Source organism: Rana temporaria, chromosome 6 (assembly GCF_905171775.1).
Source record: "Rana temporaria chromosome 6, aRanTem1.1, whole genome shotgun sequence".
NCBI classification, from domain to species: Eukaryota; Metazoa; Chordata; class Amphibia; order Anura; family Ranidae; genus Rana; species Rana temporaria.
The window spans coordinates 94491034-94635212 of NC_053494.1; the positions used below are offsets into that span (position 1 = coordinate 94491034).

The following is a 144179-nucleotide window of genomic DNA, read 5'->3' on the forward strand; positions in this document are numbered from 1 at the left end:
GCTCGAAGAAGCTCGTAGGAGAATGTTGTCCAGACATCCCATGATAACAAACCCCCGCTGTCACAGCCGGGCCAGTATCGGGACGAGCACCTTGGCGAAAACCCGCCGAATGGGAAGGACACCAATTGAAAATGGTCCCCCCGACCGCAAAGCACAGAATCTCCGGTGGTTTGAGGATATGCAGGTACACGTTCATGACATCCAAGGATGCCAGAAAATCCCCCTGATGGAGTGCCGCTATTACCAAGCGAATCGACACCACCTAAAGTTTGCACCTTGACAAAACAAACAAGGGACTTGAGGCCCAGGATTGACCGGGCCCCATCCTCCGTGGGGACACAAACAGAATGGAGTAAAAACCCCGAGACCGTTCCAACGAGGGAACTGGCACAATCACTCCCCTGACCAGAAGATCCTGGACAGCCCCTGACAGAGCCAACCGGCGAACTGGAGGAAGCCAGAGGCCGGAGGGAAAAAACCTGTTTGGCAGACAAGAGAGAAACTCAATCTTGTACCCCAAGGAAAACACTTCGCAATGCGAAGCCAGTCTCCCACCCGAGACACGGGCGGGAGCAGACCTTCAGGCGGAAGCAGGTATGTCCGCAGACTTGTTAGGCATGCGGTATCAGGTGCGCTGCTACCCCGCAGCGGGAATTCAAGCACCATGTAGACCTACCCCCACCGCACAGGGCGGGCGAAAAAACGCTCGGAGGTAGGCAAGGAGGGTCCTTGCACAGGGCGAGGTCCCTAGCCCTTCCCAGACCGTGGGAACAGCATGCGCTTACCACCCGTAGCATCCTCAATGATGCCATTCAGGGAAGTCCAAAAAGGACCGTTCACCCTTAACGGCCATCACCAAGGCCACCTTAGAGGACTAGTCCGCAGACCAGCTCTTCAGCCACACAAGGTGGCGCAGAACCACTACATAGACGGAACCCCCGGATCGTATCCATGGCTGCCTCGCAGAGAAAATTCGGACCCTGAACCAATTGTTCAGCCAGGTCCCTAGAGGATTCGGAAGCCCCTTCTTCCAGCTCCTGCAGCAGGAGCTTTGCCCTTTTAGTCGGGGCCTGACCATGGCCCTGGCCAGAGCCGGCCTCACTGCCGAACCCACCACCGTGAATAGGGAGCGGGCCACGGCCTCCACTCTCCTATCAGCGGGATCCTAAAATGCAGGAGCCCCTTCCACAGGCAACGTGGTGGCCTTGCGCAGTCTGGACACAGGGGGGTCCACTTTTTTTTTTTTTTTTTTTAAAGCCCCCCTCAAGGGGGTAACGGGTTGCAAAGTTTTTTGACAAACTTTATGCGGTGCATCCCATTCCTTGTATAACATATTGACCAAATAAGGAACACAAGGAAACACTTCAGCGGTGCGTGGCGGTCTGCTGGTACTGACACGGAGGTGTCTCCGCTACTTCCTCAATTTTTAGAGTCTCGCGCACCGCAGAAACAAGAGCGCCAACAAATTCTTGCCAGCAACTGACTGCAGCAGAGTCATCCTCACTATCCATAAGGGTTAAACCCGCAGCCTCTGACATAACAGAACCAGAAAAAAAAACAGCGATTCTGTGTCAGAGACATCCCCAGAAGCAGGCTCAAGAAGGGGGCGCTTTTTACCCCCCATCCGGGCACTAGCTGCTTCAAACCTGGCAAGAAACCCAGGACAGCCAACATAACAGATGTGGCAGGGGAAGGGGCGTTAAGGGTTAACTCAGGCATAGCTTGAGAGGGAGACCTGGCTCAGGTTCCATAGTGTCAGCGCTGAGTCACCCACCCTGCAAGGCAGGACAAAAAAAAAAAAAAACCCACTGGTCACCTCCTTGCTGCTATTGCAGAGCATGGGGGCCCCTGGTATTCACCACCCCACCCAGCTGCAGAGAGAGCTGAAAAACCTGAGGCGTGCTCTGATGTGCTGGCTGTGATGTGTCTGTCACCTCAAGGAAGATTCACAGCGTTTCACAGCACTAAAACTGTTACAGCACTAAAACTGGTACAAGATACCAGAGGCTGTGCTGTGTCTGTCACCTCATGGAAGAATCACAGCGTTACCAAGGAGATTTCCAAGATGGCCGCCGTCTGAGGTAAAAATTACCTCATAGAACACAGCAGCACTGGCTGTGCTTTGTCTGTCACCTCAGGGAATAATCACAGCGTTACCAAGGAGATTTCCAAGATGGCCGCCGTCTGAGGTAAAATTCACCTCATAGAACACAGCAGCACACAGCAGCACCCCCCAGAGTAACAACACAGTCCCCCAACAACACACGGGTTCCGGTGGTAATAAAGAAAACCCAGGAGGCCCCCCTTCACAGCCACTACCCAGTCAGGGGAAGGAGGGAAAGGAAGGGGAGAGAGGAAAGCAGGGCGGACCCTCAGTTGACCTCCCCAGGGAAACATTCCAGCCAGACCACTTACCTGAGTAAGGGGCCACTACTTACCCGTCCTGCGACTACCCGGCTGGAGGTATCCCAGACAGAACCAACGTCCGTAAACGGCATGGCTGTCGGCCAGACACACTGACAAAGCCATAGAGACCGGTCATATGTGTGCCCTAGAACCGAAGTTCCCCGGCCGCCCCTGGAGCAACGGGGCCTGTCGTGGACGTCCCAAAGCTGAGCTAAGGACCGGCACACGCTCGATGGCCGAACATGGGGGGACTACAAGAGTCAAGACCCAGCCTGTCACCCAGTCGGCTGTTGATAGAAGAATCACAGGATTCAAAAATGCAGGAACAAAATAATAAAAGCGAGAAAAATCGCAAGAAAAAAACTCCAGAGTACAGGGACTCCAGAAGCGCCTGACTCCTCTCCTGTCGTTAGGCAGAAAAAGACTGAGGCTCCTAGAGCAGGGTGTGGGTTATGCCTGGGGGAGCCACGCCCCCTGGAAGGAGCGGCACGAAGGAAAGGCTTTAACACTTTAAGTGCTGTTAAATTCTGCCTAAACTCTCCTGGTAGGAAGAAGCATAACCCTAATGTCAATGAAGGCTGTGTCCGTCTATGAACGGAAGAGAAAAACGTTTGTTCTCGTTTTTCTTTTCTTTTCTGGAAAGGATTTATTTTTGTCCTGGGTCCTTTCTAGTGCCTCTTGGAGGCCAGGCCCGAACAGGTGGTCACCCGAAAAGGGTAGGCCACAAAGTTTTAACTTGGACGCTGAATCCCCTGTCCATGTTTTAAGCCAAACAGCCCTTCTGGCTGCATTAACCAATGCAGCCGACCGCGCCGCCAACTTAACTGACTCTGCTGAGGCGTCTGCTAGGAACCCGACTGCTTTTAATAGCAAGGGAAAAGACTTTAGTATCTGCTGTCTTGAAGTTCCAGCAGAGATGTGAGATTGCAACTGCCCCAGCCAGCACTCCAGATTTATAGCCACACAGGTGGCTGTGAGGGCTGGCTTTAGCCCTATAGCCGAAGCATCCCAGGCTCTTTTAAGCAGTACCTCGCCTCTCTTGTCCATGGGGTCCTTTAGTGACCCCAGATCGTCAAATGCCAGGTCAGTTTTCTTGGACAGCTTGGCTAGAGGCGCGTCTAATTTTGGAACCTTGTTCCATGGATGGGAAACATCATCCTCAAAGGGAAACCTCCTCTTGAGACTACCCGAAAAGAAGGGCCTCCTCTCAGGTTGTTCCCACTTCAGCAGGATCGCTTCAACCAGCCATTTGTGCACGGGAAATACTCTGGCTTTGTGAGCACTGCACCCCTGATACATTTGGTCGTGCTTGGACAGTTGCACTGGCTCCTCGCGGATTTCCAACGTCTCGTAAATTGCTTTCAATAAGTCGCCTACATCATCGAGGGATAACTTATACCTCGACCCCCTGGGGGAATCTTCCTCCATTTCTGAACCGGACGCTGAGTCCATCTGGGAAGAGGTTTGGGATCTGGAGACCTTCCCTCACTGACCAACCTGCTTCCTCCTCCTGCTCTAGCCCTACCACGAGGGCTTAGACAAGGATGGTGCACTAGCTGCCCTGTAAAGGGGGGATGGCATCTGTACCCTGTCCATCATGCCTCTCTGAATTATTGGAAGGTAGATGCAAGCTCGTTTTTAACAGATGCTAGGACTTTTTGGCATTCTGCCGCTGAGTCATCTTTAACGAGACAACCGATACAGTCTGGGCATAGTGGCTTCCTCCCATTAGAGCCTAAATTAGCCCCACAAACAGCACACTTCTTCTTGGGTATTTAAACTGGCATCTTATCCTGGGCTTTTCCCTAAAAGCAAACAATCAGAAACAAGATTCCATTAGAATACCCCCTGACCCACTCCACCTCTGTGTACTGAGTCAGCTAAGAAGTGCCCTGGACCCATCACCTTAGGGTCCCCACCCAGGGAGGGAATAGTAAGGTCCAAATAAGAAGGGGAGTCCTGATCCCCCAGTGTAAGGCATGGCCTGCTCTCACCCCCTTACCTGGGAAATGCCGGACCTGGTTGAACCGGAGTCAATCGCTGTCACAGCTTCCTCCATGTCCCTGGTGCTGCCTCGCCGAGCTTGTTTTGCACCCCTCCGGATGCCTGCTGCCCCACGCTGCGCCGTGAATGGACGGGACTATGTCTGTACGGCGCTCCATGATGACGCTGTTCCGGTCCGAGCGTCACTTCCGCCCGCTGGAACGCAAGTCCCCGCCCCTCGGCGCCGTTCCGGAAGTCGGAGCGGCGTGGCCAGCCAGCGTCTCTCGCCGCCGACCACCGCTGTACCGCAGATAGACCCATCGGATGCTCTCAGCCCTGCGAACGGGAGACAGGTACCGGGCTAAGGAATTGTAGTCACCAGGAGTCCTGCTCCTCTGAACAGCCAACATCTATAGGACTGGCTACCTCCTCTTCCCCTCCGGACAGAGGGGTGCCCAGGTCAAAAAAACAGAGTCCAGCCAGAGGCTCACTCAGGACAGCCCTGAGTCTTACGAGCTCCCTTAGTCCCTTAGGTGTGCTCCTTCCCTTCTGGCAGGAAACACAAATAACTGAGGAGGGAGGCATGGAGGACCAGCTTTAAAGAAATGGGTGTGTGTTTCCTGGCCCAGAGGGAGGAGCCCAAGGTCTCAAGAGGCTGTCCTGGAAGACAACTAGAGAAATATTTTTAAGGATAGTAATCAAATGGAACCATTTCATTTCACATACTTGTTTGGCTTCTTTTTATATCATAGCTACATAGTATGTGAGGTTGAAAAAAGACCATAAAGTCCTATCTATGTGTGTGATTATATGTCAGTATTACATTGTATGTTGTGGTCGTTCAGGTGCTTATCTAATAGTTAATGATAACAGAAATCAGTTCAAATGACCCTGATAAAAAGTTTACATACCCTGGAATGATTGGCCTTGGTACAGACACAGAAGGGAACACACACAGGTTAAAATTGCAATTAAAGATTAATTTCCCACATATGCAGCTTTAAAATTGCAATTAGTGTCTGGGTATAAACAGTGAATGAGTTTGTTAGCTCTTATATGGAGCAGGCTAGATACTCAGCCATGGGGAGCAGAAGAGAACTGTCAAAAGACATGAATAACAAAATGATGGGGCTTTATAAAGATGGAAAAAGTTAAAAAAAGATTTTTAAACCGTTTATTACGCAGGTCAGTACTGTTAAATCACTTAAGTGGAAAATTCAGAGATTCAAGTACCTGAATCCAATTTCTGGCTTTAAAACCCACTAGGAGGTGGGAGGGAATGGAAAACTAAACTAACATCCTCGTTCTATGCTCTCACAGCTGAGCTGTACATTCATGTCTCACACAAACAAAACTGCCATTTGAAGTGTCACATTTCGTACATCTCTTTACATCTGGTAACACGTCAGCTTTGGTAACATCCGACCCGCGCCGTGTATGCTATACAATGCAGCTTCCGCTTCCTTTTAAAAGGGCCCGCCCACAGACGGTCATATTATTATTAACTATGGAAACGTCACATCCAATCACAATGCTGCTTTTATGTACTGCCGAGGTGTACAGCTTACCGCTGAGCAAGGAGGGGGCGTGGCCATGCGTGGCTCTGTCTGCTCCATGTGGGAGCGTGTTGTTCTGTCATATTTTCCAACCGAGGGATCTGCGCATACGCGAGCGTGGCCACGCGATCGTCTAGCTCATTCACGTCGGCGGTGTCACTGAGCAGAACGGAGATCCCTATTGGTGAGGAATATTGAATGGCGGTAAAATGACTGCTTTCGTTTTGCTGACGTCCATGGCGATAGTATATCTATAGCATTAGAAGCGGATTACTTCAGAAATAGCTGCCAGGAAGGGTTTGTGCAATGTCTGCATGTGTTTGTAGCAGGATGAATGAGCTCTAGTGCGCATGTGTAGGAGGTAGGGGCTTTCACTTGTAGGACCCTCTGAAAAGGAATCTTCGTCTTAGAGTGCTGTTCAGAGGGTGATGAGCATGCATTAACACTAACTGCGACACTACTGCTTATTAACATACTGCATCATGGCATGTGGACAGCAGCTGTAATGTTGGGATTGGGGGGGGGGGGTAAAACCACAGCTCAGCTGTCTGTGGGTGTTACCACCCCCCCATAGCCACCTGTGTGTCACCTAGCTAGGGAATTGACATTTCAGAAAGTAATCCCACACCTTCCTTGTACATCATAGTCCTATTTTCTTGGGAATGTCTACAGTCTGAGATGGTGCAGCCCCTCTACCCAGCTTAGGAAGGACTGAAGGAGAGCGCTATAGATTGAAGAGTATGGAGTGCGCTATAGATCGGAGAGTGCTATAGATTGAAGAGTATGGAGAGTGCTATAGATCGGAAAACGCTATAGATTGAAGAGTATGGAGAGCGCTATAGATCGGAAAACGCTATAGATTGAAGAGTATGGAGAGCGCTATAGATCGGAAAACGCTATAGATTGAAGAGTATGGAGAGCGCTATAGATCGGAAAACGCTATAGATTGAAGAGTATGGAGAGCGCTATAGATCGGAAAACGCTATAGATTGAAGAGTATGGAGAGCGCTATAGATCGGAAAACGCTATCGATTGAAGAGTATGGAGAGCGCTATAGATCGGAAAACGCTATAGATAGAAGAGTATGGAGTGCGCTATAGATCGGAGAGCGCTATAGATTGAAGAGTATGGAGAGTGCTATTGGTCAGAGAGCGCTATAGATTGAAGAGTATGGAGTGCGCTATAGATCGGAGAGCGCTATAGATTGAAGAGTATGGAGTGCGCTATAGATCGGAGAGCGCTATAGATTGAAGAGTATGGAGAGTGCTATTGGTCAGAGAGCGCTATAGATTGAAGAGTATGGAGTGCGCTATAGATCGGAGAGTGCTATAGATTGAAGAGTTTGGAGTGTGCTATTGATCGGAGTGTGCTATTGATCGGAGTGTGCTATAGATCGGAGAGCGCTATAGATCGGAGAGCGCTATAGATCGGAGAGCGCTATAGATCGGAGAGCGCTATAGATTGAAGAGTATGGAGAGCGCTATAGATTGGAGAGCACTATAGATTGAAGAGTATGGAGTGTGCTATAGATCGGAGAGCGCTATAGATCGGAAAACGCTATAGATTGAAGAGTATGGAGTGTGCTATAGATCGGAGAGCGCTATAGATCGGAGTGCGCTATAGATCGGAGAGCGCTATAGATGAGTGGTTCTCATTTCTTTTTCCCAGTCACAGGGCAGTATTTTTGGACAGTGTAGCCCCAATCCCCCTTGGGTCCTTGTCAGCGCTCCTGGCCCCTCCCTTCTGCCGAATGCCCTCCGAGCAAGCAGCTTGCAATGGAGGTACCCGAGTAGGCTCGCTCCAGAAATATGGCTCTGCGTGTCCATTCACACACAGTCACGGCTCAGCCCCACCCCCTCTCTCTTTTTATTGGCTGGAATTGCGCTGGTTCCTGCATCGCTACAGTGTGAACACTTTGCTCAGGGGGGCTGCTACAGAGTAGGGTATTTTACCCTCGTGCATAGAATGCATGGAGATAAAAAAACCTTCAGCCTTTACAAACACTTAAAGAGTCAGGGGCTTAAGCCCCGTACACACAAGACGAATATCGGGTGATAATAGACGATTCAATAGAAATCGGCCGACATTTGGCCTGTGTGTACGGCAGCCAGTCCAACAGAAGCAGTTGAACGCGTCCGGCGTGACCGTAAAAGGTGTTCTGGCGGGAGGGCCGTCCCCCCTGTCAGAACACAATAGTTCAGCCAGGGAAATCGCTGTACTAACGTCACATAGTTAGTACAGCGGCTCATTTTGAAGCTCTTCAGTTTTTTTTTTTCATTCAGCCCGCTTGGTTGAACAAAAAAAAAACTGATTGTGTGTACCAGGCTTGATTTCCCAGCGTTTCTGCGACTAGGACAGCCAGTTGAAATAAACAGGCTGCCATATGCGCAACACACAGCCACACAGATGTGAACCAAAGGCTTGTTGATGCGTGAGGTTGGGGGATGATAAATCCACGCATTTGGGTCTTGTTTTTACCACTCCCACTTTGCTCCCCCTTTAGCTGCAAAGGTCATACATGTGCTTGGCTGCAACAAGAAGTATACCCCCAAATGAATGAGGCCAATGCATTCGGCAGCAGCACAGTGACCCAAATTAACCACTTCAGCCCCGGACCATTAGGCAGCTTAACACTTTCCCTACCAAGTCATTGTAAAATGACGTCGGCAGGATCCCTTCCTCCCTCCTGGATGGACGTCATATGACGTCCTTGCCTTCCCGGGCAGCTAGGGGGCACGCGCGCATTGCTCGGGACCCGGTGCGCGTGCCCGGCGGCCGCGATGTCTGTCGGGCACCCGCGATTGTCCGCAATCACGGCAGGACCATGGTTCTGTGTGTGTAAACGCACAGATCCATGTCCTGTCAGTGGTGAGGAGACCGATGTGTGTGTTCCTCTGTACTGGGAACACACATCGGTCTCCTCCCCCCTACAGTTAGAACACACTTTAGGGAACATATTAACCCCTTCAGCGCCCCCTAGTGTTAACCCCTTCTCTGCCAGTCACATTTACACAGTAATCCGTGCAGTTTTATAGCACAAATCGCTGTATAAATGTGAATGGTCCCAAAAATGTGTCAAAAGTGTCCGATATGTCCGCCGCAATGTCAGTCACAATAAAAATCACAGATCGCCGCCATTAATAGTAAAAAAATAAAAATGCCATAATTCTATTCCCTCTTTTGTAGATGCTAGAACTTTTGCGCAAACCGATCAAATACGCTTATTGCGATTATTTATTTATTTTTTTACCAAAAATATGTAGAAGAATACGTAGAAGCCTAAACTGAGGAAAACATTTTGTTTTTGTTTTAATTATGATATTTATTAAATCAAAAAGTAAAAGATATATTGTTTTTTTTTTTTCAATATTGTCGCTCTTCTTTTGTTTATAGCGCAAAAAATAAAAACTGCAGAGGTGATCAAATACCACCAAAAGAAAGCTCTATTTGTGGGGAAAAAAATTGTGTAAATTTTGTTTGGAACCACGTCGCACGACCGCGCAATTGTCATTCAAAGTGCGACCGCGCTGAAAACGAAAAATTGGTCTGGGCAGGAAGGGGGTGAAAATGCCCTGTATGGAAGTGGTTAAAGACCAGGGGACTTTTTACAATTTGGTACTGCGCTGCTTTAACTGGCAATTGCGCGGTCATGCAATGTTTTATGCATACAACATTTTGGGGTGTAATTCTACATATGCCCATGGCATGTTTGAGCAATACTGTATTTTCCGGCGTATAAGACGACTTTCTGGATGCAAAAAAATGCATCCAAAGTCGGGGGTCGTCTTATACGCCGGGTACGGTCTCTGCCATCACTCACTTTTTTCCTGAATAGGCGGTGCGGTGCGGTGACAGTCTCCGTGCTGCGAGCGTCAATGATTTAAAAGACGCTCCTTCTTCTCAACGTGTTCTGTGATAGGTGGAACACAAATCTTCCCAGCAGCGCCTCTGTTCTGTGTTCCTCCTATCACAGATGCCTTCTCATCCTCGGACGAGATGAGAAGACGTCCCTGATAAGCGGAACACAGAACAGAGGCGCTGCTGGGAAAATTTGTGTTCCGCCTAACACAGGACAGTCTGAGGAGAAGGCGCGTCTTTTAAATCATTGACGCGCGCAGCACGGAGACTGTCACCGCACCGCCTGAAAAAAAGTGAGTGTTGGCACAGAGAGGGGGCCAGTGTTGGCACAGAGAGGGGGCCAGTGTTGGCACAGAGAGGGGGCCAGTGTTGGCACAGAGAGGGGGCCAGTGTTGGCACAGAGAGGGGGCCAGTGTTGGCACAGAGAGGGGGCCAGTGTTGGCACAGAGAGGGGGCCAGTGTTGGCACAGAGAGGGGGCCAGTGTTGGCACAGAGAGGGGGCCAGTGATGGCACAGAGAGGGGGCCAGTGATGGCACAGAGAGGGGGCCAGTGATGGCACAGAGAGGGGGCCAGTGATGGCACAGAGAGGGGGCCAGTGATGGCACAGTCGGGGCATGTAATGTAATGGCACAGTGAGGAATGTAATGTAATGGCATAGTGAGATTTGAAAAAGCCCGTTTCTGTCAGCGGTTCTGGCTACCCCTCAGCTTCCAGAAAGACTAGTAAGAAGGGGGTAGTCTTATACAGTGAGTATATCCCAAAACCAACATTTTTCCTGGAAAATTAGGGGGTCGTCTTATACGCCCAGTCGTCTTATACGCCGGAAAATACGTTATATCATTTATTGACAGCGTTGTTGTTTTTCCCGCAACTTGTGTCAAAATATAAAATGTTCCATGGACTCAACATGCCTCTCAGCAAATAGCTTGGGTTGTCTTCTTTCCAAAATTGGGTCATTCGGGGGGGGGGGTTTAACTGTCCTGTCATTTTATGCACAACATTTAGAAGCTTATGTCACACATCATCCACTATTTTAACCACAAGACAAAGCCCTTTCTGACACTTTTTGTTTACATGAAAAATCTTTTCTTTTTTTTTTTTTTGCTAGAAAATGATGTTGAACCCCCAAACATTATATGTTTTTTTTAAAGCAAAGACCCTACAGATTAAAATGGTGAGTGATGCATTTTTTTTCCCACACAGTATTTGTGCAGCGATCTTTTTGTACTGCTAAAATGACTGCCCTCGATCTGACCTTTGGGTTGATACCTCACATGCATGGTGCAATTGCTGTTTGCATATGGTGTCAGAACGACGCTTGTGTCTGCCTTTGCACGAGCGCAGGGGGGACAGGGGTGCTTTTTTTTTTTTCATAATTTTTATAGTTCTCTCAAGGAATGTAAATATCCCCTATGATAGCAATAGGTAGTGACATGTCCTCTTTTTTTTTTGGGGGGTGGGTCTATTAGACCCTAGATCTCTTCTCTGCCCTCAAAGCATCTGACCACGCCAAGATCAGTGTGATAAAATGCTTTCTCAATTTCCCAATGGCGCTGTTTATATTCAGCAAAATCGAAGTAATAAAATGCTCCTAGCTTCCGGTTTCTTAGGCCATAGAGATGATTGGAGCCGTTCTGGTCTCTGATCAGCTCTATGGTCAGCTGGCGGAACCACCGGCTGCATTCTCAGGTTCCCTGTTGGGACAGGAGAGCCAGAGAAAACCATGGAAGACGATGGGTGGGGGGACTGGATTCTCAGGTTCCCTGTTGGGACAGGAGAGCCAGAGAAAACCATGGAAGACGATGGGTGGGGGGACTGGACTTTCCCTCTCACTGCTTGTAAAGGCAGTCTAGAGGCTAATTAGCCACTAGGATTGCTTTTACATGAAAGCCGATACATGATAGGCATCATTCTGGTATAACCATTCAAAGTTCAGAAACATACCAGTACGTTGCTGGTCCTTGTTGGGCATATATTGTAATCCTTTTTTTTTTTTTTTTTTTTCATGCAGCCTATTGGCTGAACGAAAAAAAAGAGATTGATCAGTGGGTATGCCCACTAGGGGTGCAACGGATCACAGTTGATCCGTGATCCGAACGGGTCACCCCCTTTGGATCGGAACACACTGTGATCCGCGCATTGCCACGGCTCTGGAGCTAGGCCGAAGCCGCAGCCTTTCCTAATGTTATGGCCGCAGCTTCGGCCTACCTCCGGAGCCGCGACCATAACGCTAGTTAAGGCCGTGGCCTCGGCCTTGCTCCGGAGCCGCTGCCGTAACATTAGGAAAGGCCGCGGCTTTGGCCTAGCTCCGGAGCCGCGGCCATCTTGGTACACCCGGCGGCGGCCCTCCTCTGTTTACACCCACAGAGGAGGAGCCCGCACTCGTGGGACACACCGCTCATCTGTCGGTACTAGCTGGGGGGGGGGGTCACTGTACTGAGAGGAGGGGGGTCACTGTACTGAGAGGAGGGGGGTCACTGTACTGAGAGGAGGGGGGTCACTGTACTGAGAGGAGGGGGGTCACTGTACTGAGAGGAGGGGGGTCACTGTACTGAGAGAAGGGGGGTCACTGTACTGAGAGGAGGGGGGGGAGTCACTGTACTGAGGAGGGGGGGGGGTGTCTGCACCGAGGGGGTACTATAGTTGGTGGGAGGGGGAGATGTGGATATTACAGTGGGGGAGTTTTTTTTTTGCCGATCCGAAAAATGATCCGATCCGTGACTCCTGATCCGAACCGTGAGTTTTTTGATCCGTTGCACCCCTAATGCCCACCATTAGAATACCTCCTTTCATCCACCCACTTCTAATGATGGGCATACATGCACCATTTATATATGCCGAAGCATGAGGACATCTTACCACAAAGTTAGGGGCAAATCACTACTTCGCCCCCCTGCTGCCCCAATGCTTCGGCCTATATATGTTTTTTTTTTTTTTTCTTTAACTGTGGTGGTGAAATCACCTCCTACAGCACTGGAGTAACGGCTTTATGTATCGTGGGAGCAAACGCTGTTGCTGTCAAGATAAATAAATCCGCGCTACAGCTGAATGGAGTACCTAAAAACAAAAAATGGTTAACAATAAAACACAGTAAAGTATAAAAAAAATTACATACCTGAAAAGCAAATACGATAAAACATAATAACAATAAAACATTGCAGAATAGAATACAGTAAAAAAGAGCAGAACAATAGAGAGGACGAGAACAATAAAACAACAACTTTTTTTTTTTGTGTGTTTTTTACACTTTTTTTTGTAAGTGTTCGGTTCCAGGCTCGGGTCTCTCAAAATGTGATGGCATTTTGGGAGACCCTGTGTAAGTGTGTCCTAGTCTGTAAAATGCTGTACCCTACGCTAAAACTGCACTAGTGTGTGGTAGCGTTCAAAACATTCACCAATGCAAAGACCAGGATTGTCCAGGACAGCGTGGACAATAACGTGTGTCACGCCTATATCTGCACTTTCTACAGACACAGCATTTTCTTTGGGGGGGCTGGTTGGGTAGGGGTACCAGGGAGGACATACGGAAAATGCCTCTCATGCAGTCGGCTTGCTGCATTTGGTTGGGGATGGTGAGGTGCAGCATCGCCTGGATAGAGGAGGGCTCGGACAATATCTCCCTGTAATGTGAGGAAAGATCCAGTCTGTCCTGAAGGTTTGTATAGCACAAAAGCATTCAGCAAAGCCAACTGAAATAAGTATACAGACACTTTTTTGTACCAGCGCCTGGCCTTACGGGCAGCTAGGTAGGGTGCCAACAACTGGTCGTTGAGGTCCACCCCTCCCATATTTTGGTTATATTCGTGGACACAGAGGGGTTTCTCCACAACACCAGTCGCCGTTCGAATTTGGACTGTCGTGTCTGCGTGAAGGGTGGACGGAACAAAAACATTCTTATTATACCTCCACTTCACAGCGAGCAAATTATTACACCTTGAGCAGGCTCTCTCCCCCAGCCTAAGACGGGAATCTACAAGCCACTGGGGTAAGCCCCGATTTAGGTCGCACAGTTCAACATGCGCCAATTTGATGATCAAACAAGTGACTAAAAAGTGGCATGCTCGTGTAATTGTCCACATACAAATGAAACCCCTTTGCAAATAATGGTGACACCAAGTTCCACACTATCTTGCCAGTGCTCCCTATGTAATCTGGACAGTTCTCCGGCTCGACGTGACTATCTTTTTCCCTCGTAAACCATAAAACTACATGTATGTATAGCCTGTGGTCCTTTCACAGAGCTTATACATCTTGACCCCATATCTGGCATGCTTGCTGGGAAAGTACTGTTTGAAAGACAAGCGGATAGAAAATGTAATGTCAACGCAGACAACTTGATGGGGAGTATACAAGGCTGCAAAACGTTTGTTAAAATGGTTTACGAGGGGGCCGAATTTTGTAGAGCCAATTGAGTTCAGGGTCTCCACGAAGACGACAAAGTTCATTGTTGTTGAAATGCATGAACCGCAAGATCTGCTCGTATCATGCTCTGGCCATGGAGGCAGAGAACACAGACAAATTGTAAACTGGGTCATTGGACCAATATAACCGCAGTTCAATCAATTTAACTATGCCCATGTCGAGGGGTATGCCCAGAAAGGTCATAAATTCGGAAACCGTAATTGGTTTTCATTTTCTGGCAAAGGAAGGACTTGGGATTAGCGGCGATGTATTGACCAGCAAACAAATTACTTTTGTACACAATAGATCTATAGAGATCTTCCGTGAAAAACGGTGAATAGAAATCAAGTGCCATAAAATCAACTGTTTCCACCTGAATTCCGGATTGGCCAGTGAATGGGGGAAGTACGGGTGCTGCAGAAGTGGTGGGCTCCCAATTAGGATTGGTGAATTCTGCAGGAAGGACACTATGGACACAACTGGCCTGTCTTTGTCTTCTTGGTGGCAGTGGGACATTACTTGTGCTTGCCACCTCCCCAGCTTGAACTGCACTTATGGGACTCGCCACGTCACCAAGTGTTACTGCAGTGCTGGATGTACGACCAGGGTGTACTAGGCCGCTAGTGCTTGCCAGTTCACCAGAAGGATGAGCGGCACTAGTACTTCTCTGCTCCATACGAGAGCCCTGCGGTTCTTGCACTCAACAGCAGAAGAATGGGGCCAGGTACGCGTGAGCTTGGCAGGGACCTCAACTTTGTTGTCAGTGCTATGTCATGGAGGCGCTGTCGTCTACAGGATCGTATTCTGAATCTGACAGATGAGTGACCTCCTCTTCACTATCTGTCATGCTCAGAAACGTGTAGGCCTCTTCACTAGTGTACCTTCAATTTGCCATTTTGGGCTCTAAATTTACTGGTACAACTAGTAAGATTCACAGGTAAAAAAGCTCCTGGACTGTCAGCGACTGATTCAAACGCTACCAAGAAAACTGTTAGCGATCGCAGGGATCAGGCCTGACTCTGCGAACGCTGCAGTCATGTGGTTAGTGTTTTGTAAGTGACAGTGATTGATCGATACTGCACTTGGGTGGGCTGGGCAGAGGGGCAAAACACAGGTGCTAGCAGGTATCTGGGCTTATCCCGCTAACACTGCGTTTTTGGGAACCCTAAACTGCTGGGGACGCTAGTATAGATCTGATCAGATATTGATCCGTTCAGATACTATACCACAAAGGGAGGTGTATGCTGCGTGCGTGGGTGTTGGTGCTACTGACACTAATCTGACGCTGCCTGGGGTGACGCAGACCCTATCTGACACTAAACCTAACTGATACTGATACCCTGACACTATAAAAAGCAAACTAACCAGTGTCACCCGTAACACTTATACAGTGATCACTGGTGAAAGGGTTAACTAGGGGTTAAAACTAGGGTTGTCCCGATACCACTTTTTTAGGACAGAGTACAAGTACCGATACTTTTTTTTTCATGTACTCGCCAAAACCGATTACCGATGCTTTTTTTTTTTTTTTTTTTTTTTTAAATGCAGCCATGTCCCTAAATGAAGCCTAAATGCAGCCATGTCCCTAGTGACTGTTGATAATCAGCCTTCTGCTCTGCCCCTCTAGCACTCACTGTAGCATGGGGCTGAAGAGGGATGGGTGCAGCCGGCTTCAGCTTTTAGTTGTGTTCTGGGATCTGGAGCCATTTGCCAATCAGGAAGCTGGGTAGATCCCAACAACATGGTTGGGATTCTTCCAGAACCTGAAACAGCTCCGACAGCAGCCTACAGTGGAGCTTAGCCAGCTGTTCTAAAAATAGATCCAACAGCTCAGAGCAGGATCTAAAAATAGATCCAACAGCTCAGAGCAGGATCTAAAAATAGATCCAACAGCTCAGAGCAGGATCTAAAAATAGATCCAACAGCTCAGAGCAGGATCTAAAAATAGATCCAACAGCTCAGAGCAGGATCTAAATATAGATCCAACAGTTCAGAGCCAACCGTTCAGAGCAGGATCTAGAAGGATCCTGACCTCTCGCACAGAAGCACAGTGAGGGTAAGGAGCCTCCATAAGGCTGCTTTCACATTGGGCAGCGGAGGTGCGGTGACGGTATAGCCGCGCTATTTTTAGCGCCGCTATACCATCGTATTTATCGCGATATTCGGGCGCTAGCGGTGAGGTTTTATTGCATTGCGGGCGGTATTACCGCGGTTTCCCATTGATTTCAATGGGAAGGCGCGGTATAGGAGCGGTAAACACCCCACTCCTATACCGCTCCAAAGATGTGGCTAGCAGGACTTTTGGAGCGGTCCTGCTACCGCACCGCTTCAGTGTGAAAGCCTTCGGGCTTTCACATTGAAGCCTGCAGGGCATGATTTTTTCATGCGGTATAGCAGCGCTATTTTTAGCGCTGTAATGCATGAAAAACGCCTCAATGTGAAAGGGGTCTAAAGCATTGAGGGCCGGTATAAACAATGTGCAAAACATATCTTCATGATATGGAGCACACTGTAGGCCACCCCGCCTCCCCCCGTGATATGGCGCACACCGCCCCCCCAGTAATGCAGGCCGCCCTCACCTCTCCTATCCTCCTGTGGCTCCTCCGCCTCCCGCTTTATTCTCTTTGCCGCGCTCATCTTTCTCTACACACCGGTACTGCGTACCGAGCCTCGCTATGGCTAGAACCCGGCCCCTTCTGGGACACAGCTACTGATTGGTGGCCGCGCCACAAGAACGAGGCTTCACTCAAAAACATGACTGTGATTGGGGGGCGCACTGTGAAAGGCTTGGTTCACAAGTAACCAATCACCAGGAAGACTGGTGACCGCAACCAATCACCGCCAGGTGTGTGCCGCCTCGTAGCCAATTAACGAGTGCGGTATGGGACACCGGAGCAAATCAGAAGGCGGACACTTGGAGACGCGGGGGGGGAGTGGTGGCATGGAGGAGGAAGTGGAGCTGCGGGCCGCTCTCGGCGGGGGAGCATCGAGAGCATTTGCGCGAGTACAAGTACTCGTGCAAATGCTCAGTATCGGTATTGGGACAACCCTAGTTAAAACATTTATTGGGTAGTATATGGGGGTACCTAACGCTATAAAAACCTGACGTGAACTTAAATAACTAACTGGCTACCTAGCGCCACCCATGACACTAATACAGCGATCAGAAAAAAAATTGCTTAGTGACACTGGCGACGGGGTGAAAGGGTTACCTAGGGGGCGATCAAGGGGTTAAGCCTTTGTTAGGGGGTACCCTACTCCTAAAGGGGCCTACCACTAACTGCCCTGACACTTTTTACAGTCACAAATGACACCAAATGCAGTGATCAGTAAATAAATGGCCACTGCAATCAGTAACACTGTGGAGGTGCAGGCGTAGAAAAGTGCATACGTGTAGTGTTGGTGCACTTACTTGAGATGTCTTCTCTCCTCGGGCTCCGAACAGAAAGACCGATGCGAGGAGAGATGACATCACTTCCTCTGTCTGTGTTTACCATTCAGACAGAGGAAGCATCTCATTCGCCAGGAGCGATCGTGAGGGGTTGGCCATGAATCAATGGCTGCCCCCTCATCACAGATCGCTCCTGGAGGGATTCTGACTGGCACAGGGGGTGGCCCAATCAAACCAACCACACGCTGGGAGGCAGGGAAGTACAGGTACGCCCATATGCCTGCCCGTGCCATTCTGTTGACTTGTATCGTCGTGCGGCGGTCGGCAACTGGTTAACTTGCCAAGTCTCGTTGCTGGTCAGATTATAAACAGCCTTTGGTGCCTTCCCTATTAAGGGAACAATCCTCTGCAGCTGTCTTTGCTGTGTTATCCTCTGCTGGTTGCCACAATAAAGGACAATTCCTCAGTAGAAACAATTGTTCTCAATATAGGAAAAAGAAAAAGCTTCCCATGGCAAATAAAAAATTTAAAACAAATTTCCATATTTTTTAAATCATTCCACTGACGTTTTAAAGTGTCACAATTGACACAAAGAAACCAGCATAAATTTGTAGCCAGGTGGGCTCCGGCATCCACTCCACCACGAGAAACAACCCAGCTTAGCCAGATGACGACGCCTGCAATCCCCGCCCTACACGTTTCGTCACTTGAAGTCTTTCCAGGGAGATGCACAGGTATAGCTTCTGTTCAATAGAGAGAGCTACACCTTGGAACCAGCCAAATTTTGATCCATGTATAGCCAGCTTAAGACAGGAAGTGGCTTGATTGCAAGGTGAAAATAAAGGGAAAAAAACAAATGCAGCCACTACATCTAAAAATTTCCATAAATATGGGTCTAACATGTTCCCTTTATGTTTACCTAGATATATCTGTATGGACATTACAGAGAATACATTGTGTGATGCATTCCAACGCTACTTTTTCTGCTGCAGGCAGATTGGTTCTTTGCCATGGCAGGTAAGTGCTTTGGTTTCCCCTGTTCAATTAACTGTTGCAATGTTTAGCAGTAGCACTAACAAATAAAAGTAAGCCAAAACATTTTCATAGACGGAAACAGCATCCTTTGACAGTAGGGTTATGCACCTTCCTTCCAGGAGAGTCTTAGGCAGAATTTACAGCACTTAAAGCGTTAAAACCTTTCCTAAGTGCCGCTCCTCCCAGGGTGTGTGGCTCCCCAGGCATAACCCACACCCTGCTCTAGCAGCCCCAGTTTTTTTCTGCCTAACGTCAGGAGAGGCAGGCACTTTCTGGAGTCCTGTACTCTGGAGTTTTTATTATTTTGTTCCTACATTTTTGAATCCTGTGATTCTTCTATCAACAGCCAACTGGGTGACAGGCTGGGTCCTCCACTCTTGTAGTCCCCCCATGTTTGGCCATCGAGCGTGTGCCGGCCCTCAGCTCAGCTTTGGGACGTCCACGACAGGCTCCGTTGCTCCAGGGGCGGCCGGGGAACTTCGGTTCTAGAGCACACATATGACCGGTCTTTTATGGCTTTGTCACAGTGTGTCTGGCCGACAGCCATGCCGTTTAGCGGCCGTTGGATCTGTCTGGGATACCTCCAGCCGGTGGTCGCAGGACGGGTAAGTAGTGGCCCCTTGCTCAGGTAAGTGGTCTGGCTGGAATTTTTCCCCTGGGAGGTCGACTGAGGGCTTGCCCTGCTTTCCTCTCTCCCTTATTTTTCCTCTCCCTCCTTTCCCATTGGGGCGGCTGTGTAGGGGGGGTTTTCTTGGGGTCTCATATACACCTGGACCCGTGTGTGTAGCGGGGGCTGTGTGTTGTCACTGCAGGGGGCTGTGGTGTTCACTACAGGGCTTTTTCTGTGTGCTGGGATGTGATTTTTGTGCTGGCTGTTTGCTGTGTCACTGTCTTTTTAAATGCTGCGCAACGGCGGCCATTTTGCCGGAGCTGCGCTCTATATAGCTCGGCGGCCATTTTAGTGTGGTTCTGGGCTGTTTTTTACTCGTTCGGCGGCCATCTTGAAATTCGTTTGGCCTCGTGTGACGGCTCTGGCGCTGCAAAAAAGACCGCAAATCTGTCTGAGGAGAGACAGACACAGCGCTGCACGGCTTCTCAGCACACCTTGTCCTTCTCAGACCGCACTGTACCGGGAGGGGTGGTGAGTCCCAGGGGCCCCATACTCTGTTAGTAGCAGCCAGGAGGTGACCAGTGGGTGTTTTTTTCCTGCCTTGCAGTTAGGGGTGCAACGGATCGTCACCGACCCGTGATCCGAACGGGCCACCCCGTTCGGATCGGCACACCCCGCGATCCGCGGAGCGCTCCGGAGCCTAGGCCTAGGAAAGTCCCCGGCTTCGGCCTAGCTCCGGAGCGATCTTGCTCCACCCAGTCTGCTTGCCAGAGCCCAGCGTGACACGCCTCCCCGGGGAGGCGTGTCACGCTGTGCACTGGGCTCTGGCAAGCCGACATGGAGAGGGAATATTAGCAGAGAAGCACTAGTGTGAGAGGAGGGGGGGGGGGGAGAGCACATTTCAGGGGTGGATTAAAGAGGAAGCAGGTGAGGCTGTTTGGGACTTGTTAAAAGTACAATCTTGATGTTTTTACAGATATATATATATATATATATATATATATATATATATATATATAGCTGTAAAAACATCAAGATTGTACTTTTAACAAGTCCCAAACAGCCTCACCTGCTTCCTCTTTAATCCACCCCTGAAATGTGTGTGTGTGTGTGTGTGTGTGTATATATATATATATATATATATATATATATATATATATATATATATATATATATACACATTTTTTTTTTTTTTCGCTGATCCGTGACTCCTGATCCGAGGATCGATCCGATCCGTGAGTTTTTTGATCCGTTGCACCCCTACTTGCAGTGAGGGTGACACAGCGCTGGCATTATGGAACCTAAACCAGGTACTTCTTCCCCAGCAATGCCTGAGTTAACCCTTGACGCCCCTCCCCCTGCCACATCTGTTGAGGCAATGTCGGCTGTCCTGGAGTCCTTTCTTACCAGGTTTGAAGCGGCTAGTGCCCGGATGGGGGGTAAAAAGCGCCCCCTCCCTGAGCCTGCTTCTGTGAATGTCTCTGACGCAGAATCTGACAATGCTATTGCTGCTTCTGGTTCTGTTCTGTCTGATGATCCGGGCTTAACCCACATGGACTGTGAGGATGACTCTGCTGTAGAGTCAGTTGCTGACAAGGAATTTGTTGGAGCTCTTATTACTGCGGTGCGTGATACTCTGAAACTTGAGGAGGTGGCGGAGGCACCTGCCGTGCCAGTCCCTTTTGGGTTCCGCAAACCGCCACGCACCGCTAAAGTGTTTCCTTGTGTTCCTTATTTGGACAATATGTTGTACAAGGAATGGGATACACCGCAAAAAGTTTTAATTGTTCCAAAAAACTTTGCAACCCGTTACCCCCTTGAGGAGGACTTTTTGAAAAAGTGGGTCTCTCCTACGTCAGTGAACTCTCCCGTGTCCAGACTGAGCAAGGCCACCACGTTGCCTGTGGAAGGGGCTCCTGCATTTAAGGACCCTGCTGATAGGAGAGTGGAGGCCGTGGCCCGCTCCCTATTCACGGTGGTGGGTTCAGCAGTGAGGCCGGCTCTGGCCGGGACCCTGGTGACTGAAAGGGCGAAGCTCCTACTGCAGCAGCTGGAAGAACGGGACGCTTCTGAGTCCTCTAGGGACCTGGCTGAACAATTGGTTCAGGGTCTAAAATTTCTCTGCGAGGCGGCCATGGATACGATACCTTTGCTTTCCAGGGCATCCGTCTATGCGGTGGTTTTGCGCCGCCTTGTGTGGCTGAAATGCTGGTCGGCTGACCAGTCCTCTAAGAAGGCTTTGGTGGATTTGCCCTTTAAGGGTGAACGGCTTTTTGGGGCTTCCCTGGATGATATCATTAAGGATGCCACGGGTGGTAAGAGCACGCTGCTCCCACAGTCTGGGAAGGGTAAGGAGCCTCGCCGCAAGCGAGGCCCTACCTTTACTACCCCTGAGCGTTTTTTTGTGCGCCCAGCACGGCGGGAAAAGGTCCGCAAGGTGCAAAAGCCCCCGCTGCGGGGCAGAAGCGCACCTGGTTTAGCAAACCCAACAAGCCTGCTTCCGCATGAAGGTCTGCCCCCGCCCGGGTTTCCGGTGGGGGGACGACTTCGCGGATCGGTGGAAGTCTCTTCTGTCCGACCGTTGGGTTTGCAAAGTGGTTGCCTCAGGGTACAAGATAGAGTTTCTCTCTTATCCCCCAAACAGATTTTTTCCTTCCAACCTCCAGCTTCCTCCGGTTCGCCGGCAGGCCCTGTCCGGGGCTGTCCAGGATCTTCTGGACAGGGGGGTGATTGTGCCGGTTCCCTCGCAGGAACGGTTTCAGGGGTTTTACTCCAATCTGTTCGTGGTCCCCAAGAAGGACGGGGTTCGCCCTATCCTGGACCTCAAGGCCCTCATTTGCTTTGTCAATGTGCAAAAATTCAGGATGGAGTCTATTCGATCGGTGATAGCGACACTCCACCAGGGGGACTTCATGGCGTCCTTGGATATCATGGACGCATACCTACATGTTCCCATTTGCACAAGACACCAGAGGTTTCTGCGCTTTGCGATCGGAGCGGATCACTTTCAATTTGTGGCCCTCCTGTTCGGTCTGGCTTCGGCACCTCAGGTTTTCACCAAGGTGCTCGCCCCGATACTGGCCCTGCTGAGGCAGCGAGGGATCGCTATCGTGGGATATCTGGACGACCTTCTCCTGAGAGCTTCCTCAGGCTCAGAGTTAGAGGAGGACGTGTCTATCACGTGTCAGACTCTCCAAGAGTTCGGCTGGCTTCTGACTCTCCAGAAGTCAGTGTTGGTTCCGTCCCAGCGGCTGGAATACTTGGGACTAGTCCTGGATTCTGTGGAGGTGAGAGTGTTCCTCCCATCGGAGAAACTGAAGACCCTGCAATCTGCAGTGAGGCAGTTGTCGACCCAGAAGTGGTCATCTCTTCGCTTCTGCATGAGAGTTCTGGGTCTGATGGTGGCCTCCTTCGAGACGGTTCCGTATGCCCAATTCCACACCAGGGAACTACAGAAAGAGATTCTGTCACGTTGGGACAAGCTCCCGTCTTCTCTGGATTACCAGATTCGGTTGAGTCATCTGGCCAAGTCTTCCCTGGTGTGGTGGCTGACATCTCCGGTGCTTCGGACCGGGAAGTCTTTTTTGCCGTGCCGCTGGACAGTGGTCACGACGGATGCCAGCCTCTCCGGCTGGGGGGGCGTTTGGGGCTCTCAGTCAGCCCAGGGGCGCTGGACTCAGGAGGAGTCCCACCTGCCGATCAATATTCTGGAGCTCTGTGCAATCAAGCTGTGCCTTGCCAGGTGGTCCCTGGAGCTGCAAGACCGACCGGTCAGGATCCAGTCCGACAACGCCACGGCCGTGGCGTACGTCAATCATCAGGGTGGCACAAGGAGCTCGGCTGCTGCGACGGACGTCGCACACATCCTTCCGTGGGCCGAAAGGTCTGTTCCGGCTCGTTCGGCCGTGTACATTCCGGGAGTTCAGAATTGGCAAGCCGATTTCCTAAGTTGCACAACTCTGGATCAAGGGGAGTGGTCTCTCCACCCGGAGGTGTTTCAGAGTCTGTGCCAAAAATGGGGCACTCCAGACATGGACCTTCTAGCGTCCCGTCTCAGTCGGAAGGTGCCTCGGTTCGTGGCTAGGTCAAGAGACGCGTGGGACGCGTTGGTGGCTCCTTGGGGTAACTATCGCCTGATTTACGCTTTCCCTCCTCTGAAGCTCCTCCCTCGCCTGCTGCGCAGGATGGAAGCCGAAGGGATTCCAACAATCCTGATCGCCCCAGACTGGCCGCGCCGCTCTTGGTACGCGGACCTGGTACGTCTGGTGGCAGACGCCCCCTGGCGTCTACCCCTGAGAGAAGATCTCCTGTCACAGGGTCCGATCTTCCATCCTGCTTTACAGTCGCTGGCTTTAACGGCATGGCTGTTGAGAGCCAGGTACTGAAGGACCGCGGCCTGTCGGGCCCGGTGATCTCTACCGTGCTGCGCGCACGGAAGTCTACTTAACAAAAGATTTACCATTGTACGTGGAAAGCATACATCTCTATGTGTGAGGAGATGAAGTGGCACCCCCGTACATACGTGGTGTCCCGGATTCTGCTGTTTCTACAGCGGGGAGTGGATCAGGCTCTCGCCTTGAGCACGATCAAGAGTGGGATTTCTGCTCTGGCTGTTTACTTTCAGCGACCCTTAGGAAAGGTTTTAACGCTTTAAGTGCTGTAAATTCTGCCTAAGACTCTCCTGGAAGGAAGGTGCATAACCCTACTGTCAAAGGATGCTGTGTCCGTCTATGAACTCAGAGAAATGGATTTTACGGTGAGTACAAAAATCCTATTTTCTCCTTTTGTCAAGATTGTTGTCGCTCAAATTGATGAAATCCAGACATTTACAGTTGTCACCAGCACCGCAATAGAGCAGCAAGCTTCCAATTGAGACATCTGTTCTGGTGATAACTGTCCAAGAGGGGACTTCCTTTCATTTGCAGTTTTTGTTTGACATGGTCTGGAGATGAAGTAACCCCTAAACAAAAGCTACATATATCCCTTTTCTTGTACCTCAATGGATTGCACTGGTAACAGTGGTAAGAAAAGGAGAACAATTGGAAGCAATAGATTTTCTGATCTTTATGTACTTTGGTTTAACTAGGACATGTGCAGAATGCAGGATGACATTTTATATAGAACTGTGGTGGTCAACTTACTAAATATAAGGGACTACATAAGGCCACACAAAAAATTGCATTAACCCCTTCCCGTCCACCCCAATGTCCCTTTAAACAGTTTTGAACTCCCAGGAGACTGGAAAGAATGGTGATTACAGTGGTGACTTTATAACAAGCAGGTCCCACTGGCTACCAATCTTTAGTCAGGACTGAGTTGTATTTCACAGGGAGTGAGTGTGTGTGCTATCAGCACATAAACATCAGCCACCCAACAACGCATATGAGTGGCATGTGAGCAATAAGGCCCACCCTTTCCTAACGCACATATGTGTTAGGTGGTTGTAAAGGGGTTAATTTGTGGTAAAACTTAACTTTCAAGTCCTTCAGCACTTCATTTTCAGATGGGCAGGTCCTGATAGACTCTGCAAGTCCCTACACAAGCAGACCACCTCCTGACAGTCCATGTAAGCAGAGCTGTACAGGAGATCAACTTCCCCCATAGTTGAAAGCTTGGATTGGCAGCCTCTGCTGTTTATACATTTGAACCCTGCCGCTGAAATAAGGCCAGAACTCGGCAGCCAGTGTACAGGTAAGGATTGGCAGCCAGCCAAATCTCAGCGTCGGCACAGTTAAAATGTAAAAAAAGACTGACAGGCCACGTGTTTAGGATGAGGGCAGGAGGCATTGCAGTAATAGGCTATTAAATACTTCACATATTTCACCAGAACTTCCCTGGATCCCTTAAAGGGGTTGTAAAGGTAAAAAAAAAAATCCCTAAATAGCTTCCTTTACCTTAGTGCAGTCCTTCTTCACTTACCTCATCCTTCCATTTTGCTTTTAAATGTCCTTATTTCTTCTGAGAAATCCTCACTTCCTGTTCTTCTGGCCGTCACTACACACCATAATGCGAGGCTTTCTCCCTGGTGTGGAGAAAGCCTCTTGAGGGGGAGGGGGCGAGCAGGAGTGTCAGGACACCCATTAACACAGCTCCTTTCTCTATCTGCAAAGTAGAGAGAGTCCTGACACTCCTGCTCGCCCCCTCCCCCCTCAAGAGGCTTTCTCCACACCAGGAAGAAAGCCTCGCATTACGGTGTGTAGTTACAGACAGAAGAACAGGAAGTGAGGATTTATCAGAAGAAATAAGGACATTTATAAGCAAAATCGAAAGATGAGGTAAGTGAAGGAGGCTTGCACTAAGGTAAAGGAAGCTATTTAGGGAAAAAAATGTTTTACCTTTACAACCCCCTTAAGTTTAATTTTGTGATGTGGATAACTCACTGAACGTGGCAGTGCCATGGTGATCCCAGTTTAAGGTGGTTCTAAAGCCAGAAGGTTGTGTGGTGTGTGTGTAAACCCTGTTACACCACTTTTACTTACAGGTAAGCCTAGAACAAGGCTTGCCTGTAGGTACCATGAATATCTCCTAAACTTTCACAGTTAAGGAGATATTCTGTATATGCGCTGCTGCCGAAGTCATCGGTGCATGCGCATTGAAGAAACAGGCCGCTGGTGCAGTTTCTTCAGTAGCTGTGCTGTGACCAGCGGCTCCCACACGCACATGTGGCAGTGATGTCATTGCGGCTCCGGCCAATCACGATGCTGGAGCCGCGAACCCGGAAGTGACTCCAGTGGAAAATGTTTGCGTTGTACTTGGACTGCTGATGCCGATCCAGGGCATCGTTCTAAGGTAAGTATTTCATAAAGAGCTAGTATCCGATGCATACTAGCTCATTATGCCTTTTGTCTTGCAGGTTTTCTTATTTTATTTATTTTTCCCTGGGTTTACAACAGGGGTCAAGTCCTTTGTGAAAAAAGTGTGGGAACTCACACCCAAGATCCACTCCCCCACCAAAAAAAAATAAAAAATGATACACTCCTATGCATAATTACTAAACCGCTTCTTTCTAAATCCCGCGATAACTCGCGGCAGACCTCCTCAATGTCTCCTGGGAACAATGACAAAAGCTCCCAGGAGACATTGCGGCATCGAGGAAGTGACGGAATACCCGCACACTACCTTATGAATCCATATACAGGAAGCGGCCAGTACTTAGATTACTAAGGTTCGCCTTCCCCTGACAGTGACTCGAGCTGGACATCACCGCTTAGTGAAGGATTGGCTCGGGCTGCTCGGCTGCTCTAGTCCTGCAAAGCGAACTGAGTTCCTGCTGTGAAAAAAGTGCAGGAACTCCGTTCCCGCAGGACTTGAGCCCTGGTTTACAACCTCTTTAAGGTAAAAACGTTTCCAATAGTTGCTCCCCACACTTCCTTCCTAATAACTACCTGAGTCCTGTATCCGATCCACAGCTATGCCCATCTGAAGCAGCACTGGTTCTCCCTCTCCCCTCTCGCAGGCACTTTTGCTGTCAATCAAATGCTGTGAGAAAGAAGTGGGTGGCGGGGCCGAGCTGCGATGTGTGTGTCAGTAGATGCACACAGCCTGGCTTGGAAATGAGCCTGCAGGTGAGAAGAGGAGAAGCTGAGAGCGCCAGCTGGGGAACACAGAAGAGGAGGTTCGGGTTTATCTGTACAATACCATTGCACAGAGCATGTAAGTATATAATTATTATTATTATTTAAAAATAAAATACCTTTACATTCATTTTAATTATGTTATAGGTCAGACCTCAAATTTTCCACTCGCATTCTGCGAGTGTAAAATAAGGTCTGGCGAGGAGCTGGGCTGCCTTGGAGGGGGCGAGCACTGCCGGCGGTCGGGGTTGATCGGGAGCTGTTCTCCCAGTGATCACCCCGATGCCAGAGAGCATGGAGGAGAGCCGCAGGATCGCAGAGCGGTATATCACACTATTACAACTTACATTGAAATTTCCTCCGCTCTTCTCGCTCACACAGCCCCGCCTCCTCCTGACCCCGCGCCTGTTATAGACAGAATGCCACTCCAATGCTGGGATGTGTTGTCTATTACAGGCGTGGGGTCAGGAGAAGGCGGGGCTGTATGAGCGAGCAGAGCGGAGGAAATTTCAATGCAAGTTGTAACAGCGTGATGTACTGCTCTGCGATCCCGCGGCTTTCCTCCTCTCATGATCTGGCTGCAATGGGGGCACAGTGAGTGGCAATGAGTTTATATACACTAAGATCCAAGGTTTTAAAAAGGGGAAGCCCACAGGGTTTCAAAACTTTTGGTTGTAACATTTCCAAGGAGATTTCCAGAAATATTTAGGCTCACCAGTCCTGCAAATGCTCCTTTGCTAATGTTACTGATTTTGCTGGAAGACAGATCAAGGGACAATAGCTTGGTAAAAGCAGAAAAGAGGGAGTCCGCAAGGGGGGGGCATGGTGAGGCTGCAAGGGGGGGCACGGTGAGGCTGCATTGATGGGCACAGTTGAGGCTGTGCTGAGGGGAACTGATAAAGTTGTTAATATTTATTTTTGTAACTTAATTCTGCAAAAAACATTTAAGTGTCATTTCACAGGATAATTTATGAGGGCGTGATTAGCGGCAGAATTAGGGGCGGATCAGGGTAGGGTTTGGGTACGGCAACTGGTGGCGAGTAACCCTTGAGGCCTGGCTAGTGGTTTAAGACTTGAAATTTTGAGCCCTGTTGTAGGTTATCTCCAACCAGCTTCAGTGTTCATGCACCAATAATTTGATTGCATCATCGTTTGACAACTAATTTTCCAACCAGCACAAGCCACTGTGGAATCTTGTTACAATGTTACTGATTGAAACTAAGTAATATTTTAATTTTCAATCATGCAGTTGTTACAGTATATTGAAGGCTTTGGCCCCTTGCACACTGGGGGGCTAGCTCCTGTGCATCCAATCCCGGCAATTCTATTTTCCTTTAGATTTTCCAAAACCATATAATATGAGGTCAAACCTTAAGAGTTTCAATTTGTATGCAATCAGGCAGGCCCTTGCACTACATGGATTTAGTAAATCTAAAGGAAATCCGACAACAAAAGTTGTATAGTGTTTATGGGGTCTTAGTGCACATGGAAAGTACAGGTGCAGTGTTCAGTGGCTACACAGGGCTGAAAACTGTACCCCATGCAGTGGTACTCAAAGATATTTAAAGAATCCTTACAACGTTCCGTTAATTAGCATCAAAAATCTTTTTGCCTTTTCAAATACAGAAGAAATTTAAAGAACACAAAACTACAGTGAGAAATCTTGTTTTATGTTAAAAAAGAAAGTTATAAACGGTTTAAACCTGTGTCCATAATACAAACAATAAATAAAAATCAGTTTGTTTAGAAATGTTCTTTTCTTTTTTCCAGGACCTGGCACAGCAGCAACCATCTTTGATATTGAAAATTTTAGAAAAGGTAAAAAAATTGGAGACTAACTTTGCACCCAAGTTTCGTTTTTTTAATTTGTGTGACACAGGAATTTATAGACTGTTGGGTCATACTGCCTCCTACAGCAGGATTTGGGTACGGACAACCCAAAAAGAAAAATGTTGCCAGTCCTATATAACCCATCCTACTCCCAGAATGCCTCAGTTGCAGAGGATGGATGACTTTCTCTGCTCTGCTCAGAAAAGTTTAATCTTTTTTTCTATATATTTTTATTAAAACAATATGTTTTCTTTCTTTAACAGCATGGCTGTTGCAGCCCAGGTGCTGAGCAATAGGGGCACCTCTAAATCAGTGATTATCATGATGCCAAAGGCTGGGAAGCCTATTTCTGGCAAGGTATTATTATATCAACAGACCTTAAAGGCATACTTCACTTCATGTGATTCGAGGAACTTGCATCCCAGAAAAATCTCTGGGAGGAATCTTGGCCTTTCTGAAAATGGGCACCATCAAGGGTCAGATCTCGACATTTGCTTTGCGATTTGATACGAATCAGGGATATTCCTCTGTGTTATCACCTCAGTAAGGTGAATGTCTGAGTTAGGGGATTTATCCTGCAAAGAACCCCCTTATATTCATAGAAACAGATCAGGTGGTGTTGAGCCCTAGAGCTTCCTTCCTAAGTTTGTTTCAGCCTTTCTCCTTTAGCCGGAAACTGTTCCTCCATCCCTTTTGTGTGGTTATAGTTCATCTGAAGGATATTTTTCTCCATTGCCTTGATTCATGCTGTGCATGTCTACCTTTATAACCACTGCTCCCCTTAGACTTAGTCATTCCTGTGAAGGGGAACCTGCTTCTCATTGTACCATTTCTTGTCGATATTGTCTAAACTTGGACTTGTAGACTCCTTTTCCTGTCAAGGCACATTCTACTAGACTGTGGGTGCTGCCTGGACTTTCAATATCAAGCTACTGTTTCTGAGTTTTGCTAGGCTGCCACCTGGTCTTATCAGGTGGATGTTGTAATCTCATTTGATGCCAGCTTTGGGAGAAGGGTCCTTCAGGCAGTGCTTTGAGGTGCAGGCAGTCAGTTTTGTTTTTATGGAAATTATAATGACTAGTGTGCTGCTTGGGACCCAGTGAATAGCTCTGGAGAGGGGTTAAAGTTTAGTTTGATAAAGGGGGTGTCATTTGTGCAGAAATGTGTGGCCACACCCCCTGATGGAGTAACATCTCGGTGACAGGCCTGCAGCTTGCGTTCCACCCTGGATTCTGCCTGATGGTTCCCTCACATCTACCAGCAGCTTCCGTGCTTATCTCTGCTTGACACAAGCTACCTGCCTGCCAAGCTCTGCTCACTTACCAACTACTTATTTGCTGTCACATTTGGCACCTTTCAGGTGGGAGGGGGGAGCAGATGCCTGTCTAATCCAGGTATTTGCTCCCACTTCTGGGCATAGATCGTCGTGGACGTATGTATGATGCATGCATATTCTTAACCCCCAAGTGCATAACTTTAATCCCAGACCCAATATCCTTTATAAAGATATTAAAAAGTAAGGGTCCCAACACTGAACTTTTGGGAACACCACTGATAACCGTAGACCATTCAGAGTAAGAGTCATTAACCACTACTGACTTTTACCTTTTTAGACAGTTTTCTATCTATTTACAAACTGATCTAACCAAGACTGTATACTTTACCTTACATATTAATTGTATGTGGGGAACTCAAACACCTTTGAAAAATCCAAGTATACAGCTGTACTATATTAGCAGCCACCCTCTGTCCAGGGTTTTACTTACCTCTTCATAAAAATAAATCAGGTTTGTCTGACAACTTCTGTCTTTCATGAATCCATGCTGTCTGTTGCTTAAAATGTATTTTTTTCCCCAGCAAGAACTTGTCTATGTGGTCTTTTATTAATCTCTCCAGTATTTTCCCAGCTATAGAAGTTAAACTAACAGGTCTATAGTTACTTGGTAAAGACTTTGGGCCAAATCCACAGCCAGCAGCGCAAAATAAGTTTTTTAAAACTTATGTCATTTAAGTTACGGCGCCCTAAGTTGGTGTCGTAATTGCCGTATCCACAGCGCATTTGCGCACAAAATTGCGCCTGCCGTAACCTAAATTCGGAGGCGTAAGGCGGGGTTATGGCAAGTGGGAAGGAAGTGGGCGTGCTTCATTGTAATGAGCCGTGACCCCATGCAAATGAAGGTCCGGCCGTACTGCGCATGCGCGCAGGAATCTGCTGCTCACTGCGCATGTGCAGAACTTTGCTTGGCGCAATCAGTGAGATAGGTAAAAGGCCAAGTGTACTTAGTTTGAGGATCGCCCTGTGCTTAACTAGCTCCAGTCAAACACACTTCATTTGCAAAAGTATTTCCCTGTGTTCCCTTCCATGAGCAATTTGCTTCTGCTCTTAGTTTGTCAGTGTTTGTTGGTAAGTTGTGTGTGATAGAGAAGTGTTGGAGGAGTAGTAGATAGTAGTTGTTGTTTGTTTGTGATAAGTGTAATTTTTGTTTGATTGTTTCTGCTAATTTTTTTGATTTGTTTTTTTCTGCTTGGATTTTGTGTTTGGTTTTTGTGTGTTTGTATTTGAGTTTGTAGTAGCTGTCTGCTTGTGTGTGTATTTTTGTGTGTTTGTCCTGTGAGTTTTCTTGTTGCTGTGTGGTGTTTGTGATGGCTCCCAAACGCAGGAAGCTGAATTTTTCCCATGTTGAAAAGCAAATCCTTGCCAGGTATATCATCCAATATGGAAGATATTTACATGGGCCTGATAGCCGGAACACCTCCCCGGCCCAAAGGAAGAGGATATATGCAAAAATAACAGATCACATAAATGCGGCGGGGGGAGGGGAGACGAGGACCCCCGCTGGCATTAAGAAAAAGATCAATGATCTGAGGAGCGTGGTCCGCAATAAGGTGGCCAAGCTCACTGCGCATAGGAGGGGCACTGGAGGAGGGGGACCATGCCCCATCCGGCTGACTGAGGAGGAATGGGCAGTGGCCCGGTGTTTCGAGCCAGAGCAGGTGGTGGGCCTGCCTGGTTATCAGTCTGATGTTCCTGTGAGGCCAGGTAAGCTTTTTGTTTTTCTATTTGGTGATTAGCATGTGTGGGTGGGGGAAGGGAACATGTGCCAAGTGTGTGGATCCTCAAACCTGTGATTGTTTGGTGTCTTCCACAGATGACCAGGAGATTGCTGGGCCATCAGGCCAGGCTGCTGCACCACCCCAAAGACAGGAGGCTGTTGAGGAGTCCCCAGGGGAGGGGAGTGGCCAAACCTCCCCTCATGAGGGGGAGGAGGAAGAAGATCTCCAGATTGGCCGGGAAATCATTATTGCCACAGATCTCATGACATTTGACGATACCCTTGAGGCTAGCCTTGAGGCTACCCCAGAGGCTACCCCAGAGGCTGGCACCAGTCAGGCCACCATCAGGGGTAGCCCCTCCCACTCCTCCCACAACATGCCGCAACCCACAAGGGTCACTCTATCCCCTCCTACCTGGCCACAAGCCTCAGGGGCAGGCAGGATGGCGACCCAGGAGACCAGGGGGGGGTCTGAGCATCTGCCGGCCAGTCTGCTGAGGGACAATGCCCAGCAGACCCGCAGTCTGGGTGACATAAAAAAAACTATGGCCAAGATGGAGCACAGCCTGGATGTAATGAGGGAGTCACTCAGTGATGTGGCCACCAATTCATTGGGTGTCATCACCTGTTTGTGGTCCCTGCATACCGCCACAACAGGCGTGGGCCAGGAGGTGACTGCCCTCACCCGGGCTGTGCAGGACAACACCCGGGCTGTGCAGGACAACACACGGGCTGGCCAGGCCAATACGGCTGCCATCACTGACTGCCTGAACAGGATAGCAGTGGCCTTGGAGGGCAGGCCAGCCGGAGGTCAGACACCAGGGGAGGCTCCTCCCTCCCCTGCTCCCCCCCCCCATGAAGATACTCCCTCCCCTGCTCCCCCCCCCAATGAAGATACTCCCTCCCCTGCTCCCCCCCAATGAAGATACTCCCCCCCCCCCCCCCGTGAAGATCCTCCAGGTAGCCGTGCCCGTGCCCCTGCCCGTGGGCAGCCCAGACGTAGCACTCGCCGCCGGACTTAAATACCAGGGGTACTTTTTTTTTTTTTGGTTTTATAATTTTGTTTATTATACTGTACTTATGATTTGGTTTATGTGTGTGAATGATGTGTGAATGTGGGGGGGGTGGCATTCCTGACAAAATAAGGGTGTCACCCTCAGTTTTGGTGGAGAAGGGATCCCCAGGACCAAGGAGAAGTCATCCTAGGTTCCTGAATGGTGTATGAATGCACAGTGACATAATTGGAGCCGTGGCGGGGCGTTACTGCTCCCAAGTACCAAAGGGGGGGGGGGGGTACTTGGATCTAATCCAATTCGATGTGCATGTGATGTGTCTGTGCTAGGGACCACAGTGGTGTGCATTCATGCATTCTCATTGTGACATAAATCATGTGCGTTTCCAGAGACAAAAACATTCTCAATGTGTCATTAATCATGTGCGTTTACTGTGCAAAGCAACATTCTCATTGTCACATAATTCATGTGCGTTTGCAGTGAAAACAAATAATATCATTGTCACATAATTCATGTGCGTTTGCAGTGAAAACAAATAATATCATTGTGACATGATTTATGGCCATTTACTGAGAAAAGATGCCTTCTGCGAGGCGTCTCCTGGCTACTGTGCCCTCAGTAGACCGGGTAGAGTGGGCTAGGGGGGGATTGCCTGGGTGGGGGGTCAGGTCAGCACGTAAGTTAATCTACAGTCCCCTTCTCATTGCAAAGTTGTGAAGAATGCAACAAGCCCCTATTATTTGGCACACAAAGTCTGGGGAATACAACAGTGTACCCCCAGTCTTGTCCAGGCATCTGAAGCGGGACTTCAGCAGCCCAAATGTACGCTCCACTACTGCCCGGGTGCGAATATGAGCCTCGTTGTAGCGTTGCTCTCCTGGGGTTTGGGGGTTCCTGAAGGGGGTCATCATGTGAGGTCCCAGGGCATATCCAGAGTCACCTGGAAGGGAAAAGACAGGAGGATATTAGTCATGCATGTGCCCCTTGTGATGTCTGCATCATGGGGGGGGGACAGTCATACCTGACACCCATGTCACTCACCAACCAGCCAGCTGTCTCCATACACGTTGTGCTCCAATTCACGTGATATGTTGGTCTGCCTGAAGATGTAGCTGTCATGGCACGAACCCGGAAATTTGGCACAGACATGCCAGATGAGGCCATGGGCATCTACGATTACCTGCACATTTATGGAATGCCAGTTTTTGCGATTCCTGAACAGGTGCTCTGTATCATGGGGGGGCTGTAGTGCCACATGGGTACAGTCAATGGTCCGTGGGAATCGGGCAATCTGATAAAAGTCGGCCATGCTCTTCATTCGCTGGTCCTCCTGGGTGGGCTTTTCAAATTGACTGCCCATGCGTCTCAGTATTGCAGGGACAACCTGGTGCACACACCTGCTCATCGAGGACTGTACCATCCCAGCCAGACCTCCACATGTTCTTTGAAAAGACCCAGTGGCCAGAAAATGCAGGGTGGCCATAACTTTAATGTGAGCTGGCAGGGCATGGGATCGTTGGGTTGGGGTGTTCAGATCATCCTGCAGGATCCTGGTTAAGTCCAGGATGGCTTCCTGGTTAAATCTGAAGTTGCCAATGACCTCAGACGCAGTCATGCCAAAGAGATCTTGGCGTGGGCGGTATACCCTCTCCTGTGCCCTTCTCCTCCTCCTCTGTGCCCTCCTCCTTCTCTGCGCCTGTAAAGTTGCGAGTGCCGTTATAATCATTGATGGCCTGGGCATTTTGGCAGTCACAATGAAGTCCAGCAAAGATGTGTTGGCAGCTCTTCCTAAATGGTGTTGCTTCAGCAGACCTTTACAGGGCTGGTGTAAAATTAGGGCTGCTTTTATAAAGTCTAATTTTGCTCCAGAAAACTAACAGGTGCGTACAGGGCGTTATCTACGGCGCACAGGGCATAATCTACGGCGCACACACTTAATTTTGAGGATCACCCTATCTCCCTCATTTGCATCTTTGCCTATCAAATAAAGCGGCGTGACTAGCGTAATTTGCGTCAGAGGATGCGCCGGAGTAATTATTTTAGGTAGGACGGAAAAAAAGGATTTTTCGTTTTGAGGATCGGGCGCAAAGATACGCGCGGAGTAAAATTAGAAATCTCGAGTTAAGTCGGCGCATCTGCTTTGTGGATTTGCCCCCTTGTTCCCTATTTAAATATAGGCACCACATTGGCCCTGCGCCAATCCAGTGGTACTATTCCGGTCATAAATAGGCCCCTAAAAATGAGATACAGTGGCTTTGAAATTACAGAGCTCATTTCTTTTAGGATCCATGGGTGGATGCCATCAGGCCCAGGTGCTTTATCTACCTTTATTCTGTCTAAATATTTCTGGACCATATCACTTTTGAGCCATTGTGGATTTGGGGCTTTGTCACTACCACCCCCATTATGGACATGAGCTTCCCTATGCTCCTTTGTATACACAGAGCTGAAGAAAGTATTTCTTCTCTTTATCCCCAGTCACCCACTCCAGATTATTGTTTGTTTTCTTGTTGGTTTGCAAACAGAATTTGAGCTAGACTTTTTTGTGCTATGTTTAAACACTCGACTCAAGATACACTGCACTTTAAAATGAAAGTCCTGGATTAATCTAACTAAGCTTAAATTTGCTCCCACCTCACGTTCTAAATCCTTTACCAACTACCCTGTAGGAGGATGCATATACCTACTTATTCTAAGGGCCCTCTGGTCCAGTAACATAATCTTTCTTGAGCAATCTCTTATCAGCTGTCCCTGCTCTCCCCTGGAGCCAATCATGTGACCAGACTGGAGCACATCCAGAATAAGTAAGTATAAGCATCTTTCTTCTACAGGAAAGTTTGTACAGCTGTTGGGGGGGGGGGGGGGGGCAGATTTAAGCTTAGTTGGTTCAATCCTGGACTTCGCATTAAGAGTGTGTATGGTCTCAGAGCTCCCTAGTGGTCACTGCAGAAACCCTGTATGGAGCTGGACTATGTGGTCCCCATTTCCTTCTAGTCCTTACCCCAGCAATCCCTTGCTTCACCTCTTTCTTTGCTAGGCCTAGTCTCCAAATGCCTGCCCTAGAAAGTACTGGTGCTGCATGTGAATTTTACCCATTGGTCATGTGTCTAACTCCTGATAATTTTCTTTGGCCCTCTTTACTGCCCTTTCCTTCACATTTCAGCAGGCAGTGCAGCTTCTCTCACATTCAGCTAAGCTGAGATTTCTGTGTTGCATCTCTAATCTGATTTGTGGACGAGGAAGTGAAAAAAGAATGCATCACCCCGTCATGCCTTGCATGCATGACGTATACTGTATATATTATGTAAAATGTTTTATATATTTTATTTTCTAGACTGTTAATCATCCATTATGCCGATCGTACCCTCCTTCTTTGCAGTACAGAAGATTGTTCTTGTTGGAGTTGATCAAAAAGGTGATTATCTGTGAAAATGTAAATTCCTACCTAAAGTGACCCTGTTGTGGTAAAAGAAATGGAATAGAAATAATTGTATTTATGTAAATGTAAAAAAAACTGTATATTTCTATGCCAATTTATAGAATGTTTGCTGTTTTGCTAAGAAAGGGGTCTTTACATCCGACACGATTCCAAGCTCTTGGATGCGTGAGTCGCCTGCCACATTCTGTGATTGCTCTCACTAGTGACTATCCTTCATAATGATAAAACCCAAGCTTCATACAGTGCTCAGCATAAATGAGTACACCCCCTTTTAAAAAGTACGATTTTAATGAATATATGAATGAACACAAGAACAATTTCCAAAATTTTTACAAAACTGAGTTTTGCAGAACATTTCTTTAGCACCATTACATGAAAGTTAAAGTTAATAATATAACTTGGATTACAAAATGTTCAGTTTTATTCAAATTCGTTAATGCAAAAGTTTATACACCCCACAACAAAAACTACTACATCTAGTATTTTGTATGACCTCCCATGATTTGTAAGGACAGCACCAAGTATTCTAGGCATGGAATGAATAAGTTGGTGACACAACATCTTTTTCCATTCTTCAAGACCCCTTTTAGAGCCTGGATGCTGGATGGAGAGTGATGCTCAGCTCGTCTCTTTAGAATTCCACATAGGTGTTCGATTGGGTTCAGATCAGGAGACATACTTGGCCACTGAATCACTTTCCCCCTGTTCTTCTTCAGAAATGCAACAGTGGCCTTAGATGTGTGTTATGGATCATTGCCATGTTGGAAAAGTGCAGGACGACCAAGGGCACGCAGTGATGATAGCATTTTCTCTTTCAATATAGAGCAGTACATCTGTAAATTCATGATATCATCAATGAAATGCAGTTTCCCAACACCAGCAGCACTCATGCAGCCCCACAGAAGGACACTGCCACCACCATGTTTCACTGTAGGCACCATGCATTTTCTCTTCCGTTCATGGACGGACACAGCAGCATTGACCTTAGGGTTATATATCCTTCCTTTCAGGAGAGACTAGGCAGGAAAACAGCACTTCAAGTGTTAAAAACACTTCTCTCAGTACAGCACCTCCCAGGGGGCGGGTCCCCCGGGTACATCCCACTCTCTGCATCATGCAGCCCCATTTTTTTTCTGCCTAGCGTTAGGAGAAGACATGGCTCCTCTGGGACCATGTGCTCTGGAGTTTTTTAGGCGATTTTTTTCACTTTTATTAAATGTTTTCCTGCATATTTGGATCCTGGGATCTACAATCAACTGCTAACTGGGTGACAGGCTGGATCCTCGATCCTTGTAGTCCCCCCCATGTTCGGCCATCGAGCGTGTGTCGGCCTTTAGCTACGCGATGGGCCATCCATGACATGCCCTGTTGCTCCAGGGGTGGCCGGTGAGTTATATGCTACAGGGCACACATATGACCGATCTCTATGGCCGTGTCACAGTGTGCCGGGCCGACAGCCATGCCGTAAGCGGACGTTGGTTCTGTCTGGAATGCCTCCAGCCGGTGGTCGCAGGATGGGTATGTAGTATCCCCTTGCCTCGGCATGGTGATTCGGCTGGTGCATTCCTGGGGAGGTCGATCGAGGGTTCGCCCTGCTTTCCTCTCTCCCTCCTTCCCTGTTTTCTGGGTGGCGGCTGTGAGGTGGGGGGTCCGACTGGGGGGCTCCGTTGCTACCGGGGGGGCTGTGCTGCTGTGGGGTGCTATTTTTATTGTCCTTTATAGTGCCGTGTGTGCTGGGGGCCTGCAGGGTGTTCTGCTGTGTTTGTTACTGTATGTTTAAAACACGTGTATGGCCGCCATTTTGCAGGTGACGCGGCTCTATTGAATCAGCGGCCATTTTCTTGCAGCCCGCATGCTGTTTTTCTGCATGTTGGCGGCCATCTTGGAAAAGTTCTTGGCCTCTAGTGACTAGAACAACGGCGCCAAAAGCTCTCAGCACACTTCCTGAGGGACGGCACAGCACAGGCAGCGTTCTCAGCTTCTCAGCAGCACTACAGCCTGGTCGGGTGGTGAGTCCTCTGGGGGGTCCCCTGCTCTCTGTTGTGGCCGGGAGGGTGGCCCGTGGGTCCTGCCTTGCAGTACAAGGGCGGCATATACGGTGGGTCAGCATGGCGTCCGAACCGGAGGCTTCTACACCAAGCATACCAGAGTTAACCCTTAGTACCCCTGCGGCCTCAGTGGATGCTATGACGGCAGTCCTTGAGGCGTTTGTTGCCAGGATTGAAGCGGTGAGTGGCCAGAAGGGGGGTTAAAAGCACCCTCTCCCTACGCTATCTTCTGGGGATGTCTCTGACACGGAATCAGGCCATGCTACTGCATCTGGCCCTGGTTCCGTCATGTCAGATGATGCAGGCTTAGCCCACACGGACAGTGGGGATGACTCTGCTTCAGGGTCGGCGCATGATAAGGCGTTTGTTGGAGCTCTTATCACTGCGGTGCGGGATACTCAGAAACTTGAGGATTCGGCGGAGGCATCAGACATGCCGCTCCCTTTTGGGTTCCGCAAGCCACCCCGCACCGCAAAACTGTGACCAGACTGAACAAGGCCATCACGTTGCCTGTGGAAGGGGCTCCCGCTTTTACGGACCCCGCAGATAGGAGAGCTGAGGCTGTGGCCCGCTCCATGTTCACAGTGGTGGGGTCGGCGGTGAGACCGGTCTTGGCCCGGGGCTCTAGTGTCGCAGACACTTACCAAACGGGCAAAGTCCTTGCTGCAGGAGCTGGAGGTGCAGAATGCTCCTGAGCTCTGTATGGAACTGGCCGACCAGTTGGTGCAAGGCCTAAAGTTTGTCTGTGAGTCGGCCCTGGATACGCTTCCCTTGCTCTCCAGGGCCTCCGCCTACACGGTGGTGTTGCGCAGCCTTGTGTGGCTGAAGTGTTGGTCTGCGGACCAGTTTTCAAAAAAGGCCTTGGTGGATTTACCCTTTAAGGGTGAACGGCTTTTTGGGGCGTCCCTGGTTGACATAAAAGATGCCACAGGCGGTAAGAGCACTCTGCTCCCACAATCTGGAAAGGGTAAGGAGCCTCGCTGTAAGCAAGGGCCCTCCTTTACTACCCCCAAGCATTTTTTTTTGCCCGCCAAGTGTGGCAGGAAAACATTTTCAGGGTGCTAAGGCACCCGCAGAAGGGCAAAAGCGCCCCTAGTACCGCAAGCCCAACAAGCCTGCTTCTGCATGAAGGTTTGCCCCCGCCCGCATCTCAGGTGGGGGGCCGGCTTTGCAAATTTGCGGCTAGGTGGAGGTCTCTTCTTTCCGACCGTTGGGTTTGCGAAGTAGTTTCCTTAGGGGTACAAGATAGTTTCTCTCTTGTCCACCAAACAGATTTTTTCCTTCCAAGCTCCAGCTTCCTCCGGATCGCCGGAAGGATCTGTCAGGGGCTGTCCAGGATCTGCTGGTCAGGGGAGTGATTGTACCGGTTCCCTCAATGGAACGGTTTCAGGGGTTTTACTCCAATCTGTTTGTAGTCCCCAAGAAAGAGGGGGTCCGTCCAATCCTGGACCTCAATGCCCTCAATTGTTTTGTCAAAGTGCAAAAATTCAGAATGGAGTCGATTCGCTCAGTTGTGGCAGCGCTCCATCAGGGGGATTTCCTAGCATCCTTGGATATCAAGGACGCGTACCTGCATATCCCCATATGCGCAAAACACCAGAGATTTCTGCGTTTTGCGGTCGGAGAGGAACACTTTCAATTTGTGGCCCTCCCGTTCGGCCTGGCCTCGGCACCACGGGTTTCCACCAAGGTGCTCGCTCCGATTCTGGCCCTGCTGAGGCAGCGCGGGATCGCTATCGTAGGATACCTGGACGACCTTCTTCTGAGAGCTTCCTCAAGCTCAGAATTAGAAGAGGATGTGTCTATCGCCTGTCAGACCCTCCGAGAATTCGGTTGGCTATTGAATGCCCAGAAGTCAGTACTGGTACCGTCTCAGCAGCTGGAATACCTGGGGTTAGTCCTGGACTCCTCAGAGGCGACGGTTTTCCTCCCAGCGGAAAAGCTACAGACACTGCAGTCTGCGGTACAGCGGTTGGCAACCCAGAAAAGGGCATCGCTTCGCTTTTGCATGAGTGCTGGGTCTGATGGTGGCCTCTTTCGAGGCAGTTCCGTATGCCCAATTACACACCCGAGTGTTGCAGAAAGAGATTCTGTCACATTGGGACAAGCTTCCTTCGTCTCTGGATTACCAGATTCGGGTCAGTCGACTGGTCAAGTCCTCCCTAGTGTGGTGGCTGACGTCTCCGGTACTTCGGACCGGGAAATAGTTTCTGCCGTGCCATGGACAATGGTCACGACGGATGCCAGCCTCTCCGGCTGGGGGGGTGTCTGGGGTGTCCAGTCAGCCCAGGGGCGCTGGACTCAGGAGGAGTCCCGCCTCCCAATCAATGTACTGGAGCTCGGAGCGATCAAGTTGTGTCTCTCCAAGTGGTCTCTGGGTCTGCGGGACCGACCGGTCAGGATCCAGTCCGACAACGCCACGGCCGTTGCGTACGTCAATCATCAGGGGGGGCACACGGAGCTCGGCTGCAGGAAGTCGCACACATCCTCCGGTGGGCTGAAAGGTACGTTCCGGCTCTGTCGGCCGTGTACATTCCGGGGGTGCTGAACTGGCAAGCCTACCTAAGTCGCCAAACGCTAGACCAAGGAGAATGGTCGCTACACCCGGAGGTGTTTCAGAGTCTGTGCCAAAAATGGGGCACTCCAGACGTGGACTTTCTGGCCTCCCGTCTCAATTGGAAGGTGACACGGTTTGTGGCCAGATCAAGGGATCCGTGGGCGGACACGTCAGACGCGTTGGTGGCGCCATGGGGTCACTATCGCCTAATCTACGCCTTCCTTCTTCTGAAGCTACTTCCTCGCCTGCTGCGCAGAGTGGAAGTCGAGGGGATACCAATAATCCTGATCGCTCCGGATTGGCCGCGCCGTCCCTGGAAAGCGGACCTGGTGCGTCTGGTGGCAGACAATCCTTGGCGTCTACCCCTGAGAGAAGATCTTCTGTCGCAGGGTCCTATATTTCACCCTGCTTTACAGTCGCTGGCTTTAACGGCGTGGCTGTTGAGAGCCAGACGCTGAAGGACCGAGGCCTGTCGGGCCCGTTGATCTCTACCATGCTATGAGCACGGAAGTCTACTTCATGAAAAGATTTACCATCGTACGTGGAAGGCCTACATCTCTGTGTGAATAGATGAAATGGCACCCCCGTGCATATGTGATGTCCCGGATTCTGCTGTTCTTACAGCGTGGAGTGGATCAGGCGCTCGCCTTGAGTACGGTTAAGAGTCAGATTTCGGCTCTAGCTGTCTACTTTCAGCGAACCCTTGGCGGCGCACTCCCTGGTGCGTACGTTTGTGCAGGGGGTTCGGCATGTGGCCCCTCCTGTGCGCCCTCCACTGCCTCCATGGGACTTGAATTTAGTCCTTTCGGTGCTTCAAGAGGCTCCGTTTGAGGACATTCGGAAAATTCCTTTGTTGACTCTGTCCCAGAAGGTGGTTTTCCCCTAATCGTCTTTCAGGACAGCCACCTGAGAGACCTTGGCTCCTCCCCTCTATTGAAAACACCGCGCCAGCCCATAAATTTCCTCCTCTCCTGCCGGTCCTCAGTTATTTGTGTTTCCTCCAGAGGGGAGACACCATAGGAACAGCCAGGAGGAGCCAAGGGAGGCTCAGGCAAGACAGTCCTGGAAGGGAGCAGGGGCTCTCTGGACTAAAAGCAGGTACTAACCTGAAACAGATGCACCTGCGCTCAGGGATGTGAGGGCGGCCAAGTCGGGGGGGCTCCGTGGTTGTATGCACCGAGGAAGTGCAGCCAGCGTCCCATACTCAGCGCGTGTGGCTGCTGGAGGAATGGGGATTCCAGAAGCGCAAGCCACGCTGTGTACTAGGACCGCTCGGAGCCGATGGCGGGTGATGTCATTCCGGCACGGGGGCGTGCACTTCCGGGTTCGTGGCTTCCGGTTCCGGGCGCGAAATTCAAAAACGGAGCCAGGCAATGGCTGGAGGGAGCTGCATAACGCTGTAGAGACAGCACACGCGGCGCTGGTGACAGACATGTCGGGGACGGAAGGAAAAGATGTTGCTCCAGCAGAGACCAGCTCCAGCCACAGCAAGGTAAGGGGAACCTAGGGTGGATTTCCCCTCTCCTAGAAAAACCCACCATCCCTCTACACCCCCCAGGGTAATAGGGAGGGGGAGGTGGGTTAACCCCTCAGTGTCAGAGGGTGATTCATAGGGCCCCTAGTGTGGTAAGCCCATATGGAGGCACTGCGCACCTGCCATGTAGCAGGGGGAAGGTTACGGTACTAATCGTGGGGTATATTTTTCACTTGTGTCTTTCAGAAAACTGACAAAGACAAGAATACCCACAGTTCAAAGAAAAGATGTCCATCCTGTAAAGTCACACTTAGGGAGTCATGGAAAAAAGCTATTTGTAGCGACTGTATTGATAAGCTAGTACAGGAGCACACTGCGGAACAAAGTGATCTGGCATCATCAGTTAAAGAACTTTCTAACACCTTTGGGTCATTCAAAACATTTTTTGAAAATTTTCAGATCCCGCAGCTTCAGTCAGCTCCTCCTGTACAGGCAACAGCGTTAGTACCGGGAGTAAGACCTTCCACTAGTGCAGGCCCTTCAAGAGTTCCTAGTGAGGAGCTAGAAGAGGAACCTGACAGCGCAGTGTCCGGTTCACAGGGATCAGAGGAGGAGGCTCGGGAAGGTGATTCCAGGAAGCCCTCCCTCTACAAACTCTCTTTGGAGGATGTAGATCACTTATTGGGAGCTATATATGCCACTCTGGGTATTCAAACAGAGAACAAACCATTATCACTGCATGACCAGATGTATGAGGGTTTAGGCGACCAGGAAAGTAAACATTTCCCAGTCCATGATGTTTTGATCGAAGCAATTAAAAAAGAATGGCAGGAACCAGAAAGAAAACCATTCTTTTCCAAAGCTTTGAAACGACGATTCCCATTTTCGGATGACCCATCCTCAATTTGGAATAAAACACCAAAGCTGGATGCTGCCTTTTCTCAAGTTTCAAGGCATACAGACCTAGCTTTTGAGGACATGGGCATTTTATCCGAACCTATGGATAAGAAAATGGATTTGTTACTAAAAAAGTCCTGGGACTCCACGCTGGGTAGTTTGAAACCAGCAATGGCAGTCACGGTGGTAGCCAGGAACATGGAATTTTGGCTGAACCAGATTCAGGATCACATTGAGGAGGAGACGGCAAAAGAGCAAATCCTATCCTCATTTCCCACATTGTTGAGAGGCATAGCTTATATTGAAGACGCCTCAGCTGAACTGGTACGGATGGCAGCTAGATCATCTGCATTAGCTAACTCAACTAGGAGGGCTTTATGGTTAAAGACATGGCAGGGGGACTGCGCGTCTAAAGCCAAATTATGCGGCATCCCATTTACAGGGGACCTGCTTTTTGGGCCTGGATTAGAGAAGGTGCTGGACCGTACAGCGGATAAGAAGAAAGCGTTTCCGCTGAAACGCAAAGCACCCTGGGGTCAGCCACAGCAGAACAAAAAGAGACAAAACAAATTTAATTGGGTGCCAAAAGGTCCCCGCTTCACAACACCCAAGGCAGACAATCAAAAAAGGCCCTGGGCCCAGAAGGGGAAAGGCAAAGCAGGAGCTATTTTTCGTGCTCCAACAAAATGACAGATTGCTCGCAGTGGGAGGAAGACTGGGGGCCTTCCTCCCTCAGTGGGAAAAGATGACTTCCAATCAATTAATATTGAGGATCATAAAGGAAGGTTATCATCTGGAATTCTCCAAACCACCCCCAAGGAAATTTTATTTAACGAAGCTTCCGAAGGACAGAAGAAAAGCCGAAGGGTTATTGAGAGCCCTGGAGGATCTAAAAAAACAGGAGGTAGTAGTGGAGGTCCCCAAAAAAGAAAGGGGACTCGGGTTCTACTCCCACATTTTTGGAGTACAAAAGCCCACGGGAAAGGTCAGACCAATCTTAAACCTCAAACCCCTGAACTTGTCCATAACCTACAAGAGGTTCAGAATGGACTAAATTTATTCAGTGAAGGCCTTACTACCTCCAAACTGTTTCCTGGTCTCCTTAGATCTAAAGGACGCCTACTTACATGTCCCAATACACAAGGACCACCAAAGGTTCCTAAGATTGGCGATAGAGACGGGAAACAGAACCTTACATTTACAGTTTCAGGCCTTACCCTTCGGCCTTTCTTCCTCACCCAGGATCTTCACAAAGATTCTGGCGGAAGCCCTGGCAGCCTTGCGAGTACAAGGCATTTCCATCATTGCCTACCTGGACGATCTGCTGCTGTTTGCAGAAACCCCAGAGAGGTTGCAAAAGAACCTCGAGACCACACAGATCTTTCTGAAGGACCTAGGGTGGTTAATAAATGTGGAAAAGTCAAACCTAAAACCCACACAACAAATTACATACTTGGGGTACGTGATAGACTCTGTGCAGCAAAGGATTTTTCTACCCAAAGAGAAGATAGAAACAATCCAAAAAGAAACAAGGGCAATCCAGGTAAATTCACCATGTGCCATCAGACAGATCATGTCAACACTGGGGTTACTAACATCAGCAATCCCAGCTGTTCAATGGGCAGCCTTACATTTCCGACCACTGCAAATGTTCCTTCTAAAGGTTTGGGACCACAAGCAGGAGTCCTTAGACACCCAGGTTCAAATACCGACACAGGTAAAAAGAACCCTATGGTGGTGGAGAACATGACCATGGGTCGGCTGTGGACACTTCCCATTTCCCAAATCCTTACCACGGACGCAAGTGGGATAGGATGGGGAGCACATCTGGGCTCCCAAATAACCCAAGGGACTTGGAAGGGGGAAGAGAGGAGGAGATCCTCCAATTGGAAAGAATTGAAGGCAGTAGGGCTTGCACTTCAATTCTTCCAGGGACAACTGAAAGGACATCATGTTCAAATAAGATCCGACAACGCTTCAGTAATTTCCTATGTAAACAAGCAGAGTGGAACAAGAAGCGGAACCCTGTGGGCATTAGCGAAAGAAATCCTGACATGGGGAGAAAGGAACATACTCTCGCTATCAGCAATCCACCTAAAAGGGGATTTAAACACAGTAGCGGATTTCCTCAGCAGAATTCAGCTGAAGGAAGGCGACTGGGAACTAAATCAGGAGGTGTTCAGGCAGATCACACAAAAATGGGGAACACCCTTAAGTGGATTTATTTGCATCCAAGAAGAAAAAAAAGGTCAAGACCTTCTTCTCTCTAAACAGAGAGGACGGAGCACTGGGAGTGGATGCTTTAGCACAAGGGTGGACTTTCAGGACATGTTATGCCTTTCCTCCACCAGTATTAATTCCACAAGTGTTACGGAAACTGCGTGCAGAGAACACCAACCTGATTCTCATAGCACCTCACTGGCCCAGGAGACCGTGGTTCTCTATACTGAAAGAGCTAGCTATAGAACCCCCCCTGGTTGTTGCCAGTCCAGGAGGACCTACTCTCCCAAGGCCCAGTATACTGCCCCCAAGTGGAAAAGTGGAACTTGGCCACGTGGTTTCTGAGGAGCAGCTGCTGAAAGCAAAGGGTTTCTCGAACCACTTAATTGCAACTCTACTGAAAAGTAGAAAGATAGAGACACGCAAAATTTATGAGAAGGTGTGGAAGTGCTTTGGCAAATGGTGCACAGAAAACTCCTTTAATACACAGAGTTCAGTGGCCGTCCTAGAGTTTTTGCAGAAGGGAGTAGAAAAAGGACTAAGCCTTAGTACGCTAAAAGGTCAAGTATCCGCACTATCAGTTTTCCTAGAGGAAAGGCTAGCATCTAACCCATGGATAGTCAGATTCTTCAGATACTTGAGCCGGCAGAGACCTATTCAAAATTCAGTCTTCCCGAAATGGGACTTGTCATTGGTACTACAAACTTTGACAGCTAAACCTTTTGAGCCTTTGGAGGATTGCAATCTAAAGACGCTAAAAGCAGTCTTTTTGGTGGCAATCACCACAGCAAGAAGGGTCTGTGAGTTAGAGGCCCTATCGATCAGACCCCCCTTTTTTCAGATCTTCGCAGATCGTATAATTTTTAAGTTGGACCCGGGATTCCTGCCTAAAGTAATCTCGAGGTTCCATAGAGAACAAGAAATTATATTACCTTCATTTTGTCCGAACCCTTCTAGGGAACAGGAAGTGAAATTCCATAACTTAGACGTCAGGAGATGCGTCTTGCATTATTTAGAAGTGACTAAATCTTTAAGGAAAACGGACTCTCTATTTGTTTTGCATTCTGGAGCTAGAAAAGGACATACCAGGCGCACTATAGCTAGATGGTTAAAGGAAGCCATTGAACAAGCTTACAGCTTAGGAGGCATACCGATTCCAGAGGGTATCAGAGCGCACTCCACAAGATCTATGGCAGCCTCACAGGCAGAGAGAGCTGGAGCAACGCCGGAGCAGATCTGTAAAGCGGCGACATGGTCCAGTTTTGCCACCTTGGTAAGACACTATAGGGTGGATCTTTGGTCAGCTAAGGATCAGACCTTTGGACGTAAGGTCTTACAAGCTGTGGTCCCGCCCTAGGGTAAGTGCTCGGTTATCCTCTCAGGTGGCTGTCCTGAAAGACGATTAGGGGAAAAACGAAGTTAGTTACTGGTAACGTTCTTTACCGTAGTCTTTCAGGACAGCCGGGTAACCCACCCAAAGGTATGTATAAGATTTCCTTACAGGAATTGTGATATGGTTAACGATGTGTATCATGTTTATTGTGTCTCCCCAGCAACTGGAGGTGCTCTAAAAGAACTGAGGACCAGCAGGGGAGGAGGAAATTTATGGGCTGGCGCGGTGTTTCCAATAGAGGGGAGGAGCCAAGGTCTCTCAGGTGGCTGTCCTGAAAGACTACGGGAAAGAACGTTACCAGTAAGTAACTTCGTTTTTTCTGGTGACAATTACCTCGGTCAGACAGGTATCTGAACTGGCGGCCTTGTCTTGCAAGGCTCCTTACTTAGTCATCCAAAAGGATAAGGTGGTGCTGCGGCCGCAGCCTTCATTCCTTCCAAAGGTTGTTTCGGCTTTTCACATTAACGAGGACATTGTTTTTCCATCCTTATGTCCTCGGCCGAAAAACCCAAAGGAGGCCACTTTGCATTCCTTGGACGTGGTTCGGGCCCTACGGGTGTACTTGTCTGCTACGGCTCCGTTTCGGAAGTCGGACTCACTGTTCGCGTCGGTGACTGGTCCTAAGAAGGGTCTGGCGGTCTCGTCGGCCACCATTTCTAGGTGGATCAGACAGGTCCTGCTCAAGGCCTATGACCTAAAGGTTACGGCGCATTCGACCAGGGCGATTGGTGCCTCTTGGGCTTTCCGCCATCAGGCGTCTGTTTTTGTGCAAAACAGCGACCTGGTCGTCAATCCACACCTTCTCAAAGTTTTACAAGGTGGATGTGAGTGCATCTTCGGATGCCTCCTTTGGCCGCAAGGTTTTACAGGCGGCTGTTTAAGGTTGAAGTTCCTCCGTTGAGGAACTCTGGTTTGTTTAAGGTGTAGCTTGGTTTGCTGTGTTTTTTTCCACCCCTCGAAATTCTTTTCACACTGCTTGGAGACGTCCCTAAGGTCAATGCTGCCGTGTCCGTCCATGAACGGACGAGAAAATAGGATTTTTGTACTCGCCGTAAAATCCATTTCTCTCAGTTCATGGACGGACACAGCACCCACCCCTCCTTTGTTTGTACTGCTTGTTTACGAACTGGGGCTGCATGATGCAGAGAGTGGGATGTACCAGGGGACCCACCCCCTGGGAGGTGCTGTACTGAGAGAAGTGTTTTTAACACTTGAAGTGCTGTTTTTTCTGCCTAGTCTCTCCTGAAAGGAAGGATATATAACCCGAAGGTCAATGCTGCTGTGTCCGTCCATGAACTCAGAGAAATGTATTTTACGGTGAGTACAAAAATCCTATTTTTCTTTGTACTTCTCACCTTTGTAACGCCATATAGTTTTGAAGCCATCAGTTCCAAAAACATTTATCTTGGTCTCATTATTCCAGAGTACAGATTACCGGTCTCATTACTCCAGAGTACAGATTCCCAGTAGTCTTCTTTTTCAGCATGGGCCCTGGCAAATTCTAGACTGGCTTTTTAGGCTGGATTCACACCTATGCATTTGTAGTGCATTTTACAGATTTAAACTACAGTCCATTTAACATGGTTTCCTATGGAACACGTTCTGTAGTGAATATCTGTGAAATGCAAAAAGCATTAAAAATGCATAGGTGTGAATCCAGCCTTAGTGCATGGGCTTTAGGAGTGACTTCCTTTGTGGATGACACCCATGCATGCCATTTCCCTGCACTGTATGCCGTATTGCAGGGATATGCAATTAGCGGACCTCCAGATGTTGCAAAACTACAAGTCCCATCATGCCTCTGCCTCTGGGTGTCATGCTTGTGGCTATCAGTGTCTTGCTATGCCTCATGGGACTTGTAGTTCTGCAACAGCTGGAGGTCCGCTAATTGCATATTCCTGCCGTATTGTGTCACTGGAAACAATCACCCCAGTTTGGCTTTCTGATTCTTTAGCTAACTGCAGTGAACTTCCATGATGATTTATTTCAACTCTTCTCATCAGAAGACACTCCTGTCAAGGTGTTAACTTCTGTGGACAGCCTGGACATCTCTGTGAGATGGTTGCAGTTCCACCTTTGTTAAATTTTTGTATCACTTTTGCTACAGTATTCTGACTGATAAGTAAAGCTTTGCTGATCTTCTTGTGTAAAGAAATTTTCTTTCTCCGGCCTTTTGTAATTTCTCTGTGGTGCCATTGCTGACACCATGAAATGGGAAGGGGTTTTATTTGTCAAGTAACGCCCTTTTATAATCAACTGTCTGTTGGACACTGTGATTCTGCGCACCATAAGAACGATCATAGCGGCGGTTCCGCCGCTTCATTGTTCTTACAGGCGGTGGGAGGGGACATCCAGTGCTTCTTTGGGCTCTCCCGTGCCATCAGAGGCCCGGAGAACGAATCGGCCGCCACCGAATAAAGAGCATCCAGATTTCTGGTGACCAGATGGTCACCGGTCATCTTTATGACCGTCGGAGGCCCGGGAGCGACATTATGACGTCACGCCCGGGTACCTGGAAGTAAACAAAGCCGCAATCACAGCTGAAAGCATGAGGTCTGTGAACTTGTTTTCCCGATCTCATGCCCTCCAGCCTGGAGGAGAGATGTGGGGTCTTATTATACACATTATACAAAAAAATTGGGCTAACTTTACTGTTTAGTTTTTTAATTCATGAAAGGCGTTTGAAAAATTGTGCAAATACCGTGCGAGATAAAAAGTTGCAATGACCGCCACTTTATTTCCTATGGTGTCTGCTAAATATATATATATATATATATATATATATATATATATATATATATATATATATATATATATATGTATGTATGTATGTATGTATGTATGTGTGTGTGTGTGTGTGTGTGTGTGTGTGTGTGTGTGTGTGTGTGTGTATGTTTGGGGGTTCTGAGTAATTTTCTAGTTAAAAAAATATGCTTTTTAAATGAAGGAGAGAAGTGCAAGAATAGGCGTGGTATGGAAGTGGTTAAATAACGTGTTGTCTACCATTTAAATTTGCTTCTAAGACTTTAATTGGGTTGTATTCATTTTTGCAACATCTTGAATGAATTTGTTAGGAAAAATACCCCTTTTGTGTGTGCAAATTAATAAATCTCAGTTGAAAGCAATGGGCCTGCATTTGTGGGAGTATTTTTTAGTATAGTGTCCCATAGAAAATGTTGATTCTGAAAAGAAAGGAAATATTTTCTGCCAAATCTTTTGGAGTGTACTCGTTTATGCTGAGCACTCCAATCCCTGCTTCTTCGCACTGGACGAAATAGTGTTTTTTAACAATTTCTTTCTGATCTGGATATAATACTGCTGGAACAGTACAATATATGCAATTTTTTATATCTGTAATATTGTTTTATTGTGTTATAGTCCTGTCATAGTAAAGAACATGTGTACAAAGCCATTCTTTAATCAATTTTTAACCCCTTCCATACAGGGCATTTTCACCCCCTTCCTGCCCAGAGCAATTTTTAGTTTTCAGCGCTGTTGCACTTTGAATGACAATTGCGTGGTCATGCAACACTGTACCCAAACTAAATCTTAGTTTTGTTCCCCCCACAAAGCGATTAGTGCTATAAATATGCACTGATTACTGTGTAAATGTGACTGGCAGGGAAGGGGTTATTACTAGGGGGCGCTGAAGGGGTTAAAATGTTCCCTAAAGTATGTTCTAACTGTAGGGGGGAGGGGACTCACAAGGGGAGGAGACCGATGTGTGTTCTTCTGTACTGGGAACACAGCATTGGTCTCCACACCTCTGACAGGAGGTGGATCTGTGTGTTTACACACACAGATCCACACTCCTGTCGTGATCACCGGCAATTGCGGGTGCCCGGCAGCAATCGCGGGCGCCGGGTCACGAGCGGTGCCGTGGGCGCGCGCCCTAGATCGCCGGGAACAAAGGACGTCATATGAAGTCCACCCGAATCGAGGGAGGGTTCCTGCCGGCGTCATTTTGCAATGGCCCGGTAAGGAAGGGGTTAAAGCAACATATTTTATAGGTAGATTCTTTGATTACTCTGTTCATTTGTTTTACAATACTAGTAGACTGTGTATGGCGTATTGATATACCGTGAAAAACGCGTCCCTTGCTTGGCAACAAGGTCAACAACATGACTAAATTTCTGGTAATAACTGCATGATCTTTTATGAAGGAGATCGCTCTCCTCTGAGTGCCTGTTTATCAAGCTTTGTAGATTGCTTAGCATGTTGAGTTGAGAAGTGATCTACAAACACCGGGAACTCCTGAGAACGGCTCCTCTCTCTATAATCTTGTGTGATGTAGCGGGATTACAGTACGAGGAAGTGAAAACTACAAAAGTTGAACACCAATCACAATACGCACCACATATTAATAAAATTACATTCCCCCTACACACTATACATTAACCTAATTATTAAAAAACATTGTTTTTATCAATATTTAAAGATCATACATGTGCCTATTTAAATGTGAATGGTGTATAGCAAATGAATGGAATCCACATATGTAATGAAGCTATACACCATTCAAATAAATGAAAAAGCCATTAATCATTAAAAAATTATTTTAATAAAGTATACGAATATAAACCATGTATAACTAATTGAACAGTCAATGGGTAAAACCATATTTTAGGTTTTACAATTTTTTTTTATTTTTTTATTAATAAATAAAAAAATTAAATAAAAATGACCTTAATAGCATTTTAATGCAGGTAGCATACTATATATATATATATATATATATATATATATATATAAAATTATATTTGTGTGTGTGTGTGTGTATATATATATATATATATATATATATATATATATATATATATATATATATATATATATATATATAATTATATTTGTATATATAATGTATGTGTGTTAACAGTGATTTCAGCTGCCATCATCGCAGTATAACCACTTGCAGTACAGCGTCTTACTGCTATGTCACTGGTCATCAAGTGGATATATTATTTAGATGTGCATATAAACCTAACCTGGGAGATCGAGTGCAGTACGGATATGGGAGAGTAGTGAATATACTGCTTGCCAGTGCCTACTAAATGCAACCTTTGGGTGAGTACAAACCCGAAAAGGGTGTGTCACACGGTGGAAGCTGTTTGGATTGAAGAGCACCTCTGGCGACACCTGGATATATTCCTTCACGCTTACACTTCTTATGAACTATTATTATAAGAAAAGATTGGTCACGCTGAGTGGAGTGATAATTAGCGCTGCTTTAGTAAACCACAGGACTGGAATAGACTTGTCATTTTACTATCTTTGTTTTACGTGTGTGTGTGTGTGTATATATATATATATAGATATACATATACAGTATCTCACAAAAGTGAGTACACCCCTAACATTTTTGTACATTTTTTATTATATCTTTTTATGTGACAACACAGAAGAAATGACACTTTGCTACAATGTAAAGTAGTGAGTTTACAGCTAAAAATTTCCAAATTGGGCCCAAAGTGTCAATATTTTGTGTGACCACCATTATTTTCCAGCACTGCCTTAACGCTCTTGGGCATGGAGTTCCCCAGAGCTTCACAGGTTGCCACTGGAGTCCTCTTCCACTCCTCCATGACAACATCACGGAGCTGGTGGATGTTGGAGACCTTGCGTTCCTCCACCTTATGTTTGAGGATGCCTCGCAGGTGCTCAATAGAGTTTAGGTCTGAGAACATACTTGGCCAGTCCATCACCTTTACCCTCTGCTTCTTTAGCAAGGTAGTGGTTGTCTTGGAGGTGTGTTTGGGGTCGTTTTCATGTTGGAATACTGCTCTGCGCCCCAGTCTCCGAAGGGAAGGGAATCATGCTCTGCTTCAGTCACAGTACATGTTGACATTCATGGTTCCCTCAATGTACTGTAGCTCCCCAGTCTCGGCAGCACTCACTCGGCCCCAGACCCATGACGCTCCCATCACCATAATTGACTGTAGGCAAGACACAATTGTCTTTGTACTCCTCATCTGGTTTCCGCCACACTCGATTGACACCATCTGAACCAAATTAGTTTATCTTGGTCTCATCAGACCACAGGACATGGTTCCAGTAATCCATGGGTGTTCACACCCATGTAAACCGATTGCTGCACCATTTCATAGTTCGCACTGTGATCTGTGAAATGATCTGGGGGTGTCATTAACTTTACATTGACACCCGCAGTGGTGCGCAGATGTCAATGCAGGTGCAATGTGGAAACCCGCACAAGAATCACTCTGGTTCCCGCATCGCACAGGCGTGAACCCTGCCAGAGACGTGAATATCTAAAAAAATATATATATAATATAGCTCTATATTAGCAGCACCCGAGAGCCGAGGGACAGATTGGCTTTGGGTGCCGACATCGCAGGTGCCCTGGACAGGTAAGTGTCCTTATTTTAAAAGTCAGCAGCTGCAGTATTTGTAAAACACAGCTCCCGGTCCTGTCAGGGGAGAAATGCCTGACCGTCTGTTCATACAATGTATGAACAGCGATCAGTCATTTCCCCTAGTGAGGCCACCCCCCCTACAGTTAAAACACACCCAGGGAACATACTTAACCCCTTCCCCGCCCCTAGTGTTAACCCCTTCCCTGCCAGTGGCATTTTTATAGTAATCCAATGCATTTTTATAGCACTGATCGCTATAAAAATGCCAATGGTCCCAAAAGTGTCCGCCATAATGTCGCAGTACCGAAAAAAAATCACTAGTAAAAAAAATATATTAATAAAAATGCCATAAAACTACCCCCTATTTTGTAAACACTATAACTTTTGCACTAACCAATCAAACGTTTATTACGTTTATAACGACCCGATTATCGTACGATCGTTCGAAAGCGGCATACGATTTTTGGATCGTGTGTACGGGGCATTAGTGTGCCTTGGCATGGTCTGTACTCACTGTGGCTCATTGCTATTTAGTTTTTATGATTTTCACTTTCCTCATAGCCCTTCTTGGGATTCGCCTCAGGCAGTAATCGTGCAAGACACTTCTACTGTATAGCTGTGGTACGAGGAGATCTCTCCAGCTGACCTGCTCATCTTCACCCTGCTTCATTTGTGGTTTTGCTTAAAGTGAGGCCCTGACATTTTGCTGCTCAGCCACAGTTGCCACTTCTCTGCTTTTACTAGTCCTTTCCATAGGGAGAGTGATAGTCCCATGAGTCAGTGTGGGTCTGTTTTTATCTTAAACTTTTTTTTTTACAAGTATAAAAGTCATATGCAAGGGGAACATTGGTGAAATAGAAGAGATGCTTTATGATACAATGCAGGCGTAGCTCCAGAGTAGCTAGCGTGAAATCGGAGAGCCAACTAAAGAGCATTTCAGAGAATTTAATCGGCATATAGCGTAACCAGAAACCTATTAATGAAGCTCAATAAACAAACTGGCTTCATTCTGTGGGCTATTTTGGGCCTCTGAGACACGTAAAGTCAAATATTGCCGTAGTGAGATCAGGTCGATCCGGGGGAGTCACCTTCTGCGCCCGGCACCCCCAAGGGGATCAAGGTGTTTCCCGGGCGGGGAGTCTCAAACCCTGACACTAACCCCTATCTCACCAGTGGGCAGCAGTAAATATACAATAATATGGCTACTCAGGCCATAGGCAACAGATAACCAACTTTAATTTTCGTATAAACCTCTGTCATCCAACGCATTTGGGTGTCATAGTATGGAAAAATGGGATAGAGTAGGAAGAAAGAAAGGTGTAGAGAAAGAGGAAGTAGAAAGCATGGGTTTGTTTTACTAACCTCTGAGCTTCCTGCACAAAAAAGAGGAGATTCACAGAAGAGGGAAGGATAAGTTGCATCTGAGCTGTGTAAGGGCAATAATCATTCACATGTCCATCTAGTTCAGTGGTTCTTAACCTGGGGTCGGGACCCCCTCAGGCGTCGAATGACAATTTGCCAGGGGTCACCAAATCCTGGGCTGTTCCTGAAGCCTGCACCGCTCTCCCAGCCTTTTAGCAGCCGCCCATTCAGTTCATGGCATGGCTGGGGGGGCAGAGACTAGAGGTCAGCTGACTGGTGAGGAATGTGAAGTGGGAGGGGCTGGAGGAGACCCTATAGGCATAGGTGTCACTGTTGCATGACACCACAAAGTCGGAGACACGGTGAGTAACACTACCTGTGATTATAGTTGCCATAAAAATTCCCACTACAGTTCTCAGATAAGCAGATGACCTTCACCAAGAGCACCTAAGTTGACTGATCAGAACTCCCCCCAGCACTGCCACTCAACCTTTTCCCCCCACCAAGGAGTGAGAGAAGGAATAAAAATAGAAAATACATGGAAGGGAGAGGAAAAGAGGGGGGAAGAACAAAGAAAAAGGGAAAGAAAGAATAAGAGAGAAAAGACGGCTAGAGTAGGGATGAGAGAATAAAAATAGGAAATTACGATAGAGAGATATAAGGGAAAGAGAGGAGAACAAAGACAGTGGTACATCCCAAGATGTACCATGAGGGTTTTAATACTGTTGGAGTGGAAGGGACTCAAGCACTAAATATCCGTGGGTTAGAGTGCAAATTAATTGTCTTGCCTTGGGTCCTGACAACCCACAGTACGAAAATAAATTTTCTGTTGGGGGTCCCCACAACTTGGTAACTGAAGGGGTGAAAGCACTGGAAAGGTTGAGAACCACTGATCTAGGCCATGGTCCTAGTATTTTTATTATAACTGTTCTTTAATAAGGCAGAATTAAATTAAAGTTAATATATAAATTCTCTTCTTTTTTGGGGGGGTTTTCTTTGCAGCATGAAAGTACTGAAGCAGAACCTCAAGATGAATTATACAATGCACTTGCTGACGTCTTAAACACAGAACAAACTACAAAGTGCCACAAAAGTTACTTTCTGGTAAGTGGACACTTTTGTTTCCTAACAGTTGTTCAATACATATTTTTATATTTTCATCTGTTTATGGCACATGTGGTATTGATTTTCACAAGAAGGGGTGAATATGTATGATAAATAACACTATACTAATGTATCCTACTATATCTGCATCACTTGCTACTGACCCCTGAACTCCGTGTGACTTAAATCTGACCCCTGATTCCAACGTGACTTAATACTGACCCCTAAACTCTGCGTGACTTACTGCTGACCCCTGAACGACTTACTGCTGACCCCTGAACTCTGCATTACTTGTTGAGATTCAGAGGCCAGTAGTGACACAGAATGCAGTAGTAAGCTACATAGGTTGAATAAAGACACAAGTTTAACCAATAAATGATGATAATAAAAAAAACATACAATCTCATATACACAATCCTATACCCATAGTTGATCCAGAGGAAGGTAAAAAAAAAAACAGCAAAGCATGATCCAATTTGCTACAGCAGTGGAACAAATTCCTTTCTGATCCCCCAAGAGGCAATCGGATATGTCCTGCTTGTATTGCGAAACGCTCATTTACCGCGTTATTCGCAATCCAAGGTATTACTGTATGTCCAGCGGTGGACTGTTCCTGCTGTCCTCATGTCCAGAGCCGGTCTATGGTCATAATCATATTATGAACAGTCCATTCACAAGACCACTAAGGAGCAGGAGAAAGAGGGCAGTTAACCCATGCAGTGCGGGCACAGCCCCACTGCATGGGAAAATAAAAATGTTGCCCAGAGTTCTTCTTAAGTATTGGTGCTTGTGTCTTTGTTACAGTTAGTCAGGTTGAAAAAAAAGTCCATCTAGTTTAACCAATAAAAAAAATAAAAATCATACAATCCTATACCCATAGTTGATCCAGAGGAAGGTGAAAAACCCCAGCAAAGCATGATCCAATTTGCTACAGCAGGGGAAAAAAATCCACCGAGAGGCAATCGGATTTTCCCCGGATCAACTTTACCTATAAATATTGGTACCCAATTATATTATGTACATTTAGGAAAGAGAGAGTAGTAAGTGACCCTCTGTCCCACAGTATAAACAACCCTCATTGCATACCTCTGTTCTGCTTCTTCTTGGCCTTTTCACAGTACTCGGGGTACTGCAGAGAAAGTGCTGTGTCACTATGGTGACATTGTACTGCTGTCACAGTGATCATGTACAATGGCTGGCTGCTCTGATATCACTGTATGTCAGTGCCACTAGCCACTGTCTCTGATCACCACCACAGCAGTACAATGTCACCAGACCAGTGCTGCCAGTTATTATCCCTAAACACCACCATCCACTCAGTGTCCCTAATCACCGCCACACCATTCATAGGGGGTTATTTACGAAAGGCAAATCCACTTTGCACTACAAGTGCACTTTTAAGTGCAGTCGCTGTAGATCTGAGGGGACATGTAAGGAAAATAAAAAGCAGCATTTTAGTTTGCACATGATTGGATGATAAAATCAGCAGAGCGTCCCCTCATTTCAGATCTTCCCCTCAGATCTACAGTGAGTGCACTTGCAAAAATGAGGGGGATTTTTTTTTCTTTTTGTGTGGTGTGCGTCCCCTCCCCTTAAAAAAAAAAAAAAAAAAAAAAAAAAAAAAAATCATCTCTCATGCCTTAACTGACTGGGTACATTTTTCTGACAAATTTGTTTCTCTTAACCCATTAAATGATTCAATAATGTTTTCCATCATCACAGCATAATGTTTACCCATAGTTTGATCAGTAAATTGTTTATTTAGTGAGACCCTAGAGCTGGGATATGCAATTAGTGGACCTCCAGCTGTTGCAGAACTACAAGTCCCATGAGGCATAGCAGGACTCTGACAGCCACAAGCACGACACCCAGAGGCAGAGGCATGATGGGACTTGTAGTTTTGCAACAGCTGGAGGTCCGCTAATTGCATATCCCTGCCCTAGAGTCTAGAGTTTGGAAACTTTTCCACAGTGCAATTTCTGCTGAAAGCAAAGCTGAAATTTGCAAATATTGTCAGAAAAAAAATATTCTTTTCCAAATGTGACAAGGATGACAAAAAAATTAAGAATCCCACAAGAAACCAGACTCTATTGCTCAGAATATAATGCTTCCAACGTAAACATTATTGTGAATTTGAATGCTATAGCAGGAATCATTTAAATCAGATTATTTCCTTTGCAGCCGTCAGGGGGCACTGTGACACTATGTGAAAGCACAGCAATAATCTCAGAAGGGACTACAGGTTTAGTGACATGGGACGCAGCTCTCTTCTTAGCAGAATGGGCTATTGAAAATGTTGATATCTTCAGAAATCGGTAATATATATATATGTATTTTTTTCCTCTGCTCTAACAAGCCTTTTGTATGCATCTGGCACATAAACAAAACCAAGATGTGTTTTGGCCTCTTTAGTTTTTTCCAGGTGTCATATATGGCTGTGTAAATTGTTTGTAAGACTTTTTTGTAATACCATTGGAGCACCACAGTTCAACCACTGTGCGCTCTTGTCCGGTGAAACAGTGGATGGTGCCAGGACTAGCGATAACTTCTTTTGGTGTTGAAAATGTTGATGTCACTGTAGTGCAGCGGTGGTCAGCTTAGTATATTTTTTTTTTTTTATATATATATATATATATATATGTTTTGTTTTATTATGTTTTTTTTTTTTTTTTACAAACTGATGCGTTTTATAAATACCCCAAACACTGCTCCATCTTTCTGGATCAAGCATGTGACAAAGCGAAAGCTTTTAACCCTTCTTATCATGATTAAGTTGGGTTTGTGCAGGCAAAAATTAGTTGGCACAATGGTGACATTTTATCATCCATAATATACAACATATCTTTGGTACTTGGGAATAAGCAGGCAGTTTCTGTGTGTGTGTACACTGCTCAAAAAAATTAAAGAAACACTTTGAAAACATATCAGATCTTAACGGGCAAAAATCTCATGCTGGATATGTATACTGATATGGACTGGGTAATGTGTTAGGAATGAAAGGATGGCACATCATTTGATAGAAATGAAAATTCTCCACCTACAGAGGGCTGAATTTAAAGACACCCTGAAAATGGTGAAAAAATTATGCAGCAAGCTAGTCCATTTTGCTGGAATTTCATTGCAACAACTCAAAATGGTCCTCAGTAGTTTGTATGGCCCCCAAGTGCTTGTATGCACGCCTGACATCAGGGCATGGTCCTAATGACACGACTGATGGTGTCCTGGGGTATTTTCTCCCAGATCTGGGGGCCATTAATTGGTATCAATTTCTTGCTCAGGGTGAACCTGCTCTCATCTGTGAAAAGCATGGGTCACCAATGGCGGACCTGCCAATTTTGGTGTTCAATGGAAAATGCCAATCGAGCTCCACAGTGTCTGGCAGTGAGCACATGTCGGGCCCTCCAGCCACCCCCATGAAGTCTGTTTCTGATTGTTTGGTCAGAGACATTCACACCAGTGGCCTGCTGGAGGTCATTTTGTAGGGTTCTGGCAGTGCTCATCCTGTTCCTCCATGCACAAAGGAGCAGATACCGGTCCTGCTGATGGGTTAAATACCTTCAACGGCTCTGTCCAGCTCTCATATAGTAACTGCCTGTCTCCTGGAATCTCCTCCATGCTCTTGAGACTGTGCTGGGAGACACTGCAAACCCTCTGGGAATGACACGTATTGATACGCCATCCTGGAGGAGTTGGACTGCCTATGCAACCTTTATAGGGTCCAAGTATCGCCTCGTGCTACCAGTAGTGACACTGACCCTAGCCAAATGCAAAACTAGCAAAAAAGAGTCAGAAAAGATGAGTAGGGAAAAAAATGTCAGACACCTCCACCTGAAAAACCATTCCTGTTTTGGAGGTCAATTAACAGCAAAGCAGCTGAAACTGATTAACAACCCACTCTGTATACACCTCTCCCCCTCTGCTACTTAACTGACCAGATCGATACCCCAGGAGTTCTGATTCAAAAGTGTGTGTGTGTGTGTATATGTGTAATATATATATATATATATATATATATATATATATAAATAAATGTTTCCATTTGATTTCCAACCCTTCCCCCAATTGGGGGCTCGTATTGGGTCATGGGAGAGTCACTCATCCCTCATGCATCTCTGTAGAAATACATAACAGCAAGCAATAGAACATGAATATGTTTTCTACAAACAATAGAGCACTATTGTAGTGCTCTTTTGTTGCAGGGAAGAGCAGGTTCAGATCTAATCTGGCTAAACATTAAAAGGAAGTATCCATGCCAGGGTTTCTAAATCTCTTTACCTTGGAGGAGCCCTTGGCAAAAAGTTTGAGATCTTGGGAAACCCCTGAAATCATTTTCAGATATACAGCTCATGGAACATTGGTGTGATCAGCAAGCTGTTGATATAACAACCATTTATTTCTTTGTTTTAAAATTGGCATTGAATAATAAAATGCATTTTTAAAATGTACTTCCTTAATGTGAAACGTGGGCTGCTTTTTCTGAAAAAAAAAAAAAAAATTCAGACATTGCCTCTAAGAATTGTAAGCTGCAATATACCGTATTTATCGGCGTATACCGCGCACTTTTTTCCCCTTAAAATAAGGGGAAAATCTTGGGTGCGCGATATACGCCGATACCCGCTACAGTACAGTACACAGTACACTCGGGTACATTCGGCCAGGCTCGGCTTCTCTTGTGGTCACGCTCTGTGACATTTATGCGTGAGAAGCCGAACGTGCCCGAGTGTACTGCGCTCGGTATATGTCGGCGGAGGCTTCAAACTGAGCGTGGGAAGCGGGGATTCGACTCGGAGACAGCGTTGGGAGAAGCCGGGAGGACACCACCGAGGCCACGGACGGACGCCGGACCGGACAAGGACGCCGGGCAAGACACCAAAACGGTAAGTAATAAAAAAAAATGTTTACAGGAATTTCGGGTCAACGTTAGGGGTGCGCACTATATGCCGGAGTGCGCAATACCCCGATAAATACGGTAATACATGTTTGCTTTTGGGTTTAATACTGCATTAAAAGCTTCAGTTTGTCGGACTCTCATTTCTGCTTCCAAAGTATTTACATGGGTCCGTTTATGTCGCTTTCGGCATCCAGGTCACAAGTTATCTGGACAACCTTCTACTCCTGATGAAAGACTCCTCTCCCTTCCAGCTATCTGCAAATATCCACAGGACAATTCAGATGCTCCAGGCTTTCTGTTGGGTGATCAAATTCCAAAAATGTACTTTCCAACCTTCTTTTCATCTGGAAAACTTGAAGACACACCCCATCCAGAGAAGAAACTCACACTTGGAACTTGAGGTCAAAGAGACTATGTAAGATTCTCTATGAATGTTCTGAGTCTCATGGCCTCCTTCAAAGCTGTTCCATTTGGCCAATTTAATTCCAGATTGTCCGAGGCAACACAACATTTTGTAGGAATCAAACAAGCATTCTTTTTCTCTCAACCTACCCATGCTCCTGTTTAGCCAATAAAGGAATTCCTTTGGTTGGTGGATCTCCAGCCCAACCTTAACAATGGGAAAGTCTTTCCTTCCTTATCACTGGAAAAATGACAGATGCCAGTCTTCCTGGCTGGGAACCAGTGCTCCAGTCTCACACAGTGCAGGGAACACGGTCATTGATGAAAGCCAAGCTCCCCTTTAAAGGGGTTGTAAAGGTAAAAAAAAAAAAAAATCCTAAAGAGCTTCCTTTACCTTAGTGCAGTCCTCCTTCACTTACCTCATCCTTCGATTTTGCTTTTAAATGTCCTTATTTCTTCTGAGAAATCCTCACTTCCTGTTCTTCTGCTTGTAACTCCACACAGTAATGCAAGGCTTTCTCCCTGGTGTGGAGTATCGTGCTCACCCCCTCCCTTGAGGGGGAGGAGGCGAGCAGGAGAGTCAGGACACTCTACGTTGCAGATAGAGAAAGGAGCTGTGTGTTAGCGGACATCCTGACTCTCCTGCTCGCCCCCTCCCTCCTCAAGGGAGGGGACAAGCACAACACTCCACACCAGGGAGAAAGCCTCGCATTACTGTGTGGAGTTACAGACAGAAGAACAGGAGGTAAGGATTTCTCAGAAGAAATAAGGACATTTAAAAGCAAAATCGAAGGATGAGGTAAGTGAAGGAGGACTGCACTAAGGTAAAGGAAGCTATTTAGGGAAAACATTTTTTACCTTTACAACCTCTTTAACATCCCGGAGCACAGAGCAATATGGATGGTTCTGAACCCCCCCCCCATCACAACGATACCTATTTGGTGCTGCAATCGCACAATGCCACAGCTGTGGTGTACATCAACCACCAAGGGGACACCAGGAGTCACACAGCCTTGAAGGAAGCAAGCCAGATAATCTCATAGACAGAGGAGTTCTATCCATATTAGGAGTGGAGATCTAAAAAGTGGATTACCTCCACCATCATCGCCTGGACCAAGGGGAATTGGTTCTTCAACCCAATATCTATAACCTGACATGTTGGAGATGGTAGGGGGGGTGAGTCTGGGCATGAATATCCTGGCCCAGGGCCGCTGTTGGAAATCATGGGGCCCTGTACAGCCTACCCGACGGGGCCCCCTTTAACCTCGACCCCACCCCAGGCTCCTCCCCTGATCCAACCTCTTCGGATTTGTCACAGTTTACATATGCACGCATAATGTGTCCCAGGAACTGGATGTTGCTGTTCACACCCTTTATGGGACCCCTGATGGCACGGGAGAGCCCAGTAGGTGATGGAGGAATGGTGGTGGAATCCCATTCCACTGTAAAAGTAATGCAGGGGCTTCTTGGCCAATAGGATTACTTTTACTTTGTGCAGACTTGTTGGGGCTAAAAAATTATATCTTGATCATTGCTGCAGCGCTGACCAAGCTATCACCATTCCAATCCAGCAATGTACCAGTATGTTGCTGGACAGGAAGCTGTTAAGGGGGTTGGTTGAGAGGCACACGTTTACTGAGACCCATGAATGGGTCCCAGGAAAATGTAGACCAGATGGGGCACAGGAAAATGTAATTACAGCTCCCCTTTTCTAAGCAAGTAGTAGCGGGGCTGTGGTTTAAACATCTTTTTTTTTTGTGGAGCTGATGGAGGCTGGGCCCGATACAACAGGGCTGGCTGTTTTGCCTTATCAGCGTCCCTGTCCTGGCCTTGAGATTCTACAACAAGCTACCTCTGTTTGTGGCCAGGACCAAGGACCCCTTGGCATTGGCAACAGATGCCTTGATAGTTTCCTGGTCTTGGTTCAGGCTAATTTATGCCTTCCCTTCAGTGCAAATTCTAACTAACCTGCTTCACAAATTTGAGGAAGAGGAGAAACAATTGCACTGAACTGGTCCAGAAGAACCTGATACAGACTAGTCTCACTAGTAAGGGACAACCTCTTCCCAACAGGCCAGGCCTGCTGTCTCAGGGCCCTCTATTTTATCCTGCTTCTCATTTACTAGCTTTAATGATATGACTGTTAAAGCCCAGATCTTAACCACTTGAGATCCGCGCTATGGTCGAAAGACGTCCACAGCGCGGCTCTCAAGTGCCGGGTGGACGTCTATGGACGTCCTGCTGTTGTTGTTCCCTGTGCGCGCCGCAGCAGGGAAACAACGTGCCCGGCGCATCGCTCGGGATCCGATGCGAGTGCCTGGCGGCCGCTATGTCCGCCAGACACTCGCGATCGTCGGTAACACAGCAGGACGTGGAGCTCTGTGTGTAAACACAGAGCTCCACGTGCTGTGAGGGAGAGAGGAGACAGATCTGTGTCCCTTTACATAGGGACACAGCATCAGTCACTTCCCCCAGTCAGTCCCCTCCCCCCACACAGTAAGAACACAATGAGGGAATACATTTAACCCCTTCCTCACCCCCTAGTGTTAACCCCTTCCCTGCCAGTCACATTTATACAGTAATTAGTGCATTTTTATAGCACTGATCGCTGTATAAATGTGAATGGTCCCAAAATTGTGTCAAAAGTGTCCGATACGTCCGCCGCAATATCGCAGCCCTGACAAAAAAATCACAAATCGCCGCCATTACAAGTAAAAAAAAAAAATCATAAATCTATCCCCCATTTTGTAGGCGCTATAACTTTTGCGCAAACCAGTCGCTTATTGCGATTTTTTTTTTTTTTTTTTACAAAAATACGTCGAAAAATACGTACCGGCCTTAACTGAGAGAAAAAAAAAATGGGATATTTATTATAGCAACAAGTAAAAAATATATATATATTTTTTTAAATTGTCGCTCTTTTTTTGTTTATAGCGCAAAAAATAAAAACCGCCGAGGTGATCAAATACCACCAAAAGAAAGCTCTATTTGTGGGGAAAAAAGGACGTCAATTTTGTTTGGGAGCCACGTCGCACGACCACGCAATTGTCAGTTAAAGCGACGCAGTGCCGGAAGCTGAAATTTCGCCTGGGCACGATGGGGGTTTATGTGCCCAGTAAGCAAGTGGTTAAAGGACAGATGAATTTATGAGTCTGTCATTCCTATTTTGCTGAAAGCCTAAATCCTTCTTTGCTTGGCATATACACAGGCACTTCAAACCAAGAAATGCCTCTAATTCTAGCCTTCCTACAATCAGGGCTTGACCGAAACTTGGCCAGTGCTTAGAAAGGATAGCTTTCAGCATTGTTGAATTTTTTTCTTTTTTTTTCTTTTTATAAGAATACTTAGCCTGTGTCCTGTGCTATGCGATTAAGAAAAAAAGGAATTCTGACTTGCTCGTAAATTCCACATCTCTATAGTACAGTCCAGGACACAGGCCACTCTCTCTCTTCTCTATTCCTGGGTTACTCTGTATTGCTTCCTAAAAAGCTGAGGATTCACGGAGTAGTGTCCTCAAAAGCTTGTGCCATTGTCCAACCACCCAGAGGTACGAGCTTATAGCCTAGGGGGTTAGTTTTTCTATCAGTTGACTACAGGTATGGGGTTCTGGGCAGAGCTGTAATAAAAACGGAACTTTAAGCAGTTCCCCTCCCTGTATCCATATCTGTTCTTGGTGTTTTGAGTAGCATTGAGAAATAATTTAGAGCAGTATTTCCTAAACCAGTTTGTCTCATTCCTAGCAACCAATTTAAAGGCTAATTCCATCTTTCATTTTGCATGAATTTAGGATTCTGGTTACCCATAAAATCCTCTGACCTTTCCTTTTCATATGCTGTATCACATGACTTGGTACAGTACCTCTACGATCGTAGAAATAATTGTCAAGTGCACATGCTTTGTAGCAGTGCTTAAACTATGCCATGCTTCAGCAAAGGAAAAGGACCATTGACAGAATGATGAGGGGCTAGAACCAATAGAGATGGAAAAGAGCGGAGATTTATAATCCCTGGACTGTTGAACCGATGCATGGGCCCTGACAGCTCCGCATCACCGGATGTAAGTACCGTATTTTTCGGACCATAAGACGCACTTTTTCCCCCAAAAAATATGGGAGAAAATGTCTCTGCGTCTTATGGAGTGAATGTACATCAGGCCCCGCCACCGCCAACACCCCCCCCCCCCAGTGCTGTGTTTTGCCATAGGTATGGGAGAAAGCCCCCCGCCCGTGTTCCCGTGGCCGACTCCCGCACAAATGTAGCGGCACTTGCAGGGGCGGACTGAGACATAAGACCTGTGCGGTTTTAAAAATTTAACACCAAGTAATCACTGCGAGCACAGCTTAATGATGGGCGATGAGCTCCCTGTGAATCGGGTCATGTGCGCGCTGCCGACGGGGCTGGTCTGTGAGTGACCGTGGTGTTCCATCGGATGTGGGGACTGGAACTGCACGTGTGAGTCCTGCCTCTCTGCCTGGCACGCTGTATGTCTCCTGATCTGATCACTCTGTCAGCTCCTCTCCCCCTCTGTGTCAGCACCCCCCCTTTCTATCAGCCCACCCCTGTCTGTCTGCGCCCCCGTATCAGCGCACCCCTCCCCCTCTGTGTCAGCCAGCCCCCCTCCCCCTCTGTGTCAGCCAGCCCACCTCCCCCTCTGTGTCAGCCAGCCCACCTCCCCCTCTGTGTCAGCCAGCCCACCTCCCCCTCTGTGTCAGCCAGCCCACCCCTCCCCTCTGTGTCAGCCAGCCCACCCCTCCCCTCTGTGTCGGCCAGCCCACCCCTCCCCTCTGTGTCGGCCAGGCCACCCCTCCCCTCTGTGTCGGCCAGGCCACCCCTCCCCCTCTGTGTCAGCCAGCCCACCTTCCCCTCTGTGTCGGCCAGCCCACCTTCCCCTCTGTGTCGGCCAGCCCATCTTCCCCTCTGTGACGGCCAGCCCACCTCCTCCTCTGTGTCAGCCAGCCCACCTCCTCCTCTGTGTCAGCCAGCCCACCTCCCCCTCTGTGTCAGCCAGCCCACCTCTATCAGCCTCCCTCCCCCTCTGTCAGTCAGCCCACCCCTCTGTGTCAGCACCCCCCCCCTCTATCAGCCCCATTTCTATCAGCCCACCTCTCTCTGTCAGTGCCCCCTCCCTCTCTGTCTACACCCCCTTTCTATCCATCTGCGTCCCCCCTAACAGCACCACCTCCTCTGTCTGCGCCCCCTCCCTCTCTGACTGCATCTCCCCCTATCAGCGCCACCCCCTATCTGTCAGTCAGCCCACCTCTCTCTATCAGCCCACCCCTCTCTGTCAGCCACAGCAGAGTGCATCGTGCCAGCCACCCACCCACTGACTCACAGCATTGAGCCAGGCCAACCACCCACAGCAGGGTGCACCATGCCAGCCACCCACTGACCCACAGCAGGGAGCCAGGCCAGCTATCCGCAGCAGGGTGCCGGAAGAGGAAAGACGCCCGAAGCCCTCATGAGCACCGGGCGATCTCTCGATATGTCCTGACACTTGCTGAAAAGACAGAGCAGCCCGAGCGATGGCACAGGGCGGGCTGCAATAATGGCACAGGGCGGGCTGCATTTCTTTGGCACATGGCGGACAGCATTTCATGGGCACTGGTAAATATTTTGGTACACTATTTGGTTAAGAATATTTTTTTTCTTGTTTTCCTGCTTGAAAACCTAGGTGCGTCTTATGGTCAGGTGCGTCTTATAGAGCGAAAAATACAGTACATCAGGGACTGGCGGGTTGGGAGGATGTATGGGGTTAGTTCACCATTAAATTTTTTCTGTAAAAAGGTTAACTAACCATTTACGTTCAGCTTTCATATATACTTTCAGTTAGAAAAGTTTGTATAGTTCTGGTGAATATATGTGAATTATTTAATGCTGTAAGAGTTGTGTTTTTTCCCAGAACTGTATTAGAGCTTGGAAGTGGAATTGGACTGACAGGACTGGTTATATGCAAGAGCTGTTTTCCTAAGAAATACATGTTCAGCGATTGTCACCAGAAGGTGCTTTCGAAGCTTAGAGAAAATATTCACTTGAATGGCTTTGTGCTTACTGATGAAGATGATTACACAAAAACTCCTGAAAGAGTAAAAGATTCAGATACTGTTCAGATGTCAGTTTTAGAACTGGATTGGGAGTCCATTAAAGAACAACAGCTTTCACACATTGATGCTGATGTGATAATTGCAGCAGGTAAAACAATAGCATGTGAAAAATAAAATAACTATGAAATATTAACTGTAGAAACTGATTAGGTTACATGGAAATTGTATTTTTGCTTTTGTTAGAGAATAATTAATATACACATAAAAAGTGTATGAATATTAATTAAACTCGAAATTCTGCTATAAGTTTTATTAACCACTTACCCCCCGGACCATATTGCTGCCCAAAGACCAGAGTACTTTTTGCGATTCGGGACTGCGTCGCTTTAACAGACAATTGCGCGGTCGTGCGACGTGGCTCCCAAACAAAATTGGCGTCCTTTTTTTTCCCACAAATAGAGCTTTCTTTTGGTGGTATTTGATCACCTCTGCGTTTTTTATTTTTTGCGCTATAAACAAAAATAGAACGACAATTTTGAAAAAAATGAATATTTTTTACTTTTTGCTGTAATAAATATCCCCCAAAAATATATAAAAAAAACGTTTTTTTTCCTCAGTTTAGGCCGATACGTATTCTTCTACATATTTTTCGTAAAAAAAAATCGCAATAAGCGTTTATTGATTGGTTTGCGCAAAAGTTATAGCGTTTACAAAATAGGGGGTATTTTTATGGCATTTTTATTAATATTTTTTTACTAGTAATGGCGGCGATCAGCGATTTTTTTTTCGGTATTGCGACATTATGGCGGACACTTCGGACATTTTTGACACATTTTTGGGACCATTGGCATTTTTATAGCGATCAGTGCTATAAAAATGCATTAGATTACTATAAAAATGCCACTGGCAGTGAAGGGGTTAACACTAGGGGGCGGGGAAGGGGTTAAGTATGCCTGGGTGTGTTCTTACTGTGGGGGGGGGGGTGGCCTCACTAGGGGAAACACTGATCCTCGGTTCATACATTGTATGAACCGAAGAAAAGCATTTCCCCTGCTGACAGGAACGAGAGCTGTGTGTTTACACACACAGCTCCCGTTCCCCGCTCTGTACCGAGCGATCGCGTGTGCCCTAGTGGCGGCTAAAAGGCAGGACGTCATAATACGTGATCTCGCCTAGGAGAGCCACCTTGTGGACGTATTATGACGGAGCGGCGACGGCAAGTGGTTAAAAGAGAAGTATGGGCAAAACTTTTTTTGGCCATACTCCTCTTTTGGGTCACAGGAGTGCACTTATTTCAGCCATATAGGTGAATATACATGAATGCGTTTGCAAATGCGTGTGGACAAAACCCCTGTTTTTAACACATACTGTTAGACAGGTTAATTGGTTGTTCTGCGAGCTGGTCGGTAAGTAGGCTTGGTTATTCCCTGGGCATTCCCCAGTTTTTTTTAGAATATGTATGTATTTATTTATTTTTTTTGTCCCCCCACTTTGCTTTTTTTAAAGCCGTATCAAAGCCTGCTTTTTTTATTTTACCCAATAAGGCTTACCTATTGGTACAGTAAATATTACTAGCACATGCATACTAGCACATTATGCTCTTAACTTGCAGGGGGAATATTTTTTTTTTTTTTTACTTTTTTTGCAGTTTGCTGAAATTGTTGAAAGACAAGTGGACATTTTATAATATATAAATATAAATATATATACACACACACACCCCATACTTAAGAATACAATTGGGGTTGAATCTATGGCAGCCTATAAACTATTTATTCAACCAGTTGGTTGGACAAAAAATGAATTACCCGATTTTCCCCATCCACACATTTTGAGGTGGATGGAGAAATTGCTTCCACTGTGTTATTTATTCTGATGGTGAGGAGACTTCCCCTCAATCAGAATATAATGATCATCTGCTGACTATAGCTGACATCACTGATTGATCAGAAAAATCAAACAGGCTGGTTACACAGAAGTTGACTTCTATACTGCCACTGTCGCCATACGTGGATCGAAATTTGGCCGCTCAAGATTTTCCGTCCATGCATGGCGTCCAGCTTGTGCAAGATACTTGGGTCACTTGCCGACCAGCAGTTGTAACTTTACTGTTGACTGGTGGCTCTGTTGTTCCGGGTTTACAGGCATGCGCTCCCTGCTGCTCGTGCTGTGGCTGGACAGAGCATGAGTTTGTCAGCAGGCTCACAGCTGCTGATAGTTGTAGCCAATCACAGCACAGATCTAAAGGCGGCCATACACGGTTCGAAATTTAAAAATAATTTTCTTTCGAAAATCGTATCAAATAATTTTCGTACGAATTTCGCACCGTTAGTGGGCTACAGCAACAGCCGATTTTCGTGCTGCAAACAAATTTGAGAAATCCGACATGTTGGAAATGTTTTGAAAAACAAACGATTTTCTGATCAATGATGGGAGAATCGTGCGAGAAATGTAATAGAAAAAAAAATTTACATGTGCAAGAAAAGAATATTCCCGGAGAGAAACGAATATTCCCGGCAACATGAAGGTTTTGTCGGCCGAATTTCGAAAATCAATGGTGGCATCATCGGATCACATAAAAAAAACTTTCTGATTTTGAAAAAATAATTTGTTTGAAATTCAACCGTGTATGGCCTGCTTTACTGGTTCTTCTTCCTGATTTCACTCACTGTTCAGAGCTGAGATTAAGATGAGTAGTTTGGCACACAGGTAACCCCTTGATTGCCCTCCTGATCACCCATGTTAACAAGTGTAACAGTAAACGGTCACTTATGCCTTTTTTTGTGATCTTTATTAGTGTCACTAGCAACATTAGTGTCCCTCCCAGCCAGTGTCAGTTAGCACCAGTCCCTTGCATGCCACACTACCACAGTGACACTAAGTTCCTGATCACTGCCATTACTAGTATAGTTTGTATGTCTGTTTGGTATAGTGTCCCCAAAAATGCAGTGTTTGCAGGATCAGCCCCAAAACGTATTCTGCTACTTCTCCTGTGTATAAGGGGTGAGACTTTTTGGGAGCCTAGGTGTGTATGGGCACCCAAAATCTATTGAGCACATTCAGGCTTTCAAAGGGCGTAACTTGCACATTTGATTTCCTAACTACCTTTTAGAGAAGTCCTAAAATGCCAGAATATTACAAACACCCCCCAAATTACCACGGTTTGGAAAGTAGGCACTCCAATGTATTTGCTAAAAGGCATAGTGAGTATTTGGCAGATCTTATTTGTTGTCACAATTTTTTGGGAAGTAAAGAAAGAAAACTCTCTTCTTCGTTTTTAAAAAACTTGTGGAAAAAAATAAGATCTACCAAAAACTCAACATGCCTCTCAGCAAATACCTTGCAGTGCCTACTTTTGAAAAAGGGGTTGGGGGTGTTTATACTGTCTTGACATTTTAGGGCTTCAGAAAATGTGTTTGGTGTCATTTTCAGAAGCCCTAAAATTCACGCCCCTTGAAATCCTAAAGGTGCTTATTGAATTATGAGCCTCTATGTGGCTAGGCTGCCAAAAAGTCCCTCACACGTGGTATCCCCAATATTTGGGAGAAGTAGCAGAATGTATTTTGGAGTGCGATTCCACATATTTCCATGGTATGTGTAAGAAATATCTCATTACATATTTTGTATTTAAAAAAATAAATCCATTTATTTTTCCCAAAACTTGTGGCAAAAAATAAAATCTTCCATGTACTCTACATGCCTCTCAGCAACCGTGGGGTTCCAAAAAGTGGTCATTTGGGGGGGGGGGGGGGGGGTTCTACTGATGAGAAAGTCAGAGCTGCATAAATTCCAGTGTATATATACCATGGTTTGTAGATGATATGACTTGCACACGTCAGGAGATATTGGTCTAAAAAATGACAGTATATTGTTATTAGCATTACAGGTTATGTACACATGGGCACATATGTACAAAACCACTCAATTAAAGAATACACATATATACAATCATACGTTGGGCCTAGGCTCCCCCAAGGAGTGAATTTGTGTGCACAGGTAAGCCGCGCAGTCTTTGCATTGTCCTCTTGAACTTTTCCAATGATTGTATATATGTGTATTCTTTACTTGAGTGGTTTTGTACATATGTGCCCATGTGTACATAACCTGTAATGCTAATAACAATATATTGTCATTTTTTAGACCAATATCTCCTGACGAAGCTACCACGAGTAGCGAAACTAGTAGAGATCCTGATCTATATGACCCCCTCCGCCTCATCGTTGCCCGCAGACTAGGGCCTATATACCACCTCTATGATGTGTTGGCTGGTCGTATAATCCATCTGTTTTACACTACTATTGTTGTAATTTTAAAACATTGTGTATTCTTCAATCCCCTTATGCTATGTTTATTTTTTACCTTTACTATACTCTTCTGCATAACTGATTTATCTAGTACCGATACAGTCCACTAGCCCCCACCCACTCCCCTTGGCTTCTTTGGGTCTCTGGGGTCCCAATGAACCCTATCTTTATTCAAATTGTTAGGATGATGGTAATTTAATGTCATGTTATTTCTTTTTTACTGAGAGGTCTCCATATAAATCAGGTACTATTGACACAATTTTCACCACGTCAGTAACAACCCATGCAACCCAATACAAAGAAACCAAAACAAATAAGTTCAGAAATTAAGTTGTGTAATAAAATGTAAATGACGGGGAAAAACTATTGAACACTTGAAGAAAGGGAGGTGCAAAAAGGCATGGAAAGCTAAGACACCAACTGAAATCTATCAGCAAATAAAAATTCTGCCCCTTGTCAGAGCAAATTAATATCAGCTGGTTCGGTCTCAACTGATGGCCTATAAAAAGGTGTCTCATTACCAAGGAGTCATACAAGAAACATCTCATGATGGGTAAGAGCAAAGACCTTCACAACCTTATTGTTGCAAAACATATTGATGCCATTGGTTACAGAAGGTATACTAAAATTCTGAGTGTTCCAGTGAGCACTGCTGGGGCCATAATCAGGAAGTGTAAAGCACATAATTGCACCATAAACCAGCCATGACCAGGTGCTCCTTGCAAGTTTTTTGACAGAGGAGTGAAAATAATTATCAGAAGTGTTGTCCAAGAGCCAAGGACCACATGTGGAGAGTTTCAGAAAGACCTGAAATTAGCAGGTACAATTGTATTAAAGAAAACGATAAGTAATGCTCACCACAAAATACTTTTGCTGAAGAAAAAGCATGTTGAAGCTCGTTTAAAGTTTGCTGCACAACATTTAGACACGCTTGTGAAATACTGGGAGAATATAGTCTGGTCAGATGAGACCAAAATTAAACTCTTTGGATGCCATAATACACAACATGTTTGGAGGTCAAATGGCACTGCACACCACCCCAAACCAACAAGTTTGGAAGTGGGAACATTATGCTGTGGGGCTGTTTTTTAGTATACGGTACTGGCAAACTTGTAAGTCATTGAAAGAAGGATGAATAGAACATTTTACCAAAACATTCTTGATAAGACTCCTGCTATCTACAAGGATGATGAAGATGAAATGAGGGTGGACATTTCAGAAAGGCAATCATCCCAAACACAAAGCCAAGGAAACTCAATTGGTTTCAAAGAAAGAAAACAAAGCTGCTAGAATGGCCCAGCCAATCACCTGACTTGAATCCAAAAGAAAATCTATGGAAAGAACTAAAGATCATAGGGCCAGATTCACAGCCGAGATACGATGGAGTATCTCAGATACTCCGTCGTATCTCTCAGAGTATCTATGCGACTGATTCATAGAATCAGTTACGCATAGATAGCCCTAAGATCCGACAGGTGTAATTGTTTTACACTGTCGGATCTTAGGATGCAATACCGCGGCCGCCGCTGGGGGGAGTTTGCGTCGTAAACCAGCGTCGGGTATGCAAATTAGTAGTTACGGCGATCCACGACGGTTTTTCGCGTTCGCTACGTCGCTGCTAGTCTAGTTTCCCGTCGCAAAGTTAGTCGTCGTTTTTGGTGCCTTAACTTTACACAGCACACGTATGTGCTGTATAAAGTATGGCCGTCGTTCCCGCATCAAAATTGAAAAAATTTTCCTCCTTGCGTAAGACGTCCGGGAATACGGAAGTACACTACGCACGTCGCCGTTCGAAAAAGTGACGTCAGTTCGCGCAAAGCACGGCGGGAATTTCAGAACGGAGCATGCGCAGTAGGTCCGGCGCGGGAGCGCGCCTAATTTAAATGGCACACGCCTCTTTGAATTACGTGGGCTTACGCCGGAGGCCGCCGGCGTAGGTTTTCATTGCAAGTGCTTTGTAAATCAGGCACTTGCGATGAAAACTTGCGGCGGTGTAACGTATCTACGATACGTTACGCCGCCGCACTTCTACGTGAATCTGGCCCAGAGTTCATAGAAGAGGGCCACGGAACCTTCAAGATTTGAAGACTGTGTGGAAAAATTGGCCCAAATCACACCTGAGCAATGCATGCGACTAGTTTCTCCATACAGGAAGCGTCTTAAAGCTGTAATTACCAATAAATGATTTTGTACAAAGTATTAAATACTATTAACTTAGCGTGTTCACTTCTTCTTTTTTTTCTGTGTCATTTCATTTTATTACACATTTACTTTAATTTCTGAACTTATTTGTTTTGGTTTCTTTGTATGTATGGATTGCCTGGGCTGTTTCCGACATTAAAAATTTCATGTCAATGACACCTTTTATAAATATATTTGCCTAGAAAAATGGTGAAGTGTTGAATACTTATGCCTCGTTTCCACTGAGCGGGTCGGTTCGGTACACTATTTTGGGTGTTTCCATTATGAAAGTGTGCCATAAAACCGAACCGTACCGGACCATTCTGGGTCCTGCTTCAGATGTGGGGCCATAGAAAATGGAACGGTTCCATTAGGGCGGAGATGCAATACATTCCACTGATTGGTGGACGTGCTAGGCATTTTTTCTAAATCCTGTATGGTCCCGACGGTCCGATTTGCGGTGGAAACGCTCACGAGAATAGACCGGTCCGTTCTAAACAGTTCCAAATCTACTGACCTGAACCGTTCCGTTCAGTGGAAACAAGGCATTAGTTTACCGGTTGTGTATGTATGTATGAATGTGTGTGATATAAATAAAAGCTACAGGGCTGTAAACTTATACAAAACCATTTACATGAATTTATTTTGTGGCTTTCAGATGTTGTATACGACCCTGATGTAATAACATCATTCTCAAACATCCTGTGCAAACTTCTGCTCTGTAAAAAAGTTGAAAAGCGGTTGCATATCTTTGTAGCTTCTACAGTTCGCAACTCAGAAACCTACAAACTGTTTCAGACAAAACTAGGTAAGTTTATGCTGAAGTCTCTGCTTTTGTAATTGAGGCAATGTTCCCTTGCTTTAGAAGCTGGCATATTACATTAAAAAAAATCCAGTCACTTTAACAAGTGTTGATGTTATAGGCGTTGTTAGTTTTTATACAGGTTTTATTTACAGTTTTTTGTCATAGAACCTTGAATCCCAATGCATTTTTGTGCATGTTGATTAACATAACAAGACTCCTTGGTGTCAAAATGATTTCTGCAAAGTGATTTCAAATATTTACAATAACGAAACACAAAATCACTGCATACTTATAGGCCCCCTTTAAAGTGGAGGTTCCACCTGAAAAAAAATATTCCACCAAAAATCTAAAAAAAAATAAAAAAAATTGACTCTAAATAGCTGTTGCTATGCGGAAGTGCTGAATCTGCCTCTTCATCCTCCGCGGTGGATTCTCTTCCTCCTCCTACACTGGGTGTCTTCTTGTGAATGGGGTGCGCTGCATTCTGAGAACTGTGTGTGCCAGAAAGCAGCCGGCCCATTCACAAAGCGTTGCGCTGCTCGCGCATGCGCAGTAGGAAACGGGCAGTGAAGCCTTACTGCGAATGGACAGTGTTAGTAGCTGCTGACTTTAAAAATTTTTTTTTTTGTAATGGAACAACCGCGTTAAGTGCGTTTTTAGATGCAACCTTGGCAGAAAATACTTGTGCTGTCATGCTGATGCTATGACTGGAACTTTTTTTTAGTCCTTAACCCAGAACTTGGAAAGTAAAGTGTGAATTTATCAACATAGTTGTTCACAAGCCAGTGATTCTGAGTTTTAACCTCTTCAGCCCCGGAAGAATTTACCCCCTTTCTGACCAGAGCACTTTTTGCGATTCGGCACTGCGTCGCTTTAACTGACAATTGTGTGGTTGTGCGATGTTGCACCCAAACAAAATTGACAACTTCCCCCCCACCAAATAGAGCTTTCTTTTGGTGGTATTTGATCACCATAAATATTCCACATTTTTTTTCCCTCAGTTTAGGCCGATCTGCGGATTTTTTTTTTTTATTGGGTCTGCGACATTATGGCGGACACATCAAACTTTTGACACTATTTTGCGACCATTGTAATTTATACAGCGATCAGTGCTATAAAAATGCACTGATTACTGTGTAAATGACACTGGCAGGGAAAAGGGGTTAAACACTAGGGGGAATGAAGGGGTTAAGTGTGTCCTAGGGAGCAATTCTACCTGTAGGGGGCTGGGCTACCACTGTCCTGTCACTAGGCAGAACAGGGAAATGCTTTGTTTACAGTGGTTAAAGGTTTTGAATCAGCATGACAGACAGCAGCTAGCATTGTCTGTGAGGTACATACAGGATATCTGACCCATGTCTTTCATTACAGGTGTGTAATTTTAATATCTATCTTTTCATTAATGTGTTTTTTTTTTTTTACCTTTTCATCCCTTTAGATGAGGCTGGACTGAAGTGGCAAATTGTTGCTAATCATAAAAAAAATATTTTTGTATATGATGCAAATTGCACTATACATATTCTTCGGGTTTCAATATAAATGTAAATATTTTAAAATATTGGTGTTTTTGTACATATTTTTTACATTTATGTTTTAGTATTAAAAATACCATTTAAGTCTTTTGTAAATTGCATATTGTAAAGGGAATGCCAAGACTGTTCTGTCATTTGCTATAATGCTGTCAGTAGCAAGACTTATTTGGTCTCCTGCTATTCAAATATCTTCACAAGACACACAGCTGACTAAGTCTCATAGATTTTGGGTTAGATATGGGCAGTCAAAGGGGCAGACGGTGCTGGAATTTTTCATTAAAAAGTTCAGCTTGTGCAGTAAACATGGTGGGGTTGATTTTGCTAAAGGAGTAAAGCAGGTTTAGTTCAAAATGAATGTATGATTTATTACAGGTAGTTGTCACTCTCAATTTACAGTGCCTTGAAAAAGTATCTTACCCTTCGAAATTTTCCACTTTTTGTCATGTTGCAACCAAAAATGTAAATGTATTTTATTAGAATTTTATGTGATGGAAAGTAGTGGAAGAAAAATGGTTAAAGGGCAACTCCCACTTTTGTGGGGAAACAAAATAGCAAATAAAGAAAAAAAATAATATACCACATATAATTGTGACACTAATCCATATTGTAATTGAATGTTATTAAAAATTACCTTTCCTTTTTCAATCTGCAGCCACTGTAATTTTCTGAGAATGCATTTTAATATGGGTACATGGGGGAGTTCTGTATACAGTGTGTACTGACCTCTCCCCAGAAACATAATTTCCTGCTTGTGTGATTGGCTCACTGATTTTCCCAGAAGTCTGCCTAAGATACAAGTCAGATTTCAGGCATCCCCTGCAACAAAAAAATGAAATTTTTGGAGAGATACTTTCAATAGGAACATGTCTAAAGGGATGCCGGCCCAGCAGATTTGCTCATTGGTGCACTGCAGCTGCACACCTGACAGTTAATTATGAAACCACTCCCATTAGACCCACTAAGTACAGAGGCACAGACAAACATACATGGATTACTTCAGAATAGCAAAAGGTAGGAATCTGCAGCAAAGGTTGTTATCCTTGAAATGTACATAGATCACCCAGAGGGGAATGTTTTTTGTGTTTTTTTTTCTCAACAAAAGTGGAGTTACGCTTTAATGATTTTCAATTATTCCCCCCCCCCCCCCAAATATCTGAAAAGTGTGGCATGCTTTTGTATTTAGTCCCCTTTACTCTGATACCCTGAACTAAAAGCTAGTAGAACAAATTGCCTTAAGAAGTCGTCTATTTAGTAAAAAAGAGTCCACCTGTGTGTAATTTAATCTCGCTATAATGTTCTTTGAAGCCCTCAGAGGTTTGTTAGAGAACCTTAGTTAAGGCCTAGGAACACCCACAGGTCAGGGATAAAGTTGTGGAGAAGTTTAGAGAAGGGTTAGGTTATAAAAAAATATTCCAAGCTTTGAACGTCTCACGGAGCACTATTTAATCCATCACCTGAAAATGGAAAGAGTATGGCACAACTGTGAACCTACCAAGACATGGTTGTCGACCTAAAGTGACAGGCCGGGCAAGGGGAGCATTAATTAGAGAAGCAGTCAAGAGGCCCATGGTAATTCTGGAGGAGCTGCAGAGATCCACAGCTCAGGTGGCAGAATCTGTCCACAGGACAACTATTAGTCGTGCACTCCACAAATCTGGCCATTGTTGAAAGAAAGCCATAAGAAGTCTTTGCAGTTTGCGAGAAGCCATGTGGGGGATACAGTAAACACGTGAAAGATGCTCTGGTCAGAGACCAAAATTGAACTTTTTGGCCTAAAAGTAAAAAAACTGGTGGAAAACTAACACTGCACATCACTCTGAACATGCCATCTCCACTGTGGAACATGGTGGTGGCAATATTATATTGTGGCAATGCTTTTTTTCAGCAGGGACAGGGAAGCTGGTCAGAGTTAGATAGGAAGATGGATGGAATCAAACACAGGGCAATCTTAGATGAAAACCTGCTAGAGTCTGCAAAAGACTTGAGACTGGGGAGGAGGTTCACCTTCCAGCAGGACAAAAACCCTAAACATACAGCCAGAGCTAAAATGGAATAGTTTAAGCCTATTCATGTGTTAGAATGGCCCAGTCAAAGTCCAGACCTAAATCCAATTGAGAATCTGTGGCAAGACTTGAAAATTGCTGTTCACACTCTCCATCCAATCTGACAGAGCTTGAGCTATTTTGCAAAGAAGAAAGGGCAAAAATGTCACTCTCTAGATGTGCAAAGTTAGTAGAGACATACCCTAAAAGGCCACTAACCGAAAAGGTTCCACTCTATTTTAGTTAGGGGTATCAGAGTAAAGGGGGCTGAATACAAATGCCACACTTTTCACATATTTATTCATAAATAAAGTTGAAAACCATCATTTTCCTTCCACTTCACAACTATGGGCCACTTTGTGTTGGTCTATCACATAAATTACATTTTTGGTTGTAACATTACACATAGGTTGGACTTGTGTCTTTTTTTAACCTTGCCTACTTTGACAAAATGTGGAAAATTTCAAGGAGTATGAATACTGTTTCAAGGCATTGTATGCAGTGCTTTTACGTGTATATTGTACATTCACCCGCCTTCAAGGAGCTTACAATCTTAGGTCCCAAACTCACTTTTATACATACACATATTCGGACCAGTTTAGACAGCCAGTTGGCCTACCAGCATGTCTTGGGAGGAAATCGGAGTACAGAGCACAAGCAAACTCCAGGCAAGTGGTTTGGATTTAAACCGACAACCTTAGGGCTATTTTCACTTATGTTAGTAAATGATGTACAGGGTGGGCCATTTATATGGATACACCTTAATAAAATGGGAATTGTTGGTGATATTAACTTCCTGTTTGTGGCACATTAGTATAGGTGAGGGGGAAACTTTTCAAGATGGGTGGTGACCATGGCGGCCATTTTGAAGCCAACTTTTGTTTTTTTAATAGGAAGAGGGTCATGTGACACATCAAACTTATTGGGCATTTCACAAGAAAAACAATGTGCTTGGTTTTAACGTAACTTTATTCTTTCATGAGTTATTTACAGTTTCTGACCACTTATAAAATGTGTTCAATGTGCTCTCCAGTGACATGCGGCGAGTGCTACGCTGTGGGCTCTTGCTGAATGAAGCTAGGACAGCCACTAATGTTTCTTCATTAGACCTTTTTCACACTGGATACGCCTATAGCGGAGCCTTAAAATAGCAGTGTTGTACCGCGATTTTAACGCTCCTATCTAACTCTGATTTTATAAGTGGTCAGAAACGTGTAAATAACTCATGAAAGAATAAAGTTACATTAAAACCAAGCACACCATTGTTTTTCTTGTGAAATTCCCAATAAGTTTGATGTCACATGACCCTCTTCCTATTGAAAAAACAAAAGTTGGATTCAAAATGGCCGCCATGGTCACCACCCATCTTGAAAAGTTTCCCCGCTCACATATACTAATGGGCCACAAACAGGAAGTTAATATCGCCAACCATTCCCATTTTATTAAGGTGTAGCCATATAAATGGCCCACCCTGTATAAAAAAGTGAAATTTACTTTTCAGACAAAATCAATCATCTGCAAGAATAATGTAATTTCATTCACAAAGCTCAGTGCATTTTCTCTTTGCATGGTGAATTTTCACTTGTGGAATAAGGTTACGTTGCGCTGATTTTTGATCTATTTATTAAAGGTCGATCTTAAAGATATATACAGTGCTGAAGAATGAGCACCATGTGGGGTTTGATTTGTACAAAATTGGAAATAAAAAACTCCTTTAGGGGGCGTGGTTTGTATGGCCATGAGAGCGGACGTGCTGTGCTCAAGCTCCAGCTCCTCGTTTGGCCTGCCTGCATTGCATATGTCGCCAGCTTTTACCTCCACAACCATGGGTAAACCCAAGAACAAGGCCTCTAACCCCCAGGGATGCTCCGTCAGGTTCTCCGCCACTCATCACAGAGTATTTCAGCCCTGAAGCTCCGGCAGGACAACATACGGCTAGGATGGCCCTGGCTCCGTCCTTCCGAGCTATACCACACAGGTATGGCTCGGAAGGGGACCTCACGTCTGCCCATCCCTCTGTCCCCCCTGCCAGCTCTCTTCTCGGAGTCCCTGCTCCCTCAGAAGGACGCATGCTGGATAGCCTCTTGCAGCTGTTTCCCCCTGCCTCGTGAGGCTCCCGCCATCCATACCTGCTCATGCCACCCAACCATCCCCATCCTGGGACTCCTCTACCCCTGAATGGGACACATGCTTATTTCCTCAGCGATCCCAGGCACATAGGGGCAGTGCACCCTCACTCTCCCCACAACAGAGAGAATCCCCCATGTCAAGGTGCCCTCCAACATTCCTCATCCAGGGCCCCCACAAGGCACCTCCACGAAGGCTAAGCACAAGCCTCATGCACCCCACAAACCATCCCAGGGCGGCTATCCCTTGCCTGCATTCTATACAGCCCCAGCAATGGGCGCCTATGACCACACTGCAACAGACTATGACACTAAAAAAAAGGGGGGGATAAGGTTGGGACTTTACATGAGGCATGTGATAAACAACCATAGGCCTCCATCCCTATAAATGGATAGAGGGGGGATCAGACTATGACATTGATCCTAAGGTGTATACCTCCTGGTGAGACTATGTTCGCTGCATGCCCACAAAACATGACTTCCGCATGCTCATCCAGGAGGTGAGAGAGACCTGCAGATCTGAGAACAACATGCTCCATACTGACTTCCACCATCTTTCTACCAAATTTCTTCCCTGGAGGAAGATATCTGTGACACTAAACTAAAGAAATCTCACAAATTCATGCCCACCTTGCCTCCCAAGCTACCACTCTCAGGGATTTTCAACATCATCTTGAGGACCTGGATAATAGGGGCAGGCGCAACAATATTAGGGTCCGAGGCCTCCCGGAGGCGACACAGGATGATGATCTACCCGCTACCCTACAAGCTATCTTTAACAATGTACTCGTCGCCCGGAACACCAAAGAGCCAAACTGGACCAGGTCCTCCGCCCTCGTGGGCCGGTTTCCAAACCCAGCGATGTGATATGCAGGGTTCACAACTACACCCTCAAAGAGGAAATCATGAGAAAAGCGCACTATTGACTTTGACGGTGCCCCCCATACAGTTCTTCCCGGGCCTGTCATGGATCACTCTCCAGCAACGACGTTCCCTACAACCGCTCCTTACCCTGCTGAGGGATCATGATTTCCACTATCACTGGGGATTTCCTTTCAGCCTCACAGCGAAAAGAGATGAAAGATCCAGCACGCTGCGATATCCGGAATAACTTCAGTCCTTTTGCAGAGACTTTGACATTCCTGTACCACCCGCTCCCAGCTGGGACCCTCTCCCGGTTCCTCCACCACGTCCGGACTCCTGGATCCAGGTCACTGGGAGGAAGCGCCCGTGGCCACGTTCCTCTGGTCCTTCTCTGGGAGCGGATAATTCTACCCTTGGTCCTGCAACCTCTCCCCCAGGGGTTCTCCGAATGGTTCCTTACCTAATTATATTATTTTTTTGGGGGGGTGGTTTCTGACTGGGCTTTTTTTTCACCCCTGTCGGGAGGAACCACTCGGAAATGTTCCCGACTCGCCACCTTCTCTAGGTGGGTTATATTGTGAGATGTTAATGATACTTGATTTTGTGTTGTATGTTTTGTCTTGTTTTCTGCCCTCTTCTCCTCCCTGGCTTCTCTCTTCTCTCTCCTCTACTCTCTGATCTATTTGACACCCCCCACCTCCGGAGTTCGGGTTCTTCCTACCTGGTGAAATAAAAATGAACAAATATCTGCACTAACTTAAAAATAGTCCCAATGCAAAGCAGCTAGCACAGTTTGTAGGTAAGCAAACAAAAACAATATAATCCAATAGTGCAGCACTCTAGTGAATAAAAAATGAATTCAAATAATGTGGAAAAAAAATAAAGTCCAAAAGAATATATTCATCAATGAAGTTGAAGATATAGGACCTCCACCAAAGCTTCAGTGTGTAGACAAGGAAAACACACCACACCACTGTGCAAACAATCCGCTTACCAGAACTACATCATTATGGGCATGTAATCAAATAACGTGTAGGTCAATGACAGTAGCACATCCAACAGGATATATGGGTGAAAAAAACGGTTATCCACAGGCAGCATCAATGGTGAAATATCATCCCGAATGTCACAAGGATCCAAAGGTGTGCATTGCGTTCATCAGCAGATATATGACCAAAAAAAACCGAGAGGAAACGGCAATAGTGAAGCCCGTAGGTAAAAGCAACATGCAATTTATTGTATGGTACTTACAAAAGCAGACAGGTAAACAGGCATTAAAAAAACATAAAAATTCTGCGGCTCATAGCGTACTTGTGTCAGTCAGCCTAACATGTTTCATCCTATGTGGATATCTTCAGAGGCGTGGGTACCGAAATTGCGGCCGTACTCACGCATGCACACTGCTGCGAAAAATCTAAAAGAAGGAACCAAAGCGTTCTAACGTTGTTTCCGGCGGGCCGACTAAAACAGCACAACCCGGAAATGACGCAAAGGCAATGGCCAAATGGTGAAAAAACACCACATAATAACACCCGGGTCACGGAGTAAACTCCGTAATACCGGAAAAAGGATTCTAACGGCGGGATTGGCCATTCTCATAGCATTCCAGAAGTTTAGTATAAAAAATTATTTTCTACCACATGCTTGCACATGTAATAAAGATAAAAATATATATAAAATTACAAAAATATAAAAGTGTAAAAAATATATATACATGAATAGCTTACTACAGCATGAATGAACTTTTATGTAAATTACATTATACATACAGGAGAATAAAAGGAGGCTTCTGACATCTACCAACTGCAGTAAGTTGTACTTATTAACACTATAATGCAATGGACAAGAATAAAATAAAAACATTAAAAATGAATATAATAAATCTTCCTACCTGGTACTGATCCGAGATCGCCCTTAGGAACCTATCTGCAGGCCCCCCGACCGCCTGTCCATTGTCCGACTTGATGGGTAAGCTGATGCTCCTTCTCTTTCTGTATCCACCATGATTAACATAATGATGCTAAATGTGAAGGGCCTTAAAATTTTGTTAAGCGTAGCCTGGCCCTACGCGAGTTCAAACAGTCCACATCGGACATTATCTTTGTCCAGGAGACACACCTCGCCAAGTCTGGCACCATGGCTTTCGCTCTCAAACACTTTCCCCAAATATATCTTGCCTCTAACCCACAAAAACGGGCGGTGGTAGCGATCCTCTTTAGGCAGGGCTTTACCTTCCAATTGCAATCCCTGTATACAGACCCTCTAGGCCATTATCTCATCCTCTGAGGCACCTGGAAGGGATCTAACCTTACTTTATGTAACATTTTTCCCCCGAACGTCAACCAAAGTATATAATCACTTGTTCGCAGCTCCCCACCAATAGCTGGTCATTGGAGGAGACTTTAACCTGACCTACTCCTCAGGCCTAGGTACGTTTTCTGTAGGATGTGGAAATCTCCCTCAGCTGCCGATAGGAAATCTACACTCTTCCGCCAACTAACCAGGAAGTATGCCCTGTTTGACACCTGGCACACCACATACCCATCAGCTAAACAATTCACCTTCTACTCCCATCCCCACAAGTCCCATTCGCGTCTAGACTACTTCTTTGTTAATGTCCCAACCCTGAGAGTCTGTACCGGCTTGGATATCTAAACAATATCATGGTCTGATCACGCCCTGATCAAACTTTCCCTAGCACTTTGCACAGGATCCTTTTGGCGCTTAAACAAGTTCTTGCTTAAACACGATCCCTCCAAAACTGAGCTGGAGCAAACCCTGAAACTCTACTTTGCTGAAAACAGTTCTGATGTTTCCGCTGCTTCCCTATGGGAAGGCCATAAAGTGGTTTTCCAGGGGCAGTGCATATCACTCTCCACAGCCCTAAAACACAATGCTAATGCCACTCGACGGCTGCTGCTAGTTAAGCTCCGACAATTGGAGTCACGCCTATTGTCCTCCCCTTCCCTGACCACTCTTAGGGCACTGGTAAGCACAAGGGCCAGGCTACGGGACAATAACCTGGGGAAGACGGAGAAAGCCCTCCTTCAGCTGTGACAAACCTATTATGACAAGGCCAACAAACCACACAGGCTTCTAGCAAGACAACTGCATGAGCGGGCGGCAGCTGTTTCACCTACCCTTCTTAAAGACGCAACTGGTACCCTTCAATCCCATCCCTCTAAAATTGTGCAACTCTTTCACAATTATTATTCAGCTCTTTATAACAATCCGTATGTGCCACATAATCCTCCATCTCCCAACCTGTCCCAGGCCATCCACTTCTACCTAGGGGACTGCTATCTCCTTTTTCTCTCCCCTTCCGCCCTAACCAGCCTCAACTCCTCTATCTCCGAGGAGGAAGTAACCAACACGATTAAATCTCTCCCAAATAACAAAGCCCCTGGGCCCGATGGCCTACCATACCTTTACTATAAGACCTTTATGCCACTTCTTCTCCCCCACATCAACCCTCTGTATAACTCCTTGACCAACACACCTATCCCAAGAGCCATGCAAACCTCCTTTCTCACGTTAATTCCCAAACCAGGAAAGGACCATACACTGTGTTCTAACTACAGGCCGATTGCGCTCCTTAATACAGACCTAAATTTTTTTACTAAACTACTGGCGAATAGATTAAACAACTTTATGCCATCACAACACCAGGAGAGTTATCGACCTCCTAGAGGTAGCAAACAGGAATAGGGCTGAGGCATTGCTCCTAGACGCGGAAAAAGCCTTTGATAAGCTGGGCTGGCCTTTCCTGTTTCCAACCCTCCATTGTGTCGGTATAAAGGGCTCCTTCCTTCAAGCCATTGCCCACCTATACTCACCCCCCCTTGGCACTAGTTAGGACTCAGTTTGCCTCTTCCCCCACATTCCCTATTACCAGCGGCACCCAACAGGGCTGCCCATTGTCCCCTCTCCTCTATGCCCTATGTATTGAGCCCCTAGCAGCACATATCAGACAGAACCTAAACATCCACGGCATCCCAGACCACACTAGGGATTTTAAGATTTCCTTATTTGCGGACGATGTCCTGCTTATTCTTACACAACCTCATGTCTCCCTTCCGAACTTACACATAAAGTTAGACCGCTATAGCGCTCTCTCCGGTTACAAAATTAACAATTCTAAGATGGAAGCCCTCCCCCTCAATATACCCCATCGGACTTTCCCAATCATTCAATTATACGTGGAAGACTTCTACTTTAAAATACCTCAGCGTTCACCTCACGCCCTCCTACGTCACTCTTTATAAGGCCAACTTTCCCCAACTGTACACCTTCATTAGGGCCTCTTTAGTGGAAAACTAAAATTATCCTTGTAACGTCACCACCGTTTACAATTTCCCTTCCATCAACCACGATAGCTTATCTGACACTCCACCCATCCAGCAGACACGATCCATAAGAATTCCCTCATAGAGACGAGACATACGCTCTCTGTTCTGAGTCAAAATGTATGAATGAACTTTAATGGTATCTTAGCTTTCTTATATACAGTACAAGCATGTTAAAGTTAATCAAAGGAACTATCCACCCACACATCACACAATGGGGCTTCAATCACATTCTTTAAGATAATGACATCCAGTTGAGCTAATCATTAGTCATCCCCCAGACGTCCCGTCTCCACATTTAGAGGGGTTAATTACTACAGCTTGACAAGTTCCCCTCACCTGTTACACAAAACACATTCCTTTACTAAACATAATTGACATGCTAATTCCCTACCCCTGAAAGAAGACATCTGACCCTTCAGACTTAGTTAGCATCACACAATGGACAATGGAATGTCTTTCAAGAGTCTATTGACCTGGTGTGGGTCAGCATGAACCAAACTGTAATATTCCAAGATATCCTGCAAAACATAAATTATCTTTTTTCAGTCACCCTATGCCCAAAAGGGGCACAGGGTGACCCTAGACCCAAGAGTCATTAGTGACGCTGGCACAGGAGTACCCCCCATCCTTCAAAGGTCTCTGGGTGTCACGGGTCATTCCGTTACATCTCTCCCCTTTCGGTGGGAGACTGACACAGGAGGGAACCCCAAACGGGTTGACTCCGAAGTTAGTAGTTCCAGTCCTCCAATGCTGGTATCCATACCGTACCCCAAATAAATTGCTCCAACCAGAGCATTACTCACCCAGCCAACCTCTGCCTCTCTCAGAGAACATGCCTGCCCACTGGGGAGAGGCCTGGACTGGCCCTTCTCCCTGGAGTCCTTTCAACCGCTGGAGAGAAGACAGGGTGACATCATGCTGTTGGGGATCTGGGCCAACTGGCCCCCATCCCTGGGGTATACCAGTGAAGACTGAAGTCTCATCCACTGGTGGTAGGTGAAAATCCCCCGGTGCTTGCAAAGCAAAGCCGACATCCTCCTGTCTCAGTGCCGCACCATTTTCTAGGGTTGTGTCAGTGAAGACTGAAGTCCCATCCACTACCACAGGAACTCCCTCTTCCGTTAGTTGAGAGCAGAGGCTTGTGGCACAATGCTCTGTTGCCAGCTCTTCTGCTGGGTTGCTGTGAGGGGAGACCACAGTCCCATCCCCCGATATCAGCTCAAGCTGTAGTTGTGTGCAGCGGTCAGTAGCATCCTGCCCGGCTGCCAGTGATTCAGCTGGGAGTAAAAGCTTTACCACCTCAGTTTGTTGCTGGAGAGAGGGGCCAACTGCCCCGGCTCCCTGGAACTCCACACCATCCGCTTCAGCTTTGGGAATGGCAATCTCCATATTTTCCACTGCCGATTCATCAGCTAGGATTTCAGAGCTGTCATCTGAAATTTCCTCATAGTCCCAGGCAACGGGAGCCCCACCCTGCTGCTGAGCAGAGTCTAGCATCTGTCTGTAGACGATCTCCAGCTCCCATTCCTGAATGGCCAGAAAATCCAAATCTTCCTGCAACCAGTGGCCTTCCGAGACATTACATTTTTCCTCTCTGTGCTCCATTATGTTCTCCAAGTGCCACTCCCGGTCATCCCCGAAGTCAGGATCACTGGACATCCTCCAATACAATAGTCCCAGGCCATCATAGTCAAAGCCTTCCGTGGGGCTGTCATCCACTGACCATGGGCACTCTTGGGCTACATACCACCGGAGGGCTCTGTAGCTCTGGTCCAACCGCATCTCTGCCCGGATCAGCCTGCTAAACTCGGCTGTCCACTCCTGCTTCGGTTGTTCCCCCAACAACGACATTCGTGCGTCATACTGTGGCCAGTACCTTACATGGATGGAGGGGAGAACCTTCCCCTGGTGTTGCTGCTCAAGAGCTAGCGCTTCCTTCCAGAGTTGGCAACGAATCACATCCGACCATTCCAGCAGGGCCTCCTCTGATACTGGTCCTTTGTGCTGTACCGGCATCTCTTGTAACCTCCTTCTGAATTCCTCTTCCATGGAGACTGGTATCTGTACCTCTCCTCTCTCTTCAGTTGGTGCTGCTGTGACTTCTGCTGCTGCAGCACCTCTTTGATGTAGCCAAGTGGCATCCACAGCCGCTATAACCAGGTCTATGATCTCCGGTGGAGGATTAGGACCATACTGTGCCAGTCCTCGTTTAACAGCCCGATCAAAATGTTCTTCCTCGGGAGTCCTGTCTGTTACGCTGGGCCTCTCAGCTCTATCCATTTCGACAAGTTGTGCGATAATGTCCCTTTTCTTATGGTTGCTGGCCGGTCTGCCCCGGCTCTCCAGTAAGTCCATGAGGGAAGAGAGCTTCAGACGTTCTGTCTCCATTGTCCTGTGCCCTTGTAGCTGTTCTTCTGGCGATGAAACCATCTCACTGCTGAGCCACCACTATAACGGTCACCACCGTTTACGATTTCCCTTCCATCAACCACGACAGCTTATCTGACACTCCAAACATCCAGCAGACACGATCCATAGGAATTCCCTCATAGAGACGAGACATACGCTCTCTGTTCTGAGTCAAAATGTATGAATGAACTTTAATGGTATCTTAGCTTTCTTATATACAGTACAAGCATGTTAAAGTTAATCAAAGGAACTCTCCTCCCACACATCACACAATGGGGCTTCAATCACATTCTTTTAGATAATGACATCCAGTTGAGCTAATCATTAGTCATCCCCAGACGTCCCGTCTCTGCATTTAGAGGGGTTAATTACTACAGCTTGACAAGTTTCCCTCACCTGTTACACAAAACACATTCCTTTACTAAACATAATTGACATGCTAATTCCCTACCCCTGAAAGGAGACATCTGACCCTTCAGACTTAGTTAGCATCACACAATGGACAATGGAATGTCTTTCACGAGTCTATTGACCTGGTGTGGGTCAGCATGAACAAAACTGTAATATTCCAAGGTATCCTGCAAAACATGAATTATCGTTTTTCAGTCACCCTATGCCCAAAAGGGGCAAAGGGTGACCCAAGAGTCATTAGTGATGCTGGCACAGGAGTACCCCCCATCCTTCAAAGGTCTCTGGGTGTCACGGGTCATTCTGTTACAATCCCTATTTGACCACCTGGCAACCATGAAGATGGTGATCCTACCTAAACTTCTTTACCTTTTTGAGACGCTCCCCATTCCAGCCGCGCACTTTAGGGCCCTTCAGGGCGATTTGATAAAAAAAATTCTGGAACTATAAGAGGCACCAGATCGGTAGACCAATCCTAAATGCCCCCTACGGCCAAGGTGGCCTTGCGCTAAGTATTACCTAGTAGCCTCTTGGTGTACCCTCCATGCATACAACCGCTGGACACAAATCAAGAACTCAATGCTGTGGAGTACGGACGTACCGCTCAGTTCGTCACAACTGCTGGGACCAATGGCGCTCTTGCGAATGCTATGGCGGCACGCTAAATCACAGTATTATTATTATTTAGGTACTTATATAGCGCTGTCAATTTATGCAGCGCTACATTGTGCAGCGCATACATTGTACACTCACATCAGTCCCTACCCTCAAGGAGCTTACAATCTAAGGTCCCTAACTCACATTCATATACTAGGGCCAATTTTAGACGGAAGCCAATTAACCTATCAGCATGTCTTTGGAGTGTGGGAGGAAACCCACGCAGGCACAGGGAGAACATGCAAACTCCAGGCATGTAGTGTCATGGTTGGGATTCCAACCAGCGACCCTTTTTACTGCTAGGCGAGAGTACTACTCACTACACCACTGTGCCACCCGAGCAGTACCTGCTTACCTCTACTGCTTCCCTGGTAACCTAATTTTTGTTCACATCTAAAGTCTCGGACAGCTTGACCTCGCAGATGTCCCACTTTTGGATGGATAGGGCCTTATTTTGCTACAGTCAATTGGTGGATACCAGAACCAAAACCTTGCGGTCCTTAAGGATCTGAAAGATGCTTTTGATTTGCCCAGACAGGCTTTTTTTTTTTAGCTACCTACAAATTCATCACTATGCACAATCCCTGGTAACGAGCCTCCAATTCTCGCCCTTCAACCGAGTTTGAGAAATACTGCTTAGAGGGCTCGTCCCCTAAAGGTATGATCTCGTGCACGGGCTCTGCTGAAGCCACTGCAATTATTTGATTTTTATTGACATGCTTTTAACACCTTCTCAAAAGTGTGTCCATTTTTATTTATACAATAAATATATTTTTGTCTAAATGGTATCACACTATGTGGCCTATTCTCTATTTGGATGAATTGCCTTTGAATTTTGGTCACTACATCCTTGGTTAATACCTATTGGTGACAATAGTGTGTCAGACCTCCGTTTCATATCTCCACATTGGATGCTGTGTATGCCGACATACTTCTCTCCCCTGGGTGTGCTACATCAAAACTCTGTTGACTCTTTGGGCGTATGCTTAGTTGGGTTCAACATCTCTGGTAAGCCTCTTTTTCTATTGGTGGTGGAATATCTACAGACAGACAGGTTTACAATTACTCACCTTGGAAAGTCACTTTATCCACTCGAATCACTTTATGGACTATATAAATATGCACATGCACCTTTGTTTCATGTAAATGTGTTATTGTTTATCACGTATTAGTCACATTGATTGTCATTATTAGATTCATTTTCTTTTTTTTGCACTTTAGTGGAAAAACTTTTTCTAGTAGAAAAAAACACTGCGCAGAATAAAGAATCTCCTCTATCAGCTTTTGCCTGAACAGCAGGAGCCCTACTATATGGGCCCAGGTCTCTAAGTGCTCTATCTGTACGCTCTACAAAGAAAACCAATACAAGATTTTATTCCAAACCCTAGACCTGCTCCACTCCATATACCCCTCTGATGATCGGTGCTGTTGTAAAGAGGTGGGGATGCTATATCATACTTATTGGACCTGCCCTCTGATCGTTCCCTACTGGCAGACAGTGCACTCCCTACTCCATTCCATCTTTGGTTCCTGGGTGCCATTCAGCCCTAAAAAATTTCCTCCTGGGCCTCCTACCCCCCTCTTTTTCTAAATTCTCTAAAAAAACTTTTAGCTCAGGTGCTAACGGCTGCGTGATTTTTGGTAGCCCTGAAATGGAAAAGGAGGGAACCCCCCTCTGTGTTTGAACTGCACTCCGGGATCAGAGACGTCAAACGGATGGAATAACTGACAGCTTCCCTAAATAATTCCTGCGATACCCACAACCGGGTATGGGAGCTGTGGGATGTGCTAGAAGCCCCAATAACCTAATAAACCCCTGTTCTCAGGGAGGTGACACGTGGTTGGGGTCCCCGGGCAGCGAGGAGGCTCTAGGGTGGGTGGTTGTCCTCTTCTCTATTTTCTCCCTCACTACTCTTTATCTCTCTATTTCTGCTCTTCTTCATTTTCTTGACTTTTTCTAATCTTCTCACTACATTTTCCTTCTTCTCTTTTCGCTAACGCACTATGGCAGTCTAGACTCTGTCGTGATACAGCAGCTCTGAATCACACTCAACTGATCAGATGTTGCTCTATACTGCCTTTGGCTGTTTGTTCTGAATATCTCACCCGAGTTTTATAGCCGGCAATACTGTATGTAGATGTCCTGCCAGATATGTGCTTTCTACAATAATACGTGCCTTTTTGTTCCTTTTTTCTGTTGAAAAATGTTGAAAACCAATAAAAAGTCCTTTAATTTGTAACTAACTTTGCAATGCTTTGTGCCAGAGACATAATTCTAGTGTCATTTTAAATGGGAAAACTATAGAATAAAATGTATTCTTTATAAAACATTTTTTGCCAACATTGATCAAAAGTAGAAAAACACCCTCCAGACCCGCGGTTCCTGTAGCTGCTGTTGGCCGGCACAGTGACAGGATATACACAGGACTTCACACAGTGATGAGCCTGTTTACTCTGTAATCCTGTGTGGTTTTAACCATTGCCTTTTACTAAAATTTCTGACGTATTACACTCAGAAGCGCCTTTCTCTGCATGTCTTTATCTATCCAGAGCCTGCTTCTCTCCTGTAAGTGCTGCTCGAGTGCCTGCTATCCAGCTACCGTGGATGATCCTGAATGTATATAGCACCTGAAGGACCCTTCTTGCAGTGCTCCTACTTGCCATTCTCCAGCATGGCACCCTGACTGGTCTGCAGCCTCTCGTACACAACAAACTCTGATGCCTAGTTTTTCTGATTTCAACACATCAAATTCAGGGACATGTTTACTTGCTGGCTAATCTATCCCATCAACTTTCAGATGCCATTGTAACAAGATAATCAGTGTTGTTCACCCAAGCTGTCACTGGTCATAAAGTTATGGCTAATTGGTGTAGGCTCAAAGGAGGGTCTTTGAAGTGCCAATATAAATTTTAATCCCACAGTCAAAGCAAGGGGCTGCAAGAGGTGCCTTTTACAAAAGTCTAACATGAATGTCAATAAACAGGCTAATGGTCTTTGGAATTAGATTGCAACAGCTGAGATTTGCCCTTTGATGGTACCTGATGCCAAATGCTTATCCAGATCTAATTGCAAAAAAGTCAGACGCTTCATGGAGTATTTTTTAGGGTGAAATTTTGGTTCCTCATACCAAGCAAAATAATAAGCCTTCATGTGCAATAGTAGACCTTACAGAAGGTACAATTCCTAGCTTTAACGGTTGTGGGATTACCGAATCAGACCTTTGTCTCTCAAGACCTGGGGCTCAACCTATGCCATTAAAGCCAGCAACCATAAAGCAGGGTGGTAAACCTGTTCTTGAGAAAGGAAATCTAGAAGAGTCGGACAAAAGTTTGATTAGGTCAGAGTACCACACCTGGCTGAGTCAGTTTATCGCAATTAAGAACAGAATGCCCTTTGTCTCAATCCTGCAGAGTAAATAAGCAGAGCATCCACTGCTTCCACCAGAGGATCTCTGCATTTGGAGATCAAACCTGTCCAATCTGTTGTTGAATCTGGAGGTTCACGACCAGTGTCCTCTACCTGTGACACAGGTCATTAAACACTTATGGATGTAGGGACCATTCCCCCTAAGTCCAGGTACTACTGGCTGAAGTAGTCTGCCTGACGATTTTCCATGCCTTGAATGTAAACCGCAGACAAGGGTGAAATATGGGGTTCTGCCTGGCAAAAATCTCTTCTATCTTTTTCTGCAACAAAACTTCTGGCTCTGTATGTGAGGATGGGCAGTAACAGTCCACCACTGGGCATTGGGGAGCTCTGTTTGCTGGAGGATTGAAGGGAAGTATAGCCTTTCTGTGCACCCCTGGACAAAACGAGCAGTTAACCCATGCAGTGTGGGGACAGTCCCACTGCATGGAAGAAAGAAATTCTGGAGTTCTGCTAAGGTCTAAATTAAACTGTGGTCTGCTGCTGGTTTTTGTAGCATGTCTCTGCTTGTGACAGGAGGTTCTGAGCTGGTACATCTACATTGATTTGTAAGTTGCTACTTTATTTTAATTTAATTAAAGTATCCTTTTACTGATGTTTTGTTTGTACATTGGGGTTGATTTACTAAAGGAAAATCCACTCTGTACTACAAGTGCAGTCGCTGTAAATTTGAGGGGAAGATCTGAAATCAGAGGAAGCTCTGATTTTTTTCATCCAATCATGTTCAAGCAAAAATGCTGTTGTTTTTTTTTTTTTTCCTTACATGTCCTCCTCGGACCTACAGCGACTGCACTTGTAGTGCCAAATGGATTTGCCTTTAGTAAATAAACCCCATTGTGTTTGCTTTCGTGCCAGTTCACACAGGGGCAACCCGACTTACAGCGCGACTATGCAAGGCGATCTGCACACGACTTCAGCGGCGGCTTGCAAACTGACTTCTGTATAGAAGTCAATGCAAGTCGTCCCAAAGTAGTACAGGAACCTTTTTCTAAGTCAGAGCTAAATGAGTACAGGACTGAGCTAAGTCCTGAGCTAAGTCGCCTGACAAGTCGCCCGTGTGAACCAGCACTTCATATCTGCCTGAGTCTGTTTTGGATCACCCATAATCGGCTGTAAGATGCTGCAAGAACCCTTAACCCCCGGTCACACTGGTGCGACTTGTCCAGCGATTTGATAGTTTAAAATCGTATGACAAGTCGGAACCTATTTTCTGCAATGGAAGTGGTCCATTGGAGTTGTACCGATTTTGAAAGTAGTTCCTGCACTACTTTTTGCAAATTAAGGTATGAGTTGCATAGACATCTGTGCATGAAGTCGCACAGATGTCTTCCAAGTCACAATGACATGCTTCTTTGAAATTGTGCAATTTCAAGTGTGAACAAACTTTTTGAGCCCAAGACACCTGCAGCCCTCTCCACAGGAATGTATGCCTAAAGCTTGATACACACTATACAACTTTTATTTTTAGATTTACCTTCAACTATGTAGTGAAAGGGCCTGCCTGATTGCATACAAATTTGAAAGTGTTTAGGTTTGACCTCATATTATATGGTTTTGGTAAATCTAAAGTAAAAAATCTAAAGAAAATTGTATAGTGTGTATCCAGCTTGTACCTGTTTATCTGGGACTGATCATTTTGTTACACTGCCCTTTTTTTAAGTCACTTATTAGCTGCTGAATGAATATTAGGAGCGCCATTCATTTTATATTTTTTGGTCTTTTACTGTCTGGACTGTCCACATTACATTATGTCAGCATTTGTGCCGATTGTTCCTTCAAGGAGAGATCATCCAGATAATATCCTTGTGTAGAAAAGTCAGCACTGACTGAACACTCACAGTGAACACTCACAATGCAAAAGACCAACCAAATGGTTGAGCTACAAACTTGATATTTAAGTGAAAGAACTGTGCAGTACTCCAAATACTTTGAGTAAAATTTAATTAAATACAAATTCACTGCTGGGAATCTTGGTTCCCTTTTTTGAGCAGGGAAATCGTCTCCTTTAAGTCTAGATCTTCTATCAACAGCAGAGCTGGGTGACCGGCTAGATAATATAGATCCTCACCCCATCTCTGCCTACGAGCGCATGCAGGCCTATTGCCATGTGCTGGGTCCGCTGCAACAGCCCTATTTGGATGACGTGCAGCGTGATGGGGCACGTATGACCATATCGGTCACATGGGCTCCCCAGCTTTGGCTGTGAGGCATTTTGTCAGGGAGAAGGTACCCAACTGTTCTTCAGGATGTGGTAACAAATAAAGTGAATGGTGCAATAAATTAAGTGATCCTTTTTTAACCACTTAACAACCAGGCCAATTCTGACATTTCTCTCCTACATGTAAAAATCATATTTTTTTTGCTAGAAAATTACATAGAACCCCCAAACATTTATATATGTTTTTTTAGCAGAGACCCTAGAGCATAGGTGTCAAACACTAGGCCCGTGGGCCGAATCCGGCCCTCCAGGCCATTTCATGTGTCCCTCGCACCTCCAGCCCTCCTCTGGTCCTCCTCCAGACCCTTACTTTCTGCTTTCAAGCAATGCATCCAGCTTCTTCCCAGCAGCAGCATAAGGAAAGGGGGATGCACTGTGATGTAAGGAAGAGTGCGGGACTCAACTTCTGATGATGGGGTGGCTCTTGACATCTAATGTAAGGGGAGGGCATGCGCTGGACATCTAATCTTACAGATACAACTGGCCCTTTTGAGGGCAATCATAATGCTGATGCGACCCACAATGAAATTGAGTTTGACAACCTTGCCCTAGAGAATACAATGGTGGTCATTTTATCTCGCACGGTATTTGCACAGCAATTTTTCAAACGCTTTTTATTTGGAAAAAAAAACGGTTTTGTGCTTTAAAAAAAACAGTAAAGTTAGCCCAATTTTTTTTGCATAATGTGAAAGATGAAGTTACGCCGAGTAAATAGATACCCAACATGTCACACTTCAAAATTGTACACGCTCGTGGAATGGCGCCAAACTTCGATACTTAACAATCCCCATAATTTTTTTTACTGGTTACATGTTTTGAGTTACAGAGGAGATCTAGTGCTAGAATTATTGCTCTCGCTCTAGTGTTTGCGGCAACACCTCACATGTGTGGTTTGAACACTGTTTTCTTATGTGGGTGGGACTTGCGTATGCGTTTGCTTCTGCGTGCGAGCACACGGGGACAGGGGCACTTTAAAAAAAAAAAATGATTGTTCATTTTACTTTAAAAATATTTTTTTTGGACACTTTAAAATAGAAAAAAAAATGTTGATCACTTTTATTCCTAATACAAGGAATGTATATATCCCACACCTCACCTCTAGACTGGGAAGCGGCGCTGTTTTTTGAATGCAGAGGCTGGGCGTAATGTCATAATATCTCGCCCGGCCTCTGACGATCATAGAGACTCAGGCGACCATCTGGCCACTGAAAATCTCTATGATCAACATCCAGGGCCGGGCGATCCTGTCACAGACTCACCTATCACACAGGTGAGTCGGTAGAAGCAACGGAGGGCGGCGGGAGGGGGGATGTCCCCTCACGCCGCCCGTAAGAACGATCAAGCGATGGAACAGCCGCTATGATTGATACTATGGTGTAGGAAATCGCCGGATGAAAATGTCGATATCTGAATGATGCCTGTGGCTACAGGCATCATTCAGATATACCATCACAAAGCAGAGGACATAATATAGCGGCCAGTGGTCGGCAAGTGGTTAAACACAGAAACATTTTCTTTCACACTGTCTTTGGATGTGGATCACAGCAGGCGTCCAGTGCGTCCCTGTTCTCTGTTTCAGGGACGAATCAGGCCCAATTTTTTGCCTAAATTCTGACCCAAAATGGAGCGAAAAAGGCAGAGGACCCCTATGCAATCCGCTCTGCCGTGGCCACGGAGCTGTGTGAAAAAATAAAACCCCTCCACCCAAAGACATGGAGACACGGTTCTATGAAAGTCCTCCCTGGACATCCCTGCAAATATAAATTAGTCCAACTTTTACATTGTGCTCTTCCTCAATATCCAGGACTATAATACACCTCCCTGCTTACCAATGGTGTCCACTCCCGCACTTTATTACATTTACCAGAAGTAGTGACCGCTTAAGCTAATAAGTGGGTCTGGAATAGCTGTAAGTTACAGTTCACTCTCCCAGTTACCACTCCTCTTCTTGCTCCTTATATACAGTATGCATATACAATGCTGTGAAAAAATATTTGCCCCCTTTCTGATTTTTTTTTGTTACACTTAAATGACTCAGATCATCAAACAAATTGTATTATTACACAAAGATAACCTGAGTAAATACAACATGCAGTTTTTAAATGATGGTTTAATTTATTAAGGCAAAAAAGCTGTCCAACCCTGCTTGGTTTATGTGAAAAAGTAATTGCCCCCTAAACCTAATAACTGGTTGTGCCACCCTTGGCGGCAACAACTGCAATCGTCTGCGTTAACTGGCAATGAGTTTTTTTTACGTTTCTTTTTCCAGCATGAACAGTAATGATACAGCATCTCAATTAAAGTTAAGTCCGGGTTTTGACTAGGCCACTCCAAAACCTAATTTTTGCTTTGTTTGAACCACTTGAAGGTGGACTTGCTGTTGTGTTTCGGATAATTGTCCTGCTGCATAACCCAAGTGCACTTGAGCTTGAGGTCACAAACTGATGGCCGGACATTCTCCTTTAGGATTTTCTGGTAGAGTTTAGAATTCATGATTCCATCAACTATGGTAACTCGTCCAGGTCCTGAAGGTGCAAAGGAGCCCCAGACCATCATGCTACCACCATCATGTTTGACTGTCGGTATGATGTTCTTGTTATGAAATGCTGTATTAGTTTTATGCCAGATGTAACGGGATGCACACCGTCCAAAAAGTACAATTTTTGTCTCATCAGTCCACAGAATAGTTGCCTAAAAGTCTTGTGGTAAATGTGAGATGAGCCTTTGTGTTCTTTTTGGTCAGCAGTGGCTTTGGCCTTGGAACTCTCCCATGGATGCCATTTTTGCCCAGTCTCTTTCTTATTGTTGAATCATGAAGGTATACAAGGCTCCTCCACAATAGTCAGGGTGTGGGAAACAGATGCAAGCAGCAGGTGTCACGCTTACCCAATTAAATGCCCGTTACCCAGGTGGTATGCTAATAAAGCAGAAAACCATCTGGGTGAGTCCCTCTAAAATAATATGGCATATGGAGAAGAGGAGGTGAAGTATGGAATTTCAAAGAATTTATCAGGAAGGGACTACTGGGTTAGACTACAGTTATTTTATTTAACATCCACTTATAAAATTCTTTACCAAATAATGAAAAAATACATGTATCTACAAAACACCATTAAAAAGACACTAGTCTGGATAAGGACACAGGTGGCCACCACAACCTTGCATACCACATTCACCACCTCCTGCAGGATTGTTGCAAGCCTCTAAATACCCAGCCCCCCCCCCCTATATATTATATTGTATGGATACCGGGGAGAGGGAGTGCGGGATCAGTGTGGAAAAGAGCCTAGTGACAGTGGCCCGGATTCAAGTAGATTTGCGCATTTTTTACGGAGGCGCAGGGCAACGTTTTTGCCCTGCGCCCCCGCAAATTTACTGCGCTGCCCTTGATTCACGGAGCAGTAGCTCCGTAAATTGCGTGGGCGCGCCGGCAAAATGCCCGGCGTAAGCGTGCGCAATTTAAATGATCCCGTAGGGGGCGGGAATCATTTAAATTAGGCGCGTTCCCGCGCCGAGCGCATGCTCTGTCGGGAAACTTTCCCGACGTGCATTGCGGCAAATGACGTCCCAAGGACGTCATTTGCTTCAAAGTGAACGTGAATGGCGTCCAGCGCCATTCACGATTGACTTACGCAAACTACGTAAATTTTGCGAAGCGGGAACGACGGGTATACGTAACATTGGCTGCCCCTGCTAATAGCAGGGGCAGCCTTACGCGAAAACCGCCGTACAGAAACTATGTAAATTGCGTACGCAGGGCTCGCGCAACGTTGTGAATCGGCGTTAGTATGCAATTTGCATACTATACGCTGAGCACAACGGGAACGCCACCTAGCAGCCATCGCAAGAATGCAGCCTAATATATGCGGGCATAAGAGCCTTATGCCGCACATATCTTAGGCTGCAGTCGGCGTAACAAGGTTCCTGAATTAGGAACATTCGTTACGCCGGGGCAAGTAAGCAATTGCGCTGTGTAACTTATGGTTACACAGGCGCAATTGCTTCTTGAATCCAGGCCAGTAATAGTAGTAATACGAGGTCACATAAGTATACATCGCGTCAGGGTTGATCGGTGAAAATACAGCTCACCACATATCGTGCTGTCCCATCACTCTCACTGCATCCCGTTGTCTGTGTGTCACGAAGCTGGCAGTAATGTGTGCGCTGATAATTCCTTCAATAGGAGTGCAGCATGCAGCTAGCAATTGTGTCCGGTAGAGACGTGAACAAGTGGGCTAGGTTTCAAGTAGAAGCCGTTCCTCTAAATCCAAGGCAATCAGTGAAAAGCAGGATTGAGCGTATCGCTGTGCATCCTCACAGTGCTAGCCGAGGAATGAACAGTGGATCAGCAGGGGTAAAAGCAGGTGGAATATTGGTGGATATAGATAAAGTCCAATTTATCCATGGGTGGGTGGTCAATCCTGGTCCTCATCTCTGATGTACATGATGCTTACATGTTTCGATTGCGAACAATCTTCATTGGAGCATGCACAGTTGCGTAGGATCCACATTCATCACAAGCTACTAGGCTTTACAAGTGAAAAATACCCCACACAAACACACACAGTGCACTACTGATCAAAGAGTTCTCCTAGATCTCTCCATGGTGGTCCTTATGGAAGAATCAAGCCACAAGTTATTCGACGAATGATCGAACATACGATGTTTGAGTCGAACATTGGTTCGACTCGAACACGAAGCTCATCCCTAGTGGCCGCCTGCATTTTCGGGTTGAATGGGGAATTATTTAACCCACTGTGAACATACTCCTGGCTTACAGCATCTCCACTGGCTTTTCTGCGTAATATTTTTTTTAGAATAAATGTTCTAATATACCTTTTGTATATCAATATACAGTCATGTATAAACTATTACCACCCCTGCATTTCTGTCAGATAATGCACCACTTCACCCAGAAAATAGTTGCAATTACAATGTTTAGGCATTCTCATGGATATTTATTTTTTTTGGATTGGTGTGACATAATAAAGTGGAGAAACAAAAAGACGAATCTGATGCATTCCCGCAAAACTCCAAAAATGGACTGGACAAAATTATTGGCACCCTCAATTTAATATTTGGTAGCACACCCTGGCGGCCCTTCAGCTGTTGTGGAACTACAAGTCCCATCATGCCTCTGAATGTGGGAGTCATGCGTAACTGTCAGCCCTGCAATGACTTATGGGACTTGTAGTTCTGCAACAGCTGATGGCCCATCAGTTTGAGTACCCCTGCTTTAGAGTGACCAGGTCCCACCAGACCCTAATCCCATAAAATGTTTCATGACTAAAGCCACTTTCTATGCTTATGATGCTACCTTCTTATTTTTTATCAAACACCTGTTCCACATCAATATTTCTACTGGACATGTAGCCAAGTTTATCCATAGCTGCAGAAGTTGGGCAATAAAATTATTTTACCCTTAACCTGGATAATTAATAAATTCCTGTGCTTTTGGAAAAGCATCACACTACACGAATGAGTTGTTCGTTTTTTGCATTCTTTCTATTTTTTTTTGGGGGGGGGGGGGGGATTTTTCACTTGCACCTATTTTGAAGTATAGGTAGCACTTACATTAAAAAAGGATAGCATTTAGTGTTTTAAACTATATTATTATATTATACATTATATTAAACTAACAGCCATAGCCGGATTCCAGAAATATAATATTTTTTACTTTTCCTTTGTGTTTTATTTATAGATTATTATTTCAAATTTTTGCTTGTAATCTGTTTATATGTTGTACAATATTGATTCTGTATTTTCTGATGTTATTTTTGTAAACACGTTGGCCAATATGTTATCCATCCACTAGATGGCTCTGTATCCTGTCCCCACTCAGGTCTGCTCATACATTGACACCCGGCGGGTAAGCTCTACCGGCGCGGGCTGGGTTGACGATGGATGCAATCTGTCCTCGCCATAGCTACCGCGCTGGGATGAGCACATTTGTGTCCCCCACTCTGAATTCGTTCTACCAGCGGGGGGAACTCACACCCGCCACACACTGCCGTTGACTTGTCCTCAATGTTCCCCTATGGGGGAAGTTCCTCCACTGAGTGCGCAGGCGCAAACTTCCCGACGGAAATCTCCGAACCTCGCCCGGCATCCAGGCTCATTCTTTAACATCCCCGTGGATTGGAGGATGTTAAAAAAAGAGCCAGGAGGCCGAGCGAGCGAAGCGAGCCGTCCGAGCGCAGCGAGGACGTGAGGCCGACTGGCCACTTTCCTCTAAGTCCACGTCGCCCTGGATGCCGGCCGCCGTTGGGGGATTTCCGTCAGCAAGTTTGCAACTGCGCAGTGCTTGAAGGAACTTTCCCGATAGCTGGAACCATCTCAGCGCATCAGTTCGCGCATGCGCTGGAACTTCCGTGATACCTGGAACCAGCACGGCAGATCACCGTGTCTGAAAGACACCACGGCTCCGCAGTCAGCTGTGTGTATTCACAGCTGACTAGGCAGAAACAGCACAGCTCTGTGCCGACACAGGCTGCTGAGCGGTCGGTCTGTGTCAGTTCCCTGGCCGCCGACCTGCTGTCAGCATCTACACTGCCCTGATGAAGGAAAATAAGCATATCAATGCAATACATTTCCAAAACATGTTGGGTATATGTACAGTCAGGTCCATAAATATTGGGACATCAACACAATTCTAATATTTTTGGCTCTATACCACCACAATGGGTTTGAAATGAAACGAACAAGATGTGCTTAAACTGCATACTTTCGGCTTTAATTTGAGGCTATTTACTTCCAAATCAGGTGAACGGTGTAGGAATTACAACAGTTTGTATATGAGTTTCCCATTTTAAGGGTCCAAAAGTAATGGGACAGATTAAGAATCATAAATCAAACTTTCACTTTTTAACCACTTGCCGACCGCCTCATGTATATGTACGTCCACAGAATGGCACGTACAGGCATATGGGCGTACATGTACGTCCCTGCCTTTCCGCGGGTCGGGAGTCCGATCGGGACCCCCCCGCTACATGCGGCGGTCGGATACCCGCGGGGAGCGATCCGGGATGACGGCGCGGCTATTCGTTTATAGCCGCTCCGTCGCGATCGCTGTCCGGAGCTGAAGAACGGGGAGAGCCGTATGTAAACACGGCTTCCCCGTGCTTCACTGTGGCGGCTGCATCGATCGAGTGATCCCTTTTATAGGGAGACTCGATCGATGACATCAGTCCTACAGCCACCCCCCCTACAGTTGTAAACACACAGGTAACCCCTGTGGTTAACTCCCAAACGGAAACTGTCATTTTCACAATAAACAATGCAATTTAAATGCATTTTTTGCTGTGAAAATGACAATGGTCCCAAAAATGTGTCAAAATTGTCCGAAGGGTCCGCCATAATGTCGCAGTCACGAAAAAAATCGCTGATCGCCGCCATTAGTAGTAAAAAAAATTTTTTTTTATAAAAATGCAATAAAACTATGCTCTATTTTGTAAACGCTATAAATTTGGCGCAAACCAATCGATAAACGCTTATTGCGATTTTTTTTACCAAAAATAGGTAGAAGAATACGTATCGGCCTAAACTGAGGAACATTTTTTTTTTATATATGTTTTTGGGGGATATTTATTATAGCAAAAAGTAAAAAATATAGAATTTTTTTCAAAATTGTCGCTCTATTTTTGTTTATAGCGCAAAAAATAAAAACCGCAGAGGTGATAAAATACCACCAAAAGAAAGCTCTATTTGTGGGGAAAAAAGGACGCCAATTTTGTTTGGGAGTCACGTCGCACGACCGCGCAATTGTCTGTTAAAGCGACGCAGTGCCGAATCGCAAAACCTGGCCTGAGCATTTAGCAACAAAATGGTCCGGGGCTTAAGTGGGTAATATTTGGTTGCAAATCCTTTGCAGTCAATTACAGCCTGAAGTCTGGAACCCATAGGCATCACCAGACGCTGGGTTTCATCCCTGGTGATGCTCTGCCAGGCCTCTACTGCAACTGTCTTCAGTTCCTACTTGTTTTTGGGGCATTTTCTCTTCAGTTTTGTCTTCAGCAAGTAAAATGCATGCTCAATTGGATTCAGGTTAGGTGATTGACTTGGCCATTGCATAACATTCCACTTATTTCCCTTAAAAAAACTCTTTGGTTGCTTTCGCTGTATGCTTCAGGTCATTGTCCATCTGCACTGTGAAGTGCCGTCCAATGAGTTCTGAAGCATTTGGCTGAATATGAGCAGATAATATTGCCCAAAACACTTCAGAATTCATCCTGCTGCTTTTGTCAGCAGTCACATCATCAATAAATACAAGAGAACCAGTTCCATTGGCAGCCATACATCCCCACGCCATGACACTACCACCACCATGCTTCACTGATGAAGTGGTATGCTTTGGATCATGAGCAGCTCCTTTCCTTTTCCATACTCTTCTCTTCCCATCACTCTGGAACAAGTTGATCTTGGTCTCATCTGTCTATAGGATGTTGTTCCAGAACTGTGAAGGCTTTTTTAGATGTTGTTTGGCAAACTCTAATCTGGCCTTCCTGTTTTTGAGGCTCACCAATGGTTAACGTCTTGTGGTGAACCCTCTGTATTCACTCTGGTCAAGTCTTCTCTTGATTGTTGACTTTGACACACATACACCTACCTCCTGGAGTGTTCTTGATCTGGCCAATTGTTGTGAAGAGTGTTTTCTTCACCAGGGAAAGAATTCTCGGGTCACTCACCACAATTGTTTTCTGTGGTCTTCTGGATCTTTTGGTGTTGCTGAGCTCACTGGTGCATTCTTTCTTTTTAAGGATGTTCCAAACAGTTGATTTGGCCACACCTAATGTTTTTGCCATCTCTCTGATGGGTTTGTTTTGTTTTTTTCAGCCTAATGATGGCTTGCTTCACTGATAGTGACAGCTCTTTGGATCTCATATTGAGAGGAGTTGACAGCAACAGATTCCAAATGCAGATAGCACACTTGAAATGAACTCTGGATCTTTTATCTGTTCCTTGTAAATGGGATAATGAGGGAATTACAAACACCTGGCCATGGAACAGCTGAGCAACTAATTGCCCCATTACTTTTGGTCCCTTAAAAAGTGGGTGGCACATATACAAACTGTTGTAATTCCTACACTGTTCATCTGATTTGGATGTAAATACCCTCAAATTAAAGCTGAAAGTCTGCAGTTAAAGGACACGTTGTTAATTTCAAATCCATTGTGGTGGTGTATAGAGCCAAAAAGATTAGAATTGTGTCGATGTCTCAATATTTATGGACCTGGCTTATGTGAATCCAATTAGCTGGTCTCAAATTTATTTTAAGTAACAATTTTGGGCAAATGTATTATGTTCTATGCCATAATCATTCATTAACTGTTTGTTTCATTATGTATTTAAAGTGAACCTCATGCACTTTTTTTACCCTTTCTACATTAATAAAGTAGGCATTTATATGCCGTTTTCTATTCAAATACAACTCACATTATTACTATTTTCTCTGCCATATAAAGTCCATGATGCTATATAGGATGTTGGGAGATTAAATACACTGATCAATTCTCATTCCTTTCCATTTTTCGATGAATCACGTTGGGCCTGGTTTCTTGTGTGACATCACATCTTCTTCTTTTGTCACTTCTGGCCGGTGGAAAGCAAAGCACTGGAATCTGGAGGTTGTGGCGGCCATATTGGAGTACCCAGAGGTATACTAGATGGCTGTGTGGCTTGCGTTTTACTGTCTAATGTCTACTGTCTAATGTAGGAGTAGTGACTGCGTAAGAGTGGATTGCAACTTAAAGCTATTCCAGACCCACTTATTAGCGTAAGTGGTCACTGAGTGCAATAGAGTGTGGGACTGGACACCAGTGGTGACCACGAAGGTGTATTATAGTCCTGGATTTTGGGGAAGAGCATGGTTTAGGACACCAAAGGTGGACTCATTTATATTTCCAGGGAAGACTTTCATAGTGTTGTGTTGTCTTTGGATGGAAGTATTTTCTAGGTCTGCACATTGGGAAAGAATATGGTGATCAGCATGGGAAACAAATAGACTTTCTTGCAACAGTGTTTTATTTATTCTAGACTTTTAAATAACACCTTTTATGCTAGTGTTTAAAAGGAGAAAAAAAGTTTGTGTTTACAAAATGTATCAATTCATTTATTGCACCATTCACTTTTATTAGGTTATGTTTTATGCAATGTGATGCGAGAGCAAGTTTTTTAAAGCATGGGACATTGCATATTGTTCACAAACTGAAAGTGCAGAGAACCCACAGCAAAGTATAGAAATTGCTGGGAAGATGGCAGACGTGGGGGATTCTATACTGAACCGAGCTCGAATAAAGACATTCAGAGTTTTTAGATCCAAGATGGGGTGCATGCCCTCTTTGATCTGGAAACCGTGAAAGGTTGGAATAAAACCCCTGCTACAGGGACTGGGGCAAGAACACCCCAATTCAGAAGACCTATTTAGGATGACATAATGCAGGCACCCCAAGTACACTGCAGCCCATTGGTGTGAACAGGCCCTATACAAGGCCAGGCTTTTTGGCTCATCCTTGCGTCTAGGCACAGTTCTTCACGGTAAATTGTATTAAGCCATAAAGAACAATGTAACAGAATATAAGCAACAAGGGTAATGTAATGCAGTGCAATTATGTGTAATTGTAAAACAAAAAATGGGCCTTCTTCCTCCCTTCATTCATTCAAGCTCCTTTAAATTGATGAATTGCCAAAGTCAGACTCTATAATAAAAGCTTCAAGAGGGTATATAGAAAAATAGTTAATTTATTTCTTTACTAATAAGAAATGCAATGGTTGATAACAGGGTAAAGTTTATGTTTAGCCAACACCTTTTTTCAATAAGATTGGGAAGGGTTAAATTGCCCTGCCAGGTTATTTTTTGCAGTCATGGACAGGAAGTGGAGGAAAATTCTCCCAATGGTGCACAGATACGCAACAGGAAATCACCTAAAACAAGCAAATTTGCCCTCTTAGGCCCCATACACACGAGGGGATCCATCCGCTCTCAGCGGATCGGTTTCAGCGGATAGATCCCCTGGTGTGTACGTTCCAGCGGATATTTATCCGCGGATATTTCCGAATTCCAGCAGATAAAAATTTGTAGACATGTCTACAAATCTATCCACTGGAATCGGCACCAGTGGATCGATCCGGTGGTTTGTACAGACTCACCGGATCAATCCGTCCGAACCCATCCCTCGCATGCGTCGTAATGATTCGACGCATGCGTGGATATCCTTATATGACAGCGTCGCGCACGTCGCCGCGTCATCATCGCAGCGACGGCGCGACACGTCACCGCGATGGGAATTCGGTGTGGATTTCAATCCGATGGTGTGTACACTCCATCGAATTAAAATCCGCAGAGGATTTATCCGCGGATACGGTCCGGCGGACCGTATCCGCGGATAAATCCTATCGTGTGTATGGGGCCTTAGGCAGATGTCCCTGGAATAGGTGTCTCCATTAGAGGATTTCCTCTTAATTCTGGGGACAACCAAGGTTTTAGGTTTTCCCCACCTTTCTTCCTGAGTGACAATGGTCACCAGTACAAATAGGGTAAATCTTCCCAATGGTGACACAGACAGCAATAAAAACGTGGCACAGTCTAACCCTTCCTCACTCTATCCAAAGCGCAAATGTTTTTCCTAGAGATAGACTTTAATTATTGTGCATACATTGTGATGTAGAAGAAATATTTCATCATACAAAAAAATATACATAAGTTTTAGTTTCCTTTAAAGAGCGGAAGAACAGTTTCGTCCCAGGTTTCGTCCCAACGCATCTGTTTAGAGTCTCTGAGATTTTCCCGAAATCGCTTCAGTTCACCAAAGTCACTTGTAAAATTAGAGAATAACGTCTGTAAAAAAAAAGGGGGGAAGAAGATGAGAAATAAAAATAACCATCTAATACAGCGCACTTATAAATAAACACGGTAGCACTTAACAGGTCATGTGTATGAGACACGGGATGATTTAATAAAGGTAAATCCACTTTGCTCTACAAGTGCACTTGAAATGCAGTCGCTGTAGATCGGAGGGGGACATGCAAAGAAAAAAAAAAAATTATGGGCCAAGTTGCACACTTGATTACCTCCACACCTATTCAAAGTTTCTGTAACAGTGTTGACTTAGCCTGATTTCACAGTAAAGCAACAATGGTTAGATCACTGTTTAACTCCTCTCCTCAGTGCCTTGAAAAACTATTCATACCCCTTGAAATTTTCCACATTTTGTCATGTTGCAAGCAAAACATGAATGTATTTTTTGGGTATTTTATGTGATAGACCAACACAAGGGATGAGATTTACTAAAACTGGAACAGCTGTGCATGGTAGCCAATCAGCTTCTAACTACATTTTTTAAAAGGACCTTGCTAAGATGTGCATCATCACAGGGTGACTGATTGCTTTGGATGCATCAATATGAGTGTGCCAACGTCCCGGTATAATGAGAATGGAAACTAATCTAGGCTAGAAAAAATTAACCTTTGGTGGCACACGAGTAATAAATATAAAAATCTATAGATATTTATTGTAGAAAATATGTATATAAAAAAAAGTATCTAGACTTATAATACAGTATTACATCAGCATAGGAACCCAGCAGGTATTCCAATAACACTTCCAAAACCTTATAGTAATGCAAGTACGCTCACATCATGAGGATACATAAACATCAAACAATAAAAGTATATATAGAATTTGTGTCCTTGAAACTGGGTCCGGTATGCAGGGCATTTGTTCTTGCTTTGCTCAACATGTTTCGCGTGAAAACACTTCATCAGGAGCATAGAAGTCTAATAGAAGACATACATAAACATAGACAGAAACATCGTCAAAGATGTCAATTAATCACACAAGTTTATACATAAAACAGTTACACAAAACATAAAAAATATACAGTGAAACCGTTGCTATCCGTGTAGAACAGTGTCTACCACTCCCATCTGACAATATCAGCCTCAAATTAACTGTACCACCACTATGTGGATGTGCAAAGGTCAGCTGGTATGTATAATATATATAGTAACGGGACACAACACATATGTGTCACCGACAGAACAGGGCAATGATAACCTCAGGCCCCCATCATACGGCCCCCCTACCAGAGAAATTGCATATCAATACTAAGCTACAAGGTGAGTATATATAATGTATTGCATATTTTACTTTCATTTACAGACAAATCGTGTTTAAAGGATGAACACAGACCCGAATACCACCATTAGGGCTATATATGTATAGCTTTTTGGTACTCTAAAAAAGAGATATAATATCATTGAAAATTATATTATGTATATCTTAAATCGTTGTCAAATTGCCATATTGGTGTCAAAGAGTGTCCAGCCCCAAAAAGATAAAAAAGTATTGTATAGAGATAAGGCTCACCGTTATATATGGCAGTGGAAGGTCAAACCAGACACAATCTGCTAGTAAGCAGAAAAAGAGGGGAAGAGGAAGGGTCCCTCCAATGTGGTCAGGTCTCTTTGCACCCCAAATGGCCAAACATGGATCACTGGCACGGACTGGGCAAAAGAGAAGAGATAGCCGTCTCTGCCCAAAAGTTCATCCGAAAAGAGGGGTTAATCTGGCTAATATCTAAAAAGTAAAAGAATAATTGTTGCGCTGCAATGTAAAAAATGCAAAAAATTACAAAGCGTGAAAATTTGTGATTGAAAACAAAAATACCACTGAAATCACTCTCGCTTACCGCATTTCCTGATCTCATAAGCAAGATCAAAAATAGCTTATGGCTCATAACCCAGCCGCGGTCTCTGCTCTTCCCAAACAAATTCCTCTTTTGACCAATGCAAATGAATCCCGGTATGAATGGAAACTCAATCCGCCAATCAATCACATGAGATAGAGCAAAGAGAGGAGAGGCTCACATAGTGTAAAACAGCTTAAAAGCACTTTATTAAACTTTAAAAACAAAGATCCACTCACATTTGTGTAGAAATATAAATAGCATGTCAATATGTAGAAAAGCCGGCCGGCTCCCACAGCCTGTACGTTCCGGGACTCTGCGTGGTATAGTATGCGGTATCGTCAGCATGCCGCCCCTTCCTACATTGTTTCATTATTGATGATGTCGTCCAGGGGCACGAGCGGCGTGCTGACTCACCGCTATTTGAATTCCACTACACAGGGAATGCCCAGCTCAGAGATCCAGGAGTCCCTGGCACCATCGCCACCATTTTGAAAAGGGGCAAATGTGCCAATAGTGTCAAAATTAATGCGGACATATAATAATGAAAATAGCCACAAAGCCAATTAAGGTTAAAAAAAAACGGAACGGAAAAACAGGGTAATACTTTATAGATGAATATAAAATATCGGACATTAATTTACGGATAACGAAACAGTAACATTAGTGAAATGTGTAAACAATGTTCCTATTCGGCTTGAAATGGGACTGGCAGCCATTGGAGGCCAGTAGGGCCACACATACGTTGGACAGAAGCCCTGACACCCCCAGCATATCTGTAATGAAATAAGAAGCCGGATGGAGAAATTATAATATAAAAAGAATAAAAAAATAATTAAAATGTAAACATTTAAAAAAAGAGGATTTAAAAATAGCCAATGTAGCTAGTGTGTTATAATTATGAAAAATTAACACCAACTCCCTTTCCGATTATAAAAAGGGGCATATTTACTTACACCCCATTGGTTGGTCAAACCGCCCAGTCTGGCTAATCTGTGCATGGCCAAATGGGAGGACGTTGTCTATATGGACAGGAGCCCACACTTAATTTTGTGGGCAAGGTACATTGACAACGTCCTTCTCCTATGGGGGGGGCACCAAGTTGGAATTAGACAGACAATTATGGTTTTCTGCTCAACAACAATGAAAGAGGTATCCGCTTTTGTCCATGAGGCCAGCCAAGAAAGTATCAACTTTCTAGATCTTACTATCATGAAGATTGGCGACTCTTTGTGACCAAATCTTACTTCAAAACAGACAGATCGTAACCCTTTTATACCTCTGGATAGTTGTCACAACGACATGTGGTTGAAATCTGTCCCCAAAAGTCAATTAATTAGGAGGAGACGGAACTGCACAACTATGGATGACTACAGATTCCAAGCAGGAATACTGAAGGGGAGGCTACAGGAGAAAGGTTATGATCCAGGATCTCCAGGATCTCGACACCACTATGAAGGAGGTGGCCATGATAGATAGATCATCTTTATTGGAGGTCAACACTCAAAAGGTCAAGAAACCACCTGTGGTGCCTTTTATTACCACTTTTTCTACTCCGCATTATGCGATTAAGAAAATTATTCGCAAACATTGGCACATACTAAACAGTGATAGGACCATCAATACCTTTTTACCAGCGAACCCTCAGGTCATTTGTAGGGGAGTCGCTTACCTTAGAGATAGGGTGGCCCCTAATGTAGTTGACCCCCCCCATTAAGAAGGTGTCCTTTTTTCAGAAGGGTTTGTCTGGCTACCATCAGTGCCGTAGATGCCAGGTTTGCACATTAAATACATGTAGGTTGAAGAAAACAGATTCTCTCTTTCCCACAAGCACTTCAAGGGAACATAAAATTGAACCCTTCATTACCTGTAGCTCCACGGGCATAGTGTATCTTTTACAGTGCCCGTGTGGGCTGCAGTATATTGGCAGGACCAAGAGGACAATGCAGATTAGGCTAGGTGAGCATATCACCAATATAAAAACAGGCTTTCAGCAACATTCAGTCTCTAAACATTATGATCTACACCATAACCGAAATCCAGCCAATACCCTCTTTTTGGGAATTGACACATTCGATGCCCATTGGAGGGGTAGCTCTCTGGTGCGAGAGCTCTCTAGAATGGAGATGGCTTGGATATATCGCATGCAGAGTTACACTCCTCATGGCTTAAATGTTGACACGGATGTCAATGCCTTCATAGATAATGGGTAAAGCATGTATTTTTGAGCTGCATAACCAATGATGTACTTCAATGTTTTTGTTTGTTGTGTACTGGTTCAGACATCCAGGTGGGTCTATGGAGTCCATGCCAATAGAATTTACCCCTTTTTGTCTTCATAAGCGGTAGAATTGGTGGGGTGGGTATAACCATTCAAATTCAGTTTGACCAACCAAAGGGGTGTAAGTAAATATGCCCCTTTTTATAATCAGAAAGGGAGTTGGTGTTAATTTTTCTAAATTATAACACACTAGTTACATTGGCTATTTTTAAATCCTTTTTTTTTTAAATGTTTACATTTTAATTATTTTTTTATTCCTTTTATATTATAATTTCTCCATTCGGCTTCTTATTACATTACAGATACGTTGGACGGACCCCCTGACACCTCCATCATATGTGTGGCCCTACTGGCCTCCAATGGCTGCCAGTCCCAGTTCAAGTCGAATAGGAACATTGTTTACACATTGACTAATGTTACTGTTTCGTTATCAGTAAATTAATGTCCGATATTTTATATTCATCTCTAAAGTATTACCCTCTTTTTCCGTTCACCTTTTATGGTTCCTTTTACCATTTTTTTTAACCTTTTTTGGCTTTGTGGCCATTTTCATTATTATATGTCCGCATTAATTTTGACACTATTGGCACATTTGCCCCTTTTCAAAATGGTGCCCCTGGACGTCGTCATCTATTACGAAACGATGTAGAAAGGAACGGCGTGCTGACGATATCGCATACTATACCACGCAGAGTCCCGGAACGTACGGGGCTGTGGGAGCCAGCCGGCTTTTCTACATATTGACACGCTATTCGTATTTCTACACAAATGTGAGTGGATCTTTGTTTTTAAAGTTTAATAAAGTGCTTTTAAGCTGTTTTACGCTATGTGAGCCTCTCCTCTCTTTGCTCCATCTCATGTAATCGATTGGCGGATTGAGTTTCCATTCATACCGGGATTCATATTGCATTGGACAATAGAGGAATTCGTTTGAAATCCGGTAAGCGGCAGTGATTTCAGTGGTGGCGGCTTTTCTATCCATTGGGGATCATCACATTTTCCTTGGGTGTTTCGTTTATCACTATTGCATTTCACATTTGGAAAGGAACTTATGAGCACTGGATTTATTGGACTTTATTTTGGACTAGAATTTCATTCAATTATCTATACATTTCTTTACAAACCACACATAGATGTGACAGTTTCCTGCGAGTGGCTAGTGTCATTCAGATGTTCCACTGACAGGCACTGTCTCATTGGGTTTTTGGATTATATTTTATCATTTCATCTACCTCTTCTCCATTAGAGGGCGATGAGTAGGTGATTATGAATACACACACACACACAGGGTGTCTTTTTGTTTTCAATCACAGATTTTCACGCTTTGTCATTTTTGCATTTTTTACATTGCAGCGCAGCCATTATTCTTTTACTTTTTACATATTAGCCAGATTAATCCCTCTTTTCAGGTGAACTTTTGGGCAGAGACGGCTATCTCTTCTCTTTTGCCCAGTCCGTGCATGTGATCCATGTTTGGCCATTCGGGGTGCAAAGAGACCTGACCACATTGGAGGGAAACTTCCTCTTCCCCTCTTTTTCTGCTTACTAGCAGATTGTGTCTGGTTTGACCTTCCACTGCCATATATAATGGTGAGCCTTACCTCTATACAATACTTTATCTTTTTGGGGCTGGACACTCTGACACCAATATGGCAATTTGACAACAATTTAAGATATAATATCATTGAAAATTATATTATGTATATCTCTTTTTTAAGAGTACCAAAAAACACCCAGCTGGCTGGCTGGGTCAGCTATACATGTATAGCCCTAATGGTGGTATTCGGGTCTGTGTTCATCCTTTAAACACGATTTGTCTGTAAGTAAAAGTAAAATATGCAATACATTATATATACACTCACCTTATAGCTTAGTATTGATATTGATATGCAATTTCTATGGTAGGGGGGCCGTATGATGGGGGCCTAAGGTTATCATTGCCCTGTTCTGTCGGTGACACATATGTGTTGTGTCCCGTTACTATATATTATACATACCAGCTGACCTTTGCATGTCCCCATAGTGGTGGTGCAGTTCATTTGGGGCTGATATTGTCAGATGGGAGTGGTAGACACTGTTATACACGGATAGCAACATTGACAGGTTCACTGTATATTTTTTATGTAACTGTTTTATGTATAAACTTGTGTGATTAATTGACATCTTTGACAATGTTTCTGTCTATGTTTATGTATGTCTTCAATTAGACTACCATGCTCCTGATGAAGTGTTTTCACACGAAACATGTTGAGCAAAGCAAGAACAAATACCCTGCATGTCCAGTTTCAAGGACACAAATTCTATATATACTTTTATTGTTTGATGTTTATGTATCCTCATGATGTGAGCGTACTTGCATTATTATAAGGTTTTGGAAGTGTTATTGGAATACCTGCTGGGTTCCTATGCTGATGTAATACTGTATCATAAGTCTAGAAACTTTTTTTTTTGTATACATATTTTCTACAATAAATATCTATAGATTTTTATATTTATTACTCGTGTGCCGCCAAAAGTCAATTTTTTCTAGCCTAGATTCGTTTCTATTCTCAGCTTCTAACTAACTATTTTTGCCCATTCTTCTTTGCAATATATCTCAAGCTCTGTCAGAATGGATGGAGAGCGTCTGAACAGCAATTTTCAAGTCTTGCCACAGATTCTCATTTTGACTGGGCCATTCGAAGACATAAATAGGCTTTGATCTAAACCATTCCATTGTAGCTCTGGCTGTATGTTTAGGGTTGTTGTCCTGCTGGAAGGTAAACCTTCCCCCCAGTCTCAAGTCTTTTGCAGACGCCAAAAGGTTTTCTTCTAAGATTGCCCTGTATTTGGCCTCATCCATCTTTCCATCAACTCTGACCAGCTTCCCTGCCCCTGTTGAAGAAAACCATCCCCACAACATGATGCTGTGACAGCATTTTGATTTTAGGCCAAAAAGTTAAATTTTGGTCTCATCTGACCAGAGCACCTTTTTAGACATTTGCTGTGTCCCCCACTATGGCTTTCTTTCAACAATGGTTTTCTTCTTGCCACTCTTCCATAAAGGCCAGATTTGTGGAGTGCATGACTAATAGTTGTCCTGCGGACAGATTTTCCCAGTTGTGGATCTCTGCAGCTTCTCCAGAGTTACCATGGGCCTCTTGGCTGCTTCTCTAAATAAATGCTCTCCTTGCCTGGCCTGTCAGTTTAGGTGGATAGCCACGTCTTGGTAGGTTTGCAGTGCCATACTCTTTCCATTTTTGGATGATGGATTGATATTTTTTTTAAACCTAACCCCGCTTTAAACTTCTACACAACTTTATCCCTGACCTGTCTGGTGTGTTCCTTGGTCTTTGTGATGCGGTTTGTTCACTAAAGTTCTCTAACAAACCTCTGAGGGCTTCACAGAACAGCTGGATTTATACAGAGATTAAATTACACATGGACTACAGTATATTTACTAATTTGGGTAACTTTTGAAGGCAACTGGTTCCACTAGATATTAGTTAGGGGTAGCAGAATAAAAGGAGGCTGAATACAAATGCATGGCACACTTATCAGATATTTGTAAAAAAAAAAATTGAAAACCAGTTATCATTTTCCTTTAACTTTAAAATTATGTGCCACTTTGTGTTTGTCTATCACATAAAATCCCAATAAAATACATTTACATTGTTTGTAACATGACAAAATGTGGCAAATGTTAAGGGGTATTGATCCTTTTTCAAGGCACTGTTTGTTTCTCCTGTAAACATGTTCCCAATTTTAAACGTGCATTTCAAGGATGCAAAGACTGCCTGACACCACTGGCCTTCCCTGCCTAAGTCTGAGTGCCACTCTACATGAGAATATTAAAATCTGGTAGAAAGGCAAATCAAAGTACTCATCTCAGTTATATTTAAAAGTTACATTTAAAGCCCAACTTAGGGCATTTGTTTTTCAAATAGTCCTGCACCTGGTTCAAGATACATTTCTCTCTGGCTCTATGCCTTGCAGTACCAGTCCTCTACTAGATGCCCCAAGTTTTTTTACCCAGAAGACTGAGAACATACTGTGGAAACATAGCATCACCAGGGTGCCCTGCCCTCACACTCTAATTTTGCATAGTGTGGTGCTGACCATGACCAGCCTAAAGACATCTGGACATGTAATGTACTACACAATGTATGAGACAGCAGGATGTACCACAGCGTACAGCAGGGGAATCAGATGTTTCACCCATTCTAAGTGTCCAATGCTTGCAGTAGCCAGAGGGCAACATCACTGGAACATTTTAAACACAGGCTGCCAGAAAGTTAGGTATTTCTAGCCTCTTTACAGGTCTATTTGAATTATAGGATGATAGTGGCCTTCAGAATGAATTTGAAAAAAATAATTAAACCTGCGAGTCTTGTAAAAAATCTTATCGCTATACCGGTGTTTAATATAGAACAGAAACTCAAAATGCAACCTACAACTAAACTGAAAACATGAATTATATACACTACTGTGCAAAAGTTTTAGGTAGTTTTTAAAAAAAATGCTGTAAATTAGGAATGCTTTCAGAAATAGAATGGTTAATATTTGTATCAATTAACATAATGGAAAGTAAAAGAATTGAAGATAAATCTAATCTAATCAAATCAATATTTGTTGTGACCACCCTGTGCCTTCAAACAGCATCAAATCTAGGTACATTTGCATACAAGGAACTCGGCAGGTGGGTTATTTCAAACATCTTGGAGAACTAACCACAAATCTTCTGTGGATGTAGGCTGCCTCAAATCCTTCTGTCTCTTCATGTAATCCCAGACAGAGGGCCATATTCTCGAAAAATATCCGCCTGCTGCGCTTAGGGCACTTACACTCCGCTGTCCCAACTTACTGGAGCAGGTGTTGTATTCCGCCAAACACTTGCTCCATAAGTTGGGACAGCGGAGTGTAAGTGTCCCGGCGTAGCCTGGCGGATCTCCAAGGGGGCGTCTTCTATTCAAATGAAGCGCGCCCCCGATGCGAAAGAACTGGGCATGCGCCGGGCTGCAAAAAGCCCAGTGCGCATGCTCCAGTTCTCGGCGGAAAACGTGTGCGTCATTGACGTAAAGTCGTATTCAAGAACGACTTACGTAAACGACGTACTCGACGAAAAAACACGACGGGGACCCGACGCCATCCGTAACATGGCCTACGCGAGACTTGCGGAAATTTAATCCTCCATATAGCAGGACTAAATTTCCGCTTACGCAAACGACGTTAGCGACGGTTACGCGACGCAAACTCGTTCGGGAATCGGCGTAGAAGAATCATTTGCATATGCAAATGACTCCTTCACGTAAATGCCATCTAGCGGCGGCCGGCGTCATTGCATTTAAGATCCGCCAGTGTAAGATGGCGGATCTTAAGTGTATCTATGCAAAAATGATTCTGAGAATCAGGAGCATAGATACACTGGCCAAAAAAGGGAGTTACGATGGAGTATCTGACTTACTCCATCGTAACTTCACTGAGAATATGGCCCAGAGTCACTGATGTTGATAGTAGGGCTCCGTGGGGGCCAAAGCATCACTTACAGGACTCATTCTTCTTTAAGTTGAGGATGGTTCTTAAGGACCTTGGGCTAAATATTTGGGGTCATTGTCCTGCTGCAGAATAATAGGATTTTTTAACAGCTTACCTGTAAAATCCTTTTCTTGGAGTACATCACAGGACACAGAGCAGCCATAGTAATTACTATGTGGGTTATACGCCACCTTCCTGTCTTTTGGTACACTCAAAAGACAGGAATTCCCCCTCTATATAACCCCTCCCATACAGGGAGTACCTCAGTTTTTGCAGAAAAGCAATATACATATATCCTAATAAGAGGGGAGGGAACTTTGTGTCCCGTGGTGTACTCAAAGAAAAGGATTTTACAGGTAAGCTGTTATAAAAATCTTAATTTTCTTTATCGTACATCAAAGGGCATAGAGCAGCCATAGTAATTACTATGTGGGATGTCCCAAAGTAATGCCTTCTGAGGGGAGTGAGACACAAATCAAAAAGCAGGCCGCCACCAGGCGCGAGGACTGTCATCTTACATCCAGCTGATAGAATTTAGTGAATGTATGCACTGATGACCAAGTTGCAGCCTTGCAAATCTGAGTCATAGAAGCCTGGTGATGCACTGCCCAAAAAGCACTGACTGCCCTGGTAGAGTGCGCTTTGACTCAAAAAGGCGGAACCTTTTTCAGACCATAAGCTTGAATAATAACCTGACAAATCCATTTTGAAATGGTTGATTTAGACACTGCCTGCCCCTTCCTGGGGCCATCTGGCAGCACAAACAAAACATCAGCTTTCTGTATCTGAGCGGTTTCTTTTAGATAGGCCTTAAATGCTCTCACTACAGCGAGAGAGTGTAACAGGGCAATATCTTTATTCAGATGAAAACCTGACACTACCTTAAGCAGAAAGGTTGGGAGAGGAGGCAACACCATCTTGTTCTTATAAATAACTAAGTATGGCTCTTTACAAGAAAAAGCTGCCAATTCTGATACCCTTCTTGCGGAGGTTACCGCAACTAAGAACACCAAGTTCCTTGTCAAAAGAACCAAGGGAATATTGCGCATCGGTTCAAAGGGCGGTCTTTGTAAAACTGTCAACTAGATTCAAATCCCATGGGCACAAGGGTCTCCTAACCGGCGGTACTATTAGTGTTACCCCTTGTATAAAAGGCACAGACCAAAGAATGCGAAACAAGCGCCTTTAAAAAATGACTGACAAAGCAGAGATCTGACCTTTGATCGTACTTAAGGCTAGCTTAATTTTTACCCCCAACTGTAGGAAGGCAAGAATTCTACTTATGGCATACTTCCAAGGATGCCATCTTTTGGCTTCACACAAGGAAACATAGGCACTCCAGACCCTATAATAAATGGTCCTAGAGGCCAGCTTCCTTGCATTAATCAGGGTAGTTACCACTGAACCTGAAACCCCCGATTCTTTAGTATAGCCAAACCGTTAAATTTAGTGATTGTAAGGGAGGATGGAATACCGACCCCTGCGAAAGCAGGTGCGGACGATATGGAAGATTCCATGGATCCCCTACTGTCATCCTTACAATCTCTGCATATCAGGATTTTCTGGACCATGCCGGGGCTACCAGAATTAACGGCCTCCCTTCCTCTTTGATCCTGCGAAGAAGTTGCGGTAGCAGCTGAACTGGGGGAAACGCATAAATCAGTGAAAACTGATCCCAAGGGGTCAGCAACCCATCTGTTCCATATGCGAGGGGATCCCTTGTTCTTGATACAAAGCTGTCCAATTTCTTGTTGAACCTGGAGGCCAATAGATCTATGTCCGGGGTACCCCATCTTTGGCATATGGCCAGAAAAATGTCGGGATGTAGAGACCATTCTCCCTCGGGAATAGTTGTTGACGGCTCAGGAAATCCGCCTGCCAATTCTCCACCCCCAGAATGAAGACTGCAGATAGGCAAGGTACATGCCCCTCTATCCAACCCTGTCGGATTGTATCCTGACGGGACAACCTTGCAACCTGAACGTCCAGGCCATTAGAGCCAGACGTGCCGCCCGAATCTCTAGGATGTTGATGGGCAAGGTCTTCTCGGATTCTGACCACTTCCCCTGGACAGTGGTCTATTCCAGGATTTCACCCCAGCCCAAGGAGGCTGCCATCCATTGTTACAACCTTCCAGGTAACCAGCACTAAGGATTTTCCCTTCTGCAAATTTTTGGTTATCAACCACTAACAGACTCTGGCACACCCTCGGGGACAGATACATTGGGTAATCCAAGGCTTGAGTTTTTTTGTTCCAAGCAGACAGAATACTGTTCTGCAACAGTCTTGAATTAAACTGGGCATAGGGAACTGCTTTGAATGAAGCCACCATCTTCCCTAGCAACTTCATGAAAAGACGAATGTAAGGACTCTTCCTTGCCCTGACCACTTGGACCAGCTCTCTTATAGTGTTGACCTTTGTCTGAGGCAAAAACACCCTTCTTTGGTCTGTGTCTATAACCAGACCTAAATACTCCAGCCTCCTTGCTGGTCGCAAGGATGACTTCTCTAGGTTGAGAATCCAACCCAGGTGTTCCAGATATTTGACTGTGCTGGACACACTCTGGTTTGACAGTGTCACCAACTGATCTACCAGCAACAGGTCGTCCAGGTATGCCATTACTGCTATACCATGGGCTTTTAATCTCGCCAAAGACGGGTCCAGAACCTTTGTAAACACCCGAGGCGTGGTGGCCAACACGAAGGTCAAGGCCACGAACTGAAAGTGCAGGTGTTCTACCACTTAAAGCAGAAACTACTGGTGAGCGGGACAAATTGGCACAGCGCAGATATGCATCTTTAAAGTCTATTGATGCTAGAAATTCACCTCCCCACAAGGTGGATACAACTGACCGGATTGATTCCATGCAAAAGGAGCAGATGTTTAGGAACCGATTCAGATCTTTAAGATCTAGAATGGGTCTGACTTCTCCATTCTGTTTTGGCAGCAGCATGAAGAGATTTGAATAAAACCCCATGCCCTGCTCTTCAGAGGTGGTCTTTATGATTACACCCTGAGACAGCAATCAGTATAGTGCCAGAAATAAAGACCTTCTTTTCACTGGGTCTTTGGGGACGTTCGAATTTAGAAAAGGAACCGGTGGAAATTTGTGAAACTCTAGTTTGTAGCCCGGGGTTACCACAGAGATGACCCACCCGTCTTGGATGTCCTCTTGCCAAGCCCCTGAAAACCACAGAAGTCTTCCCCCCACTCGATCGAGCAGGGGCACCCCTTCATATGGAGGTCTTGGGACTCTGTTTTGTAGACTTCTGCCCCCAGGGCTTTGTCCGACCTTGTGCTTGGCCTTGAAGCCTACCCTGAAGGCGGAGGCTGTCGCCCCTGGTACTAGAAACGAAGTGGATTTAAATGAAGGACGCCCACTCCTTCTCTTAACCGGTAGAAGGGTACTCTTACCACTTGAAATTTTTTGGATGCATTTATCTAAATCTTGCCCAAACAACCGTTCCCCATGAAAGGGAAAACCAGCCAATAGCTTTTTACATGGTGACTCAGCTGACCAATGTTTGAGCCACAGAATTCTATGCATATGTACTAACAGTAAAGCAAGGCGTGACGCCTTATGAATAGAATCTTTGATAGCATCAGCCGCAAAACATAAGGCTCCTTGAGCAGGCACACCCTTGATAACCTGCTTAACTTGGTCCTTTAGGGATTGACAAATGCCTACTGCTGCTACTGCACCCGCAACAGCAAATTAGGCCCTAAGTAAAGATTCCAGTTTATCAGCTGGATCCTTAAACACTTGGGATCTTTTTAACTTACCTTTCCCATGGCAGGATACTGCTGAAAATCACAGACAGACCCAATCTTCACCCATCACGGTGGGCCATGTAATGACGGACCTTCAAGGACTGGGATCACCTTGTATATGGGTCCTCTCCCTTAGACCTGTACAGCACCCTGCCAGAGCAATCTTTGGTTTAGTGTATGTGACCAAGGTGCTGGATCCCAGGGTCCAGCCCTCAAAAGAGGAGCATTACAGACAAGAAACCTTGTTCTTCCTCAAGGCTTGGATATCATCCATTTTGGTCTTTTTTGGCACTTTGAACGGATCAGACTGTATTGCCCCTTGATCCTGTCAAGGATCTCTTTGCGGAGCTTATTCATGGTACTTTATTAAAAGTGGTTGTAAAGGTTTAAATTGTATTTATTTTTAAATAACAAACATGTTATACTTACCTCCACTGTGCAGCTCGTTTTGCACCAAGTGGCCCCGATCGTGGTCTTCTGGGGTCCCACGGTGGCTGTCTCGGCTCGTTCCCACTTCTGATAACCCCCTCTGGGAAGCACTCTGCCAAGGGGGTTACCTTGCGGGTGCACTCCCGAGTCCTGTATTTGGCGTCCATAGCCGCCCACTACAGAACTCGGCACCGCCCCCTGGCAGCCACATCATTGGATTTGATTGACAGCAGCGCAAGCCAATGGCTGCGCTGCTATCAATCTATCCAATGAAGACGCAGGTCTTCCAGGGCTCAGGCAAGTAAAACAGGGGGGGGGGCTGGGGGGCCGCAAATCTTAAGATGTTTTTTTACCTTAATGCATGATGCATTAAGGTGAAAAAAACATGAACCTTTACATCCCCCTTTACCTTAGACACTGGTGAAAAAACTGAGGTATTGTATGGGAGGAGTTATATAGAGGGGGACTTCCTGTCTTTTGAGTGTACCAGTGTCCATTCACCTATAGGTGGCATATAACCCACATAGCAATTACTATGGCTGCTCTGTGTCCCGTGATGTATGATAAAGAAAATTTGGGGCCAATTACACACCTCCCTGATGGTATGGCATGATGGATACGTATCTGTGTGTATTTCTCAGCATTGAAGACACCATTGTACCACTCTCCAGCCCCTCATAGAACAAACTGCCTCCTGCTACAGCCAAATGTTTCACATTTTGACTCTTCAGTACAGAGAACCTGCTGCCATTTTTCTGCACTCCAATTCCTATGTTTCTGTGCATCGTTGAGTCACTTAACCTTGTTTCCACGTCGAAAATATGGCTTTTTGGTTACAATTCTTTCATTAAGACCACTTCTGGCCAGATTTCTCTGGATGGAAGATGAGTGTACCTGGATCCCACGGTTTTCTGATTAGCTCTGTGCTGATGGTACTGCTGTACATCTTCTGATGTTGAAGGTGAGTAAGCATGATATGTCTTTGATGTGTATTTCATCTGCTGCATTAAGTTTCCTGCATCTATGGTCCTCACCGATGCCCATTTCTTTGTGCTTCAAAAGAGCTTGAACAGCACATCTTGAAACCCCAGTATGCTTTAAAATCTTTGTCTGGGAGAGAGTTTGCTGATGCAGTAACTACCTTGTGTCTTGTTGCTGTGCTTAGTTTTGCAATGGTGTATGATCTGTAACAAGAAACCAGTCTTCCACAATCTCCCCTTAGAAGCAGAGTTTGGCTTTTCCTCACCCGGTTTTAACCCTCTTACACAGCCGTTTCAACTAATGATGGTGCTTGAACCTACATATGAAATTGATGATCATTAGCACCTGCTTGGTATAATTGGTTAATCATACACTTGACTCTAATCCTACAAAATCCCTAAAGTGTAGAAAGTAGGCAAGTGTAAGAATTGTTGCTGGTTTGAACTAAAAGGGTAGTCTCACTAAATATGGATTTGATTTCGATTTCTCTTCTGTTCGTTCACTTTGCATTTTGGAAGTTGATTAAAATAATCAATTAAAATGTATATTTTTGCAATTCTTATTTACATTTCCTCACACCTGCCTAAAACTTTTGCTCAGTTGTCAGGAAAGGTTCCATCCACTGGTGATATTTATTATTATTGTTTGGCTCGCAGTACTGCGGTTCACCAGCAGGTATCTCCTGGCAGTTTGGAACTGTCAGGAGAACTTCTCCCTGCTGGTATTATATCATCTGTGGGACGCAGTACTGGTCTCCACCAGCGGATGGATCCTGGCAGTGTGGAGCGTATGGCTCTTGCTGCGCTCAGGTGTGACTTGAAGCTAATCACTGACATCTCTACTTATACCCAGCGAGTACAAGCACACCTCGCCTTGGTATCTATCTCTCTTCCTGACCCTGAGCCTGCAATCCTGACCCCGAGCCTGCTTCTGACTCGACTTGATCTGATCCTTATCCCTAGCTCTTCCTGGACCTGTCCCGTCTGTATCCTGATATCCTTTGGATCCCTGCCCCGCAGCCAATCCATCCTTGCTCTCCTTGTCCCCCATCCTGCTGATATCCCCTGGTGTATGACCTCGGCCTGGCTTTTACTAAGATTCTGGTATCTTCCATTTGTGTACATATTGTTTATAGTTATTTTTGGGTCACTGTTTATTGGTTGTGTGTTGTTCACTTATCTTAATAAATTATTATATTTTCACCTAAATGCGTTTTTGGTCTCCTCTGTGCAGTCACACAGTCTGGTCTACTAGCTTCCTTGACATCAGTACTGTATGTGTGTGTGTGTGTGTTTGTGTGTGTATAATGGTTCTAGATAGAAAAACGTATATTCATATTGGTTAAAAACCTTATAGTCAAAGTATGTAATATATTTTAGGATTCAGAAGTGTCTGCTAATGTTCCCATTTAGCAATGAGGAAACCCACTGTTCCTTTTTATCTGAAGCAAGTTTTATTGTGAAACCATCATAATTTTCATGTCAGAGGCACTGCTGATTGTAAATTCCATATGAAGTTATGTCATGAACAGGTCAAAGAACAGAATAGTATAATAGCATTTTTGTCCTAAACAGCACACACTACCCCTAGATATAGAAATATAGGTATGACGTCACAAATACAATTGTTGCACATATTTAGGTCAAATGTGTGTTTTCTTTTACCTTTAGCTGTTTAGCAAGTTCTTTAGAATCTTCAAAAATCAGTCCATTTTCTTTATGTTTCACTAGTTCATGTAAACTGAGAATACAAATGATAAAAAAGGTGCTTACTTTGCAGCATTTTGAATACTTTATTGATAAACTGACAAGAGAGAAGTATGGATTCAACCCCCCCCCCCAAATCATACTTACCTAGGTGGATGCAGCATCGGTCCGATGCTGCATCTGTCCCCCAGCGCCTCTGCACTGAAAACCGAGCGATTGGACACCGCCGATCACTTGGTTTTTACAGCTCCATGAGCAGAGAGCTGTAGACTGTCAGTCACAGATCTCTGCTCTTCTCACTCTGCGCTCATTTGGAGCACTGAGCTGTGGAGGGGGCACAGCGGGCCGTCTCAGGCTCTCAGTGGCTCAATCAGCGGCTCAAGTCAGGTCCAGGCACATCCAGACTGTCTCAATGTTGTGGTGCCTGGACTGATATCAGTGATGTTGGCAGAGAGCGGACTTCAGACCGCTCTCTGCTGAAAATGGATCACAGGAATGCAAAATAAACTGCACTCCTGTGATCCATAGGAGAAGCCCAGCCAAACAAGCTTTTGCTGGACTTTTCCGTTAACCACTTGCTGCCCGCCATATAGCAGAATGATGGTGGAAAAGTGGTTGTGTTATCCTGATCGGACATCATATGAGTTATGTCAGCCCTGGGGGTTCTCTGTAATGTTGAATGGGGAGGGGGGGGATGTGCTCTCTTCTACATTTACTTAACTGAACATTGATTATTGCTATACTTTTTAATAGCCATAGTTAGGTAGGGTAGGCAGGCAAAGTGGAAGCGCTTTGTTGTACGCTGTGATGCAATTTCCAAGAAGCAAAGGATTTTGGCATGCTGTCAAGTTTCTGCCACCCTTGATGCCAGGGCGGTTTCTCTTATGCTGAAGGCAGCTGACAATCAACTGCCTGTGGAAAGGGCAGTCTTCCTATCGCCCAGAGGGACGGTTTCTTTGGCAGGATTTTTTTTATTGTACAAAGCCATCTCCAGGAATTGAGTTTGACTGCATTTAGGAACATTTTTTACCAATCTATAAAGATAAATTACTACACTGTGGAACCCTTTTCTCTGCTTTGCATTATTAACCAGATATTCTTGGCGCTCCCACTCCTCTTCCCTTGGAGCTAGTTGCATCCCACGTTTTTTAGCTTAGTGCTAGTTGGTCTATATTTAAAGTGAAGCTAAGCCCCTATCCTTTATAGCCAAGGAAGCTGCCATCTTGACCTCAGTTTGATCTGCAGTTGCCATGGTGTTGCACATGTGATCAGTAATGGCACTAGCCATTTGATAGCTTGACCGTTCAGCTGAGAGCATAAGCAACTATGACAGTTACTGTATCCGTTTTAAAAATGGTTAAATTGATTGGTTTAGTTCCAGCTTTAAATATATGGTTGCCTTTGGCAACATATAATTGTACCAGTTTATGTTGGTTGATATTTTTTCTTTTCCCTTTTTTAGCCTGAGTTCCACAGAATTAAAGCAGAACCAGGTCTACAAACACCAAATACTCACCTCAATAGCAACTATCCAATATCTGCATATTCTCCCCAGCTTTTTCCAGGTACCACAGGGGTTCAGTCATCCCAACACCCATGCCTAGCTCTGTGTACATGCTAAAGACGACTGCAGGCTGCCAAGTTTATTTTATAGCAGAAAAGACATAGCGTGTCTGTTCTGCAATAAAGCTCCTCCTCTTTGCCTTGTACCTTTAACTCCGCTTTATGTTTAATGTATGATGTAAAGTAATTGTGTATTAAAGGATAAGTTCACCTTTTGAAGGCCAACAGATCAGGGGTGCAATGTCAGGCTCCTGAAGACTTGCTGTTTGCCTGTACCTCCAATACGGGCAGGCAGTTATGGGAGAGCAGGAAAATTAATGAACTACAAGAGCATTAATGGAGTTGCTTATATTACACTGCAAACAATTTCAGAATTAATTACCATTTAAAATTCACTGCGCACACAGGAAGGCAACAGCCAAACATATCAACAACTTTCATAGGAAGGTCCAAACCACTGGAAGAATTGTGGAGACAGACTCCTAGGTCAGCCGATCCTACAGTGGTAAATAAACAAGAAAATGTGTTTTTAACAATAATATATATACTGCAACACCCCTAGTAATTTGTTGTAAAGTTAACATCAAGCATTAAAGTTTCAATCCACCAAACAGTAATGCTTGCTATGAAAGAAAACCTAAAGGCGGGCTAGCTTTTTATATGCCTTGGTTACCCAAATAATGAGAATACTTACTTCCACCACAGCAATGACTCATACAGACAGTATCTCACAAGAGTGAGTACACCCCTCAGATTTTTGTAAAAAAGGTATTATATCGTTTCAAGTGACAAAAGAAGATGTGATGTCACACAAGAAACCAGGCCCAACGTGATTCATCTATTGAATGATGTCTTTAGGGACAAATGATTGCCTGCCACCTCATCCGTGTGTGTAATACACATATATATATATATATATATAATATGTATCTCAAACAAAGGTGCACAAAAAGGGGCCCACAGTGCACTTCCCGGCACCAAGGAAAATTGTATCAACTGTTTAAGAGTGACAGCTAATAGGAAAAGAGTACATCTCACAGTAGTTTAAATAATAAATAAAAAGAGTGAACACTCAATAGATAAATCCTCCAAATGAAGTGAAATTATCTATAGCAGCAGCTGTTTAAAATAAATGAAGATACATTTATAAAACATAAAACAAAGTATCAAGCTAAAAGAACCAAAGTCCGATTGATAAAACATTGGATGAAGTCCAACTCCTCATACAACTAAAGTCCAGAAAAACAGGTATAGTTCTATGGTGATATGTGCTTCTAGGATAGGTTTTGTAGTGCACCCTACACCAGTTCCCAGTCTTCACCTCAAAAGTGGGTCACACTCCCCCTCTGGGGTTTAAACTCACCAGAAGGTATATAAATTAGAGCCTTGTATACCAATTTCTCTTAATCAGACTTCCATCATCTCTCCAGGATCAGCAGGGGTTAATTTCATTCTGTCTCCATCTGTTCATTAGAGCTCTAATGAACAGATGTCGATCTTGAAAGGGTGGTAGGGCAACACAGAGATTGGTGGAATAGGGGGGGGGGAGGCCATAGGGCACCCCCCAAGATGCACCCCTTAATCTGAATCACATAATAATAAAGGGGGTTGTATAGGGATAAAGGGATATGAGGGGTATTTTTCTTTTCCTTCTTTTCCCTCCTTTGTTTCCTGCTTTGAAAGGGAAATTTGAAAACAATGTCTCTGGGCTAGGGAAGGAAGAAGGACTGAGAGATGTGATTTATAGGCTCTGGAGATACCCCTATCTGTCCCTTGTATATAAGAGGGCTGATTAAATGAAGTGAAAAAAAATGAAACACTGTGGGAGTAGTTACAGGAGAGGGAATGTAGAGGGACTGCCTAATGCCAGAGAGGGATACTAGGTACTAAACCTGTTTTTTCTATATAAAGTGAAGGGTGTATGCCTTTTGTTACATGTATATCAAGACCTTATTTGTGTTGTACTTATGTTGCATTTTATGCGTCTGTTTTTTTTTAATTAATAATAAAACAGTTAGATTTAAAACTGAAGAGTTCTTAACCCATGGAGAAAATAAAAAAAATAAGCCTAGGTTCACACTGACAGCGGGAATGAAATCGTGCAAGTTCAGCTGAACTCACAAAATTTCATTCCCATATGTCAGTCCGACTTCTGGGGCAATAATCTGAGACATCTGTGCGGGTTCATGCACAGATGTCTATTGAAATCGCACTCTGAAGTCGCCAAAAGTAGTACAGAAGCGACTTTTAGGAATCGTTGCAGCGTCGTACTGATTCAGATGGTGCCATTGCTGCCTGCAATAGCCGCCGATTTAGCATGCGGTTTGACATGTCAAATCGCGTGCCAAATCCTTGCAGTGTGAACCAGGGCTAAGACTAATGCCACATAAACACAATCGGTTTGTCCGATGAAAACGGTCTGATGGACCGTTTTCATCATCAGACGAACCGATCGTGTGTGGGCCCCATCGTTTTTTTTTATCAATCGGTGAAAAAACTAGGAACTTGTTTTAAAATTATCTGATGGTTAAAAAACCGATAGAAAAAAACGATCGTCTGTGGGCATGTCCATCGGTCAAAAATCCACGCATGCTCAGAATCAAGTTGACGCATGCTTGGAAGCATTGAACTTCATTTTTCTCAGCACGTCGTTGTGTTTTACGTCACCCCGTCCTGACACGATCGTTTTTTTAACTGATGGTGTGTAGGCAAGACTGATGAAAGTCAGCTTCATCGGATATCTGATGAAAAAATACATCAGACCGTTTTCATCGGATGAATAGGGCATTACTGTATGTGGGCCACCAATAATCTGTTTCTTGAAAAAAATAAATAAAAAAAAAAAAAATTCTTCCCACTGACCACCAATGTAAGGAACATTCTTCATATCATTAGTCTGTATTGTGGTTTGAAAACTGTCGCATGACATAAAAAAAAAAAAAAAAAAAAAGTATCGGTAATCGGTATCGACGAGTACATGAAAAAACGTATCGGTACTTGTACTCGGTCCTAAAAAAGTGGTATCGGGACAACCCTAATATATATATATATATATATATATATATATATATATATATATATATATATATATATATATATATATATATATATATATATACAGTGAGGAAAATAAGTATTTGAACACCCTGCTATTTTGCAAGTTCTCCCACTTGGAAATCATGGAGGGGTCTGAAATTGTCATCGTAGGTGCATGTCCACTGTGAGAGACATAATAAAAAAAAAAAAATCCAGAAATCACAATTTATGATTTTTTAACTATTTATTTGTATGATACAGCTGCAAATAAGTATTTGAACACCTGTCTATCAGCTAGAATTCTGACCCTCAAAGACCTGTTAGTCTGCCTTTAAAATGTCCACCTCCACTCCATTTATTATCCTAAATTAGATGCACCTGTTTGAGGTCATTAGCTGCATAAAGACACCTGTCCACCCCATACAATCAGTAAGAATCCAACTACTAACATGGCCAAGACCAAAGAGCTGTCCAAAGACACTAGAGACAAAATTGTACACCTCCACAAGGCTGGAAAGGGCTACGGGGAAATTGCCAAGCAGCTTGGTGAAAAAAGGTCCACTGTTGGAGCAATCATTAGAAAATGGAAAAAGCTAAACATGACTGCCAATCTCCCTCGGACTGGGGCTCCATGCAAAATCTCACCTCGTGGGGTCTCAATGATCCTAAGAAAGGTGAGAAATCAGCCCAGGACTACACTGGAGGAGCTGGTCAATGACCTGAAAAGAGCTGGGACCACCGTTTCCAAGGTTACTGTTGGCAATACACTAAGACGTCATGGTTTGAAATCATGCATGGCACGGAAGGTTCCCCTGCTTAAACCAGCACATGTCAAGGCCCGTCTTAAGTTTGCCAATGACCATTTGGATGATCCAGAGGAGTCATGGGAGAAAGTCATGTGGTCAGATGAGACCAAAATAGAACTTTTTGGTCATAATTCCACTAACCGTGTTCGGAGGAAGAATAATGATGAGTACCATCCCAAGAACACCATCCCTACTGTGAAGCATGGGGGTGGTAGCATCATGCTTTGGGGGTGTTTTTCTGCACATGGGACAGGGCGACTGCACTGTATTAAGGAGAGGATGACCGGGGCCATGTATTGCGAGATTTTGGGCAACAACCTCCTTCCCTCAGTTAGAGCTTTGAAGATGGGTCGAGGCTGGGTCTTCCAACATGACAATGACCCGAAGCACACAGCCAGGATAACCAAGGAGTGGCTCTGTAAGAAGCATATCAAGGTTCTGGCGTGGCCTAGCCAGTCTCCAGACCTAAACCCAATAGAGAATCTTTGGAGGGAGCTCAAACTCCGTGTTTCTCAGCGACAGCCCAGAAACCTGACTGATCTAGAGAAGATCTGTGTGGAGGAGTGGGCCAAAATCCCTCCTCCAGTGTGTGCAAACCTGGTGAAAAACTACAAGAAACGTTTGACCTCTGTAATTGCAAACAAAGGCTACTGTACCAAATATTAACATTGATTTTCTCAGGTGTTCAAATACTTATTTGCAGCTGTATCATACAAATAAATAGTTAAAAAAATCATACATTGTGATTTCTGGATTTTTTTTTTTTGATTATGTCTCTCACAGTGGACATGCACCTACGATAACAATTTCAGACCCCTCCATGATTTCCAAGTGGGAGGACTTGCAAAATAGCAGGGTGTTCAAATACTTATTTTCCTCACTGTATATATATATATATATTACACACACACATACACACATATATACATACACATTGCTGTGCAATTTAGCATAGTGTAACAGTTAACTACTTGCCGACCGCCCACCGTCGTTATACGTCCTCACTTTAGAGATGAATATCTCGGTAACAGCAGCAGCTGCTGCCACAATCGAGATATTCATCTCTTCTGTGGGCGGCCGTGTTAACGATAATGGCGGTCTCCACGGCGGATTCGCCGTTATCGGTGGCGGGAGAGGGGCCCCCCCCTCCCGCCGCTCCGCCGCTTACCGTAGCCGTCGGTAGCGGCAGAGGAGATCGCGACCATCCGGCAGCTGAGCGGGGACGAGACTGAAGGAAAAATCTCCTTCGCCCGTCCCCATAGCTCCGCTGGGCGGAAGTGACGTCAAAACGTCAGTCCCGCCCAGCGTCTTAAAGAAACATTTTTTTTTTTTTTATATTTAAGAGGACCTGTCATGCTTTTTTCTATTACAAGGGATGTTTACATTCCTTGTAATAGGAATAAAAGTGATAATTTTTTTTTTTTCAGTGTTAAAAATTCTAAAATAAATAAAAAGAAATGCGAAAAGCAAAAAAAAAATGTTTTAAAGCGCCCCGTCCCGATGAGCTCGCGCGTAGAAGCGAACGTATACGCGAGTAGCGCCGACATATGAAAACGGTATTCAAACCACACAAGTGAGGTATCGCCGCGATCGTTAGAGCGAGAGAATTAATTTTAGCCTTAGGCCTACTCTGTAACTCAAAAAATGCAACCTGTAGAATTTTTTAAACGTCGCCTATCAAGATTTTTAAGGGTAAAAGTTTGACGCCATGCCACGAGCGGGTGCAATTTTTAAGCGTGACATGTTGGGTATCATTTTACTCGGCAAAACATTATCTTTCACAATATATAAAAAATTTGGGCCAAATTTATTGTTGTCTTATTTTTTTATTTAAAAAAGTGAATTTTTTCCAAAAAAAGTGCGCTTGTAAGACCGCTGCGAAAATACGGTGTGACAAAAAGTATTGCAATGACTGCCATTTTATTCTCTAGGGTGTTAGAAAAAAATATATATAATGTTTGGGGGTTTTAAGTAATTTTCTAGCAAAAAAAAATGGTTTTGTCTCGTAAACACCGACTCTGAAAAACAGGCCCGGGGCTAAAGTGGTTAATATTCAAAGTGATATTTTTCTTTTTTTGCGGATGATATATAATGGTTATGCCAGTCAGAGGCAGGAGTGCCAAGAAAGTAGGAAACATGTTTATAGTACACCTGTTCGGTTCTACAAACTGACATTCATATGGGGACAATTCTTGGTCACTGTATTGCTGGCCACACATTCGTTTTTTCAGCAATTTTACCCACTTCCACAAAAAAACAAAAACTGTGCAACCTACTACCAGTGGTTTATATACTTATATGGTGGTAGATTGCCTTGATCTGTTTAAAAAGAATCTTTCAAGTCTAGTTAAATGCAAAACTATAAATACTATATTAGCTCCTAACAATCTACAGAGATTGTGTTTGTCTATAAAACCCTTTACAATACACCTGTCATGAGAGAAATGTAAACAATAATGCTACTTGTCTTACCAAGTAAAACAGGATAGTCTTCCGCTTCCAACCATGGTGTACATATCTGGATGTTCTGAAGCTGCAGCTCTTTTATTAACTTACAATAATATTCCTTCAAAGGACCTTTTCCTGAGGGTGAACAGCAAAGAAAACATGATTGTGAAATGGATAAACTATTTGGGGCAGTACTATCATCCTTTCCTAATTACAACTAAATAGTAAAGTCCTTTTTACTGTATGTATTGAACATAAACAATTGTAAATAAATTGTATATAATGTCCATACACCGCAACCAGATGTCTCCAATCAAGTGAAAGTGATATCTTACTTTAACCACTTGCCGACCAGCGCACGTACATTTACTGCGACAGGTCTGCTCTCCTGCGTGAACAGATTTACCTGTACGTCGGTCCGTTCAAGAAGCATAGCAGGAGTCTCGATGTCTGCCGGTGACCCGCGATCACTGTCCCTAAATCTATCCCGTGGTTTGCACGGTCAGGGATGTTACATGTAACAGCGCACTGGGTAAATGCAGTGGCGGCTAGGCCTGAGGCGGATAGCAGTTTGGCGCATGTCCTTCCACCACCGAGGATTGCAGGGCGCTTCAGTTTACCTCCTGTTGCCAACTCCTCCTACTCCGCTTCCTCATCCTCTACCGCCTCCTCATTCGGTCAGCGTAACACATTCACCACCAACTTCAGCACAGCCATGGGTAAACGCCAGCAGGCAGTTTTAAAACTTTCCTGTTTGGGGGGAAAACCCCACACCGCGCAGGAGTTGTGGAGGGACATGGAACAACAGACCGATGAGTGGTTTGCGTCAGTGAGCCTCAAGCCGGGCCTGGTGGTGTGCGATAACGGGCGAAATCTCGTAGCAGCTCTGGGCCTAGCCGGTTTGACGCACATCCCTTGCCTGGCGCATGTGCTGAATTTGGTGGTGCAGAGGTTCCTGAAAACTGACCCCGATATGCCACAGCTGCTGCAGAAAGTGCGGGCCGTCTGTGCGCACTTTAGGCGTTCTCACCCTGCTGCTGCTCGCCTGGCAGCGCAACTTTGGCCTTCCTGCTCACCGCCTCATATGTGACGTGCCCACAAGGTGGAACTCCACCTTGCACATGCTGGCCAGACTGTGCGAGCAGCAGCAGGCAATAGTGGAGTTTTAGCTGCAGCACGCACGCGTGAGTCGCTCTGCGGAACAGAACCATTTCACCACCAATAACTGGGCCTCCATGCGAGACCTGTGTGCCTTGTTGCGCTGTTTCGAGTACGCCACCAACATGGCCAGTGCCGAGGACGCCGTTCTCAGCGTTACTATGCCAGTTCTATGCCTCCTTGAAAAAACGCTTCGGGCGATGATGGAAGAGGATGTGGCACAGGAGGAGGAGGAGGAGGAATCGGGATCATTTCCAAGGCTTTCAGGGCAGTCATTCACAAGTGGCTCCGAGGGTGGGTTCCTGCACCAACAAAGGCCAGGTACACAATTGTCCAGCAAGGGCACAGTTCTGGAGGATGAGGAGGTGAAGGATGAGGAGGAGGAGGAGGAACCATGTTCACAGCAGGGTGGCACCCAGACCAGCTCATGGCCATCACTGGTGCATGGCTGGGGGGGGATACAGAGGACACAGATGATACACCTCCCACAGAGGACAGCTTTTCGTTGCCTTTGGGCAGCCTGGCACACATGAGCGATTACATGCTGCAGTGTCTCCGCAACGACCGACGTGTTTCGCACATTTTAACAGGTGCCGATTACTGGGTGGCCACGCTGCTGGATCCCCGTTACAAGGACAATGTACCTTCACCTTCCTTAATTCCCTCACTTGAGCGTGATCGCAAGATGCGCGAGTACAAGCGCACGCTGGTAGCCGCGCTGCTGGTGGAATTCCCACCTGACAGCGGGGGCACAGTGGAAGCACAAGGCGAAGGCAGAGGAGGAGGAAGAGGTCGCCAACGCAGCCGGGGCACCGCCAGCACCTCAGAAGGCAGGGTTAGCATGGCCGAAATGTGGAAAAGCTTTGTCAGCACGCCACAACAACCAGCACCACCAGCTGATATGGAATGTTTTAGCAGGAGGCAGCATTTCACCAACATGGTTGAGCATTATCTGTGCACACGCCTACAAGTACTGAATGACAGGTCTGCCTCCTTAAACCTCTGGGTCTCCAAATTGGGCACATGGCCTGAGCTTGCCCTTTACGCCTTGGAGGTGCTGGCCTGCCCTGCAGCCAGTGTATTATCTGAACGTGTATTTAGCACGGCAGGGGGCATTATCACAGACAAGCGCAGCCGCCTGTCCAGAGCCAATGTGGACAAGCTCACGTTCATTAAAATGAACCAGGCATGGATCCCACAGGACTTGTCCGTATCTTGTGCAGAATAGACACCGGGCCGGCCTTACCCAGCCATTCTTGTTTTTCTGATCTTTCTAGGGTTGCCACCTCATTCCTTTAAAAGCGAAAACATATTAATTACACGGGTTCTCTGGCTGATTAAGGTGCTGCTAATTAAACTCACTTGGTGCCTTATCGACATTAAATTAGCCCCAGAACCTGTGTAATTACTATGTGTTCGGGTTTAAAGGGATGAGGTGGCAACCCTAGATCTTGCTCACTCTTTTGGGGTTTACCCTAATTTAAAAAATAAATCAATTAAAAACCAAAACCTGCTGTGTTGGCTACCTCGTCCTCCTCCACCGCCGCTTCCACCTACACCGCCACATCCACCGCCACCTCAACCTCCTACTCCATATGGACCTTGTCCTCCTAGGTCAAGATTATTATTTTTTTATCTTAATTTTTTTATGTTATTTTAAGTTATTTCCCTATCCACATTTATTTTAGTACTTGCCATGCTCTTACCGACATTTTGCTGCCATTTGCAGCCCTCTAGCCCTTTCCCTTAGTGTTTTAGAGACATTTTTGTACTGAAAAGTTCGGGTCCCCATTGACTTCAATGGGATTCGGGTTCAAGTTCGGGTCCCGAACCCGAACTTTTTTCCGAAGTTCGGCCGAACCCGTCGAACCCGAACATCCAGGTGGCCGCTCAACTCTAGTCTAGTACCTAGATTCAGAGATGCCGCCGCAACTTTAAGGCGGCGTAGCGTATCGTATTTACGCTACGCCGCCTTAAGTCAGAGAGGCAAGTACTGTATTCACAAAGTACTTGCCTCCTAATTTACGGCGGCGTAGCGTAAATGCGTCCGGCGTAAGCGCGCCTAATTCAAATGAGGATGGGGGGCGTGTTTTATGTTAATTACTCGTGACCCGACGTGATTGACGTTTTTTACGAACGGCGCATGCACATATCCGTGTACATATCCCAGTGTGCATTGCTCCAAAGTACGCCGCAAGGACGTATTGGTTTCGACATGAACGTAAATTACGTCCAGCCCCATTTACAGTCGACTTACGCAAACGACGTAAAATTTTTAAATTTCGACGCGGGAACGACGGCCATACTTAACATTGACTAGGCCAACTAGGGGCAGCTTTATCTTTACGCGGCGTATCTCTTACGGAAACGGCGAATCTTTACTGCGACGGGCGCACGTACGTTCGTGAATCGGTGTATCTAGTCATTTACATATTCTACGCCAAACTCAACGGAAGCGACACCTAGCGGCCTGCCTAAATATTGCACCCTAAGATACGACGGCGCAGGCGGTCGTATCTTAGCTAGGTTTAAGTGCATCTCAGTTTGAGAATACACTTAAACTTAGGATGGCGCAGATTCCGAGTTAGGTCGACGTATCAACTGATACGCCGGCCTAACTCTCTCTGAATTCAATTTGACCCCATCTCCAGCCTGAGGGTCCCCCCTTTCTCTTTCCCACTCCTTTTTTGCTTTTGGGATTTTTGCTCGCTGCTCTGTTCTACACCTACAACCCATCCCCCCACCCCCACTGTTGTGCGTGTTTTTCTTTTTTTTTTTTGTGTGTGTTTTTTCTCTATTATAATTTTTTTTTTTTTTTCACCCAATCTGCGGACAACTTCTCTCCCCCTTGTCTGCCTTGGCCCCTGGGTCTCAAGGCTCAGGCATAACGCACTGACCCCCAGCCTTGGCTGGTGGGTCGGTGTCAGTTTATAATTGGTACCCTTATAATATATATTTTATCATGCACTTTTACGTGTACTTCTTTATGTTTCATGTCCATATCCCCTGCGTGGGAATTTGTTATGTGTTTCCCCTTTTTTCATAGCTCAATACAAACATTGTACCAGAAAGATTTAGTGTAGTTCCATAAGATGGAACATATAGCACCTGTGTTTTTTGGATCCATGCACACTGAAGCAAAAAAAAAAAAGCTATAAAAAAAACGCCAGTAGCTTTGCAGGGAGCCTTTCAAAGTTTTTTTAGCATTTTTGCAATAGCTTTAATCAGCGTTTTTCAGTGTAGCTTTTTTTTTTAATGGATAAAAAACACTGAAAAACGCTGGCGCCAACGGTTTTGAGCGTTTTGCGTTTTTCACGCCGAAAAATTGCACTTTGAACGCAAATTTTGGGCGTTCAGAAAAAAAGCCAATAAACTCCCAAGCTCATTAACACTAAAAAACGCCCATGTGTGCATGGGCACATAGGCTAACAGAGTTCAGTTTATGGGCTTTTTAAAAAAAAAGCCCAAAACGCCAATAAACTGCAATTTATCAGCTTCAGTGTGCATGGAGCCTTAAGCTAAACAATGGTTTTATATTCTTTTAAATATTTATTATTAAAATAACATTTTCTAAGTTTTTAATATATTATTATAAGAGTCAGTAATAAAGTATTGTGTATTGTATAGCCGTTTTTGGATCGGTTTATGAGCTGGTAATAAGGATAGAAGTGGATTGGATATCCTTTTATGGCTGAGGTATATAAAAAAGGAGGAAGTGACGGGTCAGATCACGTGACCTACGAGGACGTCCGACGTTGCTGACAAAATGCATCGGATCGTACATGCCACGTCACTTCCGCCATCCCTTGGAATGCAGGCGATATGTTATATGCGTCCCTGCTTGTTTTTAATGAGCTTTTCTTGATCGGCAACATTGTAAGTATATTTTTTAGTTGCGATGCAAAACATTTTACAAACTGCACTATGAGAAGCTTTTTTTCTTCTTGACATATGTGATATACCATACAGTTGCCCGGTGGGTGTGAATCTTTATGGGCCTACCTGTGATGGGTGTCATGTTTGGTGAGTAGGATGTTTGCCTACGAGCTGGTGGAAGAAGGCACTTTGATTTCACATCTTATTGTATGGACTTTTAAAGAAGATATCACTTTCACTTTATTGGAGACATCTTATGGCGGTGTATGGACATTATACATATATATCCAATTTATTTACAATTGTTTATGTTCAATGTATGGTTTGGTTTAAATTAGATGTTTTTGGTTGAGAACGCGGTATGAAAACTACCATTTTCCTTTTATGATTTACACTGTTCGAGCCTTACTACGAGCTGCTCTATGTTTTTTTTTACACCTTTTATTATTTAATTAATTTTTCTTGGGTTGATCCAGGGTGTGCAGGTTGAAGGTTTCTTGTTAATATTCCTTCTTTTTGACTCTTTTACTGCATGTGCACTTCAACCAATGGGGTCGATTTGCTAAAACAGGAGTGCAAAATCTGGTGCAGCTTTGCATGGTAGCCGTTTCTATTTTCAGCTTATTCAATTTGAGTTTTGACAAAAAATAAAAAATAAAAACCTGGAAGTAGATTGGTTTCTATGCAAAGCTGCACCAGATATTGCACTCTTCAGTATTAGTAAATCAATCCCTGATTCACTGGATGAAGTAAAATTTATTGCAAGAATAAGCTATTGGAAGCAACATTTAGCCCTGCTTCACACCAGTGTGACTTGTCATTGGACTTGACAGTTCAAATTCGAATGACAAGTCGCATCCCATTTGAAGCAATAGAACGGTGTGTCGCAGCCACTTTGAAAAAGGTTCCTCCGCTATTTTTGTGCACCTTGCATTGACATCTATTTAAATGAAGTCACGCAGATGTCAGCAAGCTGCACATGAAATTGCACTGATCGGCGGCTTTAAAATCATGCCAAGTAACATGATTTTTAAAGCCGCAAGGGTGTGAACCAGGCACAGTCTGCTTTTTATGTCTGATCCATTAGAAGCCGATTCATATCTATTTTCCTATTCATATTGAGGTCTACAATGAAGCGGTGCCCATCCTTACACTCCACTGGCATATAGTGAGCTCCTCTTAGTCAACAAAAAAACCCTCTATAACATGTTTCACTCAGTTGGGGCTTAATTGTAGAGGTAACAGTGCTTATGTGCACCATGGGAGGCTACTGTGCCAGTGGGCAGTAACACCATTCCTCCATGCCTAACAACTCTCATTTATATATAGGATCTCTTGACATAGATCTAAACTCAATCCCTAAAATGCCATGCAAGCTTAAAACATTAAAAGTGTACCTAATGGCAAAACGTTTAGTTTTGGATAGAGCGGAGAGGAATTAGAACGCATCAGGTTTTTATTGCAGTCTGCGCCCCCATTAGAGAGATTCACCCTCTCGATTTGTCCTGTTTACCATCATCACTGAAAGAAATACCAATGGGGACACTAGTTCTAGTGGGAACCAGGGTTTCCCTCATTTTGGAGGGATTTCCTCCCATTTACTGTTTTGGGTATGGGACAGGAAGTTGAGGGAAATCTCCCCAAAGAGATACAGATGGAAAAAAAAAACCACAACAAACACTGACAGGGGTTACAATACTCCCTTACTCTATCAAAAAAACAAACAAACATTACCCCATCCCTGTAATAGGCAACCTCAATGGCCGACATAGTCTTAGGAAGCAGGAATAGGAAGGGCCCAGCAAGCTGGGTTGATATGTTCATATCAGAATGTCCAAGGATTCAGGGAACCTGGACATTTCAGTCAGGCACATAGATATTTTGTGGTATGGTTGCTAGAATAGGTTAGGTACTTATTTTTTACTTCATGTTCACTTCAAAAGTAACTATTACCTGTAATAACGCAAACAAGGGGAGGAAGAGTGCTTTCATTGCTGATGAACTCATCATAGTCTAACAAAAGAAACACACAAAAACATTAAAAGCAGAAGAGTTATTATGGATGAACAAAGCAACAAGCAAAGCTTTAGATGAAAAAGCAGATATGAAAGAAGAACTCCAGGTAAACAGTTAAATGCACCAGTATACAGCATCTACCAAAAATAGTCAACCATTTGGATCTTTATGGATTATATTGTTTTATAGCACTAAATCACACTTTCTCCAACTGATGAACAGAAATAGACCAACTCATGTCTACTCATACTCCTGCTTTCAGTGCCTTCATGTTTTTTTTTATACACACTCCTTCTCCCTTTTGGAGTTTAAAGGTTAAGGAAGTGTTATTTTGCGTAAAGTTGTGTCTTTGATATTCTACTGTATGTTCACAAATACAGAACAGTTGCTTTTTTTTTTTTTATATCTCTGATAAGCAGAGCGCTCTGATCCCTCTTGTATTGAATAATATTGTAACAGTAATGAGGTTAAGAATTATTCCTGCGCTACCTAGTGTGAGTGAAGGATTGCAACAATGGAACTGCTGCAAACACCGATAAAGGGTCAGACCACACCCATAGGTAATAAAGTAAAAAAGGGGGGTGGTGCTGCGCTGTTCCCAAGAGAATACAGTGCCACTAAACTAAAGTTAAAAAATTGGAAAATAATTTAGAATAAATGAAAGTGCATACCAGATGAGATAATCATAAACTGGAAAGCAAACATCCAGACATATAAAGTGCTATGTGCATAAATAATAAGTGTACACAACTAGTGCAATCATATAAAGTGCAACACACAATAAATGAGCTGTGTACTCAAGCAGCAAACTCCACGGTACTGTGTGCAAAATCTGCAAACTAAAATTGTGCAGTTTCCACAATAACAATGTGAAAAGTGACAATGAAATAAATATAAATAAACTCCTTAGTGCAAAGCGTATAAAGTTTGTATCCAAAGGACTGCAATCAGAGCAACTGTCAACGATAATATGTACAGTCCAATGAGTCCAAAAGCGCAAATGCAATTAAATCGTGAACAAGCAACAATGGATCAATGCTTTCTTTGTGTCGTTACTACGTTCCAATGTGCAAAGAACAGGTCTCTCCATGGTTGACCAAAGAAGTTGAGTGCACGTGCTTAGCGTCATATGCAGAGGTGGTCTTTGGGAAATAGACGTATGAGTGTTGCCAGCATTGCTGCATAGGTTGAAGGGGTGGGGGGGGGGGGGGGGCTTAGCCTGTCAGTGCTCAGATCATAGGCCGCACACAGCATCACATTTGTCTGCATGGCTGTTGTCCCAGAAGGAAGCCTCTTCTAAAGATGATGCACAAGAAAGCCCAGATATGGATTACTTAAGCGTGTGTGGTGGCAACCAGGTGAAGAGTACAAAGGCAAGTGTGTCTTGAATACAGTCAAGCGTGGTAGTGTCATGGTCTGGTGCTGCATAAGTGCTGCCAGCACTGGGGAGCTACAGTTCACTGAGGGAACAAACATGTACTGTGACATACTGAAGCACAGCATGATCCCCTCCCTTACTGAGAGTAAAGGTGATGGACTGTCCAAGCATGTCTCCAGACCTAAACCCTGTTGAGCATCTGTGGGGCATTTTCAAACGAAAGGTGGAGGAGCACACGGTCTCTAACATCCACCAGGTCCGTGATGTCATCATTGAGGAGTGGAAGAGGACTCCAGTGTCAACCCGTGAAGCTAAAATATTGACACTTTGGGCCCAATTTAGAAATTTTCACTTAGGGGTGTACCAGTGTTGCCAACTGTCAGTAATTTTACTGGCAGCAAGTAAAAGTGGACACCTTTCTCCTGCTAGTAACAGGAAAAGGTTGCCAGTAAAAAATATGTCTGTGTCACTGGTGGGAGGGGGAGAACTGGCAAAGGGTGTGCTTGAGCGCATTGTGTGATGTCATGGTGCAAGGAGGTGAGCGGCTGGAACCTATGTGTGGTTCTGCAGGACAGAAGCAAGGCAAGCCGAGAGAGGAACTGTCAGTGCTGTTTGGACTAGAGTGGGTTGAAGGGACCACCTGGCGTGTAGGGAGAATGTCACTGTGACTTAGGAGGGGACCTGTCACTTCGGTGATCTGAGCTACAGCATTACTGTGAAAGTCTAATTTCTTGCCCCCTGTTCCTGAGCTACTTAGTTATCATATTGAAAATAAAACACAAAACATGTTCTTTGCTGCAAGATCTACTGAAATTTGCACTTAAAACTGTAATTTTGTAACTTTTGGATAAGCCAGTAAAATCTTGGCTGTGCCAGTAAATTTAAGGTGTCTTGTCAGTAACTTTCAATCTAATTGGTTGGTAACACTGTACTCACTTTGGTAGCCAGCGATTTAGTGTCTTGAGTCAAATTTACACTGTTATACAAGCTGTACACTCACTACATTGGAGAAAAGTGTAATTTCTTCAGTGTTGTCACATGAAAAGATACAACATAATATTTACAAATATGTGATGGGTGTACTGTATGTGAAAGTGCATAGTAATTTAAAAGTTCAGTGGATGTGGTTAATTGCTCAAGCATTCCACAATGCATCTCAAACACTTATTTTATACATTGAGGTCAATTTTATGTACAGCGCCTTGAAAAGGTATTCATACTCCTTGAGATTTTCCACATGTTGTCATAGTACAACCAAAAAAGTAAATTTATTTTATTGAGATTTTATGTGATGGACCAACACAAAGTGGCACATAATTGTGGAGTGGAAGGAAACGATTAATATTTTTTTATTTTTACAAATAAATACGTGAAAAAAGTGTTGTGTGCGCATTTGTATTCAGGCCCCTTTACTGTGATATCCCCAACTATAATCTAGTGGAAACAATTGCCTTCAGAATTTATTTAATTAGTAAATAGAGCTCGCCTGTGTGCAATTTAATCTTAGTATAAATAAAGCTGTTATGTGAGGCCCTCAGAGGTTTTTTAGAGAACCTCAGTGAACAAACAGAATTATGAAGGCCAAGGAAGGCCGCCGGCGTCCTTAACAACCAGTGAATAGCTGGTTGTTAAAGGGAATCCCACATAATTTTTTTTTTTTTAAAATGGCGTGGGGTACCCCCCTAAAATCCATACTAGACCCTTATCCGAGCATGCAGGCCAAAAATAGTGTGGGAAGAGTGAGGTGGGGGAAATGAGCGAGCTCCTCCATGGTACTAGGGGTGTTGAAAATAATTGCAGGGAACCCCTCTGACAGCTGAAGACTCATCCATTGTTAAGGATGCCACTAGCCGGCTTCCCGACCCAATCCATAACACTATAGCTACTAAACGTAGCTGACACACTAGGCTAAGTGTGCAGTGTTCATGTTTCTCTTAGGAGAGGTTTCCTTTAATGACTAAGAAGTATACATAGTGCTGAATATGTATATAGAAACATAATATAAAAAGACAACAACATACCTTGTAGTGCTCTCAGTAAAACACTGAAGTCTTCATCCTCTGCAAAAAATATTATATATATATTACTTAAATGAGGTTAGAAACCATAAAAAAACAAAAAATGTGCAATTCACATTTCTATGATGCTTTTTTGAAAAAAGTTTCCTTGTGAACTGCCTCTGTTCTCGCTTTCATAGATTTTTGCAGAGTTGTAGAGAATTTGTGGTTCTCAGAGAAAAATCTGAGTGGTGTGGACATGCAAAGGTGGCATTTTCCATCAAAGCCTGCCCAGCCACAGCAGAGAAAGTCTGTGTCCCAAAGTAAAGGCGCTTCTAGATTTTATCAGAAAAAAGTGAGGCTGACTCCAACCCCAAGGAAATGTGCGTAGGCCTAGAGGAAGCACATCAGGGGCTCACTTCATGAGCCATACTCATTAAGCTCTTATTATCATCTGGGCGTTTTGGCATTGTAGCAGAAATCCCAAAACACACTACAATTGCAAAATGCAGGTGCCATTTTCAATGGCACCTAAAACGCAGTGCAGTTTTGCCACGATTATCATTCATTCTAGGAAAGAAAAGTCAATCAATTCCCCCATCAACACAGTCAGTGTTAATGGGGAATCCCTCCCGTGGCCCTGGAGCGCGCCGTCCTGGCCAGGAGAACGCACAATGATTATTGCTAGAGGCTATAGCCGCTGGCAACAATCACATGAAAAATCCGACATGCTGGTTGTGCCCAAGTCAATTGATTGATCCACTTGGGTATAATCAGCCTGCCCATACTTGGTTTGAATCTCAGACTTTCTCTGCTGAACTGGTTGAGATTCAAACCAAACCAAATGGCCGGCTTTAGGAGGTCTATTTATACAGGTTTTAACAAAGGTCACACATTTTTCAAATTAAATTTAAAAAAATGTGTGAGTCCTGTATGCAGACATTTATAAATAGCCCCCTTCAGTCTATCAGTACAATACTGTAAAAGCAAAATTATGTACGTTTTGTAAGTAGATAACTAGCTTTAAACTATCTGCTACATTTGGTTCGGAATAGAATTAAAATACCAGAATACCTGTCCAGCTTGTGCTACTGATTAGCAGTGCAGGTCTTTCAGCGTTGTACTTAACAATGTTGCTCTCTCTGTCGAATTCTGTGAATGCAGATTTTTCAACTTGTGACTTGTCATATTCTACTCTGTATGTAAAAAAACATATATTATTTTTTAAATGAGGGGGAAAAAAAATAGGATTTTTGTATTCTCTGTAAAATTATTTTCTTGGATTCCATGGAGGAACAAAGAAAGTCTTCTACTGTTGAGTTATACTGCTGCTTACAGGACAACTGAACACTAGCAAACAAACTGCAGGCCAGTCCAGGATAAATCCTCTTACTCCAAGCATGTCTTGAGTTTTGGGGCAAAGCAGTAATTAGAACACAATCATATACACAGAGAGGTGGGACTTCGCAAACCAAATTGCAGTGCCACCAACCAGAAGTCAAGAAGATCCATTGCAAACCATAGGAATCGCTAATGCACTTGATAAATGAGGTCCACAGAGGCTAGAAAGTCTCTTTGTTTAGCCACTTCCCACCCGGCCACTGCATATATACAGCCGGGTAGGCGCTCTCTCCCGAGTGGACGTTCAGCAACGTCCCTCAGAAGGAGGGGGGGGGGAACGCACGTGCCCGCACAGCGGCGCGATCCCGATGCGCTCGCGTCACCAGGACACATCGCATCTCCGATTGGCAGGAGGGCTCTGTGATTGGCCCGCCTGATCACACGACAGCTGTGTCCAATCACAGCCATCATATGATGTAAATAGAGAGCCGGTTGCTAGGTGATCGGCTCTCCTCACTGTGTGATCGATGCAGCCGGCTGGTGACCAGTGTGTATGAGCTGTTTTTTACAGCTTTTTACACACTAATCACCAGTCTAGTAACACACAATGTAAAACACACGTCCCCAAAACACATATCCACACACCTGTCCCCCACATATGTAACAGTAAAATCATATGTCCCAATGATCATCTGCACACATCTGTACATGATCATTTGCGTACATATGTCCGTGATCACACAAACCAATTATTATACATACATTATATATGGGATTTTTTTAACCAAAAATATGTAGCAGAATACATTTTGGTTTAAATTTATGCCAAAATTCGATTTCTTTTAAAATAGAAATAAGAAAATATATATATATTTTTTTCCCCAAATTTCCATCGTGAATGAATATCACCAAAAGAAAGCTCTATTTGTGCCAACAAAATTATAAAAATTTAAATTGGGTACAGCGTTTCATGACCGCGCAATTGTCATTGAAAGAGCTGAAAATTGGCCTGGGAAGGAAGGAGGGTGATTGTGCCCAGTAATGATGTAGTTAAAAAGGGACAGACCTAGTAGATTCCATATGAATATTCTGTGCATGATTGAAGACTGAGATTAAAGAGGAGGTAGATGTCCCATTTTGGTTTGGGGCAAGGGCTGTATGGCAAGTGCTGTATGGTGATCTGATAACCTGAGCAGGGATACAGGCAGGTTGGAATAAATGAACAGAGGAGAAATGCTACCTTGTAGTCCCGGAAACTACCACACACACACACCTGAAATGCAGTCTCTAAAGACTCTGCAAAGCTCAACAGATGTCCCCGACCTTGGAAAATTGGAGCATATCTTCATGCTGAAGGCAACTGACAGATTGGGGGACTCGGAAGCCAAAGGTTTGCCTGCAGACTGGGTAATAAATTTGATTCTGGCGTTTGAGGACTTTTTCTTATCCTTCGTTAAGGGGTGAGTCTTCCTAGATAAGTACTCTTGCCAACACTGGCATCTTTGATGGGGCATTCAGGGCAGATCTGAAAAGGCACCGGCACTTGAAGATCATGCAGAGTACTGTGTATATACTCGAGTATAAGCCGACCCGAATGTAAGCCGAAGCACCCAATTTTACCACAAAAAAAAAAAAAAAATGGGAAAACGTATTGACTCGAGTATAAGCCTAGGGTGTCCATCTGCATGCCTCGCTGTGCCTCACTTTGCCTTACTGTGTCCATGTGCATGCCTCACTGTGTCCATGCCTCGCTGTGTCCATGTCTCACTATGCCCATGACTAGACTGACGTTTAACATGGGAGTTTGAAAAAATAAAAAAATAATAATAATAATAATAATAATAATAATAATAATGGTTCTCCCCAGCCGTAGATTCCCCAGACAACAAGCTTTGCACAATTGTAGAGGAGAAATGGGGCTACATGTGTGCCAAGTTCTGGGTCCAGGGGACCTACGACCG

At 45.0% G+C, this 144179-nt stretch overlaps 2 protein-coding genes across 5 annotated transcripts in view; one reads left to right on the forward strand and one right to left on the reverse strand.

Annotated features, from left to right (window-relative positions):
* Window positions 1-5985: 5985 nt before the first annotated feature.
* On the forward strand, window positions 5986-75824 carry EEF2KMT (eukaryotic elongation factor 2 lysine methyltransferase). The gene is made up of 9 exons (XM_040356992.1): window positions 5986-6129; window positions 18520-18613; window positions 28586-28633; window positions 36046-36126; window positions 55478-55579; window positions 57761-57894; window positions 66771-67060; window positions 74056-74205; window positions 75641-75824. The coding sequence occupies exons 2-9, from the start codon at window positions 18530-18532 to the stop codon at window positions 75739-75741; spliced, it is 990 nt and encodes a 329-aa protein (XP_040212926.1). The 5' UTR covers window positions 5986-6129; window positions 18520-18529; the 3' UTR covers window positions 75742-75824.
* Window positions 75825-105634: 29810 nt separating this feature from the next.
* Window positions 105635-144179, reverse strand: part of ALG1 (ALG1 chitobiosyldiphosphodolichol beta-mannosyltransferase) — a 65449-nt gene continuing 26904 nt past the window's right edge. For 3 of the 4 annotated variants that reach the window (XM_040356994.1, XM_040356993.1, XM_040356996.1), the window contains 7 exons: window positions 141952-142073; window positions 140902-140940; window positions 137440-137499; window positions 130477-130587; window positions 124545-124659; window positions 122558-122633; window positions 105635-106067 (listed from right to left, as the gene is read on the reverse strand). In XM_040356994.1, coding sequence (XP_040212928.1) covers window positions 105936-106067; window positions 122558-122633; window positions 124545-124659; window positions 130477-130587; window positions 137440-137499; window positions 140902-140940; window positions 141952-142073 — 655 coding nt within the window. In that variant the 3' untranslated portion in view covers window positions 105635-105935. The remainder of the gene's footprint in view (window positions 106068-122557; window positions 122634-124544; window positions 124660-130476; window positions 130588-137439; window positions 137500-140901; window positions 140941-141951; window positions 142074-144179) is intronic. The other variant, XM_040356995.1, reaches the window with a different exon arrangement.

Coding starts and splice junctions, on each gene's coding strand:
- EEF2KMT (XM_040356992.1), top strand. CDS start 18,530: ATGGACATTACAGAGAATACATTGTGTGATGCATTCCAACGCTACTTT. Junction 36,127..55,477: donor TGTTGGAGTTGATCAAAAAG/GTGATTATCTGT, acceptor TTTTCTTTGCAG/CATGAAAGTACTGAAGCAGA. Junction 74,206..75,640: donor ACTGTTTCAGACAAAACTAG/GTAAGTTTATGC, acceptor TCATCCCTTTAG/ATGAGGCTGGACTGAAGTGG.